Raw genomic sequence first — 144,179 nt, forward strand, 5'->3', positions numbered from 1 at the left:
CGACTCTTAGCGACCCCATGGACTGCAGCCTACCAGGCTCCTCCGTCCATGGGATTTTCCAGGCAAGAGTACTAGAGTGGGGTGCCATTGCCTTCTCCACTCCCCCATTTCTAGGTTGGTCGTATTCAGACAAACATATGCAGGGAGAACACCTGATTTTACTGAGGTTATTAGGGGGAGACCTACAACTCCCAGCTGACTAGTCCTTCGCACTCACACACTAGCATAACCCCTGGGAGATCACCCGACACTCTGTGTGTCTGGAGGGGCCAGAGTACAGGGTGGAGCCTTCGGCTTTGGAGCTGTTCCACAGCTTGAGTCCCAGCTCGACTGCAGAGGAGTTACTCTGTATCTGAGCTTCCATTTCCTCATCTCTCAAACAGGGATAAGACTAGCAGCTCCCTCACAGAGTGATTGTTATGATGAAATAAAATAATGCACTTACAGTGCTTAGGGCAGTTCCTGGCACACAGAAGTGCTCAAATCGTGTTCGTCTGACTGCTGGCCTGTTAGTAGGTCCAAGTGCAAAGTTGGGTGCATATGGCAGGCACCCCATGAGGATGATATTGACCCTCTGGGTTGAGGAGTCAGGATGCTTGATTCTAATTCTATCTCATTCACCATCAAGGGAAACAGGGGTGTCACTGGACCTCTCTGTGCTTCCATTTATCTCCTCTATAAAATGGAGTTCTGCCCTTCCTCTGACACAGACTGCTGTGTGTTTTAAAATGCTTAGGAAAGCATGAGACAGCATAGAAATACAGAAGTGGTCCCTTCCATTACTCTAACACTGCACTTTTACCAAGCTGATCACTCACTACTGAGCTTATCAACTTTCACTGTAGCTAAGAACTGTTGCTATAATTTGCCTTCAACTCCTAGGGTGGACTGTTTCCTCCTTCCTCCATTGACTCCAGACACTGGCATCAAAGTCACAGCTGCAAGGAAGTGTGCAGGCAGAATTCCAAACTTTCATTCTTTTACCTCTCTTCCTTCTTTTTGCCTCTCAGGTACATTAGAAGTGATTCAAGTCTCTATATTTTGCGCTTAGCCTAATAAATGGCTTTAGAGACTATAAGTGTTTTGGAATGAGGAACAGTTTCTCTAGTTCATTCTTAGACGCCAGCACCCAATAGGACCCTTGGCACATAGGAGACATCCAGCACATTTTGTTAGATGAATGAATGTGCTTGAAATCAAGACTGTTTCAGTTCAGTTCAGTTCAGTCGCTCAGTTGTGTCCGACTCTTTGCGACCCCATGAATTGCAGCACGCCAGGCCTCCCTGTCCATCATCAACTCCTGGAGTTCACTGAGACTCACGTCCATTGAGTTGGTGATGCCATCCAGCCATCTCATCCTCTGTCGTCCCCTTCTCCTCCTGTCCCCAATCTCTCCCAGCATCAGAGTTTTTTCCAATCAGTCAACTCTTCATGAGGTGTCCAGAGTATTGGAGTTTCAGCTTTGGCATCGTTCCTACCAAAGAACACTCAGGACTGATCTCCTTTGGTATGGACTGGTTGGATCCCCTTGCAGTCCAAGGGACTCTCAAGAGTCTTCTCCAACACCACAGTTCAAAAGCATCAATTCTTTGGTGCTCAGCTTTCTTCACAGTCCAACTCTCACATCTATACAGGACCACTGGAAAAACCACAGCCTTGACTAAATGGACTTTGTTGGTAAAGTAATGTCTCTGCTTTTGAATATGCTACCTAGGTTGGTCATACCTTTCCTTCCAAGGAGTAAGCGTCTTTTAATTTCATGGCTGCAATCACCATCTGCAGTGACTTTGGAGCCCAGAAAAATAAAGTCTGATACTGTTCCCACTGTTTCCCCATCTATTTCCCATGAAGTGATGGGACTGGATGCCATGATCTTCGTTTTCTGAATGTTGAGCTTTAAGCCAACTTTTTCACTCTCCACTTTCACTTTCATCGAGAGGCTTTTTAGTTCCTCTTCACTTTCTGCCATAAGGGTGGTGTCATCTGCATATATGAGGTTATTGATATTTCTCCTGGCAATCTTGATTCCAGCTTGTGCTTCTTCCAGCCCAGTGTTTCTTATGATATACTCTGCATATAAGTTAAATAAGCAGGGTGACAATATACAGCCTTGACGTACTCCTTTTCCTATTTGGAACCAGTCTGTTGTTCCATGTCCAGTTCTGACTGTTGCTTCCTGACCTGCATATTAGTTTCTCAAGAGGCAGGTCAGGTGGTCTGGTATTCCCATCTGTTTAAGAATTTTCCACAGTTTGTTGTGATTCACATAGTCAAAGGCTTTGGCATGGTCAATAAAGCAGAAGTAGATGTTTTTCTGGAATTCTCTTGCTTTTTCTATGATCCAGAAGATGTTGGAAATTTGATCTCTGGTTCTTCTGCCTTTTCTAAAACAAGCTTGAACATCTGGAATGCAAAACTAAGAAGTCAAGAAACACCTGGGGTGACAGGCACATTTGGCCTTGGAATACGGAATGAAGCAGGGCAAAGGCTAACAGAGTTTTGCCAAGAGAACACACTGGTCATAGAAAACACCCTCTTCCACCAACACAAGAGAAGACTCTCCACATGAACATCACCAGATGTTCAACACCGAAGTCAGATTGATTATATGCTTTGCAGCCAAAGATGGAGAAGCTCTATACAGTCAGCAAAAATAAGACTGGGAGCTGACTGTGGCTCAGATCATGAACTTCTTATTGCCAAATTCAGGCTTAAATTGAAGAACGTAGGGAAAACCACTAGACCATTCAGGTATGACCTAAATCAAATTCCTTATGATTATACAGTGGAAGTGAGAAATAGATTTAAGGGCCTAGATCTGATAGATAGACTGCCTGATGAACTATGGATGGAGGTTCATGACATCCCCAACAGAAGACAGGGTTCAAGACCATCCCCATGGAAAAGAAATGCCAAAAAGCAAAATGGCTGTTTGGGGAGGCCTTACAAATAGCTGTGAAAAGAAGTGAAAAGCAAAGGAGAAAATGAAAGATATAAGCATCAGAATGCAGAGTTCCAAAGAATAGCAAGGAAAGATAAGAAAGCCTTCCTCAGTGATCAATGCAAAGAAATAGAGGAAAACAACAGAATGGGAAAGACTAGAGAGCTCTTCAAGAAAATTAGAGATACCAAGGGAACATTTCATGTAAAGATGGGCTCCATAAAGGACAGAAATGATATGGACCTAACAGAAGCAGAAGATATTAAGAAGAGGTGGCAAGAATACACAGAAGAACTGTACAAAAAAGATCTTCATGACCAAGATAATCACGATGGTGTGATCACTCACCTAGAGCCTTACATCCTGGAATGTGAAGTCAAGTGGGCCTTAGAAAGCATCCCTATGAACAAAGCTAGTGGAGGTGATGGAATTCCAGTTATGCTCTTTCAAATCCTGAAAGATGATGCTGTGAAAGTGCTGCACTCAACATGCCAGCAAATTTGGAAAACTCGGCAATGGCCACAGGACTGGGAAAGATCAGTTTTTATTCCAATCCCAAAGAAAGGTAATGCCAAAGAATGCTCAAACTACCCCACAATTGCACTCATCTCACATACTAGTAACATAATGCTCAAAATTCTCCAAGCCAGGCTTCAGCAATATGTGAACTGTGAACTTCCATACTTTTAGATATTATTTTATTTTGCCTTATCTTCCAGTCTGAAATAAAACATCATATTTTTGTCATTGACCTTCCTTTTCCCCTATGTTATTTGCAGTTAAACATTTATAATCCATACTAAGGATTTAGGTAGGTGTTAGCTGTTGTATAAGGGTTTTAACATGTATTCTCTTATTTACATCTCACAATGACCTTCTAGCCAGGTGCAAATATTATTTCCACTTTACAAGTAAAGATATGGAGGATCAAAGAGTTTATTAGAGAAGCTAGCACATACTGAAGTCTATCTTTGTTTCAACATTATACATTTTACTTTTATTAGCTCATTTGATTTTTCACAAAATATTATGAAATAGATATCATTATCATTTACATTTTAGAATCCATGAGGGTTACACAACTTGTCCTGTAGATGACAGGCCTTGATTTAACTCATGTCTGCTCGATTCTGGTGCCATTCTGACATCATGCCACAGTGCCCCTGCCCCATCTACACGCTGGAACCACTTAACTGAATAAAACTTCTTCATTTGCATGAAAGTGCTTTCAACCTATTCAGAGAACCTGCATGCCTCTGTGGGATTTTTCTTACCTTGGCTAAATATTCCCAATTCCTTCCTAGTTTCTTCCTTTAGTTTTTGGGTGGCAAGTGGATGGTTGAAGGCCACTTTAAACATAAACACACACACACATATAATTGTGTAAGTATAAAAGTCTAGAACTCTTATTAGATTCTCCAAGAATTCTGCAAAGCCCCAAATGATTAGGAACCGAGTTCAAACACAAACAAACAGCAATAACAACAACACAATTAACATTCTCATAGGTTTCCTAGACCCAGGTAAATGCAGTCTGTTAGGCGAATATGAACTGTTACACCTCAGTTAGATGGGAACTCAGATCATTCCATTGAGCCTGGGGATTAATTTCTTTTCTCATTTGGCCACAGGATGTGCGAAATGGTCCCAAATTATTTCCTTCAGACTCAACATCTCTACTGAGTTAGGAGCCTGAAGCCAGCATGAGGAGATGCACACGACTAAGTCATTTCCTAAACAAAATCCAGGGGCCTGAGATTAAATTCCTTGTGTTTATGCCTCAACCTCACTTGTACTACCTCAATAACATCCCAAATTCTTTTTTTCTAGTCCTTTTCCCTCCAAGACTTCTGGTAGCACAAGTGGAGGTTAAAAGACCTCTGCTGGGAAGAGTAAGTCTCAGCTCTATCATTGTATGCCTTATTTTTTCTTTTAAAATCTCAAGTTCTTATGCTAAGCTTTTCTAAATCTCTTTCCTCAAAATGTACCATGGAGATGACAGTACATGTTTCACAGGGCTGTTGACTTAGGAAATGCATGAGGACGGTCCTGGTCCATAATTCCTGGTGGTGAATCAGAGCCCTCAGGCGGGACTCCCATCCCCCCTCCTCACTGCATCTCTGCTGCTCTTCCTATGCACACACCTTCATTCTCAGGCCAGGCTGGCTGGGGAGCAAGAGGCCACATCTACCAGCTCCCAGCTGACTTGGTTCCTTCCAAGTACAGAGACAATTTTTGGTTTTATGATTTTTTTTTTTCACTGTTCATCACATCAGAACAGCTGATGAGTGGCAAAATTACAAATTTGGAGAAGAGACAAAAATAAAAAAAAAAAAAAAACTCACTATTAGAATAAATCTGAGATTCTGAAAGCTCCACTGACTCCTTTTTACATGGCTCTACAGAACTCTCAGTTTTGTTTCTCTCTAGGTTGGACATCTTTAATCTTCTGATGCCTCTCAGTTGTTTTTTCCTGCTTACATCACTCAATAGAGAGGCTCTATTTTATGATTTAGGCTCAGAAATTGTTTTTTTTTTTTTTTGAAAAGAGCTGTGGTCAAGTATGCCATGCAAGGGCTTCCTGACTTGTATTATTTATAAGACATCTCCAAGTATGGATCTCCTGCTGCAGGGCCCTCCTTTACTCTGAATGTGTTTGGTCTGCAGACATCATCTGAAGAAACCCTACCTAGGCAGGCAAATCCTTACCTCCACTCTGTGGCTGCCCAGAAATGGAGCTGAGAGACATGGTGTGACTTTCCCAAGACCACGCAGCAAAGCAGAGGGAGAGCTGAGACTCGTTTCTCGGTTTCAGACGCTTTAAATTTGGGCCCATAGACCCCTGAGGGTGATGTTTTCAGTAAAAAACTGATATTAAATTGAGGCTCAGAAAAGGCCAGTGGGGTGAGAGAGGGCTTGCAGTGAGTCAGGGAGATTGCTGAGCCCAGAGGCCAGTGCTTCTGATCCCACGTGCAGTTACTGTTGTCCCATGACTGGCAGCAACTATCTCTCAGGAGAGCTCCTGGAGAGCAGTTTTCCTATTTGCTCCTCAAGTATCAGGATTTACTTTTTCTCAGCCCTGAGTTGGATCATGATGCTCATCAACAGTATGAAGTCCAAGCAGTTTTTAATGCACCCAAACGTACATGAGGACTTGGCTGTCAACCCAGGAAAACTGGACACTGCTCTGATAATAGTCACATTTTTCTTTCCTTGAGGTTCTTACAATAGGTTTTTCTTGGTCTCAGGGTTGGATGGTGGAAAAGTGGGCATGAGGAACTCAGGAGCATTTGTTCTCTTGCCGTATATCTCTGTTATACAAAACCAGCCAAAGCTCCACGGTCTGAGCAAGCTGGCCTTTCCAGCAAATCAAGGGATTCTTAGAGGGAAAAGTGGTTGCAGATGAGATTGTATATCTTTTTCTTGGGACTTCATTTGGATACATAGAAATATGTAGCATGATACTCGGTAAAGGCCTTTTGAATCTATGATTCATTAAGCATGGCTTACCTGGTTGCTTCTCTATGCAGGGACCACAACATATCAAAATGAGGAAATCTTGACCTCTGTCCATAAAGGTGTGGGATACACAGGCTTGGATGGAGCAAATAACCACTCAGTGGGCTTTGTTTTGGGGTAGAAGTGTGAAGAAGTGCCCTGGGGACCCAAAGGAAGGAGAGAAGGATTCTAACTGGGAAAGGATGGCCAGGATGATTTCTCCCAAAGATCCTTGAATTGGCTCTTCATGGATGAGAGCATTTCATTGAGCAGAGTGAACAGGCAGGGTAACAGTCTGAGCAGGGATAGGGGGACTTATAGGAGCATGGAATCTCTGTGATTGTTTAAGTCTAGTTTAATCTAATGGAGACAGGAAGCTAGGAGTAGCCTAGGTTCTTAAAGGCTTTGATTGATGGACTTAGGAATTTAGATTTGACCCCAGGGTCCTAAGAAACTGTTCACGTGTTTGGAGAAGGGAATGGCACTTTCAACTCTGTTTTTTGGAAATATTGTGCTGGCAAGACTGTGGAAGCCGTATTGGAGAGGAGTAAACCTGGAGGCAGAGAGACTCCCCAGGAGGCTCCTGCTGTTGTTATTCAGACAGGAGAGGAGTGTGTCAGCTAGAATGATGGCAGCAGTAACAGAGAGAAGGGACACAGTCAGAGCCATTTAGGACTTGGAATTGAGAGGAGCTGGTGACTGGAGTAAGAAGGAAGGATGACTGATTCTTGTACTTGGGATTGTAGGTGTTGTGATGGGTTCACTGGTAAAGGAACCCCAGAAGGAAGAATGAAAATTATTTGGGTGATCTTGAGTTTGAAGTGCCCCTGGATGATGTCTAACAGGAAGTTGGAAATGTGGGGCTGGGTGGACCTACAATTGCCTCGGTGGGGATTGGTGTCTTGTAGGAGACAGGAAGAATAAAAGAAAAGCAGGCCCCCACTAGGGCCACAAAAGAAATTTATAATTATTGATAAACTGGATGCTATAAGGCATGAGACTCTTGGAACAAGTCCAGAGGGAACAGTTCATGATCTTGAAAATAAGATACGATCCTGGGGTCAGAAAACTGACCACAGCCTGTTTCTCAACTGGTGTCTGAGAATCACATGTTTTACGTATCTGGTAGAAAATCTATAGATAAGAATGTTAGTCTTAGTTACTGATTTGTTATTGATTACTGTTTCCTAATTACTCAATGGTTAATGATCATTTTGTTCTTTGGCCCTGAAGGCCACATGAGTTATAGTTTAACTCCCCACATATTCTTTCATTCACGGCTGGAAGTATAATAAAGCCGGCTTGGATTCAGTTTCTGCACCTTCACCTTGGAGCGGTGTTCGTCCCCTGATCCTCGCTTTTCTCTGAATTCTTGTGTCTTATTTCTCATTCTCTCGCCGTATTGCGCTTTCAGAAACCCTGCTTGTCAAGCGTGTCTCGACAAGTGGTGCCGAAACAGGGACCCGAAAGTAAATCCAGCCTGAGAAGCTAGTTCCTAGCCGAGGTGAACGTAGGGAAATCTGGCCAGCTAGGCGGAAGAGGAAAGTACTTGGTAAGTGCACCCCTGCGGATTTGTCAATCAGGGTAATGATGGGGCAAAATCCTTCTAAGCATAGTGATTATATGCAAGTGTTAAAAACTTCGTTTAAAAGTTCGGGGGTCGAGATATCTCACTCCTCTTTTAAAGAATTGTTTTCTGCCATTAAAAAATACTGCTACTGCCATCTATGGGGTCGCACAGAGTCGGACACGACTGAAGCAACTAACTTAGCAGCAGCAGCAGATACAGATAAAGGGACTTTGAGGCATGAGGAATGGGACAAAGTTATGCGTTGCCTGCGCAGTGCCTACCAACGCAACGAAAAGATTCTTTTGTCTGTATGGTCAGTAGGGAATCTTATTAGCACCGCTTTAGGACTGCTGCAATCTGAAACCTCAGATTCAGGGGATTCTGTAGAACAATACAAGAACAGACGGAGGAAATGAATTTATATGATAACATAGGTGATGAGGAAGAGAAACAATAAAAATGAAAAATAAGAGCCAAAAGAATGATAGAAGTCAAGAACAGATCTTTCTTGCTCGACCAAATGCACCTTTTGTTGAGCCCTCTCCTTTCAATCCTGAAAACCCTTGGGATGATGGATTTGGTTTTAAACCACAGATAAATGTACCTAATAAAATGATGCCTTTACAAAAGTGAGCTTGTATGGCACAATTGCAGGGGGATGAAGACGCTTTAATTCTCCCTGTGGCTGTAACCCAAATCCCACCAGATCCTCAGTTCCCACCAGATCCTCAATTCCCACAAGGAGGAATGCATTACGATTATAATGCCATACCATTTAAAACTATAAAGGAGATAAAACAGGCATGTACCTAATATGGAACTAATTCTCCTTATACCATGGGACTAATTCAGGGACTTTTACAAGCTGAACAGTTAATTCCTTATGATTGGGAAATGATAGCCAGAATTTGCCTATCCACCTCAGAATTTTTACAATTTAGGACCTGGTGGCAAGACGAAGCAAATCACAAGCTCGCAGAAATGCAACAGCCAACCTGCCAGTTGATATAACACTTGATCAATTAATGGGCAGTGGGGCACATTTTGGCATTCAAGCTCAGTTACAATTTGATGATCAGTTACTCACTCAAGTGAGAATGATATGTTTAAAAGCCTGGGAGAGAATAAATCCACCTGGACAAGCCTCGATTTCATTTACTCAAATTAAACAATCAAATGGGGAACATTATGTAGATTTTATTGCCAGGTTATGTCAAAATTTAAATAAAACAGTTGCACAACCTGGTTTGAGAGATTTGCTGATGCAAGTTCTTGCATATGAGAATGCTAACTCAGAATGTAAAAAGGTGATTCAGCCTCTCAAAGCACAGGGTGCCCCTCTAGAAGAATATCTTAAAGTTTGCCAAGATATTGGGTCAGAACCATATAAAATGCAACTTCTGGCTCAAGTATTATCTAAAGCTAATAAAAAGACAGATATGAGATGTCACCAACATGAAAAATTGGGACACATTAAAAAAGACTTTAAAGGAAGAAGATGGTCAGTTGATAAATTATACTATTGGCTCTGATGCCACTCCTATTTATGTTGGTTTTGGAAGTTTATGTCTTAAAACAGGATATCAGAAGTGGCTGTCAGTTGTCAAAGAATCAAATGATAATAAGACTTCCCTCTTTCTGTTAACTGCTCTTACTTTTTTTAGAAAAAGAAGAAACTTCCAGCATGATGAATCCACCTGACCTTCCTGATTGTGTTACTGAAATTAGCCATGGTATTGAAAATTGGTTAAGATGGAAATTATGTAAAGGATCAGAAAGTCACTTATTATTAAATGTTGCAGAATGCTCCATTATCGATTATGGACCCTGAGGAACCCCTAAACTTATAGAATCTAAAGTGTCTTCTCCATGGGTATATAAAGATAAGACAATTAGTACTTATGGTAGTCAACTCCTCATTCAGCATGGGATAGGATTAGCTCCCCCTGTGCCTCCTTTAGATCATTATCCTATTCATGATGAAATATGAAAAATACCCATGGCATTAAAAGAACTAATTGCTTGGAAGGAACAATATACTGAATATATTTTAAATGACCGAAAAGCTACCTTTAATTTTACAAAAAATTCTACCCACACTATTCAGACTTGTGTAAGAATTCCTTTTGTTTTTATGATCAGACCAGCAAAATATGATCCCAATTTGGGATTAGTAACATGTCCTAACTGTTCATTTTATACATGTATAAATAATACCATTCCTTTTAATGAAAGTTGGCAGGGTATTTACATTCTTAAAACCAGAACTGGCATATGGGTTCCAGTTGATTTACAATGACCTTGGCAAGAACCTACATTATATGTTATTGAAGAAATATTGAAAAATCTTAAACGTGTTAAACATTTTATGGGATTGCTAATTGCTGCCATCTTAGGCATTATAGCTATTACCACTATGGCAGCCGTAGCTGGAACGGCTCTTCATACATCTGTACAAACAGTTCATTTTGTATAAGAATGACATAAAGATGCCGATTTCCTTTGGACCACTCAACAAAAAATTGATGGAAAGCTGGCCTCCCAAGTGGCTGACCTTCAAAAATCTGTTATTTTATTAGGAGATCAACTAGTCAGTTTACAAAAACAGGTGAGACTAAGATGTGATTGGAACTATACTTCCTTTTGTGTAACGGCTTTCAAATATAATAAGACTGAATTCAAATGGAATAAAGTTAAACAACACCTATTGAACCAAGATAATATTTTTGTAGATATTCAATATCTACAACAAGATATATTAAAAGCTTTTAATAAATATCTTGATGTAATTTCTGGATCAGATTTTCTTGATACTATTGCTAATAATCTTTTTTCTTTTAATCCCTTAAAACAGATCAAGACATTTGGATATGGAATTGCTCTGGTTATGGGAGTGCTATTAATTATGTGTTTATGTTTCTGTATAGTCTGGAGAAGAATGATCAAGAGACAATGAAGCCAACAACAGCAACTAACATTTCTCACCATTTCTCATCATGTGCAAAATCAAAAAGGGGGAGATGTAGGAGACAGGAAGAATAAAAGAAAAGCAGGCCCCAGCAAGGGCCACAAAAGAAATTTATAATCATTGATAAACTCGATGCTATAAGGCATGAGACCCTTGGAACAAGTCCAGGGGGAACAGTTCATAATCTTGAAAACAAGATATGATCCTGGGGTCAGAAAACTGACCCCAGCCTGTTTCTCAACTGGTGTCTCAAAATCACATGTTTTACGTATCTGGTAGAAAATCTATAGATAAGAATGTTAGTCTTAGTTACTGATTTGTTATTGATTACTGTTTCCTAATTACTCAATGGTTAATGATCATTTTGTTCTTTGGCCCCGAAGGCCACATGAGTTATAGTTTCAGTTCAGTTCAGTCGCTCAGTCGTGTCCGACTCTTTGCGACCCCGTGAATCACAGCACGCCAGGCCTCCCTGTCCATCACCAACTCCCAGAGTTCACTCAGATTCACGTCCATCGAGTCAGTGATGCCATCCACCCATCTCATCCTCTGTCGTCCCCTTCTCCTCCTGCCCCCAATCCCTCCCAGCATCACAGTCTTTTCCAATGAGTCAACTCTTCGCATGAAGTGGCCAAAGTACTGGAGTTTCAGCTTTAGCATCATTCCTTCCAAAGAAATCCCAGGGCTGATCTCCTTCAGAATGGACTGGTTGCATCTCCTTGCAGTCCAAGGGACTCTCGAGAGTCTTCTCCAACACCACAGTTCAAAAGCATCAATTCTTCAGCGATCAGCCTTCTTCACAGTCCAACTCTCACATCCATACATGACCGCAGGAAAAACCATAGCCTTGACTAGATGAACCTTTGTTGGCAAAGTAATGTCTCTGCTTTTGAATATGGTATTTAGGTTGGACATGACTTTCCTTCCAAGGAGTAAGCATCTTTTAATTTCATGGCTGCAATCACCATCTGCAATGATTTTGGAGCCCCCAAAAATAAAGTCTGACACTGTTTCCACTGTTTCCCCATCTATTTCCCATGAAGTGATGGGACCAGATGCCATGATCTTCTTTTTCTGAATGTTGAGCTTTAAGCCAACTTTTTCACTCTCCACTTTCACTTTCATTAAGAGGCTTTTTAGTTCCTGTTCACTTTCTGCCATAAGGGTGGTGTAATCTGCATATCTGAGGTTATTGATATTTCTCCTGGCAATCTTGATTCCAGCTTGTGTTTCTTCCAGTCTCCCCACATATTCTTTCATTCACGGCTGAAAGTATAATAAAGTCGACTTGGATTCAGTTTCTGCACCTTCACCTTGGAGCGGTGTTGGTCCCCTGATCCTCCCTTTTCTCTGAATTCTTATGTCTTGTTTCTCATTCTCTTGCCATATCGCGCTTTCGGAAACCCTGCTTGTCGAGCCGGTCTCAACAGTGTCTGATGACTGGCACCTCCCTCTGATCAAATAATTATTACTGTGATGATACAGTGTAAGTGCTGAATAGGGACTTCCAAAGCTTTCATATGTATCATTTTATAGGGGAGCATTCCAGACTATCAATATTATTCTTGGAGTCGTTGATAATAAGCAATAGTTACTGAGTGCTTATTATAGGAAAGGGCTGGGTTTGATGCTTTCAGAGCATTATCTTGTTGTGAGCCCTTGTCCAGATGTTTGGGGTAGATTCTATTATTACGTTCATTATAAAGGAGAAGAAACTGATATCGGTGAGATTAAAACATTTGCCAGAGTTGGATAAACTGAACAACCCTCATTGTCCTGAGACCTGGACTAATTTTTCCGTAGTGCCATGACAGTGCCGGATGCACCACACAGGATCAACATCCTCCCATCCAAGAAGACTAACAGTGAAAAAGAAGGTGGTCTTCTTCCCTCTCCTTCTTCCTTTGATTATACAAATGTAACCCACTAAGTACTTGAGGCACCACAATGCTCACCTGTCTCCTTGTAAGTCTTACAAGCATCCTATTTTAATGGATCACTTCTCATCTATCACTCCTCAGGCTCTGGCTCAATTTTTTCTGCGCTGAGGCATAAGGAACCTGAGCTATTTGGAACCCCTGGAAAGCCATCTAGTGGTGTCCAACCTGATACCATCTGCCTGGGAGCATACAAACCAGTCAACTTTCACTTTCTTTCAGGCCAAGAGCATCATGCACCCTTGGGTAGCCATCCTGGGCCTCCTACTCCTTCTGACAGGTAGGTGCACAGGTGGGCTGTGCTTTGGAAGCCCTGAGGATGGGGGAATATAGTGGGTATGTAGGTATGGTAGAGCAGGGTAGATTTCTAGGGCATTGTTTAAAAATAACGAGGTCAAGTAGTGAGCAAAGAACAAGGCTGAAACCTTAAGCCAAAGAAATTGCTTAAACACTAAGAATTATAAAATCAATGGCTAGAGGAACAAGGCATGATACAGCACACATGCATCTGCTGCCATTTGTGTTGTTCATGTGTACGCATGAACTTCTCACGTGTATGTAGTAAACAGCAACCATTGTTATCATGGCATGGAAGGGAACAGGAAGAAGGAATGGGGACGGATGGGAAGGAGAATGACCTTCCCTCTTTCCAGTGGCTTTAGACTCCATGCTTCCAATGTAGTGGGTGTGGGTTCTATCCCTCATTGGGAAACTAAGATTCCCCATCTGTGCTGTATGGGAAATTTTTTTAATAAATAAAATATATTAATTCAAAACATTCTATGAGATAGGGGAGAAAATTAGTGATAGATATATCCTAAAATTTAAAAACAATCTTTACAGGTGGAATATGAGTAAAAGTACAATTTTAAATTATACTTCTATAACAAATTTTTAAAATTAATATGTATTAGCTTTGTGATACAAAATGATATTAAGCAAAATTAAATATTATCAGAATTCCAGTGAAGAAAATACTCTTATACTATGTAACAATGAGTGTCTTATTCCCAAAGCATTGCCCAGACCCACAGTCCAGTCCTAACTATGAAAAGTGAAAGTGAAGTTAGTCCTATTGGATTGTGACCCCATGGACTGTAGTCTACCAGGCTCCTCCATGCATCCAGGGGATTTTCCAGGCAAGAGGACTGGAGTGGGTTGCCATTTCCTTCTCCAGGAGATCTTCCTGACCCAGGGATCAAACCCAGGTCTCCCACATTGTAGGCAGACACTTTTTACTGTCTGAGCCACCAGGGAAGTCCTAACTGTGATTAGCTAAGTCTCATACTTCTTTTAGGAACTTTTTGCCAATGCACAGTGTTTAAGCCACAGCCACAGGTGAGTCTTCCTGCCTGTTTCTGAGGCAAAATTTAGTATTTTATTGAATATTCTCCAATTTTTTGGTTTTGCCTGGGTAAGTGGACTGTGATTCATTGCACAGAGCTCAAGAAAGGATCCCTGCTTAAATTTTTTGGAATGACCCTAAAGCCCATAAAACTAATTTCTCCTAAAAGTATTATAAACCCATTTTTCTAAGAACTGACTTCTAAAGAGTTTACAAGACTTCTGCTTTCCAGCCAATGATGTTTAATAAAATATTAGACTTTTTTTTAAAATTTAAATAAGAGAGGGTATTATGAAGTGACTATGTTCAATGGCCATTGGAAAGTTAAAATAAAAAGAGAAAATCAAAACTTTGAATGCAATAGAGTTTTAAAACCAGATTTTAGTTAAGACAGTGATTGAATCTAGGAGAAAGGAAAAGCCACCAGTGTGTTTTATATATTTAATAAACAGATACCTGTCAAATACAGGATGAATATCCACATACTCATGCATTACTAGATGTCATTTGTTTCAGTCAAATCTTTTGGAGAAAAGTTTGATCATATTCACCAAAACGGCTGAACATATATCTGACCTTTGTCCTGATATTTTCTCTAGAAAATCTGTCCTATTGGGAAGCATAGGACATTTTCATCAATCGAAAAAAAATGTTTATATGACCTTTCATCTTCAATCCTATCTAATAAATAGTGATGCTGCTGAAGAACATGTTAACATGGAAATTTGCTCATACTAAATTCTAAAAAGTCATGATACAGTCACATAATTTCAAACCAAATAAGCTATATGAAAAAATTAAAATTATTAAAATTAAAATATTGAGACCTCATGTTCTCATGCTTTGGTTTCTTTTTATTTACAGATGGTGTAACCTCTTATTCTCAAGTGACTGGAAGAACCGGTGAGTCTGTCAGGCTACCCTGCTTATATACTGGAGAAATCACAACTGCATGCTGGGGCCGAGGGGAATGTTCTTGGTGGAGCTGCAGAGAAGACATTATCCAGACTGATGGATACAAAGTCACTTTTCAGAAGGACAGACGTTATCAACTAAGAGGATATATTGGCGAAAGGAATTTGACCTTGACCATAAAGAATGCTGACCCATCTGACAGTGGCTTGTATTGCTGCCGTATTGAGAAAAAAGGGTGGTTCAATGATATAATAATCACTCAAGAGTTGAGTATAAGAGGTGAGTTTGTGTTCCTACTTCCTTTGATCACTTCCTGTAGGTTCCCAGAGATAAGAGTTTCCTGTTTGGTATTAACTTCCTCTTCCTTTAACAGGGAAATAGGAGGTTCTTATAAGTTTTGTTTTCTAATAACTCTTCAGTAGAATAACTTGTATTTGTGTGGAGTGAAATATTAAGACTAATTTTGATTCAGGATCATAGGCTAGAGGACCTTTCTAGTCAGCATCTCCTAAAGCAGTGCTTCAGGAGTTCTAGTTGCTTAATGAAAATGCATTCACTGTTCCACACTGAGGTATATTGAACATTTCTATGGAGCTAAATTTATTCCATTTGAAGAACTACCCTTTTCTCAAGATCATATCTTAAGAGAATTTTTAAATGTTCTTTCTTAACATTTTAGGACTTACAGAGAATTTCACATGTATGAAATAGATACTTTGACAACAGTCAACACAGTCTTGTTGCGTATACATTGTTCAGTTTAGTTGCTCAGTCGTGTCTGACTCTTTGCCATCCCATGGACTGCAGCACGCTAGGCCTCCCTGTCCATCACCAACTCCAGGAGTTTACTCAAACTCACATCCATTGAGTCGGTGATGCCATCAAACCATCTCATCCTCTGTCATCCCCTTCACCTCCTGCCCTCAATCTTTCCCAGCAACAGGGTCTTTTCAAATGAGTTAGTTTTTCGCATCAGGTGGCCAAAGTATTGGAGTTTCAGCTCCAGCATTAGTCCTTCCAATGAATATTTAGGATTGATTTCCTTTAGGATGGACTGGTTGGATCTCCTGGCACTCCAAGGGACTCTCAAGAGTCTTCTCCAACACCACAGTTCGAAAGCATCAATTTTTCAGCACTCAGCATTCTTTATGGTCCACCTCCATCATCCATACAAGACTACTGGAAGAAACATAGCTTTAACTATACAGACCTTTGTTGGCCAATTGGGGTCTCTGCTTTTTATTATGCTGTCTAGGTTGGTCATAGCTTTTCTTCCAAGGAGCAAGTGTCTTAATTCCATGGTTGAAGTCACCATTCACATTGAATTTGGAGCCCCAAAATATGAAATCTGACACCATTTCCACTTTTCCCCCATCTATTAGTTGTGTAGTAATCTTAGTTTTCTGAATGTTGAGTTTTAAGCCAGCTTTTTCACTCTCCTCTTTCACTTTCATCAAGAGGCTCTTTAGTTCCTCTTCACTTTCTGCCATTAAACTGGTATCATCTGCATACCTGTGGTTGCTGACATTTCTCCAGGCAATCGTGATTCCAGCTTGTGAGTCATCCAGCCCAGCATTTCCTATGATGTACTTTGCATGTAAGTTGATGAAACAGGATGACAATACACAGCCTTGACCTACTCCTTTTCCAATTTTGAACAGGTCAGTTTTCATTCCAATCCCTAAGAAAGGCAATGCCAAAGAATGCTCAAACTACCACACAATTGCACTCATCTCACATGCTAGTAAAGTAATGCTCAAAATTCTCCAAGCCAGGCTTCAACAATATGTGAACCCTGAAACTCCAGATGTTCAAGGTGGTTTTAGGAAGGGCAGAGGAACTAGAGATCAAATTATCAACATTTGCTGGATCATCCTAAAAGCAAGAGAGTTCCAGAAAAATATCTATTTCTACTTTATTGACTATGCCAAAGCCTTTGACTGTGTGGATCACAATAAACTGTGGAAAATTCTTCAAGAGATGGAAATACCAGACCACCAGACCTGCCTCTTAAGAAATCTGTATGCAGGTCAGGAAGCAAGAGTTTGAACTGAGCATGGAATAACTGATTGGTTCCAAATAGGAAAAGGAGTACGTCAAGGCTGTTTATTGTCACCCTGCTTATTTAACTTATATGAAGAGTACATCATGAGAAACACTGGGCTGGAAGAAGCACAAGCTGGAATCAAGATTGCTGGAAGAAATATCAATAACCTCAGATATGCAGATGATACCACCTTTAAGGCAGAAAGTGAAGAACTAAAGAGTCTCTTGATGAAAGTGAAAGTGGAGAGTGAAAAAGTTGGCTTAAAGCTCAACATTCAGGAAACTAAGATCATGGCAACTGGTCCCATCACTTCATGGCAAAATAGATGGGGAAACAGTGGAAACAGTGTCAGACTTTATTTTTTTGGGCTCCAAAATCACTGCAGATGGTGACTGCAGCCATGAAATTAAAATATACTTACTCCTTGAAAGGAAAGTTATGACCAACTTAGATAGCATGTTAAAAAGCAGAGACATTACTTTGCCAACAAAGGTCCATCCAGTCAAGACTGTGGTTTTTCCAGTGGTCATGTATGGATGTAAGAGTTGGACTGTGAAGAAAGGTGAGTGCCAAAGAATTGATGCTTTTGAACTGTGGTGTTGTAAAAGACTCTTGAAAGTCCCTTGGAGTGCCAGGAGATCCAACCAGTCCATCCTAAAGGAAATCAGTCCTGAATGTTCTTTGGAAGGACTGATGTTGAAGCTGAAACTCCAATATTTTGGCCACCTCATGTGAAGAGTTGACTCATTGGAATAGACTCTGATGCTGGGAGGGATTGGGGGCAGGAGGAGAAGGGGATGACAGAGGATGAGATGGTTGGATGGCATCACCGACTCAATGGACATGAGTTTGAGTAAACTCCTGGAGTTGGTGATGGACAGGGAGGCCTGGAGTGCTGTACTCCATGGGGTTGCAAAGAGTCGGACACGACTGAGTGACTGAACTGAACTGAATTTTGAACCAGTCTTTTGTTTCATGTCCAGTTCTAACTGTTGCTTCTTGTCCTGCATACAGATTCCTCAGGAGACATGTAGTCTGCTATTCCCATCTCTTCAAGAATATTCCAGTTTGTTGTGATCCACAGTTAAAGGCTTTCACATGGTCGATGAAGTATAAGTACATGTTTTTTTAATTCTCTTGCTTTTTCTATGATCTAGCATAAGTTGGCAATTTGATTTCTGGTTCCTCTGCCATTTCCGAATCCAGCCTGTACATTTGGAAGTTCTCTGTTCACGTACTGCTAAAGCCTAGCTTGAAGGATTTCAGTAAAATCTTGTTATCATGTGAAATGACTGCAATTGTACAGTTATTTGAACATTCTTTGGCATTGCCTTTCTTTGGAATTGGAAGCTGAGAAGTCCCATAATCTGTCCTTCAAGCAGGAGAACCAGGACACCTAGTGATATAACTTATTCCAAATCTAAACTTCTGAAAATTAGGGGTGGGGAGGGCAATACATCCTAATTTGAGTCCAAAAACCTGAGAGCCAGGAGTCAGATATCTAATAGAAGGAAAAAAATGGGTGTCTCAGTTCAAGAGAAGAGAGTAAAATGTGCCCTGACTCTGCTTTTTTGTTCTATTGGGTGGATTGGATAATGCTCACCTGCACTGGTTGGGATCATGGGTTGGATGATGCTCGCTTGCATTGGTGAGGGAGGTCTTCTTCACTCTACGGATTCAAATTTTAATCACTTCCAGAGATACCCTCACAGATATGTATGGAAATAATATTTTACCATCTATCTGGGCATCCCCATTCAAGTTGATTTGTAAAATTAAGCATCTCACACAGCTAGTGAACAGTTGAGCTGAGGTTGGATTCCAGTTTTTCTCTTCCCTTCCTTCTTTTCCTCCTCCTGTTTCATTCTTGCACACAAAAAAACTATTAAATTGAATTTTAGGAGAACTTGACAGAAAGAAGTAGAGGTGAGCTTGAAGTTAATGACCTTTAGGTAAATATTTCTTCGAGTGTATAATGAGGATAATAATGTACCTTTCTTGTAGCTCCGTTGCACAGAATCCATAAGACATGCATAAAGCACTTTGACCAATGTCTATTTAATACTAGGATGTGAGTTACCTATGATGTGCATGCATGCTCAGTCATGTCTGATTCTTTGTGACCCCATGGACTGTAGCCCACCAGGCTCCTCTTCCCCATGGAGTTTTCCAGGCAAGAATACTAGCGTGGCTTGCCATTTCTTACTCCAAGGGATTTTTTTCTGACCCAGGAACTGAACCTGCATCTCCCAAGATTCCTGCATTAGCAGGTGTATTCTTTACCACTGAGTCACCTGGCATGCCCTGATAACCATGATGATGCCAATATAAAAACCTAATAAAGTTCAAACATCAGATTTATTATTCTTGTCAAAATATAAACCTTGAAAGTCAGGGACTGTGTCTTAGTCATAGAGGCTTCCCAGTGTCAAACACAATGTCTAAAACTTGATCACTATTTGTTAAAAATTGTTGAATGTTAAAAAAATAAATAAATAAAATGAGGTGAAACATTAAACAGTTTAGATTCATTATTTTTTAATCTCATATTTGAATTATATCCAGTATGCATTGACTCGTGTCCTTCTCTCAAAGCATTAGTTGCTTTTCAATACATTTTATAATATTCAAAATATTTCACTAAGATTTATAAAACTTCTATGAAGATTTATATTTCCCAACCCTAATTCCCAGTGTTATTTTTATTAGTACTATATTTAAATTGGTTCAGTACTCACCCCACGTTGTTTTATCTGAGCTTCTTCTGCATAGCTGAGGTCTATTTTGATTTCTGCCTTGATTGGCTGGATTTCATCATTTCATCAGAAACAATTTTTCATTTTATTCTTTAAGAAAAGGGGTCAGAAATTATCAGAGCCTCTGAGTTTTTTCTGCCTCCAGGTTTGAAATTTTTTTTTTTTTTTTGCTTCTTGAAGTTTAATTGTTTAACCATGGTAGTCATTGGTGTCCCTCAGCTCTTTCAGGCTTTCTGGAATATGGTATATCCTGTCCATCTGTACTTTTCCAGTTTATTTGATTTCATTAAACAATTTTTATTAGTACATAGATAGATCAGTTGCTCAGTCATGTCCGATTCTTTGCAACCCCATGAATCACAGCACGCCAGGCCTCCCTGTCCATCACCAACTCCCAGAGTTCACCCAGACTCACATCCATCGAGTCAGTGATGCCATCCAGCCATCTCATCCTCTGGCGTCCCCTTCTCCTCCTGCCCCCAGTCCCTCCCAGCATCACAGTCTTTTCCAATGAGTCAACTCTTTGCACGAGGTGGCCAAAGTACTGGAGTTTCAGCTTTAGCATCATTCCTTCCAAAGAAATCCCAGGGCTGATCTCCTTCAGAATGGACTGGTTGCATCTCCTTGCAGTCCAAGGGACTCTCAAGAGTCTTCTCCAACACCACAGTTCAAAAGCATCAATTCTTCAGCGATCAGCCTTCTTCACAGTCCAACTCTCACATCCATACATGACCACAGGAAAAACCATAGCCTTGACTAGACGAACCTTTGTTGGCAAAGTAATGTCTCTGCTTTTGAATATGCTATCTAGGTTGGACATAACTTTCCTTCCAAGGAGTAAGCCGTCTTTTAATTTCATGGCTGCAGTCACCATCTGTAGTGATTTTGGAGCCCAGAAAAATAAAGTCTGACACTGTTCCCACTGTTTCCCCATCTATTTCCCATGAAGTGATGGGACTGGATGCCATGATCTTCGTTTTCTGAATGTTGAGCTTTAAGCCAACTTTTTACTCTCCACTTTTACTTTCATCAAGAGGCTTTTGCGTTCCTCTTCACTTCCTGCCCTAAGGGTGGTGTCATCTGCATATCTGAGGTTATTGATATTTCTCCCGGCAATCTTGATTCCAGCTTGTCCATTTATTCTTTTGTTCCATTTGTAGGCAGTGTTACTTGTGTTATTTTTCTGGTACATCTGTAACAGTAACAAAGTACCACAAACTGAGTGGTTTGCAACAATGAAAATTTATTCTCCCACAGTTCTGGAGGCTACTAGCTGAAAAGAGGGATCTTGGTGGTGTTGATTCTCCCGAGGGCATCTCCTTTCCTTTCTCCTCTCCTTTCCTTTCTCCTCTCCTAGCTTCTGGTGAAGGTTGGCAATCCCTGGTGTTCCCTGGTTTGTAAGTGCAGTGCTCAAATCCCTGCTTCCATGTTCCCTAGGCTGTCCTTCCATAGGTGTCTCTCTGTCTTCACACAGATTCTCTTCCTAGTGTCCCTGTTTTCTTGTATAAAAGTCAGATTCCACCTACTGTGTGATCTCATTTTAACTTGACTATATCCACAAAGACTATTTACAAATAAATTCACATTCACTAAACAGTTAGGTACTTTTAGGTACTAAACAGTTAAGACTTTAATATATCTCTTTGGGGAACACAGTTTAAACCACAGCACTACTCCAGAGATTTTCTGTCTTTAGGATATAAAAACAGGCTGTTGTTATTTAGTCGCTAAATTGCATCTGACTCTTTTGTAACCCCATGGACAACAGCCTACCAGGCTCCTCTGTCCATGGGATTTCCCAGGCAACAATACTGGATTGGGTTGCCATTTCCTGCTCCAGGGGATCTTCCTGACCCAGGGATCAACCTGGGGCTCTTGCCACATCTCCTGAATTGCAAGAGGATTCTTTACCTCTGAATCGATGGAGAATCTGGGACAGGGGATGACAAATTGAGACACTGGGATTGACATATACACACTACTATATATAAGACTGATAACTAATAAGAACCTACTGTATAGCACAGAGAATTCTACTCAATATACTAATGACCTATATTGGAAAAGAATCTAAAAATGAGTGGATATATGTATGTATATATTCTCTTTGCTGTTCAACAGAAAACTAATACAACATTTTAAATCAACTATACTCTAATAAAAAATGAAAGTTTAAAAAGAATATAAAAAGAGCTTTCTCTTATATAATATCTGCTCTTCATAAACTTCATTTCCCCCCTCCATATCTACTATGATTACCTTGTCTTTCTTCTATGTCCTGAATTTCTCTTTCAATTTTTACCCGTTTTCTTTCTTGCTGTTTCTAATTTACTCATTAGTTCTAAAATAGTGTTATTTTAGTTAGGTTATTAATTTCTTTTCTTCCATTGGCCATATCCCTTTATATTTAATTCTGTAGAGTATTGGTGGGACTTTAAGGGTTTTATTTTCTGTTTATTGCTTTCAAATAATCTTATTCTCATTAATCTTTTCAACTGGACAAAGCACTTGGGAATGATCCCTGGGGCATGTTCATGCTGTATTTTCTTAGGTATTTTCACATTAAAACCTCAATCCATGTTGCCTGACTGTTGCTTAAAAGAGCTGCTCTGTAGACTGCCTACAGCCTGAGAGGATTCTCCCCACCCTCTTTCCACCATTACCTGAGACTTAACTTATCTTCCAGCTACAGCTGAAAGGCTCAAGCCCTGTGTTCCCTCTCCCTCTCTCTATTCTGTGTGTGATGAGGAAGGATTCAGCTGAGGTCGGGTGCAGTCTTTCTTAGAGGTACTGGTTTCTGTTCCTTTTCCTTAAATTTCATTTTCTGTCCTATGCCTGGAATTGCTCCAGTTAATGAAGCGTAGGGCGATGCCTTCTAGATGATTCCCTCACTTGAGCGTGGAGTTCAGTAGCCTATGGTTCTGCACCAGTGGACCATACTACTGTTCACTTCCTTTTCATTTCTCCTAACCAGTGTTATTTCTAAGTACTTGGTGGTGGTGGTTTAGTCACTCAGTCGTGTCCTACTCTTTGAGACCCCATGGACTATAGCCTGCTAGGCTCCTCTGTCCATGGGATTCTCCAGGCAAAAATACTGGAGTGTTGCCATTTCTTTCTCCAGGGGATCCTCCTGACCCAGGAATTGAACCCGGGTCTCCTGCATTGCAGCCAAATACTTTACCAACTGAGCTATGAGGGAAGCTCTAATTACTTCCTTGAGGTCAAAAGAGACAAAAAGGATACCATTCTTCTTGCATTTCTTGTCCAATTTGGGAATTGAGGGACATTCTTAGGACTTTCACTACCCTCTGGGGATAGGACAGGAGCCAGTCTTCTTCCTTCCTTCTGCCTTTTAGAGATCTTGACGTTTGATTTCCTTGTTTCATTGTGGTTAATTTCTTTTCAGCACTTGTTTTTCTTGATTTTGTTGTTTCTGAGAGAAGAGAGACTCTCTGAATCTGTTCCCTCTATCTAGACCTGAACATATGTCTTGAGCTTTTCAGTTATGCCATGATACAAGCTGGTGATTTTCCCTCTAATAAAATGGCAGGAACTTTAGATATTTTTTAAATTTGCATCATGTCTTCCTACATTTCTCACCAGTGCTATTATTCTGAAGTCCAGTTTAGAGTATTACATTGAGATGTCAGCTTATGATTGGAAGACCAGGTTGCTTTTTTTTTTTTTTTTTTCTCAAAGGCTTTAGATGTGAAACAATAATTATTAAAATACATTTTTAACTTATTTTTCTTTCATTCAGCAGTCAGACTAAATGTCACCAAAGGTTACATTTTAGATCTTGCTGATTTTAAAACTCTGGTGACTATTCAGTTCAGTTCAGTTCAGTCGCTCAGTCGTGTCGACTCTTTGCGACCCCATAAATCGCAGCACGCCAGGCCTCCCTGTCCATCGCCAACTCCCGGAGTTCACTGAGACTCACATCCATCAAGTTGGTGATGCCATCCAGCCATCTCATCCTCTGTTGTCCCCTTCTCCTCCTGCCCTCAATCCCTCCCAGCATCACAGTCTTTTCCAATGAGTCAACTCTTCGCATGAGGTGGCCAAAGCACTGGAGTTTCAGCTTCAGCATCATTCCCTCCAAAGAAATCCCAGGGCTGATCTCCTTCAGAATGGACTGGTTGGATCTCCTTGCAGTCCAAGGGAATCTCAAGAGTCTTCTCTAACACCACAGTTCAAAAGCATCAAGTCTTCGGCACTCAGCTTTCTTCACAGTCCAATTCTCACATCCATACATGACCACTGGAAAAACCATAGCTGTGACTATTAGCCCATTGGAAATCAAAGAAGCTCTCAAAATGTATTCTTCTGCCAGTTCTACCTCAGCTTTTCTTCCTGTTGTAACCTCATTATTATTTCAGATTGAAGGATTTGGGGCTGTGGTGGGAGGTTCACAAACAAGTCTAACAGATTCTCTGTCCTATAAGCTTAGGGACTTCCCTGATGGGTCAGTGGTAAAGAATCTGCCTGCAATGCAGGAGATGCAGGAGATCCAGGAGACATGGATTTGATCCCTGGATCAGGAAGATCCCCTGGAGGAAGAAATGGTTACCTACTCCAGTATTCTTGGCATGGAAAATCCCTTGGGCAGAGGAGCCTGTCAGACTACAATCCATAGGGTCGCATAGAATCTGACACAACTGAGCGACCGGCACACATGCATAATCTTAGGTATTTATTATTTACTTTTCAGTGCCTAGAAGACTAATTAATAAATAAAATAAATCATTATGGAAGATTTCAGATTTTTTGAGCTTTTACCTCTTGGGGAAGAAGTCTTGCATTTTCAAAAGCATAATTGTCTCTGTTTTGTGGAGAAGGCGATGGCACCCCACTCCAGCACTCTTGCCTGGAAAATCCCATGGATGGAGGAGCCTGGTGGGCTGCAGTCCATGGGGTCGCTAAGAGTCGGACATGACAGAGCGACTTCACTTTCACTTTTCACTTTCCTGCATTGGAGAAGGAAATGGCAACCCACTCCAGTGTTCTTGCCTGGAGAATCCCAGGGACGGGGGAGCCTAGTGGGCTGCCGTCTATGGGGTCGCACAGAGTTGGACACAACTGAAGCGATTTAGCAGCCGCAGCAGCAGCAGTCTCTGTTTTGTAAGAGAAATACATTGTTGAATATAAATGCTTTTGGTATAACGGAGATAATTGAGCCAAACCAAGATTTAACCAGATCCCCATCAGAAAGGTTTAGAAAACAAAACAGTACATGCTATTTTTATTTGTTTGCTTTATTGTCATTAGCTACTGGTGGTCTTTTCTTTCCTGTGTTTCTAGAAGCTGAAGACAGTTCTGTCTGAGTCTGAGTAGCCAGCCCTCCTTGGGAATTTAGGACACTGAATGGGAGCTGGTTAATGGACCACTGGGTGTCAGTATTGTCTTTTCATACTCTATATGCTCAGTCACTTCAGTCATGTCTGATTCTTTGTGACCCCATGGACTGTAGCCCGCCAGGCTCCTCTGTCCATAGAATTCTCTAGGCAAGAATACAGGAGTGAGTAGCCATTCCCTTCTCCAGGGACTCTTCCCAATGCAGGGATTGAACCTGGGTGTCCTGCATTTCAGGTGGATTCTTTACCATCTGAGCCACCAGGGAAGCCCACACCTGAGGCTTCCCAAATTCTCTCAAACTTAAATGTCCACAGGGGAAGGCAGATAAAAGATTCATGTGGGTTCACATTCGCTCACACAAGAAGCAATGCTCTCTTCTTCTGCTTGGAAAAACATCATTTTCCATTTTTCTTGATCAGACCATTTGATGTATATCTGGCTTTACCATTGTTGACACAAATTTTCTTCTGCTTTAAAACAACAACAGAAAGGCTGTACAAGCATGATGAAGCACGTTCTCCTTGGTGGCATGTTGGGGAAACAATGGGTAAAGGGTAAAGAGGCAGTGGTATTGTATGTCAGCAAGGTGATGGAGTCTGAGCACAGGCAGATCTTCAGATTTTTTTGAGAGAAATATTATATCTAAATTTTTATGTAAAATGTTCTCATTTATATATTAGTTGGCTCAAACTTAAAGAAAAACAAAATTGTGGGCTAAGATACGGAACTTGCAGAACAATAGGCTAAAATGTCTGAGCTAACACTTGAATGCTTTCTTTTCTTACTTGGAGTTTTTTGCTGATCATTTGCCAACCTGGGCTAATTGTTTGGCTCTGTCAGGATGAGGGAAGGTCCTTCAGGAGATGCTTAGGATTATTTTTTGTGACTATCCCTTTTTTATTTCAAGGAGAACTTTTCAGCATAGCTGGAGGGATTTGGTATAGACCAGAAAGGTTAAATATCCAGATTTAACTTCACTTGATCTGGGAGAGGTTTGGAAAGTTCTATGAGTGCCAGTTTCTCAGTGCTGCAGAATTTTCTGTTGTGAATGTGCTGGAGCAAGAAACACAGGAGGGAAAGTAGGCAGGAGTCTCTCCAACCCCGAGGATTTTCCCCTTTCATAGACCAAGTACAGAGAGGATGAGAAAGCTGTTCCCAGGCTTAGAGAGATGGCACAGGCTTTAGAGACAGTGGATTCTAGACAGCTTCATTGGACACAGCAGGAACGGGGAGTCCAGGTTGGGCAGTACCTACTCCAGACCTTGCAGCTGGTAGCAGAAGACTCCCAATTCCAGCTCACTTAACTCCTGATCTGGCGTTCTCACTGGGAGGTGATGAGGATGAGCACACAGCCCAGCCATTGGACAGCACGGTTGGCTGTGTGCAAACTATTCACGATGTAAAAGAGAGAGTCATATGAAGGAAGAAACAGGCTTTTAAAGAAAGAACCTATTTTTATCTAGATAGAGTACTTATATCTAAAAAGGGATAGACTCTAAAATGAATACCCAGAAAAATTGATTCATTTTTTGTTTGTTGTTGTTCAGCAGATCAGTTGTGTCTGATTCTTGGCGACTCCATGGACTGCAGCACATGAGGCTTCCCTGTCCCTCACAGACTCCCAGAGTTTACTCAAACTCATGTCCATTGTGTCAGTGATGCCATCCAATCATCTCATACTCTGTCATCTCCTTCTCTTCCTGCCTTCAATCTTTCCCAGCATCAGGGTCTTTTCAAAGGAGTCAGTTCTTCGCATTAGATGGCCAAAGTATTGGAGTTTCAGCTTCAGCTACAGTCCTTCCAATGAATATTCAGGACTGATTTCTTTGAAGATTGACTAGTTTGATCTCCTTGCTGTCCAAGGAACTCTCAAGAGTCTTCTCCAACACCACAGTGCAAAAGCATCAATTCTTCGACACTCAGCTTTCTTTATAGTTCAATTCTCACATCCATACGTGACTACTGGAAAACCATGGCTTTGATTAGATGGACCTTTGTTGGCAGAGTGATGTCTCAGCTTTTTAATATGCTGTCTAGGTGGGTCTGGAGAAGACAATGGCACCCACTCCACTACTCTTGCCTGGAAAATCCCAGGGATAGAGGAGCCTAATGGGCTGCCATCTATGGGGTCACACAGATTCAGACATGACTGAAGTGACTTAGCAGCAGCAGCTAGGTGGGTCATAGCTTTTCTTCCAAGGAGAAAATGTCTTTTAATTTCATGGCTGCAGTCATGATTTTGGAGCCCAAGAAAATAAAGTCTGTCACTGTTTCCATTGTTTCCCCATCTATTTGCCATGAAGTGATGGGACTGGTTGCCATGATCTTAGTTTTTTGAATGTTGAGTTTTAAGCCAAATTTTTCATTCTTCTCTTTCACTTTCATCAAGAGGCTCTTTAGTTCCTCTTCACTTTTTGCCCTAATAGTGATGTTATCTGCATATTTGAGGTTTTTTATATTTCTCCCAGCAATGTTGATTCCAGCTTGTGCTTCAACCAGCCCAGCATTTCACATCATTTACTCTGCATGTAAGTTAAATAAACAGGGTGACAATATATAGCTTTGACATATTCCTGTCCCAATTTGGAACCAGTCTGTTGTTCCATGTCCAGTTCTAACTGTTTCTTCTTGACCTGCATACAGATTTCTCAGGAGGCAGGTCAGGTGGTCTGGTATTCCCATTTCTTGAAGAATTTTTAACAGTTTGTTGTGATCTACACAGTCAAAGGCTTTGGCATAATCAATAAAGCAGAAGTAGATGATTTTCTGGAGTTCTTTTGCTTTTTCTATGATCCAACAGATGTTGACAAGTTGATCTCTGGTTCCTCTGCCTTTTCTAAATGCAGCTTGAACATCTGGAAGTTCACAGTTCACATACTGTTGAAGCCTTTCTTGGAGAATTTTGAGCATTATTTTACTAGCGTGTGAGATGAGTGCAATTTTGGGGTAGTTTGAAAAATCATTGGCATTGCCTTTCTTTGGGATTGGAATAAAAACTTACCTTTTCTAGTCCTGGAGCCACTAGTCACTAATCATCAGGGAAATGCAAATTAAAACCACAATGAAATATCACCTCATACCTGTCAGAATGGCTATTATGAAAAAGACAAAAAATAACAGGTGTTGGCAAGGATGTGGAGAAAAAGGTTCACTTGTGCACTGTTGGTAGATTTGTAAATTGGCATAACCACTATGGAAAACATACGGAGGTTCTTGAAAAAAATAAAAGTACCAAATAATCCAACAATTCTACTTCTGGGTATTTTTCCAAAGAAAACAAAATACTAAATCAAAAAGATATATGCACCCCTACATTGACTGCAGAATTATTTACAGTAGTCAGGACATGGAAGTAACTTAAGTATCCGTCTATAGATGAATGGATAAAGAATACATGGTATACATACAATGGAATATTATTCAGCTATAAAAAAGAATGAAATCTTATTTGTGATAATATTTATGGACCTAGAGGGTACTCTGCCAAGTGAAAGAAGTCAGACATAAAAGACAAATATCATATGATTTAACTTATATATAGGCTCAAACAAAACAAATGATCAAACAGAACAGACCCATAGTCACAGAGCAAAAACTGGAGGTTGTTAGAGGGGAAGTTGGGGGAGGATGAGTGAAATTGGTGAGGGTGAATAAAAAGTACAGACTTTATGTTACAAAATAAATAAGTCTGGGGTGGTGTAAAGTATAGCATAGGAAATATAGTCAATAATATTGTCAAAACTTTGTATATTGACAAATAGTAACTAGTCTTATGTAAATAGCAGTGGCAATTTTGTAACATATAAAATATACTAAGGTAGTATACACTATATCCTATTGTTGTTCAGTCGCCAAGTCATGTCCACCTCTTTGCAACCCCTTGGACTGCAGCACTCCAGGCTTCCCTGTCCTTCACTATCTTCCAAACTCCTGTCCACTGAGTTGATGATCCCATCCAACCAGCTCATCCTCTGTTACCCCTTCTCCTACTGCCCTCAATCTTTAGATGAGTCAGAGTCTTTTCCAGAGAGACAGTTCTTCAAATCAGGTGGCCAAAGTACTGGATCTTCAGGTTCAGTACCAGACCTTTCAGTGAATATTCAGGGTTGATTTCCTTTAGGATTGACTGGTTTGATCTCCAGCACCACATATTAAAGCAAAAATTCTTCAGAGCTTAGCTTTCTTTATGGTCCAACTCTCATATCCATACATGACTACTGGAAAAACCATATCTTTGATCACGTGAACCTTTGTCAGTAAAGTGCTGTCTCTGCTTTTTTATATACTGTCTAGGTTTGTCATAGCTGTTCTTCCAAGGAGCAAGCATTTTTTAATTTCAAGGTTGCAGTCACCATCTGCCATGATTCTGGAGCCCAAGAAAATAAAACCTGCCACTGTTTCCACTTTTTTCCCATCTATTTGCCTTGAAGTGATGGGACCAGATGCCCTGATCTTACTTTTCTGATTGTTGAGTTATAAGTTGGCTTTTTCAATCTCCTCTTTCACTTTCATCAAGAGGCTCTTTCCATTCAGTTCAGTTCAGTTTCTCAGTCATGTCTGACTCTTTGCGACCCCATGAATCACAGCACGCCAGGCCTCCCTGTCCATCACCAACTCCCGGAGTTCACTCAGACTCAAGTCCATTGAGTCAGTGATGCCATCCAGCCATCTCATCCTCTATCATCCCCTTCTCCTCCTGCCCCCAATCCCTCCCAGCATCACAGTCTTTTCCAATGAGTTAACTCTTCGCATGAGGTGGCCAAAGTACTGGAGTTTCAGCTTCAGCATCATTCCTTCCAAAGAAATCCCAGGGCTGATCTCCTTCAGAATGGACTGGTTGGATCTCCTTGCAGTCCAAGGGAATCTCACGAGTCTTCTCCAACACCACAGTTCAAAAGCATCAATTCTTCTGTGCTAAGCCTTCTTCATAGGCCAACTCTTACATCCATACATGACCACAGGAAAAACCATAGCCTTGACTAGACGAACCTTTGTTGGCAAAGTAATGTCTCTGCTTTTGAATATGCTATCTAGGTTGGTCATAACTTTCCTTCCAAGGAGTAAGTGTCTTTTAATTTCATGGCTGCAATCACCATCTGCAGTGATTTTGGAGCCCCCAAAAATAAAGTCTGACACTGTTTCCCCATCTATTCCCATGAAGTAATGGGACCAGATGCCATGATCTTAGTTTTCTGAATGTTGAGCTTTAAGCCAACTTTTTCACTCTCCACTTTCATTTTCATCAAGGCTTTTTAGTTCCTCTTCACTTTCTGCCATAAGGGTGGTGTCATCTGCATATCTAAGATTATTGATATTTCTCCTGGCAATCTTGATTCCAGCTTGTGCTTCTTCCAGCCCAGCATTTCTCATGATGTACTCTGCATATAAGTTAAATAAGCAGGGTGACAATATACAGCCTTGACAGACTCATTTTCCTATGTGGAACCAGTCTGTTGTTCCATGTCCAGTTCTAACTGTTGCTTCCTGACCTGCATACAGATTTCTCAAGAGGTAGGTCAGGTGGTCTGGTATTCCCATCTCTTTTAGAATTTTCCACAGTTTATTGTGATCCACATAGTCAAAGGCTTTGGCGTAGTCAATAAAGCAGAAATAAATGTTTTTCTGGAAGTCTCTTGCTTTTTCTATGATCCAGCAGACACTGGCAATTTGATTTCTGGTTCCTCTGCCTTTTCTACAACCAGCTTGAACATCAGGAAGTTCACAGTTCATGTATTGCTGAAGCCTGGCTTGGAGAATTTTGAGCATTATTTTACTAGCATGTGAGATGAGTGCAATTGTGCGGTAGTTTGAGCATTCTTTGGCATTGCCTTTCTTTGGAGTTGGAATGAAAACTGACCTTTTCCAGTCCTGTGGCCACTGCTGAGTTTTCCAAATTTGCTGGCATATTGAGTGCAGCACTTTCACAGCATCATCTTTCAGGATTTGAAATAGCTCAACTGGAATTCCATCACCTCCTCTAGCTTTGTTGGTAGTGATGCTTTCTAAGGCCCACTTGACTTTACATTCCAGGATGTCTGGCTCTAGGTCAGTGATCACACCATCGTGATTATCTGGGTCATGAAGCTCTTTTTTGTACAGTTCTTCTGTGTATTCTTGCCACCTCTTCTTAATATCTTCTGCTTCTGTTAGGTCCATACCATTTCTGTCCTTTATCAAGCCCATCTTTGCATGAAATATTCCCTTGGTATCTCCAATTTTCTTGAAGAGCTCTCTAGTCTTTCCCATTCTGTTGTTTTCCTCTATTACTTTGCATTGATCACTGAGGAAGGCTTTCTTATCTCTTCTTGCTATTCTTTGGGACTCTGCATTCAGATGCTTGTATCTTTCCTTTTCTCCTTTGCTTTTCGCTTCTCTTCTTTTCACAGCTATTTGTAAGGCCTCCCCAGACAACCATTTTGCTTTTTTGCATTTCTTTTCCCTGGGGATGGTCTTGATCCCTGTCTCCTGTACAATGTCACGAACCTCAGTCCATAGTTCATCAGGCAGTCTGTCTATCAGATCTAGTCCCTTAAATCTATTTCTCACTTCCACTGTATAATCATAAGGGATTTGATTTAGGTCATACCTGAATGGTCTAGTGGTTTTCCCTACTTTCTTCAATTTAAGTCTGAATTTGGTAATAAGGAGTTCATGATCTGAGCCACAGTCAGTTCCTGGTCTTGTTTTGTTGACTGTATAGAGCTTCTCCATCTTTGGCTGCAAAGAATATAATCAATCTGATTTCTGTGTTGACCATCTGGTGATGTCCATGTGTAGAGTCTTCTCTTGTGTTGTTGGAAGAGGGTGTTTGCTATGACCAGTGTGTTCTCTTGGCAAAACTCCATTAGTCTTTGCCCTGCTTCATTCCATATTCCAAGGCCAAATTTGCCTGTTACTCCAGATGTTTCTTGACTTCCTACTTTTGCATTCCAGTCCCCTAGAATGAAAAGGACATCTTTTTTGGGTATTAGTTCTAAAAGGTCTTTTAGGTCTTCATAGAACTGTTCAGCTGAAGAAGCTGAAGTTACTGGTTGGGGCATAGACTTGGATTACTGTGATATTGAATGGCTTGCCTTGGAAACGAACAGAGATATTTCTGTCGTTTTTGAGATTGCATCCAAGTACTGCATTTCGGACTCTTTTGTTGACCATGACGGCTACTCCATTTCATCTGAGGGATTCCAGCCCGCAGTAGTAGATATAATGGTCATCTCAATTAAATTCACCCATTCCAGTCCATTTTAGTTCACTCATTCCTAGAATGTTGACATTCACTCTTGCCATCTCTTGTTTGACCACTTCCAATTTGCCTTGATTCATGGACCTGACATTCCAGGTTCCTTTGCAATATTGCTCTTTACAGCATCAGACCTTGCTTCTATCACCAGTCACATACATAGCTGGGTATTGTTTCTGCTTTGGCTCCTTATCTCTCCACTGATCTCCAGTAGCATATTGGGCACATACTAACCCGGGGAGTTCCTCTTTCAGTATCCTATCATTTTGCCTTTTCATACTGTTCATGGGGTTCTCAAGGCAAGAATACTGAAGTTGTTTGCCATTCCCTTCTCCAGTGGACCACATTCTGTCAGATCTCTCCACCATGACCCGCCTGTCTTGGGTTGCCCAACGGGCATGGCTTAGTTTCATTGAGTTAGACAAGGCTGTGGTCCTAGTGTAACTAGATTGACTAGTTTTCTGTGAGTATGGTTTCAGAAACCATGGTTTCTGTGAGTTTGGTGTCTGCCCTCTGATGCCCTCTTGCAACACCTACCGTCTTACTTGGGTTTCTCTTACCTTGGGCATGGGGTATCTCTTCATGGCTGCTCCAGCAAAGCGCAGCCGCTGTTCCTTACCTTGGACGAAGGTATCTCCTCACCGCCGCCCTTCCTGACCTTCAACGTGGGATAGTTCCTCTAGGCCCTCCTGTGCCCGTGCAGCCACCGTCCCTTGGACGTGGCCTTGCTCCTCCCGGCTGCCGCCCCTGACCTCAGACTTGGGTAGCTCCTCTCCTCCATTCCTGTGCCGTCACAGCCTGGCACTCTCGGCTGCTGCCCCTGACCTCGGACATGGGGTAGCTCCTCTCGGCTGCGCTTAGTGCGCTGGGCACAGCCGCCCTTGCTTAGTGCGTGGGTCGCAGCCGCTTAGTTCCTCTTCAATTTTTGTCATTAGAGTGGTATCATCTGCATATCTGAAGTTATTGATATTTCTCCCAGCAATCTTGATTGCAGCTTGTGTTTCATCCAGCCCAGAATTTTGCATGATGTACTCTGCATATGAGTTAAATAAGCAGGATAACAATATACAGCCTTGATGTATTCCTTTCTCAATTTGGAACCAGTCTGTAGTTCCATGTCCAGTTCTAACTGTTGCTTCCTGACCTGCATACAGATTTCTCAAGAGACAGGTCAGGTGGTCTGGTATTCCCATCTCTTGAAGAATTTTCCACAGATTGTCGTGATCTACACTGTCAAAGGCTTTGGCATAATCAATAAAGCAGAAGTAGCTGTCTGCTTCTGCTTGTAGATGTTTTCATGTAAGGACCAAACGTTTCTGGTGTATCCATTTCTATGTCCTTAGTGTTTGAGTGTGAAAGTTGCTCAGTCATGTCTGACTCTTTGCGACCCCATCGACTGCCCATGGAATTCTCCAGGCCAACATACTGGAGTGGGTGGGTAGCCTTTCCCTTCTCCAGGGGATCTACCCAATGTAGGGATAGAACCCAGGTCTCCCGCATTGCAGGCGGATACTTTACCAGCTGAGCCACAAGGAAAGCCCATAGTATAGTCATATTATATGTGTGTGTACATGGTCAGTCCTGTCCGACTCTTTATGACCCTGTGGACTGTAGACTGCCAGGCTCCTCTATCCATGGGATTTCCCAGGCAAGAATACTGGAGTCGGTAACCATTTCCTCTTCCAGGAAATCTTCCTGACCCAGGATTGAGTCGCATCATCTTCCTGCATCTCCTGAACTGACATATGTATTCTTTACCACTTGAACACCTGGGAAGCTCAGAGTCATATTAGGGACAAGTACTATTAGAGAACAGGCTTAATTTTATGGCATTAGTCATAAGTCATGGTATATTCACCATTTGTGAATGTATTCAAGCCAGGAGATAAAGCTGAAACTCTTCCACCTGCCTCTCTGATCTCCTAGCATGGCTTCCACAGGGCCCATCCAGTGGATGGATCCTGCATCTGTCACCTGCATTAGTGCAGCAGATGCCAACTCTCGTCCCACCTTCCACTCCCCCACCATTGTCTGCATAGTTTGCTCCTGTGCTGCCACCATGCTGGGCCCGATTCTGATCCTTGAACGTCGCCCATTTTTCCCAGCCTCAGGGCCTTTTCACTAACTGTTGCCTCAGCTGAGAGAGGGCCTCTCCCAGATCTTCACAGGCCATTCCTTGTCATCCTTCAGTTCTCAGCTCACACACATACCACGATGCCACAGGGTTATTCTGAGGACCACTGGTGGGGAGCAAGCATCCTGAGGACCATGCAAGGGGAAGCCAGGGGTGGGAGGCACCCCATTTCTCTCTGCCACACCTTCCTGCACACCTGTCCTCAAAGAGGGCTCCCCACCTTCTTTCAATGCATCTCTTTTGTGGCACCAAGTGCAGCCTTCAGAGACAGTGTCTGTCATTTGGGTGACTTCTTCATTGCTGGCCTATCCTGTTGGAACAAAAGCGCCATACAGACTTCTCTGTCCTGCTGAGTGTTGTGTCCTCAGGCACTAAACCTGTGCCCGATGTAGAAGAGTGCTTAGTTAGTATTTACTAAGAGATGCAGTAATTTTCCACAGGTGATATTCTTAGAAACAAGCCTACTTCCAGGGGCATATCTGTATATGCGAACAGTTCGGGCCTCATCCCCTGAAACATTTTCCCTGGTTAACACAAATCATGCAGCAAGTTCCAAGCATCGTTCTCAGTTACTCTTTCCGCAGGATTGTTCCTCCTTTTAGAGAAGTGAAAGTTCTTTTCCAGCTGTTCATGGTGCTAGCTGGCCTGTTGAATGTGACTGTCATGTGGTCCCTTTCTGAGTTAGGTGGTTACCAGGCCATGAGCCCCTTACCCTGCACCCCTACTTCTTGGCTGGTTGGTCACCTCCCACATCTTTCTTGTTGTGCTCTGTCTGCGTCAGGTACCACAGGGCAGTAGCGGGTGGAGGGGACCTGACCTAAAGCAGAGGACACATGTCTCAATAGAAGTTGCTTCTTTCTACCCATCCATGCCAGACAGATAGATGGGTGGCCATAAAGAATAGACCTCTCTCTGCTCATCTCTTCTTCACCATGGTGCCAGAAGAACTGGGATTCCCAGCAAAGCACTCAAACTTCCGTCACTCCTTCACTCACTCCCTCTCTCATTTCCTTCCCTAGTATTTATTTACTGAGAGCCTACCATGTCAGGTACTTTAATGTGTGCTGGGCTGCAGTTGTGAACAAGGCAGGCAAGAATCCCTGTCCTAGTGGAGCATGCTCTCTGGTGGAGGGGTCAGGTAGTCATCAAGATTTGGAAGTAGCTGGTGTTTACAGATCAGTGTACCAGATACTGATAAATGCTACAGGGAAAAATAAAGCCAGGAAAGAAGGGCAGGGGGAAGTTCGTGACTTATGTGGGGAGCCATGGGAAATGAGAGGTTAGGGGCTGGGGTCTAGTTAGGAGGAGGGTCTGGGTGGCATACAGGTGATCAGGGACAAAGGACACAGTAAGAGTAGGTCTCACAGTCTCAAGGCAGCAAGTGGAAAAAGTGAATGCTGGGTGAGACTGAGGGTCCTGGGCGGGGGAGACAGGGGAACCACATGGAGTTTCTCTTAACTCTTGCTGATAGAGGTATGATAGAATAGCTCCTTTAAAATACAATTTCGTGTGTATGCTTTTAATAGGCAAAACAGTTAAATGAGTCAATATTTAAAAGGGACACAAGGATATCTAATTGTAAAATTAAAAGCTTCCAACCCATACCCCCTAGGAACTCATTTCTCCTCCTTGGAAGCACTTTTTATAAAGTTTCTTCTGTATCTGTTCAAGGGCATTTCATTCACATACATGCAAACATATCCATCCATTTGTATGTACATATATGTATCTGTATGCATAGCTATATAGATCTTGACAAACGTGTATGGTGTGGATGTACATACACATGTGCACACACAGGCATGTATATATGTATACTTTTCACATGTCTGTATACTTACATATATTTTAAAGGAAGGTGAGTGATTCACGGAGCTCTCACTTGATGAAGATTCTGACAGTTGCTAAGTATGCCTGTAATTCTTACACAAATCAAAAAGGGTTTAGTAATTTGCTGCTTATTTCAAAGACACCATGATCAATGATCAATTAGATAGCACCAAAGATCTCTGTAGGGCAAAACATTCTGATAAATGCTTTGCTTTCCTGTTTCAGTAATCCCACTAAGGTATGTTCCCTTGTGATTAAAGGCACAGGCTGTGCAGAGAAACCTGGAAGCAAATCTTAACTGGTTATGTGCATTAGTTTCCTGCTGCTGAAGCAAATTACACAAACATAGTCACACAAAGTTTTATTACCTTACAATTCTGGAAGTCAGAAGTCTTCTGGTCTTCAGCAGGCTGAAATCAAGGTATCAGCAGGGCTTTGTTACCTCAGGGAATTCTTAGGAAAAATCCATTTCTTTGCCTTTTCCAGGATCTAGAGGTCACGTACATTCTTGGGCTTGAGGCCCCTTCCACCATCTTCAAAGCCAACAATGTACTATCTTCAACTCACTCTTTCTGACTTACTCTTTTAAGGTTACATCTCTTCTCTGATTCTGACCCTTCTGTCTCCCTTGTGACCACATTTGGCCCATCCAGATAATCCAGCATGGCCTCCCCATCTCAAGATCCATACACGTCTGCAAAGTCTCTTTAGCCATGTAAAGTAACACATTCACGTGTTCTGTGGGATTAGGACATGGGCATCTTTTCAGAGACTGGTTCATTCCCTCTGCCTATCACAGGTTGTTGGAAGAAAGTTACTTAACTTCTAGTTTTAGAAGTTAACTTACTTGTACTTAACTTCTTATGTACAAGCTTTTGACAAAACAAGGCTATTTGGAGGAGTCAAATGAAACAATGTATATACAACTCTTGGCCTGTAACCAGGCCTGACTACCTTTTGGGTCTCTGGTTTATCAGCTGTTTGGTCTTAGTTAACAGCGTTCTCCTTTTCAGTGCATCATCTTCCTCTATAAAATGGGGAAAAGAATGGCAACCATGAGATTTTATTAACATGGATATCCATTTAATCTAGCATAGTTTATTAAAGGACTATCTTTTCTTTACTGCATTTCAAAGATACTTTTCTCCTTTGTTATAAGTCTAGTAACCGAAACAATGTGCGGATCTACTTAGGAATTCTCTTTACTTTCTGTGCTTTGTGTGTATATTCTTGTGCCAGTTCCACACTTCAACTACTAGTACTTCAAATAAATATTGTTACCTAGTAATATATTCTCCAACTTTGTTCTTTTTATTTGAGTTTATCTTGGCATTTTGCATTTTCACGTGTATTAGAATAAGTTGTCAGTTTCTTTAAAAAAAAGAAACTTGCTGGTATTTTGATAGGGAGTCCATTGAATCTGTAGATAAGTTTGAGAGAAGGAGATGTCTTTACTACATTGAAGCTTCTAATGCACAAACATGGATTATTTCCTTTTATTTATTTATATCTTTTAAAATTTCTCTTTGCAATATCTATAGTTCTCTGTAAGACTTTATCTGTTGCTAGTTATCCCATACATATGATTATTTTTTATGTTGTTATAAATTATAATATAATTACAATATATTTCCTTTTTATCATTCTTGGGTCTTGCTTGCATGAGAAATGCAACAGAAACTTGTATATTGACCTTGTATTCAGCAGTTTTTCTAAGTTCACTTAATAATTCTATTACTTTATAGATTCTTTTGGATGTTTACATAGTTTTAGTTCCTCACTTCTACATTCCATGTTGTTTGCTTCTTTTATATGCCTTATTTGATTAGTCAGGACTCCTTTACAAAGTCAAATAGAAGCAGTGATAGCTGACATATTTGTACATTTCTACACAGCAAGAGGACTTTTTCAGAATTTTATCATTAAGATATTAGACATAATACCAAATCAAGGAAGCTTCCTACTGTTTGTAGTTTGCAAAAGTGTTAAAAAATTAAGAATGAGACTTTTTTCACAGAATTAGACAAAATAATTCTAAAATTTGTATGGAAATACAAAGGCCCCAAGTAGCCAAAGCACTCTTGAGAAAGAACAAAGTTGCAGGTATGATGCTCTTTAAATTCAAACTATCCTACAAAGCTATAGTAATCAAAACAGTATGGTAATGGCACAAAAACAGACACACATAGATCAATGGAACAATCTAGGGAGCCCATAAATAAGTCCACACTTAATGGTCAATTTATGATAAAGGAAGCAAGAATATAAAATGAGAAAAAGTCAATGAAGCAGAAGTAGATGTTTTTCAGGAATTCCCTTGCTTTTTCTCTGCTCCACTGGATGTTGGCAATTTAATCTCTGGTTCCTTTGCGTTTTCTAAATCCAGGTTGTATATCTGGAAGTTTTCAGTTCACCTATTGTTGAAGCCTAGCTTGAAGGATTTTGAGCATTATTTTGCTAGCATGTTAAATGAGTGCAGTTGTACTGCAGTTTGAACATTCTTTGTTGCGGGGAGCCGGTGAGGCATTCCACTCGTGACAAAGGTCATGAGGAAGGAGGCTCGGCATACGCAAAGGCGGGATCGAGCCTCAGGAGTCCCCCTGGATATTCTCGAGCATTTTCCTCCAAAAAACCAGAGTCTGCCTACTTTATTGCTTTGTGCTCTCACCTCTGACTTTACTGGGGGCTGTCCCCTACCACCATCTCGCTCTCTCTCTGTCAAAGAGTTAACTTACAGCTCCAATTAATAAAGTTCCTGGGCAATTAGGAGTGTTTAAATCCAAACCCCTCAGATGGCTCTCTAACTCGCCTGACAAGTTTACCGGGACTCCTGCAGCTATGCATACGATTGTTTACAGTCTCCTAGCCTCCAGAGGCACGGGAAGCTTAAGATATTCAAATAGCTTAGAGCCTCTCAGAGAGTTAAAAACTGTCAGAATAAACTAGTAAAGGATTTCATTGATGAGTCAATGCTTGTTGCCAAGTTTTCACATCCCCTGAATTGTATCCTTGAATATGTATTAATTAATAGTGGGTATGTAGAAAAAATAAGTAGTGGCCTTGGTGTTAGTAACTTTAGACCCTTAAGGTAATAAATTCTTTCTTTGTTGTAAACCCATTACACATCCGCCCTATAGGAATGCAATTTTATCTTTGGAAGATGGTGCCAAACCTTGAAATAATTACTCTTAGAGAAAGTAAGTCTTTGTTGATAAGTCCTTGTCAAGAGTCATAAAATGTTAGTAGGCCTTCTGGCCAGAAGATGATGTAAATCACCTAAACCATTTGTATACGATACATTTGCAGGAAAGAAACCTTGGTTTTTGATAAGAACCAAAGACTGCTGACTTTGCATCCCCTATTATCCTCTATGTGTAACTTAGGGTATAAAAGCCCCTGTTAAAAATAAAGCTACGGGCCTTGCTCACCAATGCTTGGTCTCCCCATGTCATTCTTTCTTTTAACTTCCAGCTGAGTCTCCATCTGGAGCGCGGAACCCACCACGCTTACTAATTATGCCTGGGCTTCTAAGACCCACTCGAGAAGGTATCTAGGGTGAGGCACCTTCCGCTATTCGAGAGGGCGCCTGCGGCCTACGTAAGTGGTGCAAACTTCTTGTCTTGAAGTTTTATTGGTCTCCCGCGTAAACCAAGCTACTCAGCTTCTTTTCTCCACTGAATTTTCCTACTGAGCTATCCTCATTCTATTGTTCTCTATATCTCTAATTAGCATATAAATAGTCGCCGACGCCGTCTCCCCTTCGAATACCCTGGATCAGCCGGGGCTGGTCCTCGGCACTTTGTCATTACCTTTCTTTGGGATTGGAAGGAAAACTGATATTTTCCTGTCCTGTGGCTACTGCTGAGTTTTCCAAATTTGCTGGTATATTGAGTATGGCATAGTTGCTGGCATATTCATCATTTAGAATTTTAAGTAGCTCAGCAAGAATTCCATCAGGCTTCCCAGGTGGCACCAGTGGTTAAAAAAAAAAAAAAAGAGAAAACCCATCTGCCAATTCAGGAGACATAAGAGACATGGATTCAATCCCAAGGTCAGAAAGAAACCCTGGAGGAGGGAATGGCAACCCACTCCAATATTCTTGCCTGGGTAATGCCATGGACAGAGCAGCCTCATGGGCCATGGTCCATAGTGTTGCAAAGTGTCAGACACCCTGAAGCAAGTTAGCGTGCATGCACACAGAATTCCATCACCTCCACACACTTTGTTCATAGTAATGCTTCCTAAGTCCCACTTGACTTTACACTCCAGGATGTCTGGCTCTAGGTGAGTGATCACACCATCGTGGTTATCCAGGTCATTAAGACCTTTTTTGTAGAGTTCTCCTATATATTTTGCCAATTCTTCTTAATCTCTTTTGCTTTGGTTAGATCCTTGCCTTTTCTGTCCTTTATTGTGCCCATCTTTGCATGAAATGTTCCCTTGGTATCTCCAATTTTCTTGGAGAGATCTCTAGTCTTTCCCATTCTGTTGTTTTCCTCTATTTCTATGCATTGTTCACTTAAGAAAGCTTTCTTGTCTCTCCTTTCTAGTCACTGAAACTCTGCATTCAGTTGGGTATATCTTTCCCTTTCATCTTTGCCTTTTGCTTCTCTTCTTTTCTTAGCTATTTGTCAGGCCTCCTCAGACAACCATTTTGCCTTCTTGCATTTCTTTTTCTTGGGGATGGTTTTGGTCACCACCTCCTATACAGTGTTATAAACCTCTGTCCATAGTTCTTCAGGCACTCTATCTACCAGATATAATACCTTGAATCTATTTGTCACTTCCACTGTATAATCATAATGGATTTGATTTAGGTCATACTTGAATGGTCTAGTGGTTTTCCCTACTTTGACTTAAGCCTGAATTTTGCAATAAGAAGCTGATGATCTGAGGCACAGTCAGCCCCAGGTCTTCTTTATGCTCACTGTATAGAGTTTCTCCATCTTCAGCTACAAAGAATATAATCAATCTAATTTTGTTATTGACCATCTGGTGATGCCCATGTGTAGAGATGTCTCTTATGTTATTGAAAGAGGGGTTTGCTATGACCAGTGTGTTTTCTTGCAAAAGTCTTTTAAGTTTTTTTTGTACTTCTGTACTCTTTGTTCTCTTGGAGTAAAAAACCTCCTTTATTATGTACTTCAAGGCCAAGTTTGTCTGTTGCTCCAGATATCTCTTGATTTTCTACTTTTGCATTCCAGTTCCCTATGATGAAAAGAACATCTTTTTATCGGTGTTAGTTCCCAAAGATCTTGTAGGTCTTTGTAGAACCATTCAACTTCAGTTTCTTTGGCGTTAGTGGCTGGGGCATAGACTTGGGTTACTGTGATATTAAATGGTTTGCCTTGGAAATGAACCAAGATCATTCTGTTGTTTTTGAGATAGCACCCAAATGCTGCATTTAGGACTCTTTTGTTGACTATGAGGGCTCCATCCCATTTCTTCTAAAGAATTCTTGTCCACAGTAATAGATATAATGGTCATCTGAATTAAATTTGCCCATTTCCATCCATGTTAATTCACTGATTCCTAAAATGTCAGTGTTCACTCTTGCCATCTCCTGCTTAATCACATGCAATTTACCTTGATTCATGGACCTGACATTCCTAGTTCCTATGCAATATTGTTCTTTATAGCATTGGACCTTATTCACCACCAGACACATCCACAGCTGGGTTTCATTTCTGCTTTGGCCTAGCCTCTTTAGTCTTTCTGGAGCTATTTCTCTGCTCTTCCCCAGTAGCATATTGGACACGTACTGACCTGAGGGGCTCATCTTCTGGTATCATATCTTTTTGCCTTTTCATGGTTTTCTTGAGGCAACAATACTGAAGTGGTTTGCCATTCCCATCTGCAGTGGACCACATTTTGTCAGAGTTTTCCACCATGACCCACATGTCTTGGGTTACCCTGTATGGCATGGCTCATAGCTTTATTGAGTTACACAACGCTGTGATCCATGCCATCATTTTGGTTAGTTTTTTTATGATTGCGGCTTTTGTTCTGGAGGCTGTGGGATTTTGGTTCTTGCTTCTTCTGTCTGCCCTCTGATGGATGAGGATAAGAGGCTTGTGCAAGTTTCCTGATAGCAGCGACTGGCTGTGGGGAAAAACTAGGTCTTGCTCTGGTGGGAACGGCCATGCTCAGTAAATCTTTAGTCCAGTTTTCTGTTGTTGGGTGAGGCTGTGCTCCCTCTCTGTTGTTTGTTTGGCCTGAGAAGGCCTATAGCCTCTATGGTATGGCTAAAGGCAGCCTCTAAAAGGACTCATTACAACATGTGTCTCCCAGGACTGCTGCTGCCAGTGCCCATGTTCCTGTTTCAGGCCACTGCTGACCCATGCGTTTGCATGAGACCCTCAGACACTCACAGGCGGGCCTGGTTCAGTCTTCTGCGGGCTCACTGCTCCTTTTCCCTGTATCCTGGTGCATACAAGGTTTTGTTGGTGCACTCCAAGACTCTGTTTCCCACATTCATGTGGGAATCCTGTTATCAAATCCCATTGTCCTTCAAAATCAGATTCCCTGGGGATTCCCAGTGCTTTTGCCAATCCCCAGGTTGGGAAGTCAAAAATAAATTTATGAATGGGTATTGAATTTTATCAAAAGTGCTTGCTTATCTATTGAGTTGATATTTTTTCTGGTAATGTGGCAATCACGATGATTGATTTTCAAATGTTAAAGTGAAAGGAAAGTAAAGGAAAGTGAAGTCGCTCAGTCGTGTCCTACTCTTTGCGACTCTTTCAAATGTTAAGCTGAGTTTTATTTCTAGAATAAATCTGACTTAATCATGATGTAATATCTTCTATATATTTATTGGTGTATTTATTTTGCTCAATTTTAAATTTCTGTGCCTAAGATCTTAAACATGAGGGACACTGCCCTAATGTTTGGCTTTCTAGTAATGTCCTTGTCAAGTTTTGGCATCAAGATATGCTAATTTGATAAAACCAATTTAAAAGTAGTCATTTTCCATATTTTGGTGAAATTTGTGTAATATTATGGTTATTTCTTCCTTAAATGCTTGGAAGAAAGCCATAGGCAAAGGCCACCTAGGTTTGGAGTTTTGTCATATACATTATGTTACATATTAAATAGCTTTATTAGATAGATGAATATTTATACTTTTAAAATGTAACTTTTGAAAAAATTTCCCATTTCAACTAAACTTTCAAATACATTCGCATAAAGTTGTTCATGATTTCCTATTATCTCTTTTGAAATTGAGTATAGTTTAAATAACGTAAAATGTGCAAGTCTTAAGTATATAGCTCACTAAGTTTTTAATCTATGATTATACATGTATAAAAATCACCACATAAAGATCTAACACTTCAGAAAGTTCCCTCATAAAACTTTCCAGTTGATACTCACACCTGCCCCCAAGGTAACCCCTATTCTGATATACAAAGCAAAATCATAGTTTATCTGTTCTTGGATTTTATATAAACAGAATATATTTATATATTAACATATAAACAGTATATATATTTGTGTTTGACTTCTTTTTCTGACTATATTGTTTTTGAGATTCATCTGGTGTTATATTCATCAGTAGTGTATTCTTATTTTCACTGCCATACGATATTCCATTATATAAATATAGTACAAATTTTAAATCCATTTTTCTATTAGTGGACAGATAGCTTCTTATTTTAAGTTATTACAAAGTTTCTATCAATCTTCTTGTACAAATATTTTTGTAGATATATGACATTTCTTTTTACAATATATGTAGCCATGGAATTGAGGGCCATAGGGTAGGTATAAATTTAACATTATGAGAAACTAATAGGCAGTTGTTAAGAATGGTTGAGCCACTGTATATTCCACCAGTAATATATAATGTTCACAATTTCTCCACACACGCTCCAGTGCTTGGTTTTGTCAATGTGTTAAATTTTAGCATTAATAATGGATGCAATAGTATCCCTTAATCTGAATTTCCCTGTTGAGAATACTGTTCAGAATTTTTTCATGTGTTTATTGGCCTTTTGACTATCTTCTTGGGACAGTACCTTTTCAAGCCATTTGAAATAGTAAATGTGATGGGAGGAAAGCTCATTTTTTTCTAGAATATTTGTCTGGCTGATTTATAAGATATTAGTTTAGATTTACAATGTAATTCAGTATTTTATAGATTATAGTTTGTTTACAGTTATTACAAAATAATGGCTATATTTGCCTTTGCTGCACAGTATATCCTTGTTGCTTATCTATTTTATATATAGTTTGTGTCATTTTTTAAACATTGAGCATTTTCTTACTGATTTATAGGAGTTTTCACATTATACATGAGTCTCTTGTCATATTTATGTGTGTGTGTGTATATATATATATATATCTATATATAATATTTTCCCCTGATCTGTGGCTTTTCTTTCCACTTTGTTAAAGGTGTCTTTTAATGAGCTGAAGATTTTAGTTTTGATTGTCAATTATATCTTTTTTAAAAATAATTTGTGTTCTCTGTGTCTTGTTTAAGAACTTCTGTCTGCCTCAGTAAAATGAAGACATGCATAAAAGTTTTATTTTAGAATTTTATAGTTTTCAACTTTAAATTCACAATCTACTTTAAATTAACTTTTATGTGTAGATTAGTATAGTTCTTTTTTTTTTTTCTCAGTTGTTCCAACATCATTTATTGAATAGGCCTTCCTTTCTCTATAATTTTGGCAAAATAAAGCAACCATATGTGTGCAGATCTACCTTCTACTCTAGACTGTTTCATTAATCTATTTGTCTATTCTTGTTCCAAATATCCCCAGAATAGCTAAAATATTATAGAATGTCTTGAAATTTAGTAGTGTAACTTTTTATTTTTCTCAAGATTTTCTTAACTAGGCTGTGCTTAGTCGCTCAGTCATGTCCGACTCTTTGTGACCCCATGACTGTAGCCCACCAGGCTCCTCTGTCCATGGGGATTCTTCAGGCAAGAATACTGGAGTGGGTGGGCATACCCTCCTCCAGGGGATCTTCCCAACCCAGGGATCAAACCCAGCTCTCCGAAATTACAGATGGATTCTTTACTGTCTGAGCCACCAGGGAAACCCATAGCTAGGCTAGATCTTTATATTTTAAACAAATTTAGTATCTATTTGTCAATATCTGCAAAAAAAAAAAAAAAGCCTTTTGGGATTTTGGTTACTGATTGCATTGACTTTATATATTAATTTTGGGGGTAAGGTAATTGATATCTTAATAATTTATCTCCCAATTTATGAATATGGAATCTATCTCTATTTAATAGATTCTTAAAGGTTAAACTAACCTTGTGTTTCTGAGCTAAAACTCCCTTGGTCAGTATATATAATCCATTTTCATGTATTGCTCTATTCTATTTGCTGATGTATTTTTTTAGGGATTTTATATCTTTTCATTTCTTTTCTTATAAAAAATTTTGTTGGATATTGGTATCTGGATAATGCGGGCCTCATACAATGAGTTGGAAATTGTTTTTTGATCTCTCATCTCTGAATAACTTTGTGTCAGCCCCTATGGACAGAGCAGCCTGGTGGGCTGTGGTCCATGGAATCACAAAAAAGTTGGACACGACTGAAGCGACTTAGCACAGAGGCACAAGACTAGTATTATTCATGTATATGGGAGTGTTTGTAGAAATACTACTAAAGCCATCAAGTCAGGAATTTACTTTGTGGAATGATAACTAATACAGAAATACTTCGTTTTTCTTTATTTTCTGATGTCAGTTTTGGTAAGGTGTTTTCAAGCACTTTGTTCATTTCATATAGCTGGACAAATTTGTTGGCATAATGTTGTTTATAACATTCTCTTGTTATCTTTCAATATATGTAGTGGTGTTATTTTTTTTACTCCTGACAGTCATAGTTTGTATTTTATTTTTTTCTTAATGAGTCTTACAAGGAAGTTCAGTTTTAATGATGTCTTCAAAGAACTCATTTTTTTTCCTGCTTTTTTGATTGTCTCTTTTCTGTTTCATTGATTTCTGCTCTTTCTTTCCACACTGCCCGCCTGCCCCAATTTTATTATTTTATGAGAAGGAAGCTTAAATAATTTATTTTAAACACATTTCTAATATATGTATTTAAAGCAATAAAATTTCATCCAAACTGCTTTAGTTTCATCCCATAAATTTTGACATGTTGAATTGGTATTGTTTTTCCCTTTAAATTATTTTCAGATTTTAAACATTATTTCTTCTTTAACTCAAGGGTTTTTTAGAAATACTTTGTTTGATTTTCAAACAATGTTTGAAGATTTTCTAGTTATCTTTCTCATTGACTTCTGGGCAGGGAACTTTAAGAAACTTCTTTCGTTGTTTTAGGGCTTCCCTTATGGCTCAGTTGCTAACAAATCCGCCTGCAATGAGGGACACCTGGGTTCGATACCTGGGTTTGGAAGATCCCCTGGAGAAGGGAAAGGCTAACAACTCCAGTATCTGGCCTGGAGAATTTCATGTACTAGTCCATGGGGTCACAAAGAGTTGGACACAACTGAGCAACTTTCACTTTCAGGTTCATTATTTTTAAACTTTTGAGACCGGCTTTATAGAGCAACATATGATCTATATTAAAGAATGTTTCTTGAGCATTTGAGAAGACTATTTTCCAAAGCTGTTGTTTGTCATATTAAATGCACGTCTATTTGGTCAAATTGGTTAATAGTGTTGTTTGAAATCTTCTCTAAATTCTGATTAAACACTTTTTTCTATTGACTACTGCTCTTTAAGTTTCTGAGAGAGATAAGTTAACACATCTGACTGTGTCGGTTTGTCTTTATCTTCTCAGTTCTATCAAATCTGGCTTTAGTTTTTGTTTCATGCATGTTGAAATGATATTATTTATGTATGTACTTAGAATGATATCTTATTGATTAACCATTTTGTTATTATGCAATGTTACTTTATTAATACTCTTTGTCTTAAAGTCTACTTTGTCAGATATTTACATAGTCACACAAGCTTTTATGGTTAGAGTGTGTATTTTTCCAATTCTTTTGCTTTTAGCCTATCTGTGCATTTATATTTAAAGTGTATCTTGTAAACAAAAGATAGTTTTATTTTTTTCTAGTCTGTCTGCAAAGATTGTCTGCCAGACTATCTGCTAGTCTGTCTTATTATGAACCACTTTATGCCAATAGATGGAGTATTTGTCCTTAAAAGAAATTCTAATGTAATCATTGACATATTTACTTTTATGTCTAGTGGCCTGTTATCTTTTTATTTGTCCATCTTTGTCTACTCTGACTTCTTTTGGATTAATCATGTGTTTTTTTATTATTCCAGATGAAGCCAACCCCCTCATTGCACCCATACCTTTTTTAATGGTTATTTCAGTGACCACTGTATATCTTGGCTTTCTCAACCTCAAGGCTCTTAGATGTTTGAGACCAGACATTTCCTTATTGAGAGAGTCCTATGCACTGAAGCATTTTTAGCTGCAACCCTGGCTTCTTCCCACTAGATGGCAGTAGAAACATCCCCATCTCGCCCAACCAAAAACGAAATAGCCAAAAGTAGCTCATGTCCCTTTGGAAGAAAAATTACCACTGGTAGAGAACTACTGCTCTAGGGATTACCATAAACATCCTCAATTTTTACCTCACTTTTCAAGATAATTGAATTATTGTTTTGCTACTCCATGAGCAATATAAAACTTTGTAGGGGTACAATTATATTTATTTTTCTCTCCAATTATGTTATTGATGTCATACATGTTATTTCTACATGTATTATGAACTCCTCAATGTATTGTTCTTATAGTGGTTTTTAAAAAATATCCAGTAATTTACTTTTAACTTTAAAAACTATTATTTCACATTTTTGCATATAGTTGATCTTTCTAGTCTAGTCTGAAGATTTGTGTCGCTGATCTGTGCTGATGTCATGGATTGTTCCTTTTTAGCCTAAAAAGCTGGGGACATATTGTCTCAGCTTTCATTTATCTAAAACTGTCTTTATACAGACTTTGATCTTTTTTTAATTCCAATTTTTTTTTCTTTCAGCACTTAAAGAAGTCAACTCTGTTGTCTTTTGTCTTATATTTGTTTTCTGATGAAAATTACTTATCATTTTATGTTTGTTTTCCTACCTACTTTTTTCTGTCTGCATGTCAGAATTTTTGTCTGTGCTTAATTTTTTTCCCTTTATTTTTGGTTTAAACCAGTTTGACAGTTATGACCTGGATGAAATAACTGAATTTTTTTTCCTCAGCTATGTCCATTCTGCTTTGAATACATTAAATACATTTAATTTAATATATGGTAATTTTTCAGTTTTAAGTTTCCACTTGGTTCTATTGTAGAAATTTTACTTTTCTCTTAAAATTCTATTTTTTGTGTCCATTTTGTCTGTGTTTTCTTCTAATCTCTTTAATATATTTTAAGCTATTTTAAGTGAAGAAAAGTGATAGTTGCTCAGTCCTGTCTGACTCTTTACAACCCCATGGACTGCAGCCTGCCAGGCTTCACTGTCCATAGAATTCTCCAGGCAAGAATACCAGAGTGGGTAACTATTCCCTGCTCCAGGGAATTTTTCTGACCCAGGGATCGAACCTGGGGTTTCCTGCATTGCAGGCAGATTCTTCACCATCTGAGCCACCAAGGAAGCCCTTAGTTATTTTAAGGTCTTTGCTAATTCCAATATCTGAGCCATTCCTCAGTCTGCTCCCACTAACAGTTTTTTTTCCTCTCAATTAGGAATCATATAGCTTCTACACTGTTCTCACAGCTTTTTATTGCATTCCCACAATTGTGTAATGAAAAAAATTGTAGTCCCTGGAGTAAATATTATTTTGTACAACTGAAGGCATGTCCTTTCCCTTGTCAATAAGTTACAGAAGAGTCCGCCTTAACAATATGATTGAGTTTCGAGCTGAATTGTGGCTGACTTACAGCTTTGGTTAGGTTCTCTCCACATTTTCAAATGTCTTTAGAACTAACTTGTTCTGTCCTGTGTCTATTATAAGTTACTCCATCTAGTAGGACTTTCGATCTAAGCACTGATGGATGCAGAATGCTCCCTCTGCTTTCTAGTTCAGCTTCCATGCCCCTGACACACACTCGGCAAAGCTCTTTTGGGGAAGGTTGGCAGGCAAGAACAAATTCCCTGCATTTGGAGCTTCTGATTTCAGTCTATTCATGCCAGCTCACAAGGTTTGCAAGTATCTCAGCAAAACTTGATGTTCAGCTTTTCACTGGCCCCTTGGAGACTTTGCAGCATAGAACTTGGCCACTGGTATCTGCTCACCTAGAAATCCCTTAGACTTGTCTTTAATTTAATTTCCTTAGATTACTTTCGTCTGCAAGTCTTCCATATCTTAAATATGCTGGGGGAGATTCAGTTATCTTTTTAGGTTATATGGGTACAGTGGTCCCGTAAGACCTTCTACATTTTATCTGAAAGCAAAATGTTTTTATTTTGAAAACCTCTAAAACCTCTGATGATAAACATTCTTTATTCTGGAAAATTTTTCTTTGTAATCAGTCTTGCCAGATATTTATCAATTTCATTAATCTTTTCCAAAAAGCAAATTTCCCTTTTTTCTATTATATTTTCCATTTCATTGATATTTTAACTTTAAGTTTTTATTTTATATTTAGTATCAGTTCAGTTCAGTTGCTCAGTCATGTCTGACTCTGTGACGCCATGGACCGCAGCAGGCCAGGCCTCCCTGTCCATCACCAACTCCCAGAATTTACCCAAACTCATATCCGTTGAGTCAGTGATGCCATCCAACCATCTCATCCTCTGCCGTCCCCTTCTCCTGCCCTCAAATCTTTCCCAGCATCAGGGTCTTTTAAAATGAGTCAGCTCTTCGCATCAGGTGCCAAAAGTATTGGAGTTTCAGCTTCAACATCAGTCAGTTCTTCCAATGAACACCCAGGACTGATCTCCTTTAGGATGGACTGGTTGGATCTCCTTGCAGTCCAAGGGACTCTCAAGAGTCTTCTCCAAAATCATAGTTCAAAAGCATCAATTCTTCTGTGCTCAGCTTTCTTCATAGTCCAACTATCACATCCATACATGACTACTGGAAAAACCATAGCCTTGACTAGATGGACCTTTGTTGGCAAAGTAATGTCTCTGATTTTTAATATATTGTCTAGGTTACTCATAACTTTACTTCCAAGGAGTAGGTGTCTTTTAATTTCATGGCTGGAGTAATCATCTGCAGAGATTTTTGAGCCCAAGAAAATAAAGTCGTCCACTGTTTCCCCATCTATTTTTCATGAAATGATGGGACTGGATGCCATGATCTTAGTTTTCTGAATGTTGAGCTTTAAGCCAACTTTTACACCCTCCTCTTTCACTTTCATCAAGAGGCTCTTTAGTTCCTCTTCACTTTCTGCCATAAGGGTGGTGTATCTGCATATCTGCGGTTATTAATATTTCTCCCAGCAATCTTGATTCCAGTTTGTGCTTCATCCAGGCCAGCGTTTCTCATGATGTACTCTGCATATAATTTAAATAAGTAGGATGACAATATATAGCGTTGATGTACTCCTTTTCCTGTTTGGAACCAGCCTGTTGTTCCATGTCCCATTCTAACTGTTGCTTCCTGACCTGCATACAGATTTCTTAAGAGGCAGTCAAGTGGTCTAGTACTCCCATCTCTTGAAGAATTTTTCAGGTTATTGTGATCCACACAGTCAAAACTTTGACATAGTCAATAATGCAGAAATAGATGTTTTTCTGGAACTCTTGCTTTTTTGATGATCCAGCGGATGTTGGCAATTTGATCTCTGGTTCCTCTGCCTTTTCTAAAACCATCTTGAACATCTGGAAGTTCATAGCTTATGTACTGTTGAAGCCTGGCTTGGAGAATTTTGAACATTACTTTACTAGCTTGTGAGATGAGTACAATTGTGTGGTAGTTTGAACACTCTTTGGCATTGCCTTTCTTTGGGATTGGAATGAAAACTGACCTTTTCCAGTCCTGTGGCCACTGCTGAGTTTTCCAAAGTTGCTGGCATATTGAGGGCAGCACTTTCACAGCATCATCTTTTAGGATTCGAAGTAGCTCAACTGGAATTCCATCACCTCCACTAGCTTTGTTCGTAGTGATGCTTTCTAAGGCCCACTTGACTTCACATTCCAGAATCTCTGGCTTTAGGTGAGTGATAACACCATCATGGTTGTCTGGGTCATGAAGACCTTTTTTGTATAATTCTGTGTATTCTTGCCACCTCTTCTTAATATTTTCTGCTTATGTTAAGTCCATACCATTTCTGTCGTTTATTGTGCTCATCTTTGCATGAAATGTTCTCTTGGTATCTCTAATTTTCTTGAAGAGATCTCTAGTCTTTCCCATTCTATTGTTTGACTCTATTTCTTTGCATTGATCATTGAGGAAGCTTTCTTATCTCTCCTTGCTATTCTTTGGAACTCTGCATTCAGATGGATAAATCTTTCCTTTTCTCCTTTGCCTTTTGCTTCTCTCCTCCTCAGACAACCATTTTGCTTTTTTGCATTTCTTTTTCTTGGGGATGGTCTTGATCACCACCTCATGTAATGTACAATGTCACAAACCTCTGCCCATAGTTCTTTAGGCATTCTATCAGATCTAATCTCTTGAATCTATTTGTCACTTATACTGTATATCTGTAAGGGATTTGATTTAGGTTACATATGAATGGTCTAGTGGTTTTCCCTACTTTCTTCAAGTTAAGTCTGAATTTGGCAATAAGGTGTTCATGATCTGAGCCACAGTCAGCTCCTGGTCTCGTTTTTGCTGACTGTATAGATCTTCTCCATCTTTGGCTGCAAAGAATATAATCAATCTGATTTCGGTGTTGACCATCTGGTGATGTCCATGTGTAGAGCCTTCTCGTGTTGTTGGAAGAAGGTGTTTGCTATGACCAGTGCGCTCTTTTGGCAAAACTCTGTTAGCCTTTGCCCTGCTTCATTTTGTACTCCAAGGCCAATTTTTTTCTATAGTAAATCAGAAATTCTAGTTGGAAGAGCAAAACAAAAAACTTAAAGTTCATTCTGATAACTGAAAGAAGCAAAGACTATCCACTAGTAACAGGCATATCTAACACTTAGAGCTTGGTCTGTAACATCCTTCTCCACTGAAAGAAACCATGGTTGATTCTGATTCCAAGGTTTGTGCCAGTTTGAGACAAGATAAACCTGAAATATTCTGGAACAAGCCAGAAAGTAAGGAAATATGGAAAAAGTGATGAAAGCATGTAACAGGGGCACAGACGGCAGCTTTGGGCACCAAAATAATTAAGGACAGAAATAAATTATAAACCACTGAGAGAAAATATGAGAATTTATTAGTTCATTTCTATAAAATATCGATAGGGAAATAAAGTAGAATAATTATATTACAATGCTAAGGGCTGAACAGTGAAAATGCAGGGCATGCTGCAGCTAGAAAATTGAGTTTGCAACCATGTTAATCAAGATTAGATCCATGAATATTAAATCTTTAGGAAATTTCCATGAGGAGCAGGATATTTGCACAGGCTTTATCATCAGCTATAAGGGGGAAACATCGAATAGTATAGTGGAGAAATCAGATAGCACCTTAACCGAGTGATCAAAGTTACCACTACAAAGGAAACACAGATGGACATCAGGTGTTACCAGATGGGATACTCTCACTCATGAATCACTCATTGGGTGTCTTGGCCAAGAGTGTTTAACTCAAATGCAGTTACAGGGAACCATTAGGCAAATGCAAACTGAGAGACATTCTCTAAAAATGTGGAGAGAAGGGAGAGGAGAGAAAGGAGAAGGGCCTACATGCAATGTGGTATCATGGATTGGACATGGGAATAGAAAAAAAGACACCAGTGGAAAAATTGATGAATCTGAATAAAGTCTTTGGTTTATTTGAATTTCAGTAGAAATTCAAAAGTAGGGTTGTTTTCAGGTTTGATTAACTTTGTGGTTTGACAGCAAGATCAAGAAACCAAGTTTGTTCTATCCCTCTGTTCTGCCACCCTAAGTGTGGCAGCTTTTCCCCTCAGGCTGACACTCTTCATAGGCACAGTATGGCTGCCAGCACCCCAGGCGTCACATCAAAAACAGTAGTGATGCAGACAGAAAGGGTAAATTTCTTATGTTTCTTTCCCATAAACTACAAAGCCTTTCTGCTGCTGCTGCTGCTAAGTCACTTCAGTCGTGTCCGACTCTGTGCGACCCCATAGAAGGCAGCCCACCAGGCTCCCCAGTTCCTGGGATTCTCCAGGCAAGAACACTGGAGTGGGGTGCCATTTCCTTCTCCCCAAACAAGGGAAGGGAGAGTTAAAGATTTTGGGAAGGTCATGTATTCAAATACTGCTGTATTTAAATTGGATAACCAAAAATAAAATCTATCGTATAGCACATGGAACTCTGCTCAATGTTATGTGACAACCTGGATGAGAGGGGGGTTTGGGGGAGAATGGATACATGTATTTGTATGGCTGAGTCCCTTCACTGTTCATCTGAAACTATCACAACATTGTTAATCAGCTGTACCCCAATACAAAATATTTATGGTGTCTAAAAAAAATTAAATTTTAAAAGTAAATAAAAGTCCACAAACAAATTTTCCCTTATGTCTTCAAGGCTGCTGCTGCTGCTGCTGCTAAGTCGCTTCAGTCATGTCCGACTCTGTGCGACCCCAGAGACGGCAGCCCACCAGGCTCCCCCGTCCCTGGGATTCTCCAGGCAAGAATTCTGGAGTGGGTTGCCATTTCCTCCTCCAATGCATGAAAGTGAAAAGTGAAAGTGAAGTTGCTCTGTCGTGTCCGACTCCTAGCGACCCCATGGACTGCAGCCTGCCAGGCTTCTCCGTCCATGGGATTTTCTAGGCAAGAGTACTGGAGTGGGGTGCCATTGCCTTCTCCGGTCTTCAAGGCTAATATTGCATTACTCACTCAATTCCCAAGCCAAATATACTTATTCCTAAATAAAATATTGGCAAGGGAATTGAGGTCGGCATGATTGTTTTAGACAAATCATTCCAGGTACAAATGATATTGGGATGTCAACCATCTAGGCAATAATGTTAATTCTGATTGGTGAGAAAAAACTTTGACTTTATTCTTTAAATAGTTTTTCCTTTTTATCTCAAAATTGAAAGATAAATCAATCCATCGCCCAATGAAATGCAGATGTCTTAAAGGTCGTCATATTCAGTCCTCTCTTTGAATAGACATGGGACCAGTTTAAAAACTCACATTTGTTGAGTTTCTACTAAATGTCAGATATTATGCTGGGTATATCATCACATTTAAACCTCATTAGCCACCTTTAAGTCTCAGCAATTCTCATTCTATTAATGATAAAAACTAAGTCTAGAGAAGGAAAGTGACTTAAATGGAAGCACCTGTTGAGTAAGTGGTAGAACTGGGGCCATACCCAGATCTTTGAACTAATACCTTTTTCTTCAATGAGACCTGCCCTTGTTGTTCACAGGGATGGAAAGAAACAATTATCACTGGAGATATGGATTCACAGGCTAAGGGCAATTGGCAAATATTTCCCTACAGGAAGGTATTTTCTTCAAAAACTGTGTAAAAAAATGATGATAGATTTCAGAATTCTTAAAATTCAATCGCCAGACAATATGTTGAAGCAGGGTGGTAGACTGCTTCAAAAGATGGAAAACATCTGTCCACATGCATCCCTATATTCATAACAGCGCTATTCACAATAACCAAGACATAGAAATTACCTAAATGTCCATCAAGAAATAAATGGACAAAGATGTAGTACATATATACACTAGAATACTACTCAGCCATAAAAAACAACGAATAATGCCATTTACAGCAACTTGGATGCAACTAGAGATTACTATACTAAGTGAAATACATCAGAGAATGACAAATACCATTTGATATCACTTATATGTGGAATATGAAATAAGGCACAAATAAACTTATCTACAAAATAGAAACAGACTCAGACATAGGTAACAGGCTTGAGGTTGCCAAGGTAGGGGCGTGGGCGTGTTGGAAGAGGATGGAGTAGGAGTTTGGGGTTGGCAGATGCAAACTATTACATTTAGAATGGATAAACAAGAGGATCCTAATGTACAGCACAGGAAACTATATTCAATATCCTGTGAAGATATGGAAAAGAAGATAAAAATGGAATGTATAAAAATAAAAAAGAAATGTATTTATGTGTATAATCGAGTCATTATACAGCAGAGACTGGCACAACACTGTTAATCAACTATACTTCAATAAAAAAATAAAGTTCAAAAAATAAAAAGTTAAATACAAACAATAGGGCATAAACCTGATATATAGGATTAAATAATAAAAAATAAAACAAATTTTTACATAAATAGTCAACTCAATCTGTCAAATTTCCCAAGGAATATAGAAAGCCTCTGTGTAAAGAAGATATTTCTGAGTTTCTCATTTATGCTCACACTACCACCACACTTCTGACACCAGATGTGTGCGTTTTCCACACATCAAGCAATTCTCTGTGACTCCAGTTGGGTGTCCTACAACTGGATTCCATTCTGAAGCTAACTGGAGTTAACACAGAGTCCACAAGGCCAGGGCTCAATCCCAGGAGACTGCCCCCCACCTTAGACCTCAATCTCAAGCAGTAGGTCCCTAGGTTACTCACAACTTCTGTCCAACTTGGCTACAAATCAGCGGTTCCCATGATTCCCTGCCTGGGTTTTCATTATTTGCTAGAACAGCTACAGAACTCATGGAAATACTGAAGTTCACCAGGTTATCACATAATAAAAGATAGAATCAAGATACAGATGAACAGCCAGAAGAAGAGATACACTGGGCAAGGTCCAGAAGGGTCCCAAGAACAGGAGCTTCTGTCCCCGTGAAGCTGGGGTACACCACCAGGCCTCCTGGCATGTAGATGGGTTCACCAACACAGAGGCTCCCCACATCCCATCTACTGGGATTCTTGTGGAGGCTTCCTCACACAAGCATGGTCAAGTATTTACTCCATTTCCAACCCCTCTTCCCTCTATGGAGAAGCAGGGGTGGGGCTAAAAGCAGCTTGGTCTTTTTGATGACCAGCTCCACCCAGGAGCCCACCAAGACTCACCTCATTAAAACAAGCTACCCCTCCCCAACTGTACACAAGAAATTCCAAGGAATATAGGTACTGTGTATCAGGAACCAGGTCAAAGGTCAATAGGTATATATTTTTATTATCTCAGTCTGGCATCTCCATTGTGCCCATCTATGCAAAACAACTTTCATAAATATTGGGACACCTTGGCTTCCTTAAATGATGGGCACATCAGGGATGTCAACAACCCCGGTGACTTAGGGTTAGATGATTAAGAGAAGAGCAGCCATGTGACAGGAGAAATCTTTGAGGAGAAAAAGATGAACCTGGCTGGTCAGATGGAAACTGAACAGCCCAGTTCTGGGGAGAATCACCAGCCTGTGGTGCAGGCGTGATGGATGGGCCCCTGCAGGGTGGCCTGAGATTGAAGCCAGATTGTCAGAAACAGACAGTAAGCCAGGAGAGAGAAGCAAGAAGTTAGATGGTGCTGTCAACTTGCCAGGGGATATGCAGCAAAGAGTATGGACCTGCATAAAGAGTTGAAGAGAAAAAAAAAAAGGTGAGGTGATGAACAAGCTTTTTTTTAACAGCCTCCAAGGACATCTGTGAGAAAATCTCTGGCATCTGATGCTATAAGTGATGTGTTGGCATCACATTTCAAGAAGTGACGTTTTCTGCTGGTACTAGGTGTGCAAGCTGAGGGGAGCCACGTCAGGATCCCACCTTCTAGCAAACCTCGGAGATGCAAAGGGTGTGTCCTCTGGAAGACAAGAAGCTTCTGCAGCTTCCTTTTTCAGAACTAAACAACAGTGGACAAGCCAGAAAAGTCGGCTAGTCTGCCCCCGTCCCACTCTGGAAGGACAGGATGCACTCCAGGCTGTGCAGGACAGTAGTGTGTGAACGGTAACTTCATGGTGGAAGGACAAGACTGTGGGTCCTCAACCAAGAAATCCAAAAACCCCAGGGGAAAACCAGTGTGTTCACAAGGTGCTCTGAAAAGTCCTAGGCTTCCTGTGCAAATATCCCAGGCAAAGAACTAGTGAGTAGCAGGGGAGAACAGCAGGTGGGGCACCAAACAGCAGCCACAGGCGTCAAGTTATGGCTATCAAGACTACGATATGCTACGGAGAAGGGAATGGCAACCCACTCCAGTATTCTTGCCTGGAGAATCCCCACGGACAGAGGAGCCTGGCAGACTACAGTCTATGGGGTCGCAAGAGTCAGATACGACTTAGCGACTAAACCTCCACCACGACCACAGTATGCTAGCCACTGTGCTAAGCATTTCACAAGCAGTTCTCATAGCAACTCAAAAGAGGTGATGCTATTAACATTCCTATTATAGTATTAACATACAGGTGAGGAAATGGAATGAAGCACACAGAGGTTAAGTAACTTGCTCAGGGTCACACAGCTAGTACTTTGCTGCATTGGGAGTTAAGCCCAAGTCTTCACCACTGGGTTATACTGGGGCTCTCTGTCAGATTTTCCTGTGGTGAAAGAGTTTTCTCCATGCACACAAGAGAGGGTTTATCTAAGGTGCCTCCACAGGCAGCAACCTTAAGACTGACAGGTTGAGGCTTATCAAAATCTCTGATGGCAGCTCCTGAGTGTCAGAGTCATAGCTGCTCTGCGGTTCACCCTGCCATCTGCTAAAATGACGAAAATATTAAATATTGACCTCTTGTGGCTCAGCCAGGCTTTGTGAGTTTTCAGGATTTAATGTCTGAAAATCACCTCCTGTGGGTACCGGGGGCACTTTACAGTAACCCTCCTGCAGACATCACCTTCTTTCTATTGCTCACCCCAGGACTAATAAAGGAGCAGGGGCCATTCTGAGGGCTTTATCCAGACAACCATCATGAAGGGCAGCCTCAAAACAAGAAAACGGGGGAAGGGGAGAAATAAGGAGCCTGGAGGCTGTCCATGGATATGGCAAAAGTGCTGAATAAACACAAGAACTGGACAAATGAAGGTTGTTCTTTTACGCTAAAGAAGGAAAACAGTTTGACTTCTGGAGAACTGCTGTTTCTTTTTATGAGACCATGAAAGACAGTCCTGTTTTTTTTTTTTCTTCCTTGCCTGTAAGAAGATTCAGTTAAATTTTATGTCCAATTTCAGTCTGTTTCCTTACCTTAGGTTTTTGGCAACCAGCTTCTTCCTTACAATAAAACTGAAAACTCCCCCAAATGAAGTAACTGTGCCTTGTTATGATCAGGCTTCATATTTTCATGGAAAAGCAGGCAGAAGATAGTAAACTGCTATGCTTAGAATGAAGAGAATATGTACTGGCCTAGAATTGTGTGCTAAAAAGAGACCTGGTCTTTACTAGGATATGCTCAAAAACAATTTCTACTCCAGGACACAAAGTCCAAGGAAAAAAAAAATAATTGATCTAAAAAATTTTATACTTGAGTTATAAGTGTCTAAGTTTGAAAAATTAACTTAAAATGTTCATAAGACAGAAAAATCTAAAACAAACATGAATATAGTAGCAGCTGGGTGGTAGGCACACAGCTCTAGCTTTTTCTTTCCATTTGCAATATCATAATTTTGAAAATAAACCCAAATTGCTGAGACAGAAGACCAGCTGGCATGAGAACTAGAAGCTCTAGGCAGCCTGATTTTTGTGATATAAACTGCTCTATTTTTAATCAGAAGTTGAGTGAGACTGAGATAAGGAACAAAACTCCTGTCTTCTCATCAATCAATCAAAGACCTGGTGGTTCAGAGGTTAAAGCATCTGCCTGCAATGCTGGAGACCAGGGTTCGATCTCTGGGTCGGGAAGATCCCCTGGAGACGGAAATGGCAACCCACTCCAGTATTCTTGCCTGGAGAATCCCATGGATGGAGCCTGGTGGGCTACAGTCCACGGGGTCACAAAGAGTCGGACACGACTGAGCAACTTCACTTCACTTCACTGTATACCTAGTACACTTCCAGGCCTTAAGGACATAAAAGTGAATGGAAGAGATACAGTCTCTACCTTCCTTCAGCTCACAATCTAATGGAAGGAAGAGACAAGAAGTAAACAAACTAAGGAGTAAATAATTACACATGGGATAAGTGTTCTGAAAAAAGCTAATAGCATTCAGATAGAAGATAACAGCAAGGGGCCTTCACCCAGTTTAGACAAGGTGGTCACAAATGGCCCCTGTAGGGAAGTCCTATCTAGCTGAACTGAAGCAAAAGGAACAATCCAGGTGAGGTCACTGGACACATAGACGACCTAACGCAGGACAGGGCTGTATGAGTCCTAAAGTGCAGAGCAAGGCAAGATTGGCTGATACACATCATTGAGGAGGAAAAGGACCTGAGATGAGGTCCAACAGTCAGGGCCACGCCAGGCTCTAGACACATGGGAAAGAGTTGGCCTTTTATCTAAAACAAACATGGCAGCCACTACACACCTTAGTTGCAAGGGAGTAACATGTTCTCAATGGAGACGGCAATGGCACCCCACTCCAGTCCTCTTGCCTGGAAAATCCCATGGATGGAGGACCTGGTAGGCTGTAGCCCATGGGGTCGCTAAGAGTTGGACACGACTGAACGACTTCACTTTCCGCTTTCATGCATTGGAGAAGGAAATGGCACCCCACTCCAGTGTTCTTGCCTGGAGAATCCCAGGGACGGGGGAGCCTGGTGGGCTGCCGTCTATGGGATCGCACAGAGTCAGACAGGACTGAAGTGACTTAGCAGCAGTAGCAGCAGCAACATGTTCTCAATACACCTTATAAAAGAGCTCACTGGCAGCTGAGTGGCTTGGAGTTGGTTAGAGGGGAAGCAGAGAGATGAGTAAGAAGCAGAATCAACCAATGGCAGACAAAGTCCAGTGCACCATCCGATTTTGTAAATGAAGTTTTATCACAACGCCATGTGATCATTTGTTTACTGCTGTCTATGGCTGGTGTCACACTATAATGGCAGAGTCCAGGGGTTCACAGAAATGCTCCTTTACTCACTTGAGAAATACTCAGATACTCATTTGAAAATGTTTGCTATGTGGCCATTTATAGGAAAAATCAAGCAGTGCCTGAATAGAAGTCTGTGGCAGTATCCACAATAATATATAGCTAATCAGCATTCAACCACAAGAATGGCTGAGCATCTACTATGTGCTTAGGAGAAACACAGGCACCTAGAAATATTCAGGCTATATAAGATCAAGTGTCTTCTTTGATAATACTCAGTAGCATCAGATCCATCCCCTCACTGATCATGACAAAATCTCCTCTTGCAAAGCCTCTACTATTCCCTCCCAAACCTTCAACTTCAGCTCAAGTCCTACCCCCTCCACGTAGCTTTCCGTCATTTATTCATACCTTATTCTCTATTTTTTTAAACTCTAGTCCTAAGTATATCCTATGTTCAATCCTTTAGCTTTGATTAATCTGTGAATATTCACAGATTTGGATAACCAACACTTTTTTCTTCATATGATGAAACCATGAAACAGCCCCACCTGTCCCCTAAGCTCTGAGGTGCCAATTAAGCCTCTAGCCCAGTGAGACAGCTCTAGATCCAAGGCTATGGCAGTTGGTTCAGGGTCAGAATACAGCCCTAACAGAATCTCTCCCTCAAGCCTATCTGCTGAAATTCATAAGAATTGTTGTCTCTTGACTTGGCTGCCACAGTACTAGAAAGTTCTAAGTCCAGGACAGCCAATATTCCTGGACCAATGTGCTCATTGCAGACACACACAGCCCAGCTTCAGTGAGGCGAGAGACAGTAGAGAAGCAAACTGAGAGAGGTGTGGGTCTCGATGGGCTTCCCTGAGCCCTGCATCTCACAATGCCTCTCATCCTTACTAACTACACAAGCCAACGAATCCCAATTATTTAAGTTGATTGTGCTTCTGCCATTTACCACAGCAATCTTCATGAAATAGGCAAGGACTCCTGCCAAAAGATAACCAGGCAGGGCTGTTTGGTGTCTTGCAAGCCTCAGTCTTGCACCAGGGAACTTCAGATTGCTGGGACACCAGATGCTGGCTGGTTGGTGGGCACCTAGGCCCCTTACACCTTGATCTTGGCTGTTAGGGCTTCACCTTGATCAGACTTTGCTAAGAAGAAACCTAGAGAAGGTATAGTACAAAACCAAGATGCTCTATCTTCTGCTCATTCTGGGCTGGCTTGGTACAGTAACTTGCCTTGTGATTTCAAGTAAGTCCTTCATACCATAAAATCCCCTACCTTAAATGAGGAAATGGGCTTTTGGAACAATGCTGCCCATTCTCTGATTCCTGACCTTAGGTTTGTCCAATTCCTGGGAAAATGAGCATTTTTAGCCCATCATTTTGGAACCAAGGTGACTGCTTTCATAGAACATTATTTGATTTTGTTCTGAAAAATGTAATCTCCTAGCCACATGCAGAGGCAGGGGTCTGCTATTTACATTGGACTCCTCACTCTGCTCCGGCTGGGGCAGTCTTCACACACCCGGGGACAGGCTAGGGGAAATGAGAGCACTTTACGGCTGGGGCGATCTCCACACACCCGGGGACAGGCTAGGGGAAATGAGAGCACTTTGTTTTTATCGTGGTTATGTGTGTCTCATGAAATAGTCCAAGTGCTTCTTGAGAAACAGAACAAGGAAGTACAAAAAGGGGATTTACAAATGTCTTAGAGGCCAGTATAACCCATGAGGAATTTTAAAGCTGGCCGAAAGTGTTGTTTTCTTATTTCCTATAAAAGTGCCTTATTTAAAAAATCAAATCAGATCAAGAAGTTCTCTGGCAATGGTTTCTTGTTTCCAACCCTTAGCCCCATTTCTCCTGAGCTGTTATTCATGGACTATTCTGAATACAACTCAGATTAGACCATTGCAGTGTCTCTCAGCTGGGGTGCCATTAGCATTTTACAAGAGACTCTTTCTGTGCACTCAAGTCCCCTGCATCGCAAGATGTTTGCCTGCCTTCTTAGCTACACGCCAGCCATGTAGTGCCCTACCATTGTGACAGTCAAAAATACCTCTCTGCATTTCTAACAACCTGAGGGGGACTGGAACAAGCACTTTTCAAGTCCATTTAACAAATGGGTTCACTGAGGCCCAGACATGGGAAAGTGACAGGATTTCCAAGGTCACACAAGACTAAGGACTGATTTTGAAGCCGCATGTTTTGACTATCCAATCCTAGTTATCTTTATACAACTTAACCCATCTCTAATAGCTGCTGCTGCTGCTGCTAAGTCGCTTCAGTAGTGTCCGACTCTGTGGGACCCCATAGATGGCAGCCCACCAGGCTCCCCCATCCTTGGGATTCTCCAGGCAAGAACACTGGAGTGGGTTGCCAGTTCCTTCTCCAATGCATAAAAGTGAAAGTGAAATCGCTCAGTCGGCCCGACTGTTACTGACCCCATGGACTGCAGTGGGTTTCAATTTGCTGAAGCTGTTAGACAACTGAGAACCAAGTTATTACTATTAATGCCAATAACAATCATTAACCCCCAATTATACTTTGATTGCACTTGATACATTCTTACAATGTAGTTCAGCAAGTTTTTTCATCTTCATCAGGCTTTCATTACCATAAGCTCATCACACTTGTACTGGTTACCGGACAAGGAGTAACCTTTTAGAATCTGAAAGCAGGATTCTAATTCTTGCTCTGTGCTCTCAAGAGAATTCTCCAGGCAAGAGTACAGGAGTGAGTTACCATTCCCTTCTCCAGGGGATCTTCAGGATCCAGGGATCAAACGCAGGTCTCCTGCACTGCAGGCAGATTCTTTACCACTGAGCCACCTGGGACGCCCTAGCAATAATAATATATGACAGTGAAATCTTCTCATCCCTTGCCTGTTTATGGCTCCCCATATCCCACCCCATTACTAGATTCGAGAAGAGGAAACAGAAAGGGAAAGAAGTATGCTTCATTAAAGAGTGGGTATTTGCATCTCGCTTTTCTACTACAACAGAGTCACTGGCAACAGGAAGGAAAAACCTGCCTCATGTCATGTGTCTTGGACTCCCCCTCACCCTCACGCACGCCTGATCCATCAATATTGTACAAAGGTGAAAAAGGACAGAGCCTTCAAGACTCTGTGTTCTTGTGGTACTTTCAGAGCAATTCACAAGCCTCTTTTAATTCCTTTGGTCTCTCTGAGATATGCTGTGAACAAGCCCACATGATCAATGATGGAGTGATGCCCAGTCACTTTTTCAGAGTTTTGGTAGAACAACAGGTCTGGAGTTGCATTTTAATAGCAATACTCTCTTACCATCCAGAGTATTTTATTCTTCCACAAGAATTTTAAACACACACACACAAACCAGCTTGACTCAAAAGTTTAACACAATGTGAAAAGAACAAAGCTAAGGTCCCGAGTATGGATACTTTCTAGCTGAAAGCACTTAACAGCAGTATGTACGACTGCAAGGGGAATGCCAATTTATAGCTAATAACCATCAAGGGAAAATGAAAAAAATAGATATATATATTACACACACCCCTCAAATAAGCTTGTAATGGCAGAGTTTTCTTTTTCTTCTGTGGATTGCATAGCTTGTGGGATCTTAGTTCCCTGACCAGGGATTAAACCCGTGCCCTCGGCAATGAAAAGTGCTGAGTCCAAACCACTGGACTGCCAAGGAGTCCCTCTTTTTCATTTTTTTAGTAGTATTATTAGGGATTCATTAGGAAACAATCATTTAATTTCTCTAAAATATCAATTATGGTTTTGCTGCCCAGGCATATAATTTTTTAAAATGTTTCTTAATACCATATGACACTTGAAACTAAGATTTTGTCCTTCTTCCCCTCCAAAACCAAAGGAGGGTCAAATTTGAGCTATGAAAAATCCCTTTTCTATTTTTTTCTTTTTTTGGGCCATGCCACTCAGCTTGTGGGATCTTAGTTCCCCGACCTAGGATTGAACCCATGCCCTGTGCAGTGGAAGCACAGCATTCTAATCATGAGACCACCAGGGAAGTCCCTCCTTTTCTATTTTTGACAGTCATATTCCAGAAGAACTAGAGAAACTAGCTTCAGTCCTGGAAAAAGGCTGCCAAGCACAAGGATATCCTTTCCATCTCCTCTCCCTTTGTAAAGCTGAGAGCTGCCCATGTGTTTATCCAAATCTATTCTTCAACAAATATTTGAGGCAAACAAGGAAAAGGCAAAGAAAAATTTACTGTTAGAGACAGTTTAAAAAAAAAAATTCAGGACAGAGAGAAAAAAAAATAGAGAGACCCTAGAAAAAATGCAGTTATCTGGCATGCCTTAAAGCTAGTCATAACTATTTTAAATTACTTTGCATATAAATACCAGTTATCCCCATGGGTAAACGTAACCCCCTCCCCCTCAAAGAGAAATGCCTGGAAGTGATTGAGTTATACACCTACTGTTCTACAGTAAAGTTATACCATAAAACAATGCATTACTCGTTTTTCCACATCCCCAACTCGATTTCAGTACTTTCCTGTGAAGCATACTGGCAAAGTAAAACTTTCTGGTGGTGAAAAAACAATAACAAATTGGACACAAATCAAAATAACTGCATCAGACAAAAATCAATAAGGTGGATCTTCAACTCAATTATTTCCCCTCTGGGGATGAAGTGTGCTCATGATGAAATATTTGTAAATATGCTATTGGCATCTATTTGGTTTGCTTAAACATAGTCACCTCTCAATCCACAGCGCTATTTCACTCTTCTCCTCCCCAAGGCCTGGACTCCATCCCCAAGAGGTAGTCATCAGAAAACAGGGAGAGGGGTGTTGTCTTGCTGCAAACTGCAGTTGGTAAAGGAGTAAATGATCTTATTTTGAAAAGTTTGCCAGAAGGTGGACAGAAGAGTTTTCAAGGCTTCAGTTCAGTTCATTCACTCAGTCGTGTCCGACTGTTAGCGACCCTATGAATCGCAGCACGCCAGGCCTCCCTGTCCATCACCAACTCCCGGAGTTCACTCAGACTCACGTCCATCGAGTCAGTGATGTCATCCAGCCATCTCCTCCTCTGTCATCCCCTTCTCCTCCTGCCCCCAATCCCTCCCAGCATCAGAGTCTTTGCCAATGAGTCAACTCTTCGCATGAGGTAGCCCAAGTACTGGAGTTTCAGCTTTAGCATCATTCCTTCCAAAGAAATCCCAGGGCTGATCTCCTTCAGAATGGACTGGTTGGATCTCCATGCAGTCTAAGGGACTCTCAAGAGTCTTCTCCAACACCATAGTTCAAAAGCATCAATTCTTCGGTGCTCAGCTTTTTTCACAGTCCAACTCTCACATCCATACATGACCACAGGAAAAATCATAGCCTTGACTAGATGGACCTTTTTTGGCAAAGTAATGTCTCTGCTTTTGAATATGCTGTCTAGGTTGCTCATAACTTTCCTTCCAAGGAGTAAGCGTCTTTTAATGTCATGGCTGCAGTCACCATCTGCAGTGATTTTGGAGCCCCCCCAAAATAAAGTCTGACACTGTTTCTACTGTTTCCCTATCTATTTCCCATGAAGTGATGGGACCCGATGCCATGATCTTAGTTTTCTGAATGTTGAGCTTTAGGCCAACTTTTTCACTCTCCACTTTCAACTTCATCAAGAGGCTTTCTAGTTCCTCTTCACTTTCTGCCATAAGGGTGGTGTCATCTGCATATCTGAGGTTATTGATATTTCTCCCGGCAATCTTCATTCCAGCTTGTGCTTCTTCCAGCCCAGTGTTTCTCATGATGTACTCTGCATATAAGTTAAATAAGCAGGGTGACAATACACAGCCTTGACAGGCTCCTTTTCCTATTTGGAACCAGTCCTTTGTTCCATGTCCAGTTCTAACCGTTGCTTCCTGACCTGAATACAGATTTCTCAAGAGGCAGGTCAAGTGGTCTGGTATTCCCATTTTTTTCAGAATTTCCCACAGTTTATTGTTATCCACACAGTCAAAGGCTTTGGCATAGTCAATAAAGCAGAAATAGATGTTTTTCTGGAACTCTCTTGCTTTTTCCATGATTCATCGGATGTTGGCAATTTGATCTCTGGTTCCTCTGCCTTTTCTAAAACTAGCTTGAACATCAGGAAGTTCACGGTTCACGTATTGCTGAAGCCTGGCTTGGAGAATTTTGAGCATTACTTTACTAGCATGTGAGATGAGTGCAATTGTGCAGTAGTTTGAACATTCTTTGGCATTGCCTTTCTTTGGGATTGGAATGAAAACGGACCTTTCCAGTCCTGTGGCCACTGCTGAGTTTTCCAAATTTGCAGGCATATTGAGTGCAGCACTTTCACAGCATCATGTTTCAAGATTTGAAATAGCTCAACTGGAATTCCATCCCCTCCACTAGCTTTGTTCGTAGTGATGCTTTCTAAGGCCCACTTGACTTCACATTCCAGGATGTCTGGTTCTAGATGAATGATCACACCATTGTGATTATCTGGGTCATGAAGATCTTTTTTGTACAGTTCTTCTGTGTATTCTTGCCACCTCTTCTTAATATCTTCTGCTTCTGTTAGGTCCATACCATTTCTGTCCTTTATTGTGCCCATCTTTGCATGAAATGTGCCCTTGGTATCTCTAATTTTCTTGAAGAGATCTCTAGTCTTTCCCATTCTGTTGTTTTCCTCTATTTCTTTGCATTGATTGCTGAGGAAGCCTTTCTTATCTCTTCTTGCTATTCTTTGGAACTCTGCATTCAGATGCTTATATCTTTCCTTTTCTCCTTTGCTTTTCGCTTCTCTTCTTTTCATAGCTATTTGTAAGGCCTCCCCAGACAGCCATTTTGCTTTTTTGCATTTCTTTTCCATGGGGATGGTCTTCATCCCTGTCTACTGTACAGTGTCACAAACCTCAGTCCATAGTTCATCAGGCACTCTATCTATCAGATCTAGGCCCTTAAATCTATTTCTCACTTCCACTGTATAATCATAAGGGATTTGATTTAGGTCATACCTGAATGGTCTAGTGGTTTTCCCTACTGTCTTCAATTTAAGTCTGAATTTGGCAATAAGGAGTTCATGATCTAAGCCACAGTCAGCTCCTGGTCTTGTTTTGGTTGACTGTACAGAGCTTCTCCATCTTTGGCTGCAAAGAACATAATCAATCTGATTTAGGTGTTGACCCTCTGGTGATGTCCATGTGTAGAGTCTTCTCTTGTGTTGTTGGAAGAGGGTGTTTGCTATGACCAGTGCATTTTCTTGGCAAAACTCTTAAGTGAATCAAATTCAGTTTGGCTTCAATATTCTTTGACTAATAAAGGAAGATCTCAAATTCCTCCAATTGAAAATAACCAAAATCCTCAAGCAAGAAAAAAAATCCTTTTTGTATTCTTTTGAGACCAACATTAGTGTATTACGAGGCCTGGGCAAGGCCTTAGGACACCAAAATGTGTGTGTGTACACATACATGGGGTTTCCCTAGTGGCTCAGGAGTTCAAGAATCCATCTGCAATGCTGGAGTCAAAGGAGATACAGGTTCAATCCCTGGGTCAGGAAGATCCCCTGGAGGATGGCATGGCAACCCACTCTAGTATTCTTGCCTGGAGAATCCCATGAACAGAGGAGCCTGCCGGGCTACCATCCATAGCATCACATGGAGTCAGACACAACTGAAGGGACTTAGCACGCACATACATATATACATACTCAAGGGGGGCCGTTGTTCACATTCATATCCAGGGCAAAGTAGGAAGCCATTTTGGAAAAAGAGTCATCACAAACATTGCAGACAAAAAGGCAAGAAACTGACAGAGACTCTCTTCTTAACCAAAGTGCACTCAAGCTCCTCTAAGCCCTTCTTAGCTCAGCCTCATCCAAGCATCTTGTTGTCAAGAGCGAGACTCTCGCTAACTCTCTTAGAACCACCTCCCATCCTCTGAGGATAAGTGTTTTCTGATCAAACTCATCCCCTTCCATCTACCAGGTGATAAGGCATCACTAAGGCCTGCATTCAGCAAAAATCCTATTAAATGGGACTAGCCAGAAATCCCTCTTGGCCCCTGATGTTGACTTTTAGTAGCCTCCCACCCACTGACTCCCTTTCAGCCCCTTAATTCTAAACCCTAACCCAATTTAGAATTGAACACAACTACACTGATGTCTCTGTTTACCTGCTGCAATAGTTCCTCAGTAAATACGTTTTTAGCATTTTAACTGCTGTCTGCTCTGTTTTGCTTTGACAGAAGTGCGACAAATTTTTAAAAAGTCCGTGAAAAAAAAAGGGCGTTTCTTGGATGGATGTCATGTATGTGAGCACCTGCTTGTTTTTTGTGGGTTTTTCTTTTCATCAATTTAGTTTTAATGTGGAAAAGAGTCATGAACGCAAGCCTGTTTTATGTTCTTGTCTTAACCTGTTAGCTCAAAAATTCTTTCTCTTCTCTTTTCCATAGAAGTATGTGATAGCTACAGGGATTCAGGATTTCCTATGGCTCCCACACACTGTGCCCTAAAGATGACATTTCTTTATTTAGAAAAGGAGCTTATTGTTTAGTCACCAAAACATGTCCAACTTTTTGAGACCCCATGGACTGTATGTAGCCCACCAGGCACCTCTGTCTATGAGATTTCCCAGGCAAGAATACTGGAGTGAGTTGCCATGCCCTCCTTCAAGTGATCTTCCCAACCCAGGGATTGAACCTGCATCTTCTGCATTGGCAGGTAGATTCTTTACCATTTCCTGAGCCCCAAAAGGGAGCTACGTTGCAATAAAATATAAACATCTTACATCAGTTTAGTTCAGTTCAGTCACTCAGTTGTGTCCGAGTAATTTGCGACCCCATGGACTGCAGCATGCCAGGCCTCCCTGTCCATCACCAAATCCCAAAATTTACCCAAACTCATCTCCATTGAGTCAGTGATGCCATCCAACCATCTCATCCACTGTCATTCCTTTCTCCTCCCACCTTCAATCTTTCCCAGCATCAGGGTCTTTTCAAATGAGTCAGCTCTTTGCATCAGGTGGCCAAAGTATTGGAGTTTCAGCTTCTGTATCAGTCCTTCCAATGAACACTCAGGACTGGTCTCCTTTAGGATGGACTGGTTGGATCTCCTTGCAGTCCAAGGGACTCTCAAGAGTCTTCTCCAACACCACAGTTCAAAAGCATCAATTCTTCAGCTTACATATCTGATGTGAAAAGGAATTCTGAAGGTGGTCAGGTCCCTTTAAGCTTAATCGTTTCAAGTTTCCTCCACCTGGAGTCTTATTCAGTGAGGTTCAGAATGTTGTTCTAGTAACATTTTCTCTTGGTCACCTTGGCAAGTGATAAGAGAGCAGAAGGGTATATTTGGAAGGCTTTTTATGAACAAAATCCAGATGAGGTATTTGTGATTTGAGTGTGGGTTGAGGGAAGAAGAAAATTTTAATGACATAGGAAAGGTAATTATTTCGGAAAATGCCAATACTCATATATTCTGATTTATTAAAGATGTGTAGTTTGTTTTTGAAATTGTCTGTCCTATAGGATGAAGAGCAATGAGATAAACCAGAAAGGCAGGGATGGGGACCTGGATTTTAGACTTTATTCTCACCATTAGGGTCAAGTAAAGTAACAGGCACTGGGGGAAATGATAAGAGGTAGTTCACCTGAAACCATCACAACTGTGTTAATCAGCTATAGCCCAATTCAAAAGTTGTTTTTTTTTTTTTAAGATATCTGCTTAGAAAGGGAGGGGGGTGGACAGATAGCCCACAGAACCCATTAAATGTCCAGCTCAGGCACAGTGATGGTATCTCTGGGCAAAGTGAGCCATCAAAGGTTTTGAAGAAAGTAAGGACCTTGACTGAAGTGGTAGTTTAACCAGTTCTCTGTAAGCCTTGGTCTTTGATGAACCAATGGAGGGGGAAAGCACCATAGGCAGAGAAGCCAGTCAGGAGGCTACTGTGATAGACAGTGTGTAATGAGGGCCTGAAGTGGGTGAGCCAGCAGGGGTGAGAGATGATGGATATGAGGAAGCCCCAGAAGGAGAGGTCAGGCATAAGATGCTCTGCTTGGAACATGCATTCAGGAATGACATTTGGACACAGTTTCTTGCAACAGCAGAACACGAGGGCTAACACAGGTAACACGCTATTGGAAATTCAGAACCCAAGTAAGAGCTAAAATTCACCAGGCTCCCGCCAGACTTCAGACCGCTTTAACTATACATGAGGTATTGAAACAGCAGATTCATCCACACAACTAAACTGTATGCAACCTGCTGCAAAAACAGAGCAAAACCCACAGCTGGCTCTTAGGAGCAGCCCTGCTCAGTAAGCCAGGATTGGAAATGGTTCTACATATTCCCAGCCTCCCTCCCTTAGCAAAAGCTTTCCCCTTCTACCTGGGTTGCTCAGCAACAGTGCCAGCCAGTTGCTAGGTTAACCTGATACCCTAGGGTCCCTCTCCCTAGGTGAAGACACTGCTAGCTCGTGAATGCTGCCCCTGATGCCACAGCAGCTCTCCCCCAGCCCTGAGAGAGCACTGTACTCTGCCGCAGCCTCTCAGCCCATCTCCCAGAACCTCAACCCTGGTGGTTCATCCCTCTGCCTCCACAACAGCCTTCTTAGTTCCCCTCTGTCTTCATGGCTCCAACTTCGGGAGAAATGTCTTCTCTCAGTGAGAACTTCTAGATAACTCCAAAAACTTTGTGTCTGACCAGCTTTCACCCAGACTGTTATTTCATCTAGCTTCAGGGAACCATGAGCGTCCTCCCGTGTCTCCCACTCTGTTCCCTGAAACTGCAAGTTCAAGATACTGGGAAACATCCAAAAAGTCCACCAACTTGTGATGGTTATTCAATTATGGACTCCATACAGTTCAGCACCATTCAGGTGGCCCACTGGTAAAAGAACCTGCCTGCTAATGCGGGAGACACAAGAGATGTGCCACGTAGGGTTCAGGGAGATCCCCAGGAGAGGGAAATGGCAACACGCTCCAGTATTCTTGCCTGGAAAATTCCATGGACAGAGGAGCCTGGCAGGCTATAGTCCATGGGGCCACAAAGAATCGGACACAACTGAGCACATATATTCCTAAGGATTCCTCAAAATACTGGGGAACATCCAAAAAGCGCACCCAATTTGTGGTGGTTCTTCAATTACGGACTCTCCATGCCGTTCAGCACCATTCAACACTTAAAAGAAAGATCAATGGAGCTCATCTATGCCTGCTGGGATGGAAACACCACTACACTCAGTGCCACAAAGAAGAAAAACACAGAGTGCTGTGTACTGCACTCTTTCAGCTAGGAAAGGGGCTGTAGGTGGCTGTACTTTTATCAAACAGCTCTGGCTGAATGCAGTTTTTAAATTTTAAGTGGTCAGCCTCAGAAATGCAGTGCCCGTAGATTTGCACACGTCATGGGAAACATTTACAATGAAATTATTCTAGTCACTGTATGACTTCTTCTATTCTATGGAAATTGGTTAAAAAATAGTTTTCTGCTAATGGCTTGTTTCCAGGATACCATTTTTCCAATTACTCACGAAGAGCAGAGATTATTAACCCCATGATTTTATTCCAGTGGGACTGTTCAAAACCGCACTTGCTGCCATCCACAGAGGTTAAGCAGTGAATTATGAATGGCACAATGATAATGAAATTCTCAGAACAAACTTCTGTGGGCTTCAAATAGGTTTTCTTGGTGGGGTGAAGGGTGGGCAGAGAGGGGAAAGGCAAGCATTAATAGTCTGAAGGTCTGACACACTCAATTTGATTGTACAGCATAGGAAGGATGCCCCCAAAGCCTGGATCTGTGAATTTGCCTTAATTCCACACAACAAACATTGTTAAGTCATAGTATCTGAGAGACTGGAGAATTAAACGCAGTAGGAATCAATTGCAACAGTAGCTGCTGCCAAATTAACTTACCTGGAGCCTCTTCTGAACATCCAACAGGAGATTTGTTACCAAACTCTGACCTGGGCAGCTCTCTCTGCAGAAAGAGAAGCGGACTGACTGAAAATGGCTGCCCCACCTCACCCTCCCCTAATGAGTTCACATGAGATCCGTGCCCCCTCGACGCCTCCCCTCAGGTGAGTCCACCAGATGCAGGTCCTTAGGAGGCTGGAGAACAGAGGGCTGAGTCTGGGCTCAAGCAACGCACAGGCACACACAGTGCGAGGAGCACTGAGGGGGAGCAGCACGAATGGGAAACGCTGGCTGCATTGAATTCAAAGAAGCAGGAAAGAGGTGGAGGCCCTCCCCTTTTCAGCCTCACCTTACAAAATGTTCAAAACTTACTATTTTCTCAAATCTTGACTTTGGGAAGATACTCCTGCAGAGAAGCATAGCATCCCCAGCTCACTGTGCATCCAGGGAAGAAAGGTGGGGAAATCTGCAATAAAAGCTGAATCTCGAACTTGGCCTGCTGTCAGCAAGTCCTATGTCCTTTCTGATCACACATTCCTCATCAGTAACACGAAGACTTCAGAACTAGACAGTCTTCTCAGCCTTTGCCTAGGCAGTGATGGTCTATAGTTCTCTCACTGAGAAAAAGAATCTCCACTAAGAGGTCTCTAGATCACAGATAAAAATGCCCTCCCATCTCCCCCCTTTACTAATCCCTGGATTGCACAGGGCCCCTGTGGGAAAAGCCTCTTTAGCTCTTTCTGACTTCCCTGGTTGTCTTAAGCCACCCACCCATCACTCTGCCACAAGACTCTAAGTTTACTTGGGGCCTGCTGGTCTGCATTTCTCGGACTCGGTTTCCGCGAGTTTTCTTAGTAACTTTAAAGACACAGATTTTTTAAAGTCTGAGCTTTCCTCAATATACCTGGTCCCTTCCAAGAAAGAAGGATAACATACACACATGTACACATATAGAATCTGTGAAGATGAAATAGTTTAGCTGTTTTTGTATTTGCCACTTAGGGATAAACACAAGCAACAGTGGCTATCAATACAGACGATTATTGTTAACACAGAATCCTGGGGTAAAATGTCTCCTTAAACTTGATCCTTAAAGATCAAGTACCCTAAATTATATTTTTGTTGTTGTTTAGTTGCTAAGTCATGTTCAACTCTTATGCAACTCCAGGGACTGTAGCCCACCAGGCTTCTCTGTTTGTGGGATTTTCCAGGCAAGACATATTGGAGTGCGTTGCCATTTCCTTCTGGGGATCTTCCTGACCCAGGGATTGAACCCGAGTCTTGGGCATTGACAGATGAATTCTTTACCACTGAGCCACCACAGAAGTCAAAAATATTATATTTAAATATCGCTTTTACAATATTCTGACATATTGTCCTTCAGGCTCTGAATATCACCATTATTAGTAAAACCAATAACAGCCACACCATTCCACTTGCTCTCTAGAAGTTTCCCTAAGGTTAGGGACCACAGAGCAACTTTCTGGTCTTCTACCTACCAGGACTGTCTCTTCCTTATAAAGCCCCTCAGCACCCCTTTTCTCTAGCATAGCCTTTCAGCTTCTGTTCCCTAATTAAGCATTCCCAGTTCCTCTTAAGATGTTGTTTAGCATTTCTTTAGTAGGCTCCCAACCCTTTCAAAGCATAGCACCTGGACTTGAAATCAATATTCTGGAAGTGGGATAGGGCAGGACTTAATTAGGGCTGTTTTGCTGGTTCCCTTCTTTGAAAGGAAGTGAAAGGATCACATCATATGGCAGGATGTTTACTGAGATATAGTTCATGTTTTGTTCTTTCTGTTTGTCTCACCACGACACTCAGACCAGGTAATGGGACTTTCGTTCTCCCATGCTTCTGGGGAAGTTTGCATTGCAAAGTTAAGAGAAGTTGAACGTTCTTAACTTCTCTTTTCCAGGATCTAGTACTTGGCAAACTTGTAGGGTGGCAAGCAGAGCAGAGAGCTCCTCAGGTGACACTAGTAATAAAGAACCTGCCTGTCAATGCAGGAGACATAAGAGGTGAGGGTTGGATCCTTGGGCCAGGAAGATCCCCTGGAAGAGGGCATGGCAACCTGCTTCAGTATTCTTGCCTGGAGAATCTCATGGAGAGAGGAGCCTGGCAGGCTACAGTCCATGGGGTCACAAAGAGTTGGACACTACTGAAGCGACTTAACATGCACGCATGCAAAAAAAGCAGAGATAGGGCAGTGCCAATCAATAGAAACGCTAAAGCAAGAGGAAAGAAAAGACGAGATGCCCCAAGTATGGGCAGGAGATGGAGATAATCCACAACGTTGTGGAGACCTTTGCTGTGTTAGATTCAATAGACATGGTTTGTTTTTGGAGAGTGGAGTGCCTGCCTGAGGGGACCGGGGAGTTGGACTCCAGTCCTGAAGATCTCACCTGGGTAAACAAATATTCTTGGAATAAGCTTGGCACAAAGGGAACTGAGACATTTGTCTTCAAGAGATTCCACTTTCCCCACTCAGACTTGGTAATGGGGATTTCAGTGCAGTCTTGGATGGATTGAAAATAAAGAAATATCTCACATTCCAGCAATAACTCATGTCTCCAAAACTTGGATGTGACTGAGGGAAAGGGAATGGAGCCTCCAGAAATGACTGACATGTACTCTCCCTACAGCCTCCTAGGTTATAGGTTTAGTTTGATTTAGAGAAAATGAAATGCTTTGATTTTGTTTTATATCTGCACTTATTGTTTAAATTTTGTTTCTATTATAACTGTATGAAGTATTGTGAAGGGACTCAAAATAATGATTTCTCGCCTCAGTGAAAGTCGTATCTAATCTAGAGCTAACACTTTGATTTCGCTTGATAATGAAAGGAATTATAGTCAAATGGAAAGCAGTGTGATTACTTGTCATTTTGTCTTTGTGTGTCTTACTCTCCTCCTCTGACAAATAGAGATAATAAGGACATAACTTCACAAAGATTACTGACAGTATGTGAGATTCCCATGCAGATGGCCATATATTTTTAATAACCATGGGATTTGTGGAATTTGTTTAGGCTATTGGTTAAAAGACTGGGTTCCAGGGTCAGAACATCTGGGTTTACACCCTAGCTCTATGTGAGCCTGTGTGGTTTGGGGTAAGCTAGCTACCCTCCCAGCTCTCAGTCCTTCCATTTCTTTAACTTTAAGATGGGGGTAATAATAGTAGGTAGTTTGTAGGAAGGCATGAAAATTAAATAACATAACCCATCTAATGTTCCCAGCAACATGCTTGGTACATGCTAAGTGTTAATTAACTATTAAACATTGAGGAAATTGAGATAAAACATTTAAAAAAATAAATACATCATAAAAGTGTTGTCATCATTATTAAGTACTTGGTATTCTATTGATTTGAAAAGAAATTTTCCTATTTTTAAACATCTGGGCCTAAAATGTATATAATTATAACAACAAAAGGAGAGAAAATATTTATATCCACAGATGGGGACTATTACTTGTTTGGGATCTAAAAATAACACAACACCATGATATAACTCAGATCCAGTTTCTATAAATACTCCTTTGATGATTAAATGATGGAGAAGTAAATGACAATACTCAAAACTTCTTTTGTGCATATATGCCTGAATATGGACATCTTTAAAATGAAACAGCTTCCTTAATTTGCCAGGCAGATGATACAAAGGTTTAATCAATAATTCATCTTGGCAAAGAAACTCATTACTCAGCCAAGGCTATGATGAAAATCCTGTTAGGAAGCCTTACTTTGGCTAAACAAGACAAGTAAATTAAGAACAAAGTGAATAACCCAACTCTCTATAAATCATTCATTTCAGGATTAAACATTATGGATTTCTCCATTAAATATGCATCCCAGGCCTAGGTATGTATTAACTTCTATATTAGTCAGCCCTGAGAGATAGCTAATACAGTCCTCTAGGAGTCTCTATGAAACTACCAGCCTACTGAGTAGAACAAATGCAAATAATGGAGAGTTTTGGAGAAGCCAGGGACTGAAAGCCAAAAGTCGTCAAAGCCAACCTTTCACACAACCTGGACGCCCCTTCCAACTTACTCCGAAGGCTGGTCATCCTCTTCAGCGTAAATGCTGTGAGTGGGGGCTTTACTACCCATTTTTGATAAAGCTCTTTCTATTTCAAGTGGCAGAAAACTCAATTCAAGCTAGCTTAAGCAAAATGGGGGTTTACTGCATCATAGCTCAGAATATGAATAATCTAACTTCATACTTTCAGTCTTGGCATAATCAAGACTCCATCAATGTCACCAGGGTTTAATCTTTATTCCCATATTTGCTCTGAGCTCTCCTCTTCTTCTCAAGGGGACTCCCCTTGTGGTGCCCCAACGGCAGCTGCAGCCCTCTGTTTTGTCCTTCAGAGCCAGTAGGTAAAGATCCACACCTTGATAATTCAAAGAAACCCAGAATTGTTTTTAGCTCTAACTGGCCTAACTTGGGCTGTGCCCGTCCCTGATTCATTCATTATTGTGAGAAGTGGGGCAGGTCTGTGCAGTGCTCTGATACTCCAGGCTCAGTTTACATACCACAGTTGGCAGGGGGATGAGTCAGCTGCAAGGGAATGATAATGACAGGGAAGAAGAGAGGTACTGAAGGAATCGGTCCACATAGAAAAGCAGAACAAATGAATGCTTAGTGACCAAAATCCTATTCTACACAATATTCACCACTGACCATTACTCTAACTTGTCCTAGGAAAGCAATCCTTTAATTAGATGTAAATTGAGTTTTGGAATTTCCATTCCCAGTCCTTTGCCTTCTGGAATCACATAGAACAAGACAATTTTCTCTTCCCACTGGCAGTTCTTCAACTGTTTTGTAGATAGACATTGAATCTCCTTTGATCTGCTGTCCTCTACATTAAATGTATAACATACCAGGAAATAGACTTTTTAGATTGAGAATAAATCAAGGTATGTTATTAAGCAGATTTTATAATCTTATTGTGAAACTAAACATAACATTTTGTGCTGTTTACCTTTGTTTCAAAGAAACTGGTTTTATTAATAACACTGGCAGGACTACTGGGGAAAATAAACATTTTCAAGGACAGTTGATTAAGTAGTATCAATTAGGTAACTTACACCAACCAGCCAGTTGAGGACACAAAAAAACCTGAACAAAACATTTAAAAATATCTTTAAAATATCAAAGAGCATTATTATTTCAAAATAATGAATGAAAAACCACTAGATCTAAAACTAAAGAATATGCCAAACCAGAGACATAATAGTACAACTTGAAGCTTCTTTTGCCATAGAAGCATCTTCTGATCTGGAAGGGATATCTGCAATTTTGTTTGGGCTGCCTGATTAAGTCAGAGAGAAAGTGTCAAGGTCTAGAGTTCACCAAAGTTAGGGATTTTGATAAACCATTATCCAGCATAAACTAGGACAAAATGGGCTATACCCTCAGGATAAGGATGAACCTGTGGTCCAACAGGCTTGCAACTGTCACCAAGTCATCTAAGTCATTCATGAAACTTCAAGCTTTGAGGATGAATTATGGTAACCCTAGACTGTTGACAAAAAGCCTAGAAAAAACAAATTCAAAAAGTTCTTTCTGGAGAAGATCACATTATACTGGGGCTCATACAATCAAGATAGCCAGGCATACGAGAAATTAAGACAACAAGAGTAAGAACCCACAGAGACAAAGGACAACAAAAAAAGAGCTGAAAAGACTTCAAGTAGTGGAATATATATCCATGTAACTAAACCACTTTACTGTACACCTGAAACTGACACAATATTGTAAATCAACTCTATCTCAACAACAAAAGTCTAAGCCAAAACACTCTCACAGGAAAACACAGGGGTATATTTTCATTACCTTGGGTTTGGATATGGATTCTTAAAGATGACACTAAGATAACCACCAACAAAATAAACAAATAGATGAAGTGAACTTCATCAACATTAAAAACTTCTGTGCAAAGGACATTATCAAGAAAGTGAAAAGACAACTTATGGAATGGGAGATAATATTTTCAAATCACGTATCTGATAAGAAATGAATATCCAGAATATATAAAGAATGCCTACAACTCAATAACAAAAAACAAATCCAATTTTAAAATAGGAAAAGAGCTTAAACATATGCTTCCCCAAAGAAAATACACAGATGACCAATAAACATATGAAAATAGGCTCAACGTCATTAGCCATTAGTGAAATGCAAATCAGAACCAGGGGATACCACTGTATACCTACTAGAATGGCTAAGCTTGTTTGTTTTTAAGGAAATAAAGAGTGTTGGTGAGAAAGTAGGACAACTAGAGCGCTTGTATGTTGATGGTGGGAATATAAAATGGTGCCCCCACTGAGGAAAATGGCATGGTCATTCCTCAAAAAGCTAAATGTAGAATTACCATATTTCCCAGCAATTCATCTTAGACATACACCCCCAAAAATATTAAGCGGGGACTTTAACAGATACTTGTACACCAGTGTTTATTGCAGCATTATTCACGATATCCAAACAGTAAAAACAAGCCAAGTGTCCATCAGCAATGAATGGATAAACAAAACAGGTGTATACATACAATGGAATATGAGTTATCCATAAAAAGGAATGATGTTCTGATACATGCTACAACATAGATGAAACTTACAAACATTACACTATATGAAATAAGCCATACATGAAAGGACAAATATCATATGATTTCACTTACATGAAATATCTAGAATAGGCAAATTCAGAGAGACAGAAGGTAGAAGGCAGTTGCCAGGGGCTGAGGGAAGGGGAAATGGGGAGTTGTTGCCTAACAGTTACCATGTTTCTGCTTGGGATGATTAAAAAGTTTTGGAAATATATAATTTACGTATTATTGTACAACACTGTGAATGGAATTATACTGCTGAATTATACATTAAAATGGATAAAATAGCAAATTTTATGTTATATACATGTGTGTGTGTATATATATATGTATATATATATATATAATGACAATTTTTTTTTTTTAAAGAAAGAATCCAGATAGAAACCAGAGCAATTTTCTTATAGTCTTCACCATTTGGTAGGGGTGGAAAACCCCCATAATAGACCAAGATATATAAGATGGATTTAAAATTCAAATAAAAAATAACTCAGCATACAGTAACATAAACATTCAATGCACTGTCTACAGTCCACATTCTTGGTCTTTTAAAATAGTTCAAAAAGGTGCTCTTACCATAGTCAAAAATTCTCCATCATACTGGGAATCCAAAGGGGTGGCTGTTAGGTACCAAAGGCACAAATGTGAGGCAGGAAAGGACAGCAAATGACAACCATCAACAGATGTACTGAAGTCACAAGAGGCCCAGCATTACCTTGGGGGAATTTAGGATGGAAAACAGAATTAAGTCAAAAGCCAAACCTCAGAGGTGCTCAAGAAAATTAGCTGTGAACCAGGAGTGATAGCTGAGAGAAAGAACCACAGACAAGAGGACAACGCCCTGGGGTCGACCATGATAGACCACAGAAGAGCAAAATCAGAGGCCAGCACCAGGCACAAAGATAAAGATAAAGCAAGGTCAGAGTTCAGAAGAGGCTGTCCAGGCAGAGAGGTCAGGGGTTGGGCAGGGTAATAGGAGCACTACGTGAATGTGGCCTCTGAGCCTCCCTGGAGGGTCTCGTGCACCCTGATTCAGAGCTCTACTGAGGGAAATTATAAAAACACAAGTAATAGGACACAATTCCAGACTCACTAAATCAGCATCTCCAGACAGCATATTAAAAAGCAGAGAGATAACTGCTGACAAAGGTTCATCTAGTCAAAGCTATGATTTTTCCAGTAGTCATGTATGAATGTGAGAGCTGGACCATAAAGAAAGTTTAGTGCTGAATAACTGATGCTTTCAAATTGTGGGGCTGGAGAAGACTCTTGGGAGTCCCTTAGACTGCAAGGAAATCAAACCAGTCAATCCTCAAGGAAATCAACCTTGAATATTCATTGGAAGGACTGATGCTAAAATTCCAACACTTTGGCCATTTGATGTGAAGAGCCGACTCATTGGAAAAGACCCTGATGCTGGGAAGGATTGAGGGCAGGAGGAGAAGGGGGCGACACAGGATGAAATCGTTGGATAATGTCATCAACTCAGTGAACATGAGTTTGAGAAAATTCAGGAAGCTTGGTGTGCTGCAGTCTCTGGGATCAGACACAACCAGTTCGATCCCACTTAATGACTGAACCACAAACAATATGCATTTTAGCATTGTTCCTAGATGCTTCTTATAGGCTTCCCTGATAGCTTAGTTGGTAACAAAAAAAAATCTGCCTGCCATGCAGGAGACCTCAGTTTGATTCCAGGGTCAGAAAGATCCACTGGAGAAGGGATAGGCTACCCCCTCCAGTATTTTTGGGCTTCCCTTGTGGCTCAGCTGGTAAAGAATCCGCCTGCAATGTGGGAGACATAGGTCTGATCCCTGGGTTGGGAAGAACTCCTAGAGAAGGGAAAGGCTACCCACTCTAGTATTCTGGCCTGGAGAATTCCATGGACTGTATAGTCCACGGGGTCGCAAAGAGTCGGACATGACTGAGCGACTTTTACTTCACTTTACTTCAGATGTGTAAAGTAAAATTAGGCTCCTAATTTGTGATTAGACTCTCTAAATTGTGATAACTACAGATCATTCACTCAGCTTCTGAGATAGACCACCAGTCCCCAGGTTCAACACTGCTGCTGCTAAGTTGCTTCAGTCGTGTCCGACTCTGTGTGACCCCATAGACGGCAGCCCGCTAGGCTCCCCCGTCCCTGGGATTCTCCAGGCAAGAACACTGGAGTGGGTTGCCATTTCCTTCTCCAATGCATGAAAGTGAAAAGTGAAAGTGAAGTCACTCAGTCATGTCCGATGCTTAGCGACTGCATGGACTGCAGCCTACCAGGCTCCTCTGTCCATGGGATTTTCCAGGCAAGAGTTCTGGAGTGGGGTGCCATTGCCTTCTCTAGGTTCAACACTAGCCCACGGGATTGATCCACACTGGGAGTTTGCAGGTCCTCCCAGCAAGTTTTAATAAACACAGACTCTGAGCTTGTGCAGCTGGAGAGGGAGCTATGACAGTAGCACCTACTAGTCATGGAGCACCCACCCCGTGCCATACTTTCCTGGCATTGCTACATTTAATGCTTACTTATGAGGAGAGTCACATGATCAGTCCCAGCTTACAGATGATGAAGCTGAGACTAACAGAAGCAAAGCAGCATATCCTGGGCCTCCTGGCCAGGCTGGAGCAGCTTCAGGTTCTGGCCCAGTTTGACTCCAAGACCTATGCTCTTTCCATGTACCACAGTTTACAACTGTTTCAACAATTATTTTAAAAATGTAGGGTATAGAAGAGGAGGTTTTAGCATTAGTTGATGCTGAGTCTTTGGTCAATGGGAAAAACCTTTTTCATCATGGCAAGCCCAGGGCATTACGGATAAGCAAGACAGGACTGTCTTCTCTAATCATTTTGATTCCCCAGCCAGAAGGGATTGTCAGGTTATGTAATCTCCTTTGGCCTTTTTTTTTTTTTTTTCATTTCAGTGAAGAAGGGTCTGAGATTAAGTTTGGGAAGAGATCGAAAACCAAAGTTCAGAGGAATAGATTAAAATGATGCTGAGGAATCCTGAATCACGAGGAGAAAAAATGATAGAACTTTGTTGATGGAGCTGCTGAAGGAAGATAAGACACTGAAGGCATCTCAGAGGGAAAGGGGGGCTGGGTTGGGAAAGAGAACCGAGCAGAAGGAAGAGATAACTGGGTGGAGAGCAGAGATAAGAGGCAGGGTGAGGCAAGGCCAGGGAGGAAGACTGGATTCTCTGTAGGCTCTCCAGGACTCTGTCTTTCTTTTTCTTGTCTCTCAGAATATATCTTAAAAGGGAGAAAGGAGGCCATATTTGTAGTATATTTGCAGTATACCTTAAAGGTTCAATTCTGATCACTCAGTCTCTGTGCCTGAAAACATAGCACATTTGCTGGTAAATCTAAACCAGTCTCTTCAAGACTGTGAGACCCAGGCTCAAGACCCTCTGGCATCATGTCCTTTACATCATGGCATCATGCCCCTCCCCCATTTCTGCTGCTGCTGCTGCTAAGTCGCTCCAGTTGTGTCCGACCCTGTGCGACCCAATAGACGGGAGCCTACCAGGCTCCCCCGTCCCTGGGATTCTCCAGGCAAGAACACTGAAGTGGGTTGCCATTTCGTTCCCCAATGCATGAAAGTGAAAAGTGAAAGTGAAGTCACTCAGTCGTGTCCCACTCTTAGCGAGCCCATGGACTGCAGCCTACCAGGCTCCTCCGTCCATGGGATTTTCCAGGCAAGAGTACTAGAGTGGGGTGCCATTGCCTTCTCCACTCCCCCATTTCTAGGTTGGTCGTATTCAGACAAACATATGCAGGGAGAACACCTGATTTTACTGAGGTTATTAGGGGGAGACCTACAACTCCCAGCTGACTAGTCCTTCTCACCTCACACACTAGCATAACCCCTGGGAGATCACCCGACACTCTGTGTGCCTGGAGGGGCCAGAGTACAGGGTGGAGCCTTCGGCTTTGGAGCTGTTCCACAGCTTGAGTCCCAGCTCGACTGCAGAGGAGTTACTCTGTATCTGAGCTTCCATTTCCTCATCTCTCAAACAGGGATAAGACTAGCAGCTCCCTCACAGAGTGATTGTTATGATGAAATAAAACAATGCATGTATAGTGCTTACGGCAGTGCCTGGCACTGTTTCCTCCTTCCTCCATTGACTCCAGACACTGGCATCAAAGTCACAGCTGCAAGGAAGTGTGCAGGCAGAATTCCAAACTTTCATTCTTTTAACCTCTCTTCCTTCTTTTTGCCTCTCAGGTATATTAGAAATGATTCAAGTCTCTATATTTTGCGCTTAGCCTAATAAAGACAGAAATGGCTTTAGAGACTATAAGTGTCTTGGAATGAGGAACAGGTCTCTCTAGTTCATTCTTAGACCCCAGCACCCAATAGGACCCTTGGAATACAGGAGACATCCATCACGCTTTTGTTAGATGAATGAATGTGCTTGAAATCAAGACTGTTTCAGTTCAGTTCAGTTCAGTTGCTCAGTCGTGTCCGACTCTGCGATCCCATGAATCGCAGCACGCCAGGCCTCCGTGTCGTCACCAACTCCCGGAGTTCACTCAAACTCACATCCATTGAGTCAGTGATGCCATCCAGCCATCTCATCCTTTGTCATCCCCTTCTCCTCCTGCCCCCAATCCCTCACCAGGGTCTTTTCCAATGAGTCAACTCTTCGCATGAGGTGGCCAAATTATTGGAGTTTCAGCTTCAGCATCAGTCCTTCCAATGAACACCCAGGACTGATCTCCTTTAGGATGGACTGGTTGGATCTCTTGCAGTCCAAGGGAATCTCAAGAGTCTTCTCCATCACCACAGTTCAAAAGCATCAATTCTTTGGTGCTCAGCTTTCTTCACAGTCCAACTCTCACATCCATACATGACCACTGGAAAAACCATAGCCTTGACTAGATGGACCTTTGTTGGCAAAGTAATGTCTCTGCTTTTTAACATGCTATCTAGGTTGGTCATACTTTTCCTTCCAAGGAGTAAGCATCTTTTAATGTCATGGCTGCAGTCACCATCTGCAGTGATTTTGGAGCCCAAAAAATAAAGTCTGACACTGTTTCCACTGTTTCCCCATCTATTTCCCATGAAGTGATGGGACCAGATGCCATGATCTTAGTTTTCTGAATGTTGAAATTTAAGCCAACTTTTTCACTCTCCTCTTTCACTTTCATCAAGAGGATTTTTAGTTCCTCTTCACTTTCTGCCATAAGGGTGGTGTTGTCTGCATATCTGAGGTTATTGATATTTCTCCCGGCAATCTTGATTCCAGCTTGTGCTTCTTCCAGTCCAGCATTTCTCATGATGCACTCTGCATATAAGTTAAATAACCAGGGTGACAATATACAGCCTTGACGTACTCCTTTTCCTATTTGGAAGCAGTCTGTTGTTCCATGTCCAGTTCTGACTATTGCTTCCTGACCTGCATATAGGTTTCTTAAGAGGCAGGTCAGGTGGTCTGGTATTCCCATCTTTTTCAGAACTTTCCACAGTTTATTGTGATCCACACAGTCAAAGGCTTTGGCATAGTTAATAAAGCAGAAATAGATGTTTTTCTGGAACTCTCTTGCTTTTTCCATGATCCAGCAGATGTTGGCAATTTGATCTCTGGTTCCTCTGCCTTTCCTAAAACCAGCTCGAACATCTGGAAGTTCATGGTTCAGGTATTGTTGAAGCCTGGCTTGGAGAATTTTGAGCATTACTTTGAGATGATTTCAATTGTTCAGTAGTTTGAGCATTCTTTGGCATTGCCTTTCTTTGGGATTTGAATGAAAACTGACCTTTTCCAGTCCTGAGGCCACTGCTGAATTTCCCAAATTTGCAGGCATATTGAGTGCAGCACTTTCACAGCATCATCTTTCAGGATTTGACATAGCTCAACTGGAATTCCATCACCTCCACTAGCTTTATTTGTAGTGATGCTTTCTAAGGCCCACTTGACTTTATATTCCAGGATGTCTGGCTCTAGGTCAGTGATCACACCATCATGATTATCTGGGTTGTGAAGATCTTTTTTGTACAGTTCTTCTGTGTATTCTTGCCACCTCCTCTTAATATCTTCTGCTTCTGTTAGGTCCATACCATTTCTGTCCTTTATTGTGCCCATCTTTGCATGAAATGTACCCTTGGAATCTCTAATTTTCTTGAAGAGATCTCTAGTCTTTCCCATTCTCTTGTTTTCCTCTATTTCTTTGCATTGATCACTGAGGAAGACTTTCTTATCTCTCCTTGCTATTCTTTGGAACTCTGCATTCAAATGGGAATCTTTCCTTTTCTCCTTTGCTTTTCGCTTCTCTTCTTTTCACAGCTCTTTGTAAGGCCTCCTCAGACAGCCATTTTGCTTTTTTGCATTTCTTCTCCATGGGGATGATCCCTGTCTCCTGTACAATATCACAAACCTCTGACCAGTTCATCAGGCAGTCTGTCTATCAGATCTAGTCCCTTAAATCTATTTCTCACTTCCACTGTATAATCATAAGGGATTTGATTTAGGTCAATACCTGAAAGGTCTAGTGGTTTTCCCTACTTTGTACAGTTTATATCTGAATTTGGCAATAAGGAGTTCATGATCTGAGCCACAGCCAGCTCCCGGTCTTGTTTTTGGTGACTGTATACAGCTTCTCTATCTTTGGCTGCAAAGAATATAATCAATCTGATTTTGGTGCTGACCATCTGATGATGTCCATGTGTAGAGTCTTCTCTTGTGTTGTTGGAAGAGGGTGTTTGCTATGACCAGTGCGTTCTCTCAGCAAAACTGTATTAGCCTTTGCCCTGCTTCATTCTGTACTCCAAGGCTAAATTTGCCTGTTACACCAGGTGTTTCTTGACTTCCTACTTTTGCATTCCTGTCCCCTATAATGAAAAGGACACCATTTTGGGGTGTTATTTCTAAAAGGTCTTGTAGGTCTTCATAGAACCGTTCCGCTTCTTCAGCATTACCCAACAACTATGCCCAGTTTCTCCATGTAGACTGATCCTAAGTTTTGCCTGAATGGCAGTGTGCGTAGCCTGTAATAATTGGTGTAAATTGGTCCCAGACAGCTTTCAGTTCCCCTTGCTAAAGGATGGGTCTGTGACCCAGTGAAATGTATGGGCAGTGAAATATATGGGGAAGTTCTCTGGTTGATTCTAGGAAATAGTTCCCTTTTTGAAAAAAGGTAAGTATCATATCAGGGGGAAAGTCCCATTTCCCATTTCCCATCTACCTCTTCCTTCCTGCTTGTGATGCTTTTGTGGAAGGGTATTTTAGAGCTGTGGCAGCCATCTTGGGATCAAGAGGGTAGAGTCAAGGAAAGTCACAAAGACTCTAACATCTCATCGTCAACTAAAGAATGTCACTCCCCATCTGGCTCAACAAGGATTGAGTAACTGGCCCTCCGGCTGCTGATCTTTAACATATCCAAAGGAAGTTCAGGGTAGAGATCAGGAATGAGGTACTCTGTTCTCTGGGGAAAAGGGCAGAACAGGCCTTCTGATAATTAGATATTTTCAGGGGGAAATTTTTATGAACTTGGATTCTTGCATCTTCACATACTTAGAAAAGCACTAAAACCATTAACTGTTCCTTGTGATCAACAGTAACCTGGTGTCACTGCTAAGATATCCATTGCCTGTAACTAGCAGTGGCCTTCTACAAAGGTGTGTGCTTGGTGGTTGTACTCCTGTCACCAAATTCACACATACACGGGGACTCCTGTTGCAATTAGGTGCCAAAGGGCACAGGCTTGCCTTTGACCAAGTTGCTTCTTCGACAGAAAGGCTTCCACTGAACCCTTTCTCCACATGTCCCTTGTCATCTTACTGCCATCTCATTATCCCTCTGATATCTCTTAACAGATTAATAGCATCACCTTGCCCCTCCAGACATTCCTTCTCTGTTCATCTTTTCTGTTTTCTCATTATCACTTTCCACAGACCAAATATTATATCTTGGTTTTTAATTACTTTAATGGGCCTTGTCCACAGTAAATGGGACACTGAGGTCATTATCTTGTCATTGCAGATCTTCTTGAGAAATTTTATTGATCATTTCTTGGAGCAAACTCACATGGGGGTACTAGACCCACATTAACTTGTGACTTAGGCCAAGAGTTATCCTGATTAATTAACAATATTGCTTTCTGGTGCAAAGCTGCCCTCCCTGTAGACCAGTGCTTTGCAAACATGGCTGTATAGTAGAATTACCTGAGATGCTTTCAAAACTCCTGAAACCCAGGTCTCCCCCATGGAAATTAAACCAGGAGAGCAGAGGGGAATCTAGCTTCAGGATTTTTTTAAGTTCCCCACAATGTTCTAGTGTACAGACACACGTTTGAAGATCAGTGCTTTGGACAAGTACTTCTTGATCTTTAATGTGCATATGAATCACACAGAGGTCTTGTTTAAATGCAGATTCTGAAGGTCTGGGGTGCCACTGATATTCTGCATTCCTAACAAGCTCGCAGGTGATGAAAACAGCTGTCTGAGGCACACATTTTGCAGAACAAGGGTCTTAGAATATAGATTTAGTAGTCTATAATGCTGGAAGTGAAAGTGTTAGTCACTCAGTCATGTCCAACTCTTTGAGACCCCATGGACTATAGCCTGCCAGGCTCCTCTGTCCATGGAGTTCTCCAGGCAAGAACACTGGAGTGGGGAGCAATTCCCTCCTCCAGGGGATCTTCCTGACAAAGGATCTCCTGCCTTGCAGGCATATTCTTTACAGTCTGGGCCACCATTCTGAAATTAAACTCCCCTTGGGTCCAATTGCAAAGTCACAGAAAAAAAAAAAATAATGCCTGAAGTAAAGCCAAGTGCAGGGACACTATATTAAGGAACTCAAAGGAGTGTTGCTTGTACTTGAGCTAACCAACCATCCCAGTTTGTCGGACACCGAGGTGGTAAGGTTCTTGCGTGCCAGAATTTTCAGTCTTAAAACTGGGACAAATTGGTCACTCTAGTTAATGGCAGCAGCTCTAAGAAAGCAACAGTCAAGCTTTGCACTGCAGCATCCGATTCCTCCTTTCTAGGAACAGGAGGGAGTCCAACAGGGTCAAGTGTGTGCTGGGAAAGACAAGCATAAGGGAAAGGAATGTGAGTTGTAGGCCCAATAAGAGCTTAAAGAATGTGACTTCAAAAGAGTAAAGAAGCAAGCAGATCCAAGTGGAATTAGAAAATTCTGAGAAGATTATCATATGGCCATAGATACTCTTATCCTATCACCTGGGGCTCCCCAGTGGTAAACCATCTGCCTGCTAATGCAGGAGACTCAGGAGACACAGTTTGATCTCTGGGTCAGGAGGATCCCTTGGAGAAGGAAATGGCAACCCACTCCAGTATTCTTGTCTGGAGAATCCCATGTACAGAGGAGCCTGATGGGCTACAGTTCATGGGATTGCAAGAGTCAGACATGAGTGAGCACAGCACGCAGTATGTACAGATGAATCTGGGGTTTGTGGTTTAGCTCTCTGTTCTAGCACTGGCTTTCTATATAGCCCCGTTCGTAACCAGTTCCTCCTCTCTGGGCCTCAGGTTTAGCAACTAAGAAATGGGAGTTCAATCGAAGGATGTGAAGGGCTTTTCCTGCTTCCCCATCCCCCGATGACTTATGCAACATGAATAAAGCTACCTCTGCAGAAGTACACATTAACAGCACAGACAGTGAACCCACCTTCTGCTTTGGGAGCAGCCATCTCCAAGGCTTCCCAGGATACTGCTCAGCAGCGTTAGCTTCCTCATATTCAGGAACACTTCCCTTTGCTGGCCTTTGATGCTCAGAGAGCTGAGAACTCACAGTTCTTTATTTCTTTTTTTTTTCTTGAGACTGTAACATGTTTACAAATCTAAATGAAACTCTATCTCAGACCCAGCCTTTCGGGTTACAAGCGGCTTCCTCCTTCTGCTCTTGCCTCCAGGCAGGGAACCCACTTCTCAACTTTTTGTTTTCTTTAGAGAGACAGAGTCTCCCCAGCCACCCATTGCAGGATTTCTGTTAACCTTTCATTAAGCCTGCTGACAGCTGGCTTCATTTCTTCATAACTTAGTTCAACACATTCCCATTTCAATGGGTCCCACCTGGCTTCATTAAGGTTCCTGCCAGCTTCTCCACTAGCAGCTTCCTCCACAAATGCAAATAGACTCTGAGTAAATAATATGGGGACTGGGGAAGACTGAGCTATAAAGGGGTTGGCACTGGAGAACCATCATAACTCTCAGGTTGCCCTGGATCTGAGTCAACTAAAATCTAATTCAGACCAACTCCGGTCAATGCCGCAGTTTTAAATGTGTGAAATCTTACAAGGGCTGTCATGGTGAAGGACTGGGTAGCGATTAGAGCATGGAGTCCTTCAGGCCCGGTTCCAGACCAGCTCTGTCACAGGGGTAGGACTATGAGCAAAGTCTTTCAGCTCTTTTTGTTTTTCTGTTTTCTCGAGAATAATATACCTGTTTCACTGGGTGGCTGTGAGGATCCAGTGATCTTGCCTTCATTTTTTTTAATTGGAGGATAATTGCTTTACAATGTTGTGTTGGTTTCTGCCATGGAACAAGAGAATCAGCTATAAGCACACATATGTCCCCTCTTGATTGTCAAGGTTGACACAGACTAAGGGTTTATCTCCCTGTGTTATACAGCAACTTCCTCCTAGTTATCTATTTTACACACGGTAATGTATATGTTTCAATGTGGTAGAGACCCTGGAACACAGCAAATTCTTCTAAGGATGAGATGTGATCTCTTTCACTTAGCCTAGAAAGGCCAAGGTCCAGATTGCAGAATTAGGCTGCTCTAAATCCTCAAGGTCTGACTGTGGTCCTACCGTGTAAAAACAGCTGTCAGAGCTGTCTCCACTAAAGTCTTTCCTTGTGGAAACGCAAACATGACACATGGTTCCTATGTGGGTTTTGTCACATTAAAATTTTTAGGCTTCTTGAGGGAAGTGATTCTCTCCTCTGGGCCAACCACACAGTAGATACTAGGGGGTTGTTTGTAGATGCTACCAATTCATCCTGATGGCACAGAGAGGGAAAGAGGAACCAGTACCCCAACCGCCTGCTCTGATCAATGAGTCTCAGGGTAAGAATTCTGGATGTATTCATTCTTTATCCTGTGACTCCCATCCTCCACCCCCTAGACCTTTGAATCTCACACTGGCTGCCTTGTTTCAGTTCGTGGCCATCCAGTTCGAGGATGTTATTTACTAAGTGTGGTGTGAGTGCCTGCAAGTGGACACACAACATTCCATGTCAGTTTAGGCTACTTCACTCCTCTTCATTCCTCCTATCAGCTGCCTGGCCTCTGAGCTCCCCACTGCAGCGTGGGGCAGAGCCTAAGGGTGTTTCCTCTAAGTGCCCTTGAGTGGAAAATAGGAGACAGGAATCTCAAATCTGCATTTGGAAGATTCCTCAGCCACAGCATGGAGGACAAATTGGAGAGGGAAAGGAGCTTAGTTGGTGAGTGTAGTTAGAAGCTACCCTAAGAATCCAGCAGAAAGTAATGCTAGCTTGACTGAGGGCTGATGACTCCACTGGGACCTTGGCCATTGGCTGCTGGAAACTAACACCCCACCCCCACCCCACCTCTGTGGCCATGCCAATCATCACTGGGCCCTGGTTACAGAAGAGTCTTTTCTTAAAATCTCCACCTTCCTGTTAGAAATTATATGCTGCCATAGTTCTCTGGTGGCTTAGAGGTTAAAGTGTCGGCCTCCAATGCAGGAGACCGGGTTCGATCCCTGGGTCGGGAAGATCCCCTGGAGAAGGAAATGGTAACCCATTCCAGTATTCTTGCCTGGAGAATCCCATGGATGGAGAAGCCTGGTAGGCTACAGTCCACGGGGTTGCAAAGAGTCGGACACGACTGATCGACTTTTACTACTACTATAGTTCTCAAATTCTAGGGCACATCTTAACTTACAACAAATTAAAACACAGATCTCTGGGCTCCTCTCTGAGGTTTCTGAATCAGTAGGTGTGAGGTGGGGAGGAGAATGCGTGGGATTAACAGGTTCCAGGAGATGCTTAGGTTGCTGGTCTGAAGTGCCCAATTTCAGAACCACAGAGCGAGAGCAGTGGTTCTCACCAACCACTCGGAGCATTAAAAATAAATAAATAAAAAATAAAATCAGATGCCCAGGTCACACACCCCAGATCAATTACCAAGAAACTTCCTAAAGGGTGGAACCCAGGAATCAACATAAAAATTCCCCAGATAATTGCAGTGTTCAGATAGGGTTGAATGCTACTATCTAGAGGCTCCTGGAGGACATTATCATTTGTAAAATACTGTGATTACTCATTTAAGTGTTTCTGAATCTGATCAAGGGTCAGAAACATACTTGGGAAAAGATAGTAGATGGCTCCTGGCAAGACACAAATATACTCACTGAGCTGAGATATTAGGTTTAGGGAGCATGGTATTTGCTGTCATCTTTTCTAGTCAGACCCAAGTCGGTGGTGGTATTGGTGGTGGTTTGGGAAGGTGGGTAGGGAGCATGAGCTAAGTTAGGATGGGGTGTCTCATTAACCCAGAAAATATTAAAACCTGACCATCTGTACAAGGTCATCTAGTCCCACCCCATTTTCCAGATGGAGACACTGAAGCCCTGTACCTGATTCTAGATCCATCGCCCCCCACTTACCCATCCCCAGGTTCTAAATCTCAATTGAGCCTGCTGGTCATTTCCAGTATTTTGAGTTAACACAGAGCGGAAAGCCAAGCCTAATAAAGAAGCAACCCGTGTGCTGCTAGTTATTTCCTTCCTTCCTTCCTTACTAGTCCAACCCTGCCTCTCCTCTTGGCACCAGGTGAGCCAGGCAGAGGGCTGGCCGCCCTGGGCAGGTGGTTCTCCAAGTGCTTGGGTGAGAGGGGGTGCTTTTATTAACTGCTCTATTTGTGTGAACTAACAATGGAGGGATCTAGAGGCTGTAGTGGTCAAGTGATAAGACTGGTACTTTTTCCCTCTCTTAAAGTAATGTCAAGAGAGTCAAAATATAAAGCATGGCTACCTGGAAAGACTGTGCACCTGTTTCATGAGTGTGTCTACTGCCCCAAACATACCAGGAAGTATTTCCGGCAAATTTCTTTCAGCCCCAGCTGACTTTCCACATTTCTTCCCAGCCAGAGGCCTCTCACTGAGGTGCACATTCTTTCTTTCAGTCAATGACTGCTTGTTTTAACCTCTCTCCATGGTTCCTCATGCTACTGCTCTGAAAGTGTTTAAATAAACCTGTTCTTACTGAGGAGCCAGTTCCTATGGACTATATACTTAGAGAAACTGATCTGGACTGCCTCAGTCACATCATCCAGGGACTGGCCCTGTTTGAACATCCACGTTATTCACCTTACCTTACTGTGATGAACTCTTGCCTGTTTCCAAAATCAAATTCCCCAAGCAAGAATTAAGATGTGACACTATGGTCATCTTTGAGTGAGTGAAGTCGCTCAGTCGTGTCTGACTCTTCACGACCCCGTGGACTGCAGCCCACCAGGCTCCTCTGTCCATGGGATTCTCCAGGCAAGAATACTGGAGTGGGCTGCCATTTCCTTCTCCAGGGGATCTTCCCGACCCAGGAATCGAACCCAGGTCTCTCGCATTGCAGGCAGACGCAGGCAGACGCTTTAACCTCTGAGCCACCATCTTTAAAGATGCATAATTGTGAATGGAAAATAATAGAAAATCTGGGCCTTTTAGAGGTACATCAAAATGATGGTGTGATTCCACAGACTTTGTTTTAAATGTTTTTAAGTCTCAGAAGTGCCCTGAGATTGAATGGACTTCCTTAGGTGCAATAGTGAGTTCACCGTCACTGAAGGCATTCAAGTATGTTGTGGACTTGTGACCCAGCAAGTCCACAGTGTCACTACGACAGCAGTGACACTACAGAGGTTAAACCATGAGACAGAGACAGTGTGGTCTCTAAGATAACTGTCACTTGTGAAACTAAAGCAAGACGCGTCGGTGACACCAGTGCAATAGACGGATTCGAAAAAAACTCTAAGACTTATTTTGATGATTCACGTGTCATACCCACATCGTCAGTCCTAAGAAAAAGGGGCACATCACAGTGTGAAAAGACCATCTTCATCTTCTGTTCCATTGAGGACATCTTTACCTTCTCCAACATTGTCTAGCCTATAAAGAGAGAAGAGAGCCTGCTGATGAGAACACCAAGACCAGCAACCAACGGATGCTGCTAAATTACAAAATGACTAACCAAGCAGTTAAAAATGGCCCAGAGTCCATCCAGTCCAAGCCTCTTATTTCACAGATGGGAAAACTGAGGCCACAGGAGATAAAAGGCTCTTTGCCTATCTATTATAATAAGGAGATTTAAAATTCTTGTGTTAGCAAAACATAAAAACATTATCTAAATGTGTTTGTTTACCAGGAGGATCTCCAAGTATGACTTAGAAAAATTACCTTGCTAAACCCTCAATTTTCCTACTTATTAATATTTACTTATTTATAGATATTGTAGTAATGATACAATTATTAAGTGAAAACCAGTTCTTAATCACAGTTTACACAAAATCCTTTCATTTCTTTTCCAAAAAACCTATGTAACAGGACAGATGTAACCTAATGCAATACTAGCAGCTAATGCAAGCTGCTAGTATATTTGCATATTGGACAAATACCACAGTGTTATCCAAGAAGGAGGTTAATGCAAGCTGAATCCCCACAACTTTTTTACCTCTAAGGCCACATCTCTCCAGCTCTATATTTAATCAGATGTAAACCTATGTAACACAAAATCACTTTCCAGAGACTCTTCAAACTGTTTTTTTAAAAAGACAAAACAATATTGTAAAGTTTAAAAATAAAATAAAATTAAAAAAAAAAAACAGAAAAAAAAAATAAAAAGACAAAACAAAAAACTGGCCCTGTGGCCTAATTTGGTAGAGGAATTAAATCCCAGGAATGAAACTGTTTATGTTTTTGTCATTTTCCACGCTGCCAACACTCCTTCAATGAGCTCCAGTTTAACAATGACCTTTTGAAGTGAGTCACCCAGAGTTGAGCAAGTAATGGGTAGAATGGCGTATCACTTTCCTTCTTCTGTGCGACATACTTCTGCTAATGCAAGCTGCTAGTATATTTGCATATTGGACAAATACCACAGTGTTATCCAAGACGGAGGTTAATGCAAGCTGAATCCCCACAACTTTTTTACCTCTAAGGCCACGTCTCTCCAGCTCTATATTTAATCAGAATGCAAGCCCAAGGCATTAAACCACTGAGTAGTATCTGATCATTTGCAACAGCTTGTACAATCATTACAGCAATCAGTCATGCAAGATGAATTACCTGGTGTGTTTCTGGAAACAATTGGCTTTCACGAATTTCCCTGAAAAGACAAGGCCATGTTAGAAGCAGAGCAGCTGTACTTATGTGAACGAAATGCTGGGGAAGCACAAAGCAACCTTATGAAGAGCAGAGGTGGTCCAGAGGTGGAAACTTAGGAATTGGACTTGGCAGAGAAAGCCACTCCCTTCCCAGATCAGATGATTGCTTCTTTTGGCCTCTCATTACTTCCCACCAATTACAAGATTGTTCCAACATTATAGACAATGGTTTTAAGTTCCTTATTTTTGGCCATGCAGCATGGCTTATGGGATCTTAGTTCCCTGACCTGGGTTTGAACCTGTGCACTCTGCATTGGAAGTGCAGAGTCTTAACCACTGGATCATCAGGGAATTCCCTAAGCTGATTTATTCTTAAGTTACTTAAATTCAATTACTCACTTGGGTGTTAAAACACTTCCTTAGGACATACACCCAGAATTTCCCAAACTGTAACATGACTTTGTATGACGGTTAATGGCAAATGGCCACTAAGCTCCAAATTTCCTTTTGCAGTGTTCACTAGGGATAGGTGTAGAGACACATAAGTTTCACTATTGTTGCTCAAACAGGCTGAGATGATTATTGCTAGTCAGAGATCCTCATTACCAGCTTCTATTAATGACTATAGAGAAATTTTTCCCCCATTTTTACAGGACCATTTTATGTGCCTGTACTTTGCATGAAACGATAAACCCTGGTTCATGACTTCCTCATGCGTTGCTTTAAAACTTTTTTTTTGAAGATGGGGGAGGGCAGATACAAGGTTGTGGACCAGCTGGAGAATCTAATGACAATCATGGCCCCTACCCCCTGAAAAATAAAGATGTGAACATTTCAAGGATTTTACTGATTCCCTGGAGTTCTCTCTCTGGATCTTAGGTGAGGAAGTTTTACTTTAAGCAAACAAATAAGACTAGGATGACTCATGGCTCTCTACCTGGAGGCATTCCCAACCAGAAGAGTCCTCCACCCCAAGACAGTGATAAGACAGTACTTGCCACTTAAGGGAGTCAGGAGGATGAAATGAATTAGGAGATGTCAAAAATACAGCATCAGAAAACAAACAGAGTAAGTGTCTAGTAAACAAAGGTGCTCTTATTTTAGGTTGTTTTTCTTTCTCAAAACATAAACATTATCAGGAGATGATGTTCAAAGCCTTTGGCATCTCAGGGAGAATGAGTTTACCTGTTATCCTCCTTGATAGGTGAGGGCAATGATAGAAGTGGGGCTCTAAGGAATGGGGCGGGGGAGAGCAGACAGGGGCAGGAAGCAAAATCCATCCACTCTCAGATTCTCCTGGAGTTTCCAAAACTCTGAAAGGCTTTACCCCACCTGGTCCTGCCCTCCTTACCTCGAAGAAAAAACGCCAGAAGCAATGCCAACAGCACGAATCCCAGGGACGGAGCAATGATCATGAGCAGATCGTAGTTGCTGGTCATTCTTATCTGGTGAGACACAGGGAAGCCCCTTGGCCACTCATTTCCCAACATCATCCTCCCTGTTTGCCATCACCAGCATGCCTGTCAGTCACCCTCTCACTGCAGCCCACCACATTTTGCCCAGTGCATTTCAAGAACAAAGCCAGCCTTACAAAAGTTAAACTTAAAAAAAAAATCTTGGAGAATCTGAAATGTTTTACCCAGAGCCCCCAAATTTTCCTAACTCTTAAGCATCAGGCAGATTGCTGTGAGCTGTGCTCTCCACTGTCGAATCACTTGGCCTGCCATCGCCTAAATCCTTTCAGTTCAACCTACCCTGTTCAGTTCTTCTCCTGGCTGACTTAGACTTCTAGAGGTAACCAGGTAAAAGAGAAAGTGGAACTCGATTTCAAATTTTCTGCAGCAGTGATTCTCAAAGTATAGCCAGGGGATCCCTCCATGAGATCAAAATGATTTTCAGGACACATTATTTGCTATTTTTACTGTCATTCTTTCATGAGACCTGCATTGCAGTTTCCCAGAGGTTTCAATCGCATGATCTGTGATGTGAAGGTGTTGAGGCTCTGATGATGTAATATGAAAGCAGACGTGAGATCCTCTATCCCTTACTGAGCCAGACATTAATAAGACTTGTAAATTTGTAAAACAATGCCACTTTCCTCACTAATATTTTTTCTCATTCAGGAAAAACTAGGTTATTTGTTTTTGTTTTCTTGGCCACACCACAAAGCATGTGGGATCTTAGTTCCCCAACCAAGGATCAAACTTAATGCCCTCTGCATTGGAAGCACAGTGTTGTAATGCCTCTACCACCAGGGAAGTCCTGGGAAAATGTCCTTATTTTTCATAAAATATTATTTGCATTAACATATTTGTTATCCCTTTTAATGAATTCATATTGTTTTTAATTTCTCAGTTCTAATTTCTAGGAATATAAAGGGGTCCTGACACCAAATAGTCTGAGAAGCACCACTCTATGGGCAGCATCCAGTTCCCTGGGGGCTACACCATGTCCCATTGGCCAGGCCAGGCTGCATCCCTTCTACTTTCAGTCCCTTCTCTTACAAGGCAGTAAACGTGGCACAATCACCTCTCTTTGAGGAGAGAGAAAGGGAAGAAGGAAGAAGGGATGAGACCTTCACTTTTCCTTTATAGGCTGTTTATACTGCCTGAAGGATTCCCATGAAGCTGTGGTGAATCACTTTTGTAATAATAAAAATGAATGACGAATAAGCTCAGAAAATAAGAGGAATGCTGGTAACAGGTGTTGATGCTGTAGGATGTCCTTAATCCTGGGCCACCAGAGGGACCACATAATAGTTTCAATGTTTATATATATATGTATATATATAAATACATACATATATATATATATAATTCTTTTTTTCTTTTCAAAGCATCTATACATATAGAAGTGATGATATCAATGTAATTTCTGCCATGAGTGTCTACAAATCCTCCACTATTTCATAACAGTTGTAATGCATTTTGCCCTTGGATAGATATGCTCCCCCTAATCCATTTCTGCAAACGTTTATTGTGGATTTTAAAACTCTAAGTCATATGCTTCAAAATACTTCACACAAAGTTTTACCTGTTCTGGTTCGACTTCATTTTGCACAAGAAATGATGTCTCAGGTGCTGAGGAGAAAGAGAAAATAATGCTTATATTTTGTATGGGAGAATAAAATGCTACATCCTGAAACAATTTAGTTGATGTGCTTAATCTTTTAATCCTGGTTTTCCTTTTTTGCTTAATTTATTTATCCATTTTTATTTTTATTATTTTTTTATTTTCAAATTATCTTTAATGACATTAACAAATACTTATGGTATAGTTTTTTTTTCCTTTTTTTTTTAAATTTTATTTTACCCATCACAGCCATTTTTATTTTGATGTGTTTCTATCTAAAGCTCATCTGCTGTCTAATATTATCCCCCAGGAGCATCTCCATTTTATAGATGGGTAGAGTGAGTCACTAGGCAATTAGTCATCAGGCAATTGAATCTAAATTTTCTTTAACCACCAGTAGTAAATTCAGGACTTTTATCCTGAAAGAAAATTTTTCAGTCTGTCGGTTAACAAATTTTTATTAAGCATTTATAATAGGCCATGCACTATTCTAGCCATACTATCGACCTTCTCAATGGAATTTACAACTTAGTTGTTATTTAGTTGTTAAGTCTTGTCTGACTCTTTTGTGATCCTATGGACTGCAGCCCGCCAGGCTCCTCTGTTCATGGGAATTCCAGTTGAGAATACTGGAGTGGGTTGCCATTTCCTTCCCCAAGGGATCTTCCTGACCCAGGGATCAAACCCTTGTGTCCTGCATTGGCAGGTGGATTCTTTATCTTTGAGCCACCAGTAAAGGCTCTTTAGTAAGTCCCTCATAACTTAGGACAGACAACCAAATTTAAACAAATACTGTGAATAGCTGGAAAAGTAATTGTGCAAAACTCTGGGCAGAAATAGTATAAGATGTCAGAGGGATATATCATAAGATGGCTGATATATCATAAGAATGTGACCTCTCGAGGGTCACATTCTTGAGAATGTGAAATTTAAGCTGAGACATGGAATCATTTATTTATAACATAGTTAAGTTCAGCCAAGAAAACAGAATCTACCAAATGCTAAGCATGGTTCTGGGTATTATAAGAATGTAGAGATGAATATGGCATGACCCCACCCTCATGAAATTTACAGCACATTAGAGAAGTGTTGTTGTTCAGTAGCTAAGTTGTCTCCAACTCTTTGTGACCCCATGGACTGCAGCACCCCAGGCTTCCCTGTCCTTCACTATCTCCTGGAAGAGATAAGCCTCAGATAACTCAAAGCTGAGTTAGTCTCAGAACTGAAATGAGTCTCAGATAACTTGAAAGCTTATTCGTCCTCGTGACACTGGGCCATTGCCTGACCCAGTGTCAGCAGATTGGGAAGAGCAGATGTGCAAGGCAGGGGGAGAAAGGTGAGGAGCTCAGATTTAGAGTCACTGATGGAAGGTACCCCAGGAACAATGCAAACACTATTTGCATAATAAGCAGCTGACGGATTTGAATCTGAATCAAACTGGGGAAGAGGCTGGAGCTGGAGGTACTGCTTTGGGAGTCATCAGGATCCAGGGAGCAGATAAAAACCAGGGAGCAGAGAGTACAAGAAACCCAAGGGCTGTGTGTTCAGAAAGAGGAAGTCAGAGGAGGTGGAGGAGAAGGAATAGGAAGCAGGCAGAGAGCAGGCAGTGAGAGCAGGGTCCCAGGGCAGAGGAGACTGTCCGGCAGGGATGCAAAGTCATCTGTGCAAGAAAAACTTCCCATAGAAGCCGAACACAGAGCCACACGTAGAGGAGGCCCGAATGTAACAAATATCCAGGTTAATCGTTCTTGAAATTGATCACTGTTTCCCCCAAGCTTCTTCACACTCAAGACAAAAGGAGAAATGTGACAGATTTTATAAGGTTTATAATTTGATATAAGAGAGCATGTTTCAAGGGAAAGTGACTTGTAGGATGCCTAAGAGCAGAAAACTTAGAGGCGGGAAATTCAACATGTTTTCATGTCCTACAACTTAGTTAATGTTTTTTTTCTCCTAGCTATTATTCCCTAGAGCTGGAAATTTCAGGTAAATTTTCAAAATTCCTACCCTGGTCTGACAAAATCCTGTTGTATTACAATCATTTGTGATGCGTAAGCCCGAAACTGAAACCATCAAAGAGAAAAGCCAGCCTGGGTCAGTTTTGTCAGAGTTAATCTGTATTTTAAAAAAGGGAGACACACATTGCTGAGTGATACCAAACAGTACTTTCTCTTTCTCTCTTTCTCCTTTTCTTCCCCCTCTTTCTTCTGAAAATGCCAGAAACCCCAATGGAAGCCCTCATAGGACTGCAGTGTTACACACCAAAAAGCAACAAGAAACACATCGATGGTTGGCTTTTCTTCCTCGTGAACAGCAGCAATGCTAACGGCAGGGGTGGGAGTCAGGTGCAGACTACGGTTTCTTGTCTTCTGTGTTATGCTGGCTTTACATTCTCAAGGCCCTGAATCCTGCCACGAGCACATTCTGGCGAAGGCAGGGGCCTCCCAGAACTTGCCAGAAAAGCAATTCTGTCAGGGGGCAACTGTAGTAGGTGGAATATTGTCCCCACACCTCCCAAAATCTTGTTGAGTCCTGCCCCAGGCCACAGGTGCAAGGAGTTGCACCAAGGCCACAGAAGCAGAGCCCAGAACCAAGGTGATCTCTGAAACTGACTGAGCCCCTTTGTAACCATTGCCGAAAGCACCCCTGATCATCACTAACAAGCTTCCTGACTTTCAGGTAGGCAAAGATGCACACTCCAGTAAACATCCTTTAGTGCCCCAACCAATCACCTAACTCCAACCTTCCAGCAGGAATTTTCTTTGTCTTGAGACTATAACAATCGGCTATTAACCCATTAAAATGGTCAGGTTGGCCCACTGTGCTGGCAGTGCCCACATTTTCAGATCTGGGGCATTTCAGAAGAGAGTGAATTCATTAAGAACCAAGAGCAGAGATAACAGGGCACTGGGAACAGTGGGCAGACCTGACTGCCTCAACAATCATGTGCAAGCTGAACCTCATCTTGCAACCTTATCTAGAAAGAGGGTCTTTACAGATGTAATTAGTTAAGGATTTTCAGATGAAGTCATCCAAGATTGAGGAGCGGCCCTCAAAGATACCAATGGCTGGTATCTTTCTAGGAAGAGAAGAGGACACAGGGAGACACAGGCAGAGAAGGTCACGTGACTATGGAAGCAGAGATGGGAGTGATGCTGCCATCAATCAAGGAATCCCTACAGCACCAGAAGCTGGAAGAGGCAAGGAAATATTCTCCTCTAGAGCCTGAATTCAGAGAGGACAGGGCTCCGCTGACACCTGGATTTCAGACAGCTGGCCTCTAGGACTGTGAGTGAATAGATTTCTGTCGTTTTAAGCCACGTGGTTTGTGATACTATTACCATAGTCCTGGGAACCTGATGCAGGAATGAAAGGGAACCGACATACAAACGATGAGAGAGCCTAAGAAGGAATCAGGAAATGGGTGCTGAGCACATGTGAGAAGACTAAATGGAATTGAAAGGCCTGGCATTTAAGCTCAAAAGAGCATTAATCTAATATCATATTATTACTAGCATTCCACTGAAAATTTAATCATCAGGAATAACCCTGCAGGCAGGACATTGTCACATATTGCCAGTGAAAAAACTGAGGTTCCAAGGGTTGAGCAACGTGACCAAGGTCAGACAGGTCGAAGGTGGTGGGGCTGGAATTTGAACCTGTCAGATGGACACCAACATCTATGCTCTTAACAACCTTATTACAGTGGAGTTCAAGCACAACTGGACCATGTAAACTGCATGTTGCACTGAGGCAAGAAGGAATGCTCAGTATAATGATTTGCATTCAATCTAGAAAAGGGACGGGCCAGAACAGTGGTCTCCAGAGAGAGCTCGGTGCTCACCTGGGCTGTGCAAGGCCATCCACTGGGAGTGGGGAAATTGAGAGCTCCTGTTTGTATTTAATTAAATTGAATCGTTGCAACATTTATCCGGGAGGGATGTATTTCAGCATGTACATGCTAGGTGGAGGTATGTTGAACAAATTGTCAATAAATGTTTTACCGCTTGTAATACATTGTTATTCTGGTCAAGAGGAAAAGAATGAGTTGCTTGGAGACTATGGTAGGCAGAGTAACGACACCCAAAGTTATCATGTTCTAATCTTTGAAATTTGTGATATGCACATGGCAAAAGAGACTTCGCAATACAAGTAAGTGAAGGATCTTCAGATGGGAAGATTATCCTGGGTTAGCCAGTGGCCCCAGTGCAATCACAAGTATCCTTATAAGAGGAAAGTCAAAATGCCAAAATTGGGTTACGTGATGATGGGAAAAGGTCAGAGAGAAAGATTTGGAGGTGTTATGTTGTTGACTTACAGATGGAGGAATGGGTCCAAAGCCAAAGAAAGTAAGTGTCATCTAAAAGCTGGAAAAGACAAGGAATTCGATTCTCCCCTAGAGAATTCAGAAGCCAAGTAGCCCAATCGAGATTTTAGGTTCTGACCTCCCAGAGCTGTAAACAAAATCTGTGCTGTTTTAAGCCACTCATGCTCAGTCACTCAGTCGTGTCCAGCTCTTTGCCACCCTATGGACTGTAGCCTACCAGGCTCCTCTGTCCGTGGGACTACCATTCTGGTAAATTCTTATAACAGCAACAGAAAACTAAGACAGAGACACTGGCCTCTAAGATCTTCCTAGACAACAGTGGGTCTGCACAAGGGATGAAAGGAAAGTTACTTTTTATTTACAAGTTCTTTGTGCTTTGGCCACATATGTGTAGTATCTATCTTAAATTAGTAAAATTGTAATAACAACAACAAAAGAATCTTAAAAATTAACCATGCTTTTCCCAGGTCAATCTACTTACCGATGCTTCTGATTAATACCTGATTTTCCTACAAGGTGAGAACGTATTTACACAAAAAAATACCATAATTGGGACCCCTTGGCAGCTTGATTCTCACTGTAAGTTAGTATGGTTTGCTGGTTTAATTTGGAGAAGGCAATGGCACCCCACTCCAGTACTCTTGCCTGGAAAATCCCATGGACAGAGGAGCCTGGTAGGCTGCAGTCCATGGGGTCGCTGGGAGTTGGACACGACTGAGTGACTTCACTTTCACTTTTCACTTTCATGCATTGGAGAAGGAAATGGCAACCCACTCCAGTGTTCTTGCCTAGAGAATCCCAGGGATGGGGGAGCCTGGTGGGCTGCAGTCTATGGGGTCGCACAGAGTTGGACACGACTGAAGCGACTTAGCAGCAGCAGCTGTAGCAGCTGGTTTAATTTTAGGCTCTTAAGTTCTGGGTATGCATGGGTACTCTGATAAAATGGAATTTCTGTTAAAAAATCAACCCTAGACCTCAGAGCACAGTGAGACTGCCAATCAGCCTCCCTTACGCTTTACCACCACTAAATATTTCCCCCAGGCTTCCTGGCTCTGTGACCTTGGGCAAGATATTTTCTCTCTCTAAGCCACAGTTTATTCATCTGAAAATGCTGCTATTTCGCCAACTGATTTTGTTATGTCCCATTTAACCTTTATATCTCTGGATAATTTTTTACAAAGTATTTGAATGACCTGAGAAAATTATCATTACATACTAATTTTTTCAAGGATATAAAGCTATACTTAGTATAGGGAATGAGTACATAAATACTTCAAAATATATATACAAACACATACATACCTCTTGTTCCCCAAAGAAACCTAAAAAGAAATCCAAAAGGCTAACTACAGCTGACTGTGAGTGGAGATATTGTAGGCAATTCAATTTTTAAAATTAATACTTTAAATGATTTCTAAACTTTCTCAAATGTGAAAACTTTATAAAATGTTCTGTGTTGTTCAGTCGCTAAGTCCTGTCTGACTCTTTGCGACCCCATGGACTGTAGCCCGCCGGACTCCTCTGTCCATGGGATTTCCCAGGCAAGAGCACTGGAATGGGTTGCCATTTCCTTCTCCAGGGGATCTTCCCAACCCAGGGATTGAACTCTTGTGTCCTGCATTGGCAGATGGATTTTTTACTACTGAGCTACCAGGGAAGCTCAAAATAGTCTATGTATCTTGTGTTAATTACTAGAAACCTTGCAAAATGCCTGAGTTAAGGGAAAACTGTTGGGGTGTGTGTCATTTATTTGAAGCCAGACCACAGTGATATTCTAAGTGAAACTTTGAAGATAGCTGTTAGAAACTCATTCACCCGCAGCCAAAGAAAGGGTTTGTGGTGCTATTAGAAAAAAGGTACCTCTCAAGATCTGAGTACTGAGGAATAGAAAGATGAAATAGAATGTACATATTAGTTGCTTTTACAGGTCAAATATGCTTTTTATAATAGTGGGTTCATATAAAAACTGGTGAAATCCAAGTAGAATTTGTAGTCAAGTTAATCGTATTGCAACAATGTAAATTTCTTCTTTTTGATAATTCACTGTAATGTAAGATCTTACCACTAGGGGAAGCTGGAGGAACGTATAGATCTCTCTGTACTGTTTTCTGCAAGTCTGTGGGAGTCCAAAATTATTTCAAAATAAAAAGTTTTTTTTTTTTTTTTTAATGGCTTAAATACCAGCCATTTTATATAGGTCTATGTGATCTATGCATGATATGTAGTAGCCTGGCAGTAAAGACTTACTGAAAAAAAATGTTGAATGAACTTTAAAGCATGATTTAAAAGAATATAGAGAGAATGATTCTGAAAACAATTTGAATTTTTTTTTAATTGCTGTTATACTATGTTGTTAAGGAAAAAAAAAATGATCTGAGAGGACATAGCACAAACTGTTACAGTAATTATCCCTTGATCTCAATCACTAGGGCGAGGATTGGGGGAAATATTTGAAAAACAAGAAACTTCCATTTTATAGTTTTAACTTTTTCTTTTACAAGAGCATGTGTTTATTTTTGTAACATGAAAAATAAAGTTTAAACTTTAACAGTATGGCATGGAAACAGCCTTTCCCTTCAGAGGACTTCTCATCTATTAGGGTAGCGGGTGATGTTCAGTGCACGCTCTGGAAAATGAACCTATGGAAATAAACTCACAGCTGCCCTTTCTGAGAAACGCATCTACTATCTGGACAGTCTAGATTGAGCCATGCAAGGGTGGCCTAAGGGCCAGATCCCCCTGCCACCTGTTTTTGCACAGCCTCAGAGTCAAGAATCCTTTTTATATTTTTTAATGGTTGGGGGGAAAAAATCAAAAGAAGAAGAACTCATAACACATGAAAACTGCAGGCAATTTATATTTCATTGTCCATTGATACGGTGCTGTGGAAGCCTGGAGGCATCATTTGCGTATGTGCTGTCTCCAAGTGCTCCTGCAGTGCTAGGGCAGGGGTGAGTAGCTGAGGCAGAGAACAGCACGGAGGCTTGTGAGGCCTGAAGATGTCCTAGCTGGCCATTCAGAGAAAAGTTTGCTGACTACTGGTAAGCGAATCTACCAGTCCAGAAACAGTGTCTGTGGAAGCAGGGAATGCCATGAGTTTTGAGTACAATTTTGAAAGCCTTCAGACCCTAAGATGATGAGAGAGTTCCTTTCAAGGTGGTTTTATGTCTGAGGGGGTAGACTAGACCCCACTTTCTCACTCAAATAAAATCATGTGCTTTGTGCAGTTCTGGAATGGCACTGAATTTTTAGGCTAGAAAAATTTTTGAGAATCCATTCTGAAAATTGCCCCTATTTCTAGTCTTTTAGCAGAAATGTGATTCAAAATTCCTAGAACCTTTCTCTCAGAATCAGTTACTGAGCACCTTAGCAGGCCTAGCGTAGGGATGAGCACTTCATGTAACTTATTTCATTTTGGTGCTTATAAAACCCATTTCACAGATGTATAAACTGAGGCTTAACATTTAAATCACTCTACCTCAGGTAACACAGACAATAAAAGGAAATTTGAACCCAACGCTGAATGACTCAAAAAATCCTGATGGTAACCACTCTAATAGAAAAGAATAAGGGCATATTAAAATCTTATTCGAAAACATGAATGCTCTAACCATTGAATTTCATACCAGAAATTACCTGGCACTATCTTCTCAGTGCATATATTACATATGCAGACTCATTACTGAATTCATAGACACTGGGACTCATCTGTCTCTACTTTTAAAACAAATTTAACTCCGAAATAAGTCAGTTCCATGATACAATCTTAACACACCCCTAGAACTTTAAAGGAGAAGGCAATGGCAACCCACTCCAGTACTCTTGCCTGAAAAATCCCATGGATGGAGGCGCCTGGTAGGCTGCAGTCCATGGGGTTGATAAGAGTCGGACACCACTGAGTGACTTCACTCACTCTGCACTTTCATGCATTGGAGAAGGAAATGGCAACCCACTCCAGTGTTCTTGCCTGGAGAATCCCAGGGATGGGGAGCCTGGTGGGCTGCCCTCTTTGGGGTCGCACAGAGTCAGACACAACTGAAGCGACTTAGCAGCAGCAGCAGCAGCAGCCGCAGCAGCAGAATTTTAAAGGAGACAACTTCAAGGCTTCGGAAAAGTTTCTTACCTTTCATAGGTAGCAGCTGGCTTATGCTGCCCCCTTGTGGATTAGTTGTGGTATGGCCTTAAAAATCCAAAGGACAGCAAAAGGATCCAAAGTCTGAATATTTCAGATTTGAAAGAAATTCAAAATTATCTCCTCTGGTTCCCTTGTTTTAATCAAGAGAAAAATTTAAATCTAGAGAGACAGTTTCACTCGTTCAGGGTTTCACAGTGATGAGTAACAATGAAAGTGAGTGACCACAACCCATATTTTCTGGCCTCACTTGGCAGCACTAAGACAGATCTGGAATTTCAAAACACATTTTGAAAATAGAAAGAGTCATTTACTGAATTCACATGCTCTCTTTAAATTTGGGAGACCTCTGAATGATCAACAAGAGTACTATGAACTTCAATCAATCAACAGAGCATCACCTACGTGAATCTGGCGTTCCTTACCTCCAAGGGCAAAATTGGGTAGGATCTACTTAATTTTGAAAGGAAACAGAGAGAAAATTTACTATCAGTGCCCAAAGTGGTTCATAAATGGGAGAAACGATGACTTTGCATTCCACACAGGTGAGGTAACAGAAGGACACCAGAGATTCTAGAACATCATTATTTAAGAGTCACCCAGTTCCAAACTGTGCCTCAAACTTCCATTGCCTCCAAGGATGCCCCAGCAACACAAACACCCTCATCCTTGGGAGAGCCCAGAGTCACCACCTCAGGCTCCTGCTTTCATGTGCTGGTATCTGCACGTCTCAGTGAAACATAGACAAGACGTCATCCCTGGACTCCTCTCTGTAGGGCAATGCCTATCCCTGCTCTGCCCCCACCAGCTGATCAATAAATCTTCACTGTGGGCAAGGTGCACATTTCACAGAGAGCCCTCTGGATTATTAGCAACAGCAGTAATAAGTGGGTGCCAGGCACCAAGTGCTCACTTCACGCCCAGCTCAGTGTGTTTTCCACGATTGATCTCTGAGTGTTCTGTGCTAGGCACCAGGAGTGTCCTCATCTCACAGCGGGAGTCCTGTGGCCTCGAGATGTCAGACGACTGGCTCAACTGACAGCTAGGAAGGCAGAAAGCAACTTCAGAGCCAGGATTTTCCACCTGCAGAGCCCAAGCTCTTGTGCTCTGGGTTCTGTTGCCTTCGGAATATATAGCAAGAGCTCATACACACTTGCTCTGAAAAGATCAGTGCTGGAGGGTGACTGACCATGCTGTTTCATGGCACAGTGGGAAGTGGTCCAGTTGGAATGGAACCCTAGCCCTCTGCTGTCTAGATGGGTGCAGTTTCTGGAAAGAGATTCTAAAAATTATTATTGATATTGCTGCTGCTGCTGATACAATAAGGGAAGTAGTTGAAAATGCACAAAGCACTTTCACATTTATTTTCATATTTGGACTTCAAAATGAATCTATGAGGTAAGTAAACTTGGGCAGAATTATTGAAAGAGAACGAAACTGAAGCCCAGAGAGGTCTCGTATTTTGCCCAAAGGTGCAAAGCTAGTGCCCAATGCTACTAAAGGTAGCACAATGGTGTCTGATTACAAATTCCACTTCATTCTCCTCTTCTGCTTCTGGGTATCACAGGAGTTAAGATTCCACAAGTGTGGGGAGGTTCTCCTCAAGGACCATTGGTACCTTTGTTCATTGACTTGTTCACAGTGGGAGAACGGATTCCTCACCTCTTCACAGAGCTCGCTGTGGTTTATCCACTGATCCCACCCTCCTGTGAAACCAGGGATGACTCCAGTGCCTGACTTGGTGTCCAAGGGACACTGTGGTCTGCAGTGATCACCCAGCTCACCTGGCTAACCATGGGTGAGGACCCTCTTAGAGCCAGGTCCAAGTTCTAGTTCCAGTGGCTGGTATGTAATTTCATTTTCACTCTCTGATTGCCTTACCACAGACATGCCTCTCCAAATAAGACACATCTTATATGGTTGGCCTTTCTGAAGGCGAACTGTTACGTGCTAGAATTGCACGATTCAATTCCAAGTTTATTAACGAAAGAAAAAAACATTTGTATGGTTGGTAGAATGTAACACTATTGAGAAAAGCATCCTGAGAATCCACTTTTTGTCCTTTTTCCTTTATCCCCAGACTGCCGGCCTCCTAACTGATTCCAGCACACGAACAGCACTGGGCCTGAGAGATAAAACAAATCAGCTAATGCTTCGCAAAAGATGTTGCCTTTGAAATCAGCTGCATCCAATTTCTTCCCTCTTGACACCGGCATTTGTGAGTGAAAATGAGCTTTGCTTCATCCCCTGTCTTCGTTTCTTCCTTCTGCTGAACTTGCTGCCAATTCCTCCCACAAGTCCTTTATGCCCTTGATAAACTGAGGGCCCAAAGAGTGTCAAGTTCTGACAGGGCTCAATTTTGGCTTCAAGGAAATAGTGCAGCGAAGGCGGGACAGCTCTGATTCAGGAGCCAGAAGAGAGTCCTATGTGTGACCTACTTCGTCTTCTATTTGATCTTTTTTGTGCCTCTGTGCCTGTTTCCTTCCATGCAGGATGAAGAGTCTACCACACTGGCAGTTCCTGTATGCCCTCTGGGGCCAGGGCTGGGCTTCAGGTCCTTGGACCTACCCCTAGGCCCTTAGAGGTCCTCATTCTTCGCATCTTTTGTTGTTCTGGCTTGCTTTGTCTTTAATGGGAGCATAATTGCTTTACAGTGTTGTGTTGGTTTCTGCCTTACAGCAATGTGAGCCAGTCACATTATATATATATGTATCTCCTCCCTTCTGAGCCTCTCTCCCCCTTTCCATCCCCCACCTCTAGGCCATCACAGAGCGCCGGGCTGGGCTCCCTGTTATATAGCAGCTTCCCACTAGTTATGTATTTTACACATGGTAGTGTGTATATATATATATATATATGTCAGTGCTACTTCCTCAATTCATCCCACCCTCTCGGACCCCACTGTGTCTGCAAGTCCAGTCTCTATGTCTGTGTCTCTATTCCTGCCCTGCAAATAGGTTCATCAGTACTATTTTTCTAGATTCCACGTGTATGTGTTAGTATACAATATTTGTTTTTCTCTTTCTGACTTACTTTGCTCTGCAAGTCTTAGACAGAGTAGGGCTATCTATATTTTGAATAGATTCCCTGTGGTTCCAGCCCATGGCCTGGCCTGGTATAGATGGGCTGGATGAGCCCAAAGTTCAAGATTTCCCAGTCTTTTCCTACCTCCCTGGGAGGTCAATGTGAGATCTGATTGTGCTTCCCCTTTCATTTATACCAACCTGACTCCCTTGTCTCCCGTCTCCACATCAAGACACAAACCTTGCCTCTCCCATTTTTGACTGCCTCTCTTTCTCCTATACCAGGACAAGCCTTCTCTCTCGTCCTGCCTCCTCTCTAAATATTCACCCTCCAACTCCTTGAAAGAACATCTAATATTTCTTCTCTGACAATTGCTCAGCTTTGGACTTTAGGGTGTCCACCCACAAGCTTACCCTGTTTCCTTCATGGTCACTGTCTAAACACCTCATCCTACTAACCAGCATTTAGAATCCCCTCATATTTACCTACACACTCCATAACCTTTGTCTCCTGGACTCCTTTCTACCTTTGCTGGCTCTCTCTGCATCCTCAGCTGGCTTTTCTGCCTTCACTACATCCTCTCTCATGGTACTTGTTCCTGTAAGGAGGTGGGGTGTCTGCCTTCATCCTTCCATTCCTGTAGTGCATTTAGACAATGCCAAAGGATCTTCAGTTATCCCCTCTGCTAATGAGACAATAGATGAAGGGTTTAAGAGCTTAGTTTCAACAGCCAGGAGACCTGGAGTTCAAACTCTGGCAAATGTCTCAAGCTCTCCATACCTCAATTTCTTCTCCTTTATAACGAATGTAACAGTACAATCTTCCTCACATATCTGGACAATGCCTGACTATGAGATAATGCACTGATGGCATCAAGCCCAGCCTTCTCCTAAAAGCACTCAGTAACTGTCATTTGTTATCAATGACTTCCAAAATTATATCGACAATCCTGAACTCTCCCCTGTGAGACGGTATGTATGAAAGTTTTGGTATAGTGGCAAGTTCCTATTCAGCACTTACACTGTATCATCACAGTAATGATATTTGACCAGAGGGAGGTGCCAGTCATCAGACACCAATCCCCACCGAGGCATCTGTAGGTTGCCCAGCCCCACATTTCCAACTTCCTGTTAGACATCTCTCAGGGACACTTCAAACTCAAGATCACTGAAACAAATTTCACTCTTCCTCCTGGGGTTCCTTTACCAGTGAGCCCATCACATCAGCTAATCTCCCAAGTACAGAGACTCAATCATCCTTCCTTCTTACTCTACCCATCAAGTCCTCTCAATTCCAACCCTAAATGGCTCTGACTGTCCCTTCTCTGCTGTTACTGCTGCCATCATTCTAGTGGAGACACTCCTTCCTGTCTGAATAACAGCAGGAGCCTCCTGGGGAGCCTCTCTGCCTCCAGGTTTACTCCTCTCCTGTACATCTAAAACTTTTTACAGACCGAGTTTTCCCAAAACAGAGCTGAAAATGCCATTCTCTACTCCAAACACATGAATTGGTTCCTTGGAACCCTGGAATAAAATCTGAATTCTTCAGCCCATTAATCAGTCCTTTAAGAACCTAGGCCACTCCTAGCTTCCAGTTTCCACTAGACTAAACTAGACTCTTAAATAATCAGAGATTCCATGCTCCTATAAGTCCTCCTATCTCTTCTCAGGCTGTTCTCCCTGCCTGTTCACTTTGCTCAATGAAATGTTCTCATCCATGAAGAACCAATTCAAGGATTTTTGAGAGAAATCATGCTGGCCCTCCTTTCCCAGTTAGAATCCTTCTCTCCCCTCTTTGGGTCCCCAGGGCACCTCCTCATACTTCTACCCCAAAACAAAGCCCACTGGATAGTGGTTTGCTCCACATAAGCTTGTCTCTCCCACTCCTTTAAGGACAGAGGTCAAGACTTCATCATTTTGATATGTTCTAGGCAGAGAAGTTCTAGGCAGAGAAGTCGGAGCAGGCAATGGCACCCTACTCCAGTACTCTTGCCTGGAAAATCCCATGGGTGGAGGAGCCTGGTAGGCTGCAGTCCATGGGATCGTGAAGAGTTGGACATGACTCAGGGACTTCACTTTCACTTTTCACTTTGATGCATTGGAGAAGGAAATGGCAACCCACTCCAGTGTTCTTGCCTGGAGAATCCCCGGGACGGGGGAGCCTAGTGGGCTGCCATCTCTGGGGTCACACAGAGTTGGACACGACTGAAGCGACTTAGCAGCAGCAGCAGCAGGCAGAGAAGTAACCTGGTAAGCCATGTTTAATGAATGACAGATTTGAAAGGCCTTTACCAAGTATCATGCTGCTGCTGCTGCTAAGTCACTTCAGTCGTGTCCAACTCTGTGTGACCCCAGAGATGGCAGCCCACTAGGCTCCCCCGTCCCTGGGATTCTCTAGGCAAGAACACTGGAGTGGGTTGCCATTTCCTTCTCCAATGCATCAAAGTGAAAAGTGAAAGTGAAGTTGCTCAGTCGTGTCTGACTCTTAGCAACCCCATGGACTGCAGCCTACCAGGCTCCTCTGTCCATGGGATTTTCCAGGCAAGAGTACTGGAGTGGGGTGCCATTGCCTTCTCCAAAGTATCATGCTATATATTTCTATATATCCAAATGAAGTGCCAAGATAAAGATATAAAATCTCATCTCCAACCACTTTTCCCTCTGAGAATCCTTTGATTTGCTGGAAAAGCCAGCTTGTTCTGGACTGTGAAGCTTGAGTTGGTTTATTAAATAAAGAGATACAGTAAGAGAACAAATGCTCGTAAAAGTCCCTCATCCTCACACCCCCACCATCCAACCCTGGGACCAAGAAATAGCTACTATAAAAATCTCAAAGAAAGGAAAATGTGATGATTACCAGAGGAGGGTGTAATTTTTTCTCCAGTTTTCCTGGGTTCACAGAGAAGTCCTCATGCATATTTGGGTGCTTGAAATTTGAAATGATTTTACTGCTTAGACTTTATGCTGTTCATGAGCATAATGATTCACCTTAGGGCTAAGAAAAAGTGAATCAGTGGTAAAGAATCCTCCTGTTACCTACTAAGATAACAGCCACCTTTTGCATGCTTACTAGCTAGCCAGACACTCATCTAAATTTTTATATGCATGAGGTTATACAACGAAGGCCAGAGACCCCCAGGAAAAAGTAGTGCAGCTGATAATCAAGCCCAAGCAGTCCCTTCTAGCACCTCCAAGGCTGTGGATTAATTTCCGGGTATTCTCTGCCCTTGCTGCTGTTGCTGTGGCTATTAGTCTCTAAACTGTGTCTGACTCTTTGAGACCTCATGGACTGTAGCCCACCAGGCTTCTCTGTCTGTGGGATTTCCAGACAAGAATATTGAAGTGGGTTGCCATTTCCTTCTCCAGGGGAATCTTCTTGACCCAGGAATCGAACCCACATCTCCTGCTTGGCAGGTGGATTCTTTACCACTGAGACACCCAAGGAGCCCTTTTTCTGTCCCTGGGCCCTAATATTAATAAATACCTAAAGGAGTCAGGCAGGAGGAAGAAAGGACAAATGAACAAAAGAATACTCCTTCCACTATACAGAGCCACAGGGTCAAGTGAGTAAACCCTCTGCGGCTTCAAGGAAGAAGATGAGTGTGTTTGGAAATAGGATGAGATAGCAGAGCTCCACCCAGCCTAGAGTGGACAAGCAAGTATTCTAGAGATGATCTACCATGAAGTACTGAACCAATGAATCAAGGTCAATGGTATCCCTTACTCTCTAAAATCCATAGGAAGGAACAAGCCACAAATGCAGTCTTGACACCAGTGTGTCCTAGGAGGGCTTCATGGCTCACAGGACCCAAAAGTCGTCTCTAGTCATCAGACTCCATGACACTGTGTTCAGTGTTTCCCCTCAACCTAAGGGGCAAGGGAAGAAGAAGAGAGAACCACACACACGTACTCTTGGATGTGAGTAAGGCAGTGCTGCGGTGAGAAGTCTCCTCAACGCTTCTCTGAGAGGTCCTAGGGAGCAGGGCAGGCTCTAATTCTGGAAGAGAAAAAAAAGTTTGATAAAAGACAGCTAAAAGTTGGTGCTTGTGCCAAGCAATTTTTACAGTTGTCTTTGTAGTTTTCTACGTTTATTTTAGGCAAGTACAAAGACAACTATAAAAATGATCCTGATCCCTATGTATATTTTGAGGCTTTCCTGCTGGCTCAGATGGCAAAGAATCTGCCTACAATGCCAGAGACCTGGGTCAGAAATATCCCCTAGAGAAGGGACATATTGGCTACCCACTCCAGTATTCTTACCTGGACAATTCCATAGACAGAGAAGCCTGGTGGACTACAGTCTATGGGGTTGCAAAGAGTCAAACATGATGGAGCGACTAACACATATATATTTCAAGTTTTTTTTTTCAAGGATTGTAAGTAATTTTTAGAATCTAAGGGAACTGTAAATGTATTTGAAGATGATTATTTTAAGGACTAAAGGAATAAAACATACAAATTTGCTTAGGGTTCATGAACCTTAGGTCGGTACTCACAGTGTAATGGAATTAGCCAATTCATTACTGTAAAGTTGTTTAAATTAATCCAGGCCTTATTGAGGCAGTTGAAATGCCTAAGCCTTCGAGATATCTCATGATTGTTTTCTAATATCTTTACCTCAGAATTAGAGCTTGAAACATGGTGAAAGCTTTGACAAGGGCCCATAATTAATGGAGCTAGTAACTCAGTAAGAATTCCAAGGTGTCGGATCAATAAGGATTCAGGAGGGAGGGTGGGAGGGAGGAAGAGAAAGGGAGAAAGAGGGGAGGAGAGGACAGAAGAGAGAAAGGAAGGAAGGAAGGAAGGAAGGAAGTTCACCATCAAGGAATATTTTAAGGCATCTGGAGGTCTTTCCTCTAATGCCTAAGTAGACAGTTGAGCCCTGGCAGGATGGAACTGGTCTTTGACCCAGGGTGACATTTCCTGGTTCTTTACTAAGTATCTGTACTCCTAGAAGGTCAAGTTGAGAACTAAAAATGATGATTTTTCAAAAACACAAAGGAAAAAAATAGGAACAAAAAAGGAAACCATAAAACAATGAAAAGGAACAATTTAATGAAACTACACCCCCCCCACACACACACACACATGCACACACAGAGTTATGGGATGAATTCTGACCTCCGCCTCACTCCCACCCCTGCTTGTAAATTCATATTTAAAGCCCTAATTTCCAGTAACTCAGAACATGACTATATTTGGAGATAGAGCCTTTAAACAAGTAAAAGTGATACTATGTGGACAGCCCTACTCAAATATGACTGATGTTCTCACATAAAGAGATCAGGACACAGATACACAAAGGAGAAAGAGGATGTGAGTACCAAGCGAGAAGACAGCCATCAGGGAGAAAGACCTCGGAAGAAACCAACCCTGCTGACCCCTTAGTCTCAGACTTCTAGCCTCCAGAATTGTGAGAAATAAACTTTTGTTGTTTAAAATGCCCAGTCTGTGGTGCCCAGCCCTGACAAACTCACACACACACACACACACACACACACACACGCACACGCACACACATATGTACACACACACGCACACACACATGCACGCGCACACACACATGCACACACATGCGTGCACACACATGCACACGCACACACACGCACGCGCACGCACACACACACACACATACTCACAGACTCTAGAGCAAGTTGCTGAGCTGCCCCATTCAGTAGGAGAACCCTTTGCCAAGGGACCCAAGGTACACCTGAGCAGCAGAAGGGAAAGAATGGCCAGGTGAGCCAAGTACCTGCCGTGAGGGTGGGCCCCTCAGTGGAAGGCTCAAGGGTCAGCAGTATCGTGTCTTCCTCCAGAAGGGAGCTCAGTGTTGTCAGAGGGCACACGGAGGCCGTGGTTGTGAGCGCAGCTGTAGTTCTCATCTGAAGTGGTGGTGTGGACGTGAGGTCAGAGGTGGTCACGACTGTTGTTGGAAGCACGGCTGTGGCTGTTGTCATGGCAGTGGTGGTGGCGACGGTGGTGGTGGTGGTTGTGGTTGGGCGGCGGGTGGTTGTCGAGGGCGTAGTTGTGGGGGCTGTAACAAATACACGATATGTCTGATACCAAGTGGAGACGGAGGAAGAGGGAAACGCCACAGGTGTTGCTGGCATCCATCCCTTTGTCTGTGTTTCTATAGCTTCACCTGGTCCATGAGCCTGGACCATCAAAATGCCTAGGAAAACTGGGATTCTAAACTCCACGCTTGGCCTTTCCAACCTATTTTTTACACCCTAGCTAGAGTAATCTTTGACAATGACAAACCAAATTATGTCAGTCTCCAACTTAAAACTTTGTTTTAACTGGGTTCTCCTTGCCCTTCTGGTGAAGATCCAATCCCTAACCCCACCCACAGGGTCCCACTTGATCTGGATCTTTCTTTCCAACCCCATGCCTCCACTCTATTCTCACATTCCCTTGCCCACAGGCCTTTCTTCGGTTCTTAAACTATATTACTGACCTTCCCTCTGGAGGAACTTTGTACTGACTGCTTCCTAGTCCCTCTCTTCCTTAGACTGACTCTTCTTTAAAGCTCATGTCTCAGCTAAAAGGTCACTTCTGCAAAGAGGTCATCCGCAGTCTACAATAACAATGTTTTTTGCACACTCATACTTGACCACATCTGGTCCCATCACTTCATGGGAAATAGATAGGGAAACAGTATCAGACTTTATTTTTGGGGCTCCAAAATCACTGCAGATGGTGACTGCAGCCATGAAATTAAAAGACGCTTACTCCTTGGAAGAAAAGTTATGACCAACCTAGATAGCATATTGAAAAGCAGAGACATTACTTTGCCAACAAAGGTTAGTCTAGTCAAGGCTATGGTTTTTCCAGTGGTCATGTATGGATGTGAGAGTTGGACTGTGAAGAAAGCTGAATGCTAAAGAATTGATGCTTTTGAACTGTGGTGTTGGAGAAGACTCTTGAGAGTCCTTTGGACTGGAAGGAGATCCAACCAGTCCATTCTGAAGGAGATTGGCCCTGTGATTTCTTTGGAAGGAATGATGCTAAAGCTGAAACTCCAATACTTTGGCCACCTCATGCGAAGAGTTGACTCATTGGAAAAGACTCTGATGCTGGGAGGGATTGGGGGCAGGAGGAGAAGGGGACAACAGAGGATGAGATGGCTGGATGGCATCACCAACTCAATGGACGTGAGTCTGAGTGAACTCTGGGTGTTGGTGATGGACAGGGAGGCCTGGCGTGCTAAGATTCACGGGGTTGCAAAGAGTCAGACATGACTGAGCAACTGAACTGAACTGACTGACTTGACCACAGACTTTGTAGCGTTTCCTAAAGACACATTTATTTGTTGATTGTTGTATAATGTCTGCTTCTCCTAGTACATTGTAATCTCCACAAGAGAAAAGTTGGAATTTATGTTGTTCTCTTCTACAAATCTAATACCTATCATGGTATTAGTAGATGTTCCTAGTAGATCTACAGTAGATCTACCTAGTAGATGTTGCAAAAATATGGCATAAATGATTGCATCAAAAGGAAACCCAAGCATAACATTTCAGTCAAGCAAGGTGAATAAGCTCTAGAAATTTGCTGCACACATTGTACCCACGTTAATAATTGTTTATGGTACACTTGAAAATCTGTGAAGGGAACAGACCTTATTCTAGGTGTTCTGTCCACAATAAAACTCAAGATCTAAAACAAATGATTTCAGAGTGTAAAGATTGATTCATGCCAAAACTGCTCACCTGCTAAACATCTGAATTTGGGTTCATTAGCAACAGATATTCTACACATACCACCCTTTCTTAAATATGCCAAATTTCCATTAACTCTAATGGACCAGAAAGACATCATTAGTTTCAAGTGAGCTGAGAAATGATGTCGTAGAGTATTGAGGTCAACCAGTATTTTATAAAATAATATTAATACCTGGTTATATCAGGTTTGAAAAGCAAAGACTTGGATTGGCATCATTTATCTTCAACAAATCCAAATAATACCTTCTATCTCACAAAGTTGCTTTGGGAGAAAAATACACTAATGCTTATCAAATTTCTCTAACTAGAAGCATCCACATCAGTTCTTCTCAAATTTTAGAGCCCATGAGAGTCACCTGAGAAGCTTCTTATGCATATGGCTAGTGAGACCTTGCCTTCTGAGATGCCAGTCCAATTAAGAACAGAGCCCAAGAATCCTTGGTCCTTGGTGCGGGCTGAGCACAGAGCTGCCTTTGAGAGGCTCCATTCCAGACTAGCAGAAATGGTGATTATTGTTTATGTAATTGAACCATAGACCCTGCATGCATGCATGCAGCTCAAATCTTTAGGAGTTTTGCCATATTTCAAATTTCATCAAAAGCAGCTGATAGTAGCAGAAGGAAAAACCAGCTGAAAACTGCTATTTATGATTGTCTCCAAATCTCCTGCCCTTTCCCCTCACTGGAAGTAGCCCACTGTTGGTTTATGGATGAAGCTAATGCATAAACACAGTATTCTTGCCTGGAAAATTCCATGGATGGAGGAGCCTGGTAGGCTGCAGTCCATGGGGTCACTGGGAGTCGGACACAACTGAGCAACTTCACTTTCACTTTTCACTCTCATGCATTGGAGAAGGAAATGGCAACCCACTCCAGTGTTCTTGCCTGGAGAATCCCAGGGACGGGGGAGCCTGGTGGGCTGCCGTCTATGGGGTCGCACAGAGTCAGACACGACTGAAGCGACTTAGCAGCAACAGCAATGCATGAACAAAACATTGTATTTTGTTCACTCAGTGTTTGTAAAAGTTTTGTGATCTTTGCCAACATGCAAAAATCAATACAGTTCACATAAAAACTGGCAGCTCTGAAAGCCCTGGGCCCAAATTTCTTCAGTTCCCTAGGCAAGAAGCAGCTGCCCTCTTCATATTGACCTTGAATTTCACTGGTTCTTTTCCCCACGCCCTACTCCTCACCCTCTACCCTTTCATTCATTTCTGTGGGTTCCTCAGCTCCCACAGGCAATTGCTCCAGACTGTGGCTCCTCTAGACACAAACACATCTCAGGTTTAATCTGTCCACTCACTGCTTAAGCAGCTTAGTCTCTCTGCCACCACCCTCTGACTCCATGACCCAACACGAACTTCTCCACCCACAGACACAATCTCTGTGTGCTCACCTCTCCTCAGATCCAGGCGGATGTTCCTCTTCACATCATTGAACCAGCCAGGCACCTCTATGCGACAGCAGTACACATTCTGGTCACCTTCACTGGTGTCCATGATGGTCAAGGAGACATCCCCTCTCTGGATAATCCCCCGAAGTTGGTATTTTGGTGACTTGCTTGAGACCACCTTTGTCCCATCAGTGTAGAGAAGCTCGTCATTGCATTTGGACTTGGGACACTGGCCTCTGCCCCAGCACATGCTATTACTATTCGGAGACCAGGATGAGTATGTACACGGCAAAGTCACTGGCTGACCCAAAAATGCTCTCACAACAGTCTGTGATGCTGCCGGAGCTGTGAGGAAAGATGAGAAAATTAAGTTGTGAGGTATTGAAATCTCTCAAATATGCTCCACAGGGATCATGCATGCAGATGCTTCCAGGAAGATGAAGAAGGTTGTATTGTATGTTTCTTTAGCCCAAATTCTGGCCTGTCCTTTGCTGCCACTAAGCTCCTAACTTCACACTCTGCTATCCCTCAAGTGGGAGCAGCTGACTACATGAGTCTGAACCCATTTCTGCTGCAGATTTGCTGATTAATTTGCTAATTTGCAGATTTGCTGACCTTGAGTACCATTCAATAAAACAAATTCTCCAGTGGAAAATTCTGACCCTTCAATCTAACTGCTGCTGCTGTTAAGTCGCTTCAATCGTGTCCAACTCTGTTCGACCCCATAGATGGCAGCCCACCAGGCTCCCCCATCCCTGGGATTCTCCAGGCAACACTGGAGTGGGTTGCCATTTCCTTCTCCGATGCATGAAAGTGAAAAGTGAAAGTAAAGTCAATCTAACAGTACTCTTATATAAACAGGTGTAAGTAGCATTCTACCCAGTGTATGTCAATAGGCAGTGATCATGTACTACTGACATGAATGCCTCAAATGGGTCTCCCGCTGTCTTTGACCCCAGAGTGTACTATGGCAGGGAGACAGGCTGTTGTTGTTTGGTCACTAAGTTGTGTTTAACTCTTTGTGACCCCATGGACTGCAGCATGCCAGGCTTCCTTGTCTTTCACTATCTCCTAGAGTTTGCTCAGAAATTAATTGCTCTAGACCATGTGTTTGTTGTTAGAGAATATGAAATAAGGTGGAAGTTTGTGGATTTTTTTTTTAAGTTAGAACTGGAGAGGAATCATAGGAATTCTTTAGAATGGCAAATGTGACTTAAAGGTGCTAGAAGATTATGTTGATCATGTTAGCTATATGCAATGGAATATATTACCATTTTAGAAATGCAATATCTGTGTTTCCCAATTTCAACTGATCATCAGCATGGCCTGCGGAGCTTGTTAAAAATACTTGTTATCTTGCCCAACCTGAGTCAGAATCTCAAGACTGAGGCCCGTGGTAATGTACAACCAAGGTCAAGGTCAAATGACAACCAAGGTCACTGAACACTCACTCTGTGCCTTTTCTAAAATAACTTCCATCTGTGAGAATCTACGAAACTTTTCCACTGCTGCAAATATTAAGCCCTTTGGTTTAATTGATCATCAGTGATTGTTCTCAATCAAACCAAGCTATTGAAGGGACAGCCAGGCAGGCCATAGCTCCAGATCGTCAGGATGACATCCTGCTCCTTCTTGGGTACCTTGATCTCTGCTCATTATTTTCTTCAAGGTGCCCTCCTGTAAGACTCTCCATTCACTAACTCTGTTAACCCCAACGGCTGAATTGTGTAAGACGTGGCCAGCAGCACTGTGTTCCTCCCTGGCACAGCAGTCAGCAACTTCCAGCTATCCTTATCTGAGAGAAGATGAGCATGAGTCCTAACAGTGGCCCAGGTAGAAAGCCAAAGAATGTGCATGCTGGGTTTTCCAAAGTTTGCTCTCAGGATGAAAGGTCGTTGTAAATTCAGACCTGCCTGGGACCTTCTCTGAACCTGTCGTCTCTTTACCTCGCCACAGTAGATATTCCACACATTGTAAATGCTGTAGAAGCCCATTTTGCCCCACCCCATGAAGCCAGGGGGTGGGGGGTGGGGGGCGGGGCGGGGAATAATTGTCATCATCCTCAACTGTCATAGCAGTGCAGAACATGTGCACCAAAGATCAATAATTTCTAAAATATGAGCTTGTTCTCAGAACTAGTTGGTAAATTAATTTTTAAAATATGTGACAGAATTATTTCCACTGGAGATCCAACAGCTTGTTTTCCCAACTATCACAGTACAGAAGGAGGCACCCCATATTCACTAAGGAAAGCCTTTTCCAGATAGAAACAAACTGGCAAAGGACAAAACAGGCAATTCATAGACAGATGAGGAAATATGAGTGGCCAGTAAATTTCCCCTATCAGACTGGCAAAAATTTAGAACACTGATGATATCAAGTGTTGCCCAGTCAGGGATCAAGCAAATGACTGGAGTAACCTGGAGTGAAATGGGATGTGAATTGGTACAGCCACACTCTGGGGCAATTTTGCAGTTTTGGTTAACACTCAAATGGAACTAAGCCTGAAAAATTTCATGGTGTGTTTTCTGCTGCAGAAAAGCACACATGCACAAGGAAGGCAATTTGAAAATGTTTACTGCCAGGTCATATGTGTGCGACGGAACGAACATGTGTACGTGGGTAGCGGCTAACCTATGGCGCCGTCCTTCCATTGAGCCACACGTACAAGATTAATAGGATGAGACAGATTTATAACTAATGGTGTGAAAACTCCAAGGCTTATTAATGCACAAAAAGTGGACATTTCAAAATGACATTTAAAATACAAAACCATTGAAAAAAAATGTTTGCAGGATTTGCGGGCACAGACATATGAAAGTAAATGCATAGAAAAGTGGCTGACAGGACACACATCCAACTCACTGAGTCAGCATTGCCTTGATCGGAGACTGGGGTTGAGGGTAGTAGTGTCAAAGGGGATATTAGCTTTATAACAATTTAGTTGTTTCACCAAGGGTATTTCTGTATTACTTATTTGTCAAAAATTAATGTTAAAAAAAGGAAGCAGGCGTGGCAGAAAAACACCCATTATGCTTACAATGAAAACCTCATTCTGCCAGTTACTGCTTTTGTGTTCTCTGGAGGAAAGCCACAATAATCCTGACCTCATTATCTTCATGCGGCAAAGGGGAGAGATCGTGCTCACCTCAGAAATAGTTCTCAAGTCCACATGAGGTGGAGCATTAAAGCCCACATGAAACAAATAAGCTATTAAAACAAATCACCAAGCATATCAGAATGTAGAAATAGAAAAGAGACTGTTCTTTCCAGCTCCAAAATTACCCTGAAACAAAGAAATTAAATCAATTTCTCTTTTCAGCAATTACCCAGAATGGTGGGTACAGTCTAGGTTCTGGCACCAGCTGGGTTCCTTCTCTAGCTGGTGGCCTTATCCAAGGTGTTTCCTCAATCTGGGGCTCAATTGTATCATTGACAGAGTGAAGGGTTTGATTTGGCATCTCTAAAGAGCGATTCAGCTCTGATCCTTAATGAGTCTGAGTAGTCAGTGTCTTCTAAAGGGTCATTTTAGAAAAGGCACAAATTGAAAAAAACAAAAGAAATCATCCACCAGGCACTGTCTTCTTCAAGTAGGGTTGGAGAAGCTCACTCACTCAGTGTCCAGCCAGTAGCTGGAAAGGAGACCATAGCAACCATCACCAAATCCTCCACACTGCCAGCCCACAGGACAAGATAAGGCCAGGCAAAAACAGTGATAAAGAAAGCGACAGGAACTGCTTTCATTCCATTAACTCCCACACGTATCTGGAGAGAGAGGTGGTTAAATGAACAACTACTATAGGGTCAGGGTAATGAGTTCTTTAATGGGGAGATTTCAGGGAGGACAGGAACTCATAGCAGACTCACTGAAACCAGTTTGGAGGCTACCAGTGGTCAGAAAAAAGCCTGATTTAGGTGGAGACCTGAGAATGCATGGAGTTATAGAGGAAAATAATAAGCAAAGAGCAATAAGACAAAGGCTTGTTTTCTTGAAATACAGGTGTTTTCTCATGCAGCACATCTGAAAGACTCATGTGCAGAAACTAGGAACTGTTTAAACTGCAAGGGACATTCAGATCAGATCAGATCAGATCAGTCACTCAGTCGTGTCCGACTCTTTGCGACCCCATGAATCGCAGCACGCCAGGCCTCCCTGTCGCTAGATGTTGTCTAGTCCTAGAGTCATAGACTGTGGAAACTGGTCTTATCCAGGTCCCTCCTTTCTTACATGAAAGAGCCATAGTCTTCAGTGTCAAAGGATTATAACCAAGATGTGACCTCAACTCAGCCCACAGTATCCCGTCCTATAACTCAGGATGTGAGTGTCTGCACCAATCCACACCAAGTGTGTACATTTGCATCGTCCAAAAGCCGGAGATGATGTGTGGACAATGTAAATCTTATCTGGACACTTGACACCCCGCAAAATAAACCAAGAAGCAAATAAAAAATCCTAAAAATAAAGATAAAATATGATTTATAATAATAGCTCTTAGCAGAACAAATCCCCCTGGCATTTACTGTGCTAGTAACGCCTGTAAAGGACATTTCTTTTCCCCATGTTATCCCATCCCTTATCTATATTTCTTCTTAAATTGCCATTTCTGGTATTAACATAAATACCCCCACCCTAAAACATCCAAAGCAATCTCAGGATAAACCCTGTGTCACAGAAAGGGAGAGAGACCTTCCAAGAAGAGAAGCTGAGTGGATGCAGGAATGCAATGGATTTCTGTTTTATAGATCAGCCATGGGAACCCATCACAGGGACTCCTGGATGGAAGGACTGAGAACACTTACTCAGACAAAGCCGCCCAAGTTCAATCACCAGCCAGAGAATCAGAGGCCCTTTGGACATTTTGGCTGTTTGCAGATGTCAGGAGTCTGTCTGTCTGTCCGAATTCCATTTCTTATACTCCAGTTAATGCTGACAGGGTGGGACCTTTAGGTTTCATTTCTCTTTTTGCCTCATAATCTTCCCTTTCTTTCTCCTGAATGGCCTCTCTCAATCTGGGATGTATGATGAAATGTGCTGAGTACATTTCTCCTGGCCATTAGTGTGTGTGCAGACACATGGAGTGATGGTGTGGACATGCATGGACTCCGTTGTCCACTTATGCAGGGGGTTTCCTACATGTACATGAGCACCTATTTTATGTACATGCACACTCATAAACTGTGGGAACTTGGGAATTTGGCTCTGCTGCCATTCTGGTTTCTCCCTCTCCCAGAACCTTAGCCCCCTTGCCCTAATAATGGAGAAGTAAAACCAGGGTCGAACTCCCCTAGTGGCCCAGTAGTTGAGCTTCTGCCTGCCAGTACTGGGGACACAGGCTTGATCCCTGGTCCAGGAAGATTCCATATGCCACAGAGCCCCTAAGCCCACGTGCCACAACTACCGAAGCCCACTCACCCTAGAGCCTGATCTCTGCAATGCAAGAAATCACCACAGTGAGACACCTTCACACTACAATAGAGAGCAGCCCCTACTCACCTCAACTAAAGAAAGCCCATGTGCAGCAGTGAAGACCCAGTGCAGCCAAAAATAAACTTAAAAGTTTAAAGAAAAAATATTAAATTAAAAAAATAAAGAAATAAAAGCAGGGCTGCCATCAACCATCACATGAGCCAAAAATACCATTAAAGTTTACTGGGCAAGGAAAGAAGAGATTCAATAGAGGAAGCATATGGTGATAAATACTAGACAGGCTCAGATAACAAAAAAGTCCACGTCTGGGCCCAATTCCACCACTTGTAGTGAAACCACTTGATGGGGAAGAGCACACAAGACAATTCATGAACCAGATTTCAGGGCTTGAATCTCGTGATACTTATGGCGCTTCTGGACTCTATGGATTCAGCAATATATCCAGGACTGCAGAATCAGTTAGATGAGGAATAAAATCAATGCTCACCTATCAGATGTGTTTTCTAAAATAGATTTATTTCATTAGTTACTGGATGCTTAAATGATAGGCACTCTGCTAATGCTAATGATGTAGATGTATTATATTTAATCCTCACAACCCTGAGAAATAGATATTTTTCCTATTTAACAGATGAGGAAACTGAGGCTAAAGGGAGCTAAAGAAATGACATTCACAGCAAAAATATAGTAGAAACAGAAACTCAAGCCAAGACTTTCTGACTCCAAAGCCCCTGATCTTAATCACTGCACACTCCTTTGATCTGTGACCCTTAGGGCAATACACCATAAGACCAAGTATATCAGTGTCTAGCTCCTATCTAGCCCCAGAGAGGGAATTTAAGGGTGCACAAATGTTCTGGAATTAAAAAAATATATATATCTCATTTAACTGTAACCAACCAAATGAGCCTTAAACCTTCACATTTCTCACACTGAAGGATTAATGAATATACAAATATTGGGGAAACACTGGACTCAGAGAAGGCAGAACAGGGAGGAAGGGATGAACATAGAGGGATTCAGAGAAAGTCGTTTCAACCAATGCTCACTAAACTGTGGAATTCTTTCTCACCTCATTCCCAGGTACCTGGGGGATATAAAATCTGAATAAACTGAATGGTCCAAATAAAACACTCAAAGATACTGAGAGTTTCATTGTCCCAACAATATCACCCAACCTCCCTTCAATAAAGCCATCCATCAGAGCATGAGTTTAAGTCCTGTATGCACCTCTCCTAATTAGTGTTTAGGCCTTCACTTTTAGGTATAAATAGACATCTGAGGATCTCCAGCTGCTGCTAAGTCGCTTCAGTCATGGCTGACTCTGCGAGACCCCATAGACGGCAGCCCACCAGGCTCCTCTGTCCCTGGGATTCTCCAGGCAAGAATACTGGAGTGGGTTGCCATTTCCTTCTCCAATGCATGAAAGTGAAAAGTGAAAGTGAAGTCGCTCAGTTGTGTCTGACTCTTAGTGACCCCATGGACTGCAGCCTACCAGGCTCCTTTGTCCATGGGATTTTCCAGGCATGAGTACTGGAGTGGGTTGCCATTTCCATCTCCAGACATTTCAGGAAAGTCTTCCATATGAAAAGGATACATAGACATCAAAGAAAGCAAATAAAACAAGCAAGCAAACAAACAAAAAAAGTCACAAGTATCTTTCAAGGAAAAAGGAGAAGGGACAGAGAAACTATACAAAAGAAAACATCAGAGAAGAGAAAGATATCTTAGAAATTAAAAAGACTATACTCACACCAAAATGTTATGGAAGGTTTGAAAAATAAACTTAAGTCTTCTAGAAAACATAACCTTACTTATAAAGTCTAATGGTTAGGGATGTTTCAGAGTATTAAAACAGAAAACAGAGAGGAGGAAATTATTAAAGAAATAGCTTTCTTAATTTTTGTAACGAACAAAAATGAGTCTTCATTGGGAGGGCCAACCAAATCTTAAATTTCATGAAAAAAGATCCCCACAAAAATAGTATGTTATCATGAAATATGAGAATATTAGACATAAGAAGAAGATATTAAAAGGCTCCAGAGTGAAAACAAAGAAATACATATTGTATTGAAAGTGTTTAGTATCAGAAAGGCATTGGTCTTCTAAATAGATAATCTAGAAAATAATGCAGGAATGCTTTCAAAAGTCAGAGGGGGAAATGATGGTCACAATAACAGAAAATCTTGCTACTGATTTGACAGAAAATTGTCATATGGCATCATGGGAAGATGGGCAGACAGAAAGTAGGGTGGTGGTAGAAGAGAGGCAAACACTATTTGCACTTATATGAGGTCAATATTTAATGTCTAAATTAACCAAACACTATCAGCATAAGCATAGTAATAGTAATACAGATGTAAAAACAATATTTCAAGAAGAAAAGAAAGATCTCAAGAAGTTAAAATTTTATGCAAAGGAAATTATGGAATTGACTATATTTTTAGTAATAAGTCTTTTAAAATAACTAGATTCTTCTAAATAATTTAACATACTCTATGGCATTTAGAATATATTTTCTTAAATGTACATATTGAGCACAATTAGCACCCAGAACTTAGTTTTCAACATTGCTCTCCAACAAAAGGAACTAGAGCATCTTGGGAAAATGGCTGATTCTGGGAGTGAGGCAGGAAATATTTAAGATCGGTTTGGAGCTTCTTGCAGGGCTAGGAAGTAGAGAATGCTCAGGAGAAAAAATCCATTAATTTAAAATAGGATTATTAAAAAAGGACAGAGGAGACAACTGAGAGAGTTCACAATGACCAGAGCTGGAACAATCTGAACAGAAGTAGTACTGTTTTATAACCCAAAGTAGTAAACGATAAAAACCTGTGAGTCCATACTGATATAGTAAATAATCAATATGTTTGTGGTGGAGAAGAGACAAATCTTCACAGAAGAATTCCAAATAATTGATGTAGATACTCACCCCTCAAGGAGGTGAAGCAAAACTCCCCTCCTCGAGTGTGGGCAGGACACGGTGATTTTCCTCCCTGAAAATACAGAATGGAGAGGGAGAGAAAAAGACCAACTTTCCAGTGGAGAAACCTGGCAAACACTGCCAGAGGCAGGAGGTCAAGATAAATGTCAAGAGAGATCAATTATGTTGACAGTTTAAGAGATGCGAGGTAAATGGGACACAATTTACCTCTGTGGTCTCCTCCTAAGAACTCACAACCTAAGTTTGCTTCTGCTGCTAAGTCACTTCAGTCGAGTCTGACTCTGTGCCACCCCATAGACAGCAGCCCATCAGGCTCCACCGTCCCTGGGATTCTCCAGGCAAGAACACTGGAGTGGGTTGCCATTTCCTTCTCCAACCCATGAAAGTGAAAAGTGAAAGTGAAGTCGCTCAGTCGTGTCTGACTCTGTGCGACCCCATGGACTGCAGCCTACCAGGCTCCTCCGTCCATGGGATTTTCCAGGCAAGAGTACTGGAGTGGGATGCCATTGCCTTCTCCGCAACCTAAGTCTAGACACAAGAAAACCATCAGACACAATTAAATAAGGGGCTGACAAGTGTTTCTGAAAACTGTGAAGGTCACCAAAAATAAGGAGAGTCTAAAAAAACTTAGAGCTAAGAGGAGCCAATGGGACACAGCGACTGAAAGTAATGTGGTATCCTGAATGGAATCCTGGAAGAGAGAAAGGCCATTACATAAAAACTAAGGAAATCTTTGGACTTTGGGTAATAATAATTATCAATGTTCACTCAGTAGCTGTCATGAATATACCACACTTACGGAAGATGTTAACAATAGGGGAAACTAAATATTGGCTATATGGGAACTCCCTGCACACTCTTCAGAATTTTTCTATAACTCTAAAGCTGTTCTAAAATATATTAAGTGTATTTTTAAAGAAGTACATGTACCTTTATTTTATAAGTGAAAATGTTAATAGTAATTAGGTATTTAGAAGTGCCCACATGAGAAAATGTGAATAAGCTTGAATGTTTTCTCTTCCTAAGATAGCTTCAGTGGACAGACTTCAGGGATTCATAAACATCCTAATTCTGGATAGTTAACTTGTATCATTGGAGAAGGCGATGACACCGCACTCCAGTACTCTTGCCTGGAAAGTCCCATGGACAGAGAAGCCTGGTAGGCTGCAGTCTGTGGGGTCACTAAGAGTCAGACGTGACTGAACGACTTGACTTTCACTTTTCACGTTCATGCATTGGAGAAGGAAATGGCAACCCACTCCAGTGTTCTTGCCTGGAGAATCCCAGGGATGGCAGAGCCTGGTGGGCTGCTGTCTATGGGGTCGCATAGAGTTGGACATGACTGAAGCGACTTAGCAGCAGCAGCAGCAGCAGCTTGTATCATCGTATGAAAGCATACTGTTTTGGGGAGGGGTGCCATAGCAGTTCTGGATGCTTCATGTGTTTGCCACCTTCTCTGCGTACGCAGTGTATTCACTTCATGTGCATGCAGTTTGCCTCTGGAGAATAAGCTCTCCCTCTTTCTCAGTCAACAAAGTTCAGCTGGCATTGATTTCATTTGTGGTGATTGGCTCAAGGATGGAGAGGCAACCCAAACAAAGCCAAGGACACACAGTCTTGTCACATTTACTGGAGCTCTTGAGAATAGGGATTTTCCTGTTTTCCACCTGGCTTTGAACTGTGTGGACAAAAGAATGAAGCCAATATTAGTCATCATTCCACCAATGGCTGAAGCCTCTCTGATAAGAGAACCAATCAAGCAGAAGGCAAGTGGAACCCTAGAGTGGATTTCTGACAAGGTTTGACCCTCTGAAACAAGGCACATCAATGTGCCAGTAAATTCCCTTTGGGCTTCAACCAGTTTGTGTTGAGTCTTCCATCATTTGGAACCAAAAGACCCCAAGTCTAAACCTAAAAGGACCTCTGCATAGCAGTTATTTGTCTGGAGGACTAACTAACACTTAGTTTTAGGAGTTTATACTATTATCTAGCCCAACTATCTGCTTTACCAATCATCTGCTTTGCCCCAACTAGTGATTGTCACCTATTTTACTCTAGGCATGTGGGAATTCTGCTAGACTCTGGGCTCTGGGAGTAAGGACAAATAAGACATAGATTACTCTTAAGGACCTGATAGTTTCAAATCTTAAAGGAGAGGTGGTATCTTCAGGCGCCATTTTAAGACAAGGCCTTGGAAGCCACAGAGGATACAAGTCTTTCAAGTAACAGAAAGAAAATAGAGTCCACGTTTTCTGATAAAAGGCTCCTTGTGGTAATTCCTCTCTGGTTAAATGTAATCCCACTCATTCATTTTAATGTGTTCATTTCTTCATCAGTTATAGTGGGAGTCAGCAGACTATGGCCCACGGACCACATCCAGCCCATGCAAAAAAAAGTCTTACTGCAACACAACCATGTTCATGCATTTACTTATTTTATCTGGCTGCTTTCATGCTGCAGTGGCAGAACTGAGTGAATGGGACAGATACGGTATGGTCCACACACCCAGAAATGTTTACTATCTGGTCTTCACAGTAAAGAACTGTCAACCTCTAAATTATATACTGAGTTCTCGCTGTGTGTCAGGTTGCAATGTTAGCCCAGCCAATCTTGTCCTTAACAAGCTCAGAGGCTGGTGCTTCCTAATGGGAGACGAGCAAATTAACAGACAACAGAGAACACTGTGATAAGATGTGACAGGGAAAGGAGTGTTAGGAAAAGATTCCTAGCCCAAGTTTTAGGTGGAAGAAGACAGTCAAGGACACTTTCTAAGCCTAGACCTAAAGGACATTGGAGAGGACTGGGGTATAGTAGAAGGATTTCAGGCAGAGGAAGGAGCCTACCAGTGGTGATAGCTGCAAGGCATTTCAGCCTAACTAAAGAATTTCAGGTATTAAAGTGTTTATTATATTATTTAAGCTATCTAAAGATGTATATTTGGAGAAAGGAATGGCAATCCACTCCAGTATTCTTGCCTAGAGAATCCTATGTACAGTGGGGCCTGGCGGGCTAAAGTCCATGTGGTCTCAAATAGTTGACGTGACTGAGCTGCTGCTGCTACTGCTGCTGCTGCTAAGTCGCTTCAGTCATGTCTGACTCTGTGGGACCCCATAGACGGCAGCCCACCAGGCTCCACCATCCCTGGGATTCTCCAGGCAAGAACACTGGAGTAGGTTGCCATTTCCTTCTCCAATGCATGAAAGTGAGAAGTGAAAGTGAAGTCGCTCAGTCGTGTCGGACTCTTCGCGACCCCATGGACTGCAGCCTACCAGGCTCCTCTGTCCATGGGATTTTCCAGGCAAGAGTACTGGAGTGGGGTGCCATTGCCTTCTCCAATGACTGAGCTACTAACACTTAAACATGCATATTATAATATTTTAAAGAAAAGGTAGAACTTAAACATTCTCTCCAAAAAAAAAAAAAGATGGGAAAAAAAAAAAAAAACAAACAACCACCACCACCACACAGGGCTTTGTAGACTAACAATGAGATCATGGAGTGATCCAAGTATTATTGATTTATGTTGGGAGGGGGATGAGGCGGGGGATGGTGTATTTCACTATGTCTGAACTTGAATCAGAGGAAAGAAGTGGAAGCACCAGTTAGCATGCTGAAACACAGGCTGGGGTCAGATCACCAAGGACCTGAAAAGCCACATGAAGGAGTCATGAGGGCGAAGAGGAACTCACTGTCTTTCTTTTTTTAACTGAAATATAGTTGATTTCTATCTTTTGTGTATGATCATGGAACCTGAAAGTAAAACTTATAAAAAAAACTCATAACTGGGAAATATTTTTAAGAGCTAACTAGTTGTAAGGTCTCTAAATTTCCTCTAACTTATACAGTCTATGACTCTTGAAATCAGGAAATGATTTTAGCCTGAAAAGGGAGCTATTTTTATGGACTCTCTTAGTGGGAGGAAAAGGGTAGCTTCTGCTTATTGTCAACAATGAGGATCCCCCCTCAGCAAGCTTCCTCTCATTTATCACCCTTGCATTAGCCTCCATACTTTCTGTGATTTTCTGTGGGATGGAAATTCAGACTGCCTGGATTCCTTCTCAACCACAACCAGCTGTGTGGCTATGAGCAGTTTACTTAACCTCTCTGTGCACAACTGTGAATGATGAATGTGGATGCGCTAGTTGCTCAGTCGTGTCCAATTCTTTGTGACCCCGTGGACTGTAGCCCGCCAGGCTGCTCTGTCCCTGGGATTCTCCAGGCAAGAATACTGGAGTGGGCTGCCATTTCCTTCTCCAGAGGATCTTCCCAACCCAGGGATTGAACCCTGATCTCCTTCCCTACAGGCAGATTCTTAACCATTTGGGCTACAGGGAAGTCCTTAGCACGACTACATCTCTCTAAAATGGAGATAATAGTACCTACATCTTGGACTGCTGTGAATATTAAACAACATGATCCATGGAAACCATTTAGCATAGTACCAGGTAAACAGTGAACACCTAACAAATGTTAATTATTATTCAAGTAGCTGCTATTTAGGTAGTGTTGAGGAGAGCAGAAGACACAGAGACCTGTTGCACGGTGTGTCTTGTCCCTGCCTACTCAACAGCCTTTCCTTTGTGGAACCATCCCTTCCTGTGTGGATCCAGTCCAGCATCTGAGTTGATGGGTACAGCCAGCCATTTAAACCATTCTTTTGTAGAGACTGGTACAAGGTAAAGAAAATTGGTTAACTGGGAGAGGCTAGTTCAGAGACACGGGGAATCATGAATCTTGGAAATGAAAGTCAAGAGAAAGATCACTTCATTTACCATCCATCATGGTCAAGCCTCTGTTACATCTTTCTTCCAAGTAGTCTTCTCTAGCTCCATAGAGCCCTGCTTGTTAGAGAAATGGGAAGGAAGTAATACTCAGCTGCCACTATGTGCCAAGTACTGTGTTGTTCACATATAATCCCAACTACAAACCTGTACAGAAGTATTATCTTTTACATTATGTATGCAAAGAAAGGGGGGTATGGTAAAAATATAACTCACAATATAACTTTTTCTCTCTAGTGTACTAGAGAGTAAGTTACAGCTTACTTGAGGACAAGGACAGTGGGTCACTCATACTGTCCCAGGAAAAAGGTGACTTTTGACGAGGGCCCTTATGGTCAGGAATCACTGCCCCATCAGGCACCTCCAAGGCATCACTTGCTCTGCTCTTCTCTTCCTGTACCTCTCTGAACCACTCCTCATCATCTTCCTCATAACCTCAGCTTGCTACTGGTCCACATCACACATTCCAGCCCCTCTCTGTGAACCTCACCTCAGCTCTCCAAGCTCAGTGACCCATTCTCTCAATTATAAATTCCATAGCCCTGAAAGAGGACTCCAGTCCCCCCCAGTTCTTATTTCCCATGTCAGACCTTAGTTTGTAGTTTACTAGCAGGTCTGTCGGAGAAGGCAATGGCACCCCACTCCAGTACTCTTGCCTGGAAAATCCCATGGATGGAACGGCCTGGTGGGCTGCAGTCCATGGGGTCGCTAGGATTCAGACACGACTGAGCGACTTCACTTTATTTTTTCACTTTCACGCATTGGAGAAAGAAATGGCAACCCACTCCAGTGTTCTTTCCTGGAGAATCCCAGGGACGGGGGAGCCTGGTGGGCTACCGTCTATGGAGTCACACAGAGTTGGACACGACTGAAGCGACTTAGCAGCAGCAGCAGCAGCAGGTCTGTGGTTAGAACCTTAGGATCAGTCATGACCATGAGAAGAAAGACCCCACTATGCAGAATATACACAACACTTTCTTTAGTAGAGCGCTCCTCTAAGACAAGAGACCCTGAATATGCTCTCTCTGCAGCTGGCCAAATACTTCCAATAGATAATAATTTTTTGCTGAGTGAATAAATGAAAGAATGTTTTGGTTCATGAAAAAGAGAAACTAATCTCCTGAGATCTTATCTCACCTCTCTAAACCTCATTTTTTTCATCTGTAAAAAAAAAAAAAAAAAGAATAAACCATTCACTATAAATTTGACTTGGGGAGGATTAAATGAAACTACTAATGGGTAAATTATTTGAAACCATAAAGAATTAGGAAACACTGTTTCAATTTACAAGCAAAGGAAATAAAAATGGGAGGAAATAGGCATGAGTCAATAGGCCTTGGAAATTGTCCTTGGCTAGGGTGGGTTGAGGGGTGGGGGCAATCCACAAATAGAAAAGGAGAAATGGAGCCTGTGTGGATACATGTTCTGGTTATTTCAAAGAGTCATTGTTAGTCTAAACTTACCCTCTGTAGATTTAAGATGGTTTCCATCTGAATAATACAGGAAGTGCTGAAATCTTGGAAACACAACTCTGGCAAGTTCATAACTTGGATTAAAAACTTGAAAGTGCAAGTATTAGACGTAAGAAAGAAAAAGTACAGCATTCAGTTCCCCTGGGGATATCCTAATTGGCCCAAATGTAGTGAGATCACTACTTCCAGGATATATTAAATTGTGGAATGGCAGATGAATGTAACTGGTTGCCTGTGGCAATTAAGCGCAACTTGATATCAGAGAACTTGGTGATAGTTGCCTTTACAAATGTTTCAGCTAACTTTAGGCTCATGGTGAAGGAGCATTCCCCACCCCCATGATGTCAGATGGCCACCAGGCTTGATCTGGCCTGTGCATGTAGGCAGAAGTGTCATGAGTCACATGCAGGTAGAAGTGTGAGAACTGGTGTACAATTCACTATCCTCCCTCCCCTGACAGAGGAACTGGCTCCAAACAGTGGAAGCTCCACAAGCCTGGGTCCCAGGGTAAGAATGACATCAAGCATGAACTCCTCCACTATGACCCTCCATGGAAGCAAACAGAAACACAAACAGCACTGTATTGTTCTAAACCACTGAACTGCTTCACTGCAACATGATGTCACGTGTCCTAAAAACACTGCAGTCGTGTGGAAGCAGCAACAGGAGGGGTTGAAAACATTCTTTGAAATGAGAAAGTCCAGGATTGGAGGCTCTGACACTTACTATCCACATGGCTTACCACTCTGCACCCTTTAACCTCACTCATGTTTGTCTATCAGCCTAGATCCGTGCTTCTCAGATCTGGCTGCACCTTCGAATCTCAAGGGGAACTTCCAATACATGCCCAGGTTCTATCCCAGACATTGTGATTTCACTGGTCTTGGGTAGGGCCTAGGTATTAGTATTTGTTAAGCCAGATGTGCAACTAAGTTTGAAAGCTACTTGTCTAGAATTTTTTAATGTTATTTAAGGGGTTCACCTTCAACACTCAGACTGAGAGAAGCTCCAAAATGTCCTCCTGAATCCAAAGTTACCAGGTGAGTTCCAGGAGCACCTGGTCACATTTGATTTCTCTAATAAGAACATCACATAGAAGTATCCATTTCCACGTCTACTTTTCAACCAGAGTGTGATCTCCCAGAACACAAGGACTGTACTAAAATCTTCCGGTAGCCCTAGTACCTAGATCCTGCCATCATGCTACATACCAGGGTATATATAAACTGTGTCTATTTAAACAGAGAAAATACCGCTTTATTAAAATTAAAAAAAAATTGGCAACTTCTGAAAAAAACAGCTTTCATGGAAGTTTGGAAGAAGTAGCAACTGTCCTAACTTGAGAAGTGAATGTGAAAGTAAGTTATTTGAAAATGTTGTCTTGATACCAGAAGTAGAAAGGCAGATGATAGTGGTCAAGAGAATGGGTCATTTTTCAGGATGGGAATAAAGCTAGTTTTGTAGCATTGGGAATGATATCACTCAATAGGAAAAAATGTGTTTCAGCAGAATAGTATAATCTTTGTTAGTCAAGAATTCAGAAATAGGAGAAGGAGGTGGAGAAAAAAGCACAGGTATACAAAATGTTAAACATGGTTAATTTTATGTGGTGAGATTTGGTGATTTTGTCTTCAAATAGGTGCTCAGTAAGTGCTGTTGAATGAATAAGTGTTCTCAGTGTGAGTAAATGTGTGTATGGTTCCCACTGCCACAGAGTTGATTTCATAGTACAGTTTAAGGCATAATATCATCTTAGGTCTGCTGTTGTTATTGTTCAGTTGCTAAGTCGTGTATGACTCTTTGTGATCCTATAGATTGCAGCACACCAGGCTTCTCCCAGAGTTTGCTCAAACTCATCTCCATTGAGGCAGTGATGCCATCCAATCATTCATTGTTTGTCGCCCACTCCTCCTCCTGCCTTCAATCTTTCCCAGCATCAGGGTCTTAGCCAATGAGTCAGCTCCTCCCTTTTATCTCCACATGGATCCCAGTTTTTATTTAATGCATTGTGTAAATGTCATTGGACATATAAGTATCCTTGAAAGATATATAGTATTTCTTTGTATATTATGTTTTAAACCCACAAAATATTTTGCCATAGATCTCATTCAGCTTCTTTGCTTACTCAGTCTGATGTTCTTGAGCTAAAACTATGTTATCATATGTACATTTTCCTCATTGTTTCTAACTGCTGTATATCATTATAGTATATTCCATATTAGAGCCATCAATTTTCTTAATGATGGAACACATAGTTTACCTCCAACTCCCTGCAACACACAAAAAAATTTCAATAAACAAACTCATATATGGCCTGACATGGACTTGAGAAATAGCTTCTTAGAGGTAGGTAACCAGACAAAGAATTGTTAAATTATAGACTAGTGGGCTGCCTTCTATGGGGTCGCACAGAGTCGGACACGACTGAAGCGACTTAGCAGCAGCAGCAGCAGTACCACACTTAATTTCAACATGTATTGATGAAGCTCTCTCTGTAATGACTCATAGTTTCACTTATACCAGCTGTGTATGAAAGTGGTTTCTCTATTATCTTGTTAGCAATATGATCCCTCTATAATTTTTGCCAAGCTGACAAATGTATTTGTTCCATTTGGATTTCTCTGCCTACTTTTGACTTTAATAGTCTCCTCACCTACCAGCATCTGCTTGTGTTTCCCTTTCAGTGAACTGACTTCTCTTATCTTTGACCATTTTTCAAATTGTTTCCTTTCTGTCTCTCAATCTGAGTGTGTGTGTTTGTAATGTCATATCTGAAATTTACAAGTAATTTCTTCTGCTACGTCATTCCTCTGCCGGCATTGTCCATTGACTACTTCAATGAACTGAAATACTTAATAACGATGTATTAAAATCCACCAAACTTTATCTTCAAGACTTCTGCTTTGAAGGTCTTATTTGAGAGTTCCTTTTCCAAAGTTACTACTATATTTGCCTGTTTTTTTCTATTAAGTTTATAGTTTTACTTTTGAAATTTGTCTTTAATTCCTCTGGATTTCATCATATATATGGTATGAGGTAGGGATTAAAGTTTATTTTTTATATATAGTAAGCTAGATTTAGTCAATCCTAAAAGAAATCAGCCCTGTATATTCATTGGAAGGACTGATGCTGAAACTGAAGCTCCAATACTTTGGCCACCTGATGAAAAGAACTGACTTATTGGAGAAGATCCTGATGTTGGGAAAGATTGAAGGCAGGAGAAGAAGGGGATGACAGAGGATGAGACAATTGGATGGCATCACCGACTCAATGGACATGAATTTGAGCAAGTTTCAGGAGTTGGTGACGGGCAAGGAAGCCTGGTATGCTGCAGTCCATGGGGTTGCAAAGAGTTGGACATGACTGAGCAACTGAACTTAAGTGAACTGAAGCTAGTTTTCTTACTACTTTTTGCTAAAAGTCTGTTCTTTCTTCATTCATTGGTGATGCCATCTCTAACATGTGCTATGTAAAATATTAGACAGATAAAGTTTGTGAACGTATGTGTGTTCTATGTTGTTTACTCTGGTACGCTGGGGACTCTTGTTGTTCTTGTACATTATTTATTATAACAGCTTTGCATCAGGACTTAATATTAAGAAGGGCGACTCTAAACTCTTCCACTTCCTTTGGTTCTCTTTTTAAAAAATTTAAAGCTATTTAGATTTTATAATTTTATGAAAATTCTATATTCAATTCTTGAGTGCTTTAAAAGATCCTGTTAGGACAGATGGTAGGCAAAATCTGTAAAGGTGGTCAGAAGGTCAAAACTTTCAGTTATAAGATAAATCAGTTCTGAGGATATAATATACAACATGGTGACAAAAGTTAATAATCTCATATCGTATATGTGACAGTTTCTATAAGGGAGTAAATCTTTAAAAGTTCTCATCACAAGGATAAACTGTAACTGTAAGATGATGACGGTTAGCTAGACTTATTGTGGTGATCATTTTACAATGTATATAAATATCTAGGTATAATATTATAAGTTAATTATCTCTCAATAATACTGGAGGAAAAAAGATCCTGTTATGTTTCTATTAAATTAGCTTTTGTGATCTGATTCATTAAGGAAGCTGATATATTTACAAATGCTAAGTCTGATGGATTAAGAAAGAAATGATATCTTTACAAATGTTGTCATTCAGTCTATGAACTTAGTACATCAGGTTTTCCTCTGTTCTATAACATACTTTAAATTTTTTCTTCATAAAGCTTTTGTGTCTCCTTGCTTAGGTTACTTACTACATATTTTATGTTTCCTATAGCTAACATGATTTCTATCTCATATTTTCTCGACAATTATTTCTGAGAGAGTGATTGCTGTTGGCATCTTAACTACCTTATATTTTGTATTCAATTAAAATGGATTACATTTATTTAAAAATTTTATGAAAATTTATGATGGGTTTGAACATCATCTCTTGAGAATGAAAATGCTTTTCTATTAGAAAAACCCAAGTCAGTCATTGTGAGTCAGAGTTACTAGGGCAACAACTCCTTTCAAGAAGAGATATATAATATAAGAACTGAAAAACTAAAACTTAAGAGTGAAAAAGAAAACAAAGATCATAATGGAAACTAAATAATATATTCTCCACCTACTTCCTCATCTATAAAATGAGGAGACTGTACTAAATGTTACCTAAACTTCCTTCTACCTCAAGTCTCTGAAGATATTCCTTTTAGAAAATGAAAAAGTCGGAGTGAAAAAAAATTCTAAGTGTAAATTAATCTCTTCCATTGACTTTCCAGTTCTATTGAGTTTTTAGCAAAGAGGCTTTGAGAGGAGTTATTCTTTGTGGGAACTCAAGAAGAGTAAGTTTAGTGCATATGACCTCACAGAGACAATTGAGAATGGATGCTTTGGGAGAGGAACTGGATTATTTTTATCACTGTCATTGTGACTACTGAACTGGCTCCTTCCCTGTCATCAGCTCTACCCTCACTCTAACATTGAAGGTCTTTTCAACAGGGTCCTTATATTTTAAGAGTTTTCTAGTTTGGGAAGAGAAGAGGAAGAGGAAGAAGTGAAACTTCTGGAGTTGCATTGCTAAAGAAAGCTTGTTCTTTCAGAACTTGGCTGCCAAGTTTTTACTCTAAGTTCCTCTTTTGTGAGGCAAAACTTTTTGTTCATATCCAAACAAAAAAAATATTTGTGACAAGTACAAAACCCATCACTGGAGTGTCTTGAATAACAGATAAATATATTTTCAGTTAAATAAGCTCCATCTTTCCATTCCTCCATCTAAAATAGCAAATCTAAACACCTTACCAACATCTCCAGGGTAACTTGGAAAGAAACCAAAGTTACGCTTTTGAAGAACACCAACTCTTCAATCAAATGACCATTTCAAAACACAAAAGTATGGTTTAGAAAAAGGTGGTGATACAAATAAATTATTACAAACAAATACAAGACTATGGTTAATAATATCACAAAACTGAAAATAAGGTGAGTGTCATGTGCCATAGATATGAAGAGTTAGACTGAATCATCTACATAGAGATTCAGCAACAATTTAAAAGGATGTTACAGGTGTACCCTTATTGAGGTAAAAAGATTTCCTTGAAAGAAGTGAGAAAAATGATTTGTGATTGAGTATGACATTAAAGATACAAATGATTGTGCACAATCATTTTGTAAGAAGAAAAACACACACCCAGATACAAGCCTGAAGTCATATAAAGTGTTAGTTGCTCAGTCATGTCCAACTCTTTGCAACCCCATAGACTCTATTCTGCCAGGCTCCTCTGTCCATGAGATTTCCCAGGCAATGTCATATAAAAGATGTTAACAATGCCCTTCTGTGAACAGAGAAAACAGGTGATTTGTGGTTCCTTATTTCTTTATAATCTATATTTTAAAATTTTCTATAACATTTAGCTTATATTCTTACATTAGCAAAAGTTTTTAAAGAAAACAGAAAATAAACTGAAGACAAATGAATACTAGAAATACATGGCCCAGTCTTCTGTTCAGTTCAGTTGCTCAGTCATGTACAATTCTTTGTGACCTCATGGACTGCAGCAGGCTAGGCTTCCCTGTCCATCACCAACTCCCGGCACTTACTCAAACTCATGTCCATTGAGTTGGTGATGCCATCCAACCATCTCATCCTCTTTCGCCCCCTTTTTCTCCCACCTTCAATCTTTCCCAGCATCAGGGTCTCTTCCAATGAGTCAGTTCTTTGCATCAGATAGTCAAAGTATTGGAACTTCAACTTCAGCATGGGTCCTTCCAATGAATATTCTGAAATGATTTCCTTTAGGATGGACTGCTTGGATCTCTTTGCAGTCCAAGGCACTCTCAAGAGTCTCCTCCAATACCACAGTTCAAAAGCATCAATTCTTCGGCGCTCAGCTTTCTTTATAGTCCAACTCTCACATCCATACGTGACTACTGGAAAAACCTTAGCTTTGACTAGATGGACCTTTGTTGGCAAAGTAATGTCTCTGCTTTTTAATATGCTGTCTAGGTTGATCATAGCTTTTCTTCCAAGGTGCACGCGTCTTTTAATTTCATGGCTGCAGTCACCATCTACAGTGATTTTGGAGCCCAAGAAAATAAAGTTTGTCACTGTTTCCCCATCTATTTGCAATGAAGTGATGGAACCAGATGCTATGATCTTAGTTTTCTATGAGTATTGAGTTTTAAGACAACTTTTTCACTCTCTTCTTTCACTTTCATCAAGAGACTCCTTAGTTCTTTACTTTCTGCCATAAGAGTGGTGTCATCTGCATATCTGAAGTTACTGATATTTCCTCCCGGCAATGTTGATTCCACCTTGTACTTCATCCAGCCTGGCATTTCTCATGATGTACTCTGCATATAAGTTAAATAAGCAGGGTGACAATATACAGCCTTGATGTACTCCTTTCCTGATTTGGAACCAGTCTGTTGTTCCATGTTCAGTTCTAACTGTTGCTTCTTGACCTACATACAGATTTCTCAGAAAAGGCAGGTAAGGTGGTCTGGTATTCCCATCTTTTGAAGAATTTCCCACAGTTTGTTGTGATCCACACAGTCAAAGGCTTTGGTGTAGTCAATAAAGCAGAAGTAAATGTTTTTCTGGAACTCTCTTGCCTTTTCAATGATCCAGTGGATGTTGGCAATTTGATCTCTGGTTCCTCTGGCTTTTCTAAATCCAACTTGAACATCTGGAAGTTCATGGTTCACATACTCTTGAAGCCTGGTTTGGAGAATGTTGAGCATTACTTTGCTAGCATGTGAGATGAGTGCAATTGTACGGTAGTTTAAACATTCTTTGGCATTGCCTTTCTTTGGGATTGGAATGAAAACTGACCTTTTCCAGTCCTGTGGCCACTGCTGAGTTTTCCAAATTTGCTGGCATATTGAGTGCAGCACTTTAACAGCATTGTTTTTTAGGATCTGACATAGCTCACCTGGAATTCCATCACCTCCACTAACTTTGTTCATAGTGATGCTTCCTAAGGCCCACTTGACTTCACATTCCAAGATGTCTGTCTCTAGGTGAGTGATCACACCATCGTTGTTATCTGGGTCATGAAGATCTTTTTCATATAGTTCTGTGTATTCTTGCCACCACTTCTTAATATCTTCTGCTTCTGTTAGGTCCCTACCATTTCTGTCCTTTATTGTGCCCATCTTTGCATGAAATGTTCCCTTGGTATCTCTAATTTTCTTGAAGAGATCTCTGGTCTTATCCATTCTATTTCTTTCCTCTATTTCTTTACATTGATCCCTGAGGAAGGCTTTCTTATCTCTTCTTGCTATTCTTTGGAACTCTGCATTCAAATGGGTATGTCTTTCAAATGGCCCAGTCTTAGGATGTCACAATTCTGAGTGGAAAAGTTTGAGTAAATCCCAATTTTTTTTTTTTTCATGGCTCAGTTTCCTTTTCTGTAAAATTGGAAGAGCTGCTTTCCTCTGGCACAGAGTTTTCATAATATCAAAACATTCTCCCATGAACAGTTAGTAATAAGTTAAACATACCCTTGCTGTGAGGTTCAGCAATTTCACTCTTAGGTATTTACCCAACAGAAATGAAAACATGTCCACAGACATGTCCACAAACATGTCCATGAATACATCAGTGTCTGTACCATTATTCTCAGTAGCCAAAAACTGGACTGTTCACATATTCTAAAATTCTAATCAGCAAAAAAATAAAAGAGAACATATTACCAGTATGTGCAACTTGAATCTCAAAAATATTATGCTGGGTGAAAAACCAGATTGCAAAATCGTGTGACAGCAGAGACAGAAGATTATTAGATCAGTAGTGGCTTGGTTGAGGAGGGAAGTAAGGGGAGGGGGTGGGGATTGTCTGCATAGAGGGACAAGGGAACTTGCTGGAGCGCTGGGCATGTCTGCATTTTGTGGTATTTACATAATTGTATGCATTTTGCCAATATGAGCAATGCTTCAAATTGGTGAATCTTATTGTGTGTAAATTTTACCCCAATAAAGCAAACAGCAAACTTAAAAAAATCACTGTCTAATAAAGTATGTGAAAATATATTTTAAAATGTAAAGCTCTATAGAATGTAAGAAATATTTCTTTTAAAATGAAACAAAGTACAAAGAAACAGCTTTGGAATGCATTCAGCTAATGACAATTTATTTATTTATTCAGCAATTTATCCCTTGGATAAATTGGGGATTGGGTGTAAGCAAAGACAAAAAGAATTGCTATTTATTCTTTGATTTCTTTTAGCTGTGTTAAACTTTACCTAGCAGTTTAAGGAAAACATATACCTTCTAAATTACTCTAATACAGTTCTCTGTTAAATTCTTGGAGAGTAGAGAGGAGAAAGGAGAGGAGAACAAAATTCATCAGTTTCAGCCTCAAATCCTACCATTGGAAACTAGCATATTAAATATTTAGAAAGCTTTTAAGTCCACATTTTCCATTTCTAATGATACTTTGGAGAAACTGGGTCTGAGAATTAATTATTTGCCTTAAGACACATGCCAACAAGTGATGGAGCTAGACTTTACTGTCTGGCTTTAGCCTGGGCACTTGGTCACTACCGCATTCCCCCTCAAACAATGCACCAAGTAAATATACAGTTAGAACCAACGAGGGGACCTTGAGGAGGACGTCCTTCGGAAGTAAGAAATGGGAAAGGTGGGATAGCCACACAAGGAGAAGGACTCGAATGGCAAAAGGCAAGGTGCCAGAAGTCAGGTCCTCCTTTCACAGCTGTGTCATGACTAGCCTTGGGTGCCCTTTACCATGACCATGGGGGAGGGTAGCCACATGACAGTCTTTTTAAATGAACAATGCAAAGAACTAGAGGGAAACAACAATATTTTTAGAAAGACTGGTGATCTCTCCAAGTAAATTGGAGATATCAAGGGAATATTTCAAGCTAAGTGAAGTGAAGTGCAAGTCACTCAGTCATGTCCAACTCTTTGCAACCCCATGGACTATACAGTCCATGCAATTTTCCAGGCCAGAATACTAGAGTGGGTAGCCTTCCCTTTCTCTAGGGGATCTTCCCAACCCAGGGATCGAACCCAGGTCTCCTGCACTGCAGGTGGATTCTTTACCAGCTGAGCCACAGATGGGCACAATAAAGGAAAGAAGTGGTACAGACCTAATAGAAGCAGAAGATATCAAAAAGAGGTGGCAAGGATATAAAGAAAAACTATACAAGAAAGATCTTAATGACCCAGATAACCACAATGATGTGATCACTTACCTAGAGCCAGACATCCCGGAGAGTGAAGTCAAGTGAGCCTTAGGAAGCATCACTATGAGCAAAGCTAGTGGAGATGATAAACTCCATCTGAGCTATTTGAGGATTTAGCTAAATCCTAAAAGATGATGCTGTTAAAGTGCTGCACTCAATATGCCAGCAAATTTGGAAAGCTCAGTAATGGCCCACGGGAGTAGAAAATGTCAGTTTTCATTCCAATCTCAAAGAAAGGCAATGCCAAAGAATGCTCAAACTACCATACAGTTGCAGTCATTTCACATGCTATTAAGGTCATGTTCAAAATCCTTCAAGCTAGGCCTTAGCAGTACATGAACTGAGAACTTCCAGATGTACAAGCTGGGTTTCAAAGAGGCAGAAGAGGCAGAGGAACCAGAGATCAAACTGCCAACTTTCCTTGGATCATGGAGAAATCAAGGGAATTCCGGAGAAACATCTACTTCTGCTTCATTGGCTCCACTAAAGCCTCTGACTATGTGGTTCACAACAAATTGCGGAAAATCCTTAAAGAGATGAGAGTACCACACCACCTTACCTGTCTCTTGAAAAACAGCAGATCAAGAAGCAACAGAACCAGACATGGAACAAATGACTAGTTCAAAATTGGGAAAGGAGTACCTCAAGGTTGTATATTGTCACCCTGCTTATTTAGCTTCAATGCAGAGTACATTATGTGAAATGTTGGGCTGGATGAAATAGCTGGAATCAAGATTGCCAGGAGAAATATCAACAACCTCAGATATGCAAATGATACCACTCTAATGTAAGCAGAAAGTGAAGAGTAATTAAAGAGAGCCTTGTTGAGGGCGAAAGAGGAGAGTGAAAAAGCTGGTTTAAAAACCAACATTCAAAAACTAAGATCATGTCATCTGGTCCTACTACTTTATGGCAACTAGATGGGGATAAAGTAGAAACAGTGGCAGATTTTATTTTCCTGGGCTCCAAAATCACTGTGAACAGTGACTTCAGCCATGAAATTAAAAAACACTTGCTGCTTGGAAGGAAAACTATGACAAACCTAGAGACCAAATTAAAAAGCAGAGCTATCACTCTGCCATCAAAGCCATGGTTTTTGCTGTAGTCATGTATAGATGTGAAAGTTGGACCATAAAGAAGGCTGAGCATCAAAGAATTGATACTTTTCAAATTGTGGTGCTGGAGAAGACTCTTGGGAATCTCTTGGACTGCAAGGAAATCAAATTAGTCAATCCCAAAGGAAATCAACCTTTGTAATGAAAACCTCCAGTATTCATTGGAAGAACTCATGCTGAAACTGAAGCTCCAATAGTTTGACCACCTGATACAAAGAGCTGACTTGTTGGAAAAGACCCTGATGTGGGGAAAGATTGAGAGTAGGAGGAGAAGAGGGTGACAGAAGATGAGAGGGTTGGATGTCATCACCAACTCAATGGACATGAATGTGAGCAAACTCTGGGAAATAGTGGAGGACAGAGGAAGCCGGCAGGCAGCAGTTCATAGGGTCGCAAAGAGTCAGACACAGCTTAGTGACTGAACAACAACAATGACAAAGAACCAAAGAGGGGACGGTGAGGAGGAAGTTCTTTGGAAATAAGAAGTTGGAAAGGTGGGATTGCCACACAGGGAAAAGTAGCCCAGAGGGCAAATGGCAAGGCTCCAGCAGTCAGGTCCTCCTTTCACAGCTGTGTCTTGGCTGGCCGTGCGTGTCCCTTAACCTAGGCATGAGGGGGGTGCCCATGTGACACAGTCTGAACTGTGCCTAGGGTGTGGTGACCGCCCAGCATGTCTCAATCATGGTGGGGAGAGGTGGGCATTTGTGTGCTGAAGGCTCCCTAAGTCTCTGGGTTAAAAGGATAAGTTACGTGTTGTTTTACATGTCATTTCTCATTCATCTTTTGTCTCCTTTCCCAGGTTTCTGGGCTCCTAATGTTAGAACAGCCTAAAGCTAGCCAGACATTCTGCATTTGAAGAAGTTATTCTGCAGGAGCTGAGGAACCTGC

At 41.5% G+C, this 144,179-nt stretch overlaps 1 protein-coding gene and 3 long non-coding RNA genes across 5 annotated transcripts in view; 2 read left to right on the forward strand and 2 right to left on the reverse strand.

Moving 5' to 3' along the window:
* Window positions 1–7,731: 7,731 nt before the first annotated feature.
* Window positions 7,732–19,739, forward strand: LOC109562241 (uncharacterized). Of its 2 annotated transcripts, none has more exons than XR_011567773.1 (4): window positions 7,732–7,991; window positions 12,999–13,194; window positions 15,124–15,453; window positions 18,236–19,739. It is a non-coding gene; the product is annotated as an uncharacterized lncRNA (long non-coding RNA). The 2 variants fall into 2 exon arrangements; XR_002181154.2 differs by having other exon boundaries at window positions 7,733–7,991; window positions 13,137–13,194.
* An 18,166-nt stretch (window positions 19,740–37,905) lies between these two features.
* LOC139184210 (uncharacterized) lies at window positions 37,906–72,969 on the reverse strand. Its single transcript, XR_011567775.1, has 2 exons — window positions 72,659–72,969; window positions 37,906–72,350 (listed from the first exon to the last, which is right to left on the reverse strand). It is a non-coding gene; the product is annotated as an uncharacterized lncRNA (long non-coding RNA).
* Window positions 72,970–92,829: 19,860 nt separating this feature from the next.
* On the reverse strand, window positions 92,830–122,804 carry TIMD4 (T cell immunoglobulin and mucin domain containing 4). The gene is made up of 8 exons (XM_019965299.2): window positions 122,665–122,804; window positions 117,868–118,209; window positions 114,501–114,782; window positions 112,659–112,745; window positions 97,228–97,274; window positions 95,546–95,639; window positions 94,157–94,196; window positions 92,830–92,980 (listed from the first exon to the last, which is right to left on the reverse strand). Exons 1-8 carry the CDS (start codon window positions 122,720–122,722, stop codon window positions 92,908–92,910), a joined length of 1,023 nt encoding a protein of 340 aa, XP_019820858.2. The 5' UTR covers window positions 122,723–122,804; the 3' UTR covers window positions 92,830–92,907.
* LOC139184209 (uncharacterized) overlaps window positions 105,789–144,179 on the forward strand; it is a 38,482-nt gene continuing 91 nt past the window's right edge. The window contains exons 1-3 of the long non-coding RNA XR_011567774.1: window positions 105,789–107,123; window positions 107,806–107,943; window positions 144,091–144,179. The exon at window positions 144,091–144,179 is cut by the window's right edge and continues 91 nt beyond it. This is a non-coding gene — a long non-coding RNA (uncharacterized lncRNA). The remainder of the gene's footprint in view (window positions 107,124–107,805; window positions 107,944–144,090) is intronic.

This window comes from Bos indicus, chromosome 7 (genome assembly GCF_029378745.1).
Source record: "Bos indicus isolate NIAB-ARS_2022 breed Sahiwal x Tharparkar chromosome 7, NIAB-ARS_B.indTharparkar_mat_pri_1.0, whole genome shotgun sequence".
Lineage (NCBI taxonomy): Eukaryota > Metazoa > Chordata > Mammalia > Artiodactyla > Bovidae > Bos > Bos indicus.

Bases quoted from the DNA above. Each gene is read 5' to 3' on its own strand.
- TIMD4 (XM_019965299.2), bottom strand. From the start codon at position 122,722: ATGTCCAAAGGGCCTCTGATTCTCTGGCTGGTGATTGAACTTGGGCGG. The intron at 114,783-117,867 runs GTGAGCACACAG...TATTTGTTACAG, and splicing joins CCGCCTGGATCTGAGGAGAG to CCCCCACAACTACGCCCTCG. The intron at 92,981-94,156 runs GTAATTCATCTT...CTCTCTTTATAG, and splicing joins TGTTTCCAGAAACACACCAG to GCTAGACAATGTTGGAGAAG.